The 123,860-nt window shown below is 39.2% G+C and overlaps 3 protein-coding genes across 8 annotated transcripts; 1 reads left to right on the top strand and 2 right to left on the bottom strand.

Annotated features, from left to right (window-relative positions):
* Positions 1-8,960: 8,960 nt before the first annotated feature.
* On the bottom strand, positions 8,961-27,552 carry smfn (small fragment nuclease). The gene is made up of 8 exons (XM_038297146.1): positions 27,510-27,552; positions 25,783-26,032; positions 23,520-23,603; positions 23,363-23,440; positions 23,138-23,249; positions 22,274-22,382; positions 14,720-14,773; positions 8,961-9,528 (listed from the first exon to the last, which is right to left on the bottom strand). Coding segments are annotated over exons 1-8 (810 nt in total). The 5' UTR covers positions 27,512-27,552; the 3' UTR covers positions 8,961-9,407.
* Positions 27,553-31,641: 4,089 nt separating this feature from the next.
* Positions 31,642-77,317, top strand: hlcs (holocarboxylase synthetase (biotin-(proprionyl-CoA-carboxylase (ATP-hydrolysing)) ligase)). 3 transcript variants are annotated; one of them, XM_038297178.1, is made up of 12 exons: positions 31,642-31,692; positions 31,858-32,053; positions 35,718-35,852; positions 37,413-37,575; positions 42,914-43,905; positions 51,283-51,462; positions 52,848-53,116; positions 72,263-72,330; positions 72,415-72,575; positions 73,772-73,886; positions 75,824-76,037; positions 76,804-77,317. In XM_038297178.1, the coding sequence occupies exons 1-12, from the start codon at positions 31,664-31,666 to the stop codon at positions 76,973-76,975; spliced, it is 2,694 nt and encodes an 897-aa protein (XP_038153106.1). In that variant the 5' UTR covers positions 31,642-31,663; the 3' UTR covers positions 76,976-77,317. The 3 variants fall into 3 exon arrangements, with proteins under 3 accessions (XP_038153106.1, XP_038153105.1, XP_038153103.1); XM_038297177.1 differs by having other exon boundaries at positions 31,643-32,053; positions 42,917-43,905; XM_038297175.1 differs by having other exon boundaries at positions 31,643-32,053.
* Positions 77,318-81,772: 4,455 nt separating this feature from the next.
* On the bottom strand, positions 81,773-108,351 carry LOC119791198 (single-minded homolog 2-like). 4 transcript variants are annotated; one of them, XM_038297160.1, is made up of 12 exons: positions 108,015-108,351; positions 98,987-99,069; positions 96,174-96,284; positions 95,952-96,060; positions 94,069-94,154; positions 88,620-88,819; positions 88,395-88,501; positions 85,185-85,332; positions 84,948-85,101; positions 82,803-82,935; positions 82,626-82,713; positions 81,773-82,156 (listed from the first exon to the last, which is right to left on the bottom strand). In XM_038297160.1, the coding sequence occupies exons 1-11, from the start codon at positions 108,337-108,339 to the stop codon at positions 82,679-82,681; spliced, it is 1,491 nt and encodes a 496-aa protein (XP_038153088.1). In that variant the 5' UTR covers positions 108,340-108,351; the 3' UTR covers positions 81,773-82,156; positions 82,626-82,678. The 4 variants fall into 4 exon arrangements, with proteins under 4 accessions (XP_038153088.1, XP_038153090.1, XP_038153089.1 ...); XM_038297162.1 differs by having other exon boundaries at positions 82,626-82,701; XM_038297161.1 differs by having other exon boundaries at positions 82,803-82,932.
* Positions 108,352-123,860: the final 15,509 nt, after the last annotated feature.

Below are 123,860 nucleotides of genomic sequence, written 5' to 3'. Positions count from 1 at the left end.
GGTGTTTTCATCATTGGTGGGGATTTTAATCAGGCTAACTTGAAGACTGTGCTACCTCATTTTCACCAACATGTTCAGTTTACAACTCGGGGTGAAAACATTTTAGACCTGGTTTACTCTAACATCAAAGATGCATTCAGGGCAGCCCCCCTCCCCTGCCTGTATCATCAGATCAACACTTGGTAACGCTTAGCCATGCATATAAGCCCCAGCTGATCAGGGCTAAACTGACAGTTAAGAGGTCAGAGTGTGGTCTGAGGGCACCATGGAGAAACTCAAAGACTTGTTGAAAGCTCTAACTGGAACATCTTCAAGGCTGCAGCAACCGATGACAACTTATTAAATATTGATGAGTGTACCATGTTGTACTACATCAACAAATGCATTGAGGACGTCAGCATCGAAAAGAACATCACCACCCAGGCCAACCAACCACCCTGGATAAATGAAGAGGTTCGCAAATCGCTAAAAGTGAACTCAGCTTTTAAGTGTGGTGATAAAGAGGCACTAAGGAAAGCACGTATCAACTTAAACCGTGCTATCAGATCAGTGAAGCAGAACCACTGGCAGAAGATCCATGATCTTTTCCACAACGACAGAAACACCAGGAGGATGTGGAAAAGCATTCAAATGATCACCGACTACAACACACCCTCCCTCCCGGTAGATGTAGCAAACACTGACTTCCTAAGTGAACTGAATAACTTCTTTGGAAGGTTTGAGGCACTAAGCTGAAATAAGGAAAACTCCGAGGAGAGTCAATCCAAGGAAGGCCCCAGGGCCTGATAACATACCTGGAAGGGTGTATAAGGAGTGTGCAGATCAGCTGGCTGGTTTCCTCACAGACATTTTTAACACCTCACTGGACCAATCCATAGTGCCAGCATCAAGCTTCAAGTCTGCCACCATTATTCCAGTCCCAAAGAAGCTTCAGGTCACCTCACTAAATGATTACCGGCCTATCGCACTGACTCCAATCATGATGAAGTGCTTCCAAAGGCTGGTTAAAGAAGACATCATCTCCAATCTGCCTCCAGCATTCAACCCATTCCAGTACGCCAACCAACAGAACCACTCAGCAAAAGGATGGCCTCTCTGCTGCTCTCCACCTGAGCCTGGCACACCTGCAGGAGAAGAACACCCACGTGCGAATGCTGTTCCTGGACTTCAGTTCAGCTTTCAACACCATCATCTCACAGCATCTGATGGGCAAACTGGAACAGCTGGGCTTCAATACACCCCTCTGCTATTGGCTGCTAGACTTCCTCATCAACAGACCTCAGTCAGTCCGAGTCGGACAGAACACCTCTGATGTCATCAGTCTAAGCACAGGCTCCCCTCAGGGCTGCGTCCTGAGCCCCCTGCTGTTCACCCTTTTGACACATGACTGCGTCCCCAGGTTCACCACCAATCACATCGTGAAGTTTGCAGACATACCGCGGTGGTGAGCCTCATCAGAGACGACAACGAACTAGAGAGAAAACTACAGAGAAGAGGTGGTGCAGCTGGTGGACTGGTGCAGAGATAACAGCCTGATCCTGAACGTGAGATGAAGGAGATCATCTTGGACTTAAGGAAGAACCGTCCTAACCACGCTGCACTGGTCATCAACAGCTCAGCTGTAGAGGTAGTCAGCAGCACCAAATTCCTGGGGGTGAACATCACAGACACCCTCACCTGGACTGGAAACACCACCTCACTGATCAAAAGGGCACAAAAGCGCTTGGACTTGTTGCGGAGGATGAGGAGAGTCCACCTGGCCCCACCCATCCTCACCACCTTCTACAGAAGCACTATAGGGCAGCAAACAGTAACTGAATAGGAGGAGTATATGTAGGGGACAGAACAAAGAATGGACTACTCAGCTGATATGGAGCAGGTGTGGATAGAGGTAACTAAAAGGAGACTGGCAACAGAGGGTAACTTAAAAAATGCAACAAAGCTTAAATATAACACAAAACGGAAAAGAAACCAATGACTAACACAACAGCAGGACATAAATGAGTAATAACTCAAAAGGAAACTCAAAAAGAAGGGAGAACAATAACAATAGGATCACAAAGTAAAGAATCTTTGTGTTATTTCTGATCAAGGCCTGTCGTTTATATCCAATATAAAAGAGGTTTATAGAATTTACTTCTTTCAGCTCTGAAATATTGCAAAAATTAGAAACACGCTGTCCACGGGTGATGCTGAGTAACTATTCCACGCATTTGTTACTTCAAGTCTGGACTATTGTAATTCGTTGTTATCAGGAATTCCATAAACTGCAGTTAAAAGCCTTCAGCTGATCCAAAATGCTGCAGTTCTGTTGAAAATAAAAAAAAAGAGAGATCATATCTCTTTTTTTAAAACCCCTGTCTCCACTCTGGTGCAGTCTCGTAAGGACATAATTTACTATAAATAAATATATTAAATTGTAAAAGCTTCCTGGATGGGAAGCGAAACATTTTCAAACTTTTTTTTTTACGTATTTGAAATGTTTATAAGGTATAAACTACAATTGAACCTTCTATTCCAAAACGACCTGTGCAGAAGACTTTATAAATCAATTATTGTTTGTCATGGGAAAGAAGAACATAATTTTAGATAAACAGATCCTTTTGAGCCTGTTTTCAGCTCCTTTGAAGGCAGGATTTCATTTCTAATTTCTTAAGTGTCCTTAATTACACACTCATGTTCTATTTTGTAGTATGTTTATACTTCTATCATCCCTATACATAGTTGTTTGAAGCAAAGTACCCATTTGTATAGCTTTAAAAAAATTATCTGAAATAAAACCAACGTTGATGAAGCACATAATCAATAATAATATTAATAATAATAATAATATGAAGCACATAATCAGAGTTGGAGGTAAATGAAGAGAAGATTCAGGGCCTCAATCTTGTCTTCAGTACTTTGAAAGCACTGCCTCAAATTGAGGCAGTGCTTTCAAAGTTTTTCAGAATTTAAAATTAGGATTTAAACAATCCTAACCCTGCAACCTTCCAGAATCTATAGCAAATTGAGGTTTATTTTTAGAAAAGTCTGACTCTTCTTGTATGATGTTGATTGTATGCAATTCAATTCAAAATTCTATTCTAAACTACTTTATCAATCCCAAATGGAAAATAAACATTACAGTAACTCAATTTTTTTTTTTTTTTTACCTCAAATGTAGGTATGTATAGCTACAGGTGGGAAGGATCTTCTGTAGCAGGGTCGTCTTTCACCAGGGGCAGGGGGGATTTACCATTAGGCAATACAAGACAGTTGCCTAGGAACCCAAGTTCCTGGGTACCCCATAAAACTCTGTTTACATGTGTAGTTAATACAACTATTCCTTATTTGTGCACATTAATTTTTTTTTGTTGATAAAAAAGCTTTTGCTAAAATGTCATCAGAACACTTATAATATTGTGTGTTTCAGCCCCCCTTTTGGAAACACAGGAAGGAGCAATCAGCTAAGTGAGCTTAGTGCTTGGAAAAAATCTTTCATTCCTTTAGAGACAGCATGAAAAGTCAGCTGAGTACAAAACATAGAGAGGAAAACAAGAAGAAAAGGGACAAGAAGAGAGGGACAACATTTTCAATAAATACTGGATGTCTATTCTATTAAAATGTCTCTATCTGTATAATGGGACTGTTTTATACGTTGTCTTCTCAGTTCAGAGGGCTCCCTGCCTGTCTTTGCATAGGGCTCAAAATTTTCTAAATCCGCCCCTGACCAGGGGTAATGGCTATCTTGGAACATCATCTTCCTTGTCCTAGATGAGAGCAGTATCTGGATTAATGGAGCCATTTGGCTGAAATGAGCTTGTCAGTCTGAACATGGTACAACAGTTTTTCATCTAGTTTTTGAGAGCATTTATGGTTCCTCCCACACTGAGGCATCCATATCAACAGCTACCATAAAGCCTTTATCAGCACGCACACACACCCCACCCCAAGCTAGTTTTATAAATTTCAACATTTTAAGCACAAAGCTAATCTACAGAGGCTTTGGTCAATTGGCCATCACAGGTTTGGGTCCCGGCCTGGTGACCTTTGCTGCATGTCTTCCCCCTCTCTCCAAGTTTCTGTCGACTTACTTTAAAAAAAATATAATGGCTAATAGAGCCTAAAAATAACCTATAATACACATCTTAAAATATATAAGTTTAAGGTGTAAAAAGAAAAAACACATTTTTACACACACGTTCATAGTTTACTGCTCCCACTAATGGAATAAAGTAATGCAGGTGAACACATACCACACCTCCAAAGCCCTGGAAGTAGAGTCTCTATGGAAAAGTGCATGTGTATGGAAAAGCTACCAAGGCACATTTAAAGCCCCAGGCTTTTTAGTGGTAATGAAAAATGAGCTACTGTATACTTTGATAACGGCTAAGAGTGACATGAAGCACACAAGTATATGAGAAGAAGAGGACCTCAGAAAAAAGAAAAAAACTATTTGAATTTTAATTCAGTTTATTTACATAGCCCAAATTCACAACACGTCATCTCAAGGGACTTTACAATTCAGCCAGATCGTCCAGTCAAATTGATTCAAAGTTTTCTATCTAAGGAAAACCAGTTGATTGCATCGACTCATTGACTCGAAGACAACCCCTTACACCAGGCATGCTTGTAGTGACAGTGGAGAGGAAAATCAGGAAGAAACCTCCAGCAGAACCAGACTCAGTGTGAGCGGCCATCTGTCGAGGCCAACTGGGGTTCAAGGTGACATAAGCAGAGATACAGAAAGAAGCGGAGCTACAAAAGGCAACTGTAAACCAGCTCCACAGGCGGCCCTGTCCACGAAACGCACTGCCAGGCAGATGAGCTCTGAGCCAGCTCCTAAGTTCTGAGGATGAAGGGAGCACATTCAGCTAGTCACAGACAGAGAAACAGGTCACACTGAAAAATTAGGTCGATCTTGAACATCTGTAAACAAAGGTGTTGATGACAGCAGCTAAGCTAATAGGCCCACCACGTAGTTGTCCTCTAAAAGTGCCTGAGCAGAAAGGCGATTGGGTAACCGTACGCAAAAAGCGTAGTTGTGGATCTCTGCCCACTTGTCACCAGCAACTTTTTCACGTTTCTAACTCATTTTGCCTGCTCAGTGACGCAACCACTGAAAAGCCCACTCTGGTAATTGGCAGCTTCATAGTCAGAAACGTGGCCTTAGAGAAACATGGGAACATAGACAAATGTTTGCCGGGGCTTGAAACTAATGGCTAAGGATAAGGTTAAATACAGTAAGATAAGTTATTTACGCTGGCGGTAATGACACCCCGTTACACCGATCGGAGGTCACTAAAATTAGTGTTGCTTCGGTGCTTAAGTTTTTCAAAACAATGTCGAACTCCGTAATTTTCTCTGGTCCCCTCCCTGATCTGACCAGTGATGACATATTTAGCCGCATGCCATCATTCAACCGCTGGTTGTCTAGGTGGTTTCCTGAAAACAACGTGGGCTACATTAATAATTGGCAATCCTTTTGGGGAAAGCCTGGTCTGATTCGGAGAGACGGCATCCATCCCACTTTGGATGGTGCAGCTCTTCTTTCTAGGGATCTGGCCACATTTATTAGTCCTCCAAAACCCTGACCACCCAGGGTGCAGACCAGGAAGCAGAGTTGTAGTTTAACACACATCTCTGATGTTTCTCTACTGTTACCCACTCTTTACTCCATCCACAATGTGTCTTGCCCAAGGGCGTAGGTTTGATTTGAACTTTGGTAGGGACACTATTGGTCTGGTGTCATTGGTGCTATGCAATATGCATGCCCTTTTTTATGCTCGATGTGAGCATCCGTACTGATAAGAGGAATTCATTGTTAAAAGAGAAAAGCAACATTTTGCTCCATTAATAAAAATGTTATAAGCTCTACACTCATTAGATGCTGTTTATCAATGTTTGAAGTATCACCGGCTCTGATCAATGTGGAATTTGGACTGTTTTCCACTTTGAAAACGGTTTCATTTGAACGACTAAGAGAGAAAGTAAATACAGTATTTTCTTTTGAAGATATAGAATTGTGCAGAGTTAAGCCCCACTCTTATATTTGTACCTACTACTCTCTCTCTGTATCAAGCAAAATAATACATTCATTAAAATATTAACTTCACTATAAAAGTTGAACATCTGGGCTGTAGTTACTGTGTAGCCAATTTCATGTATTTCATCTGGGGCTAAAAAAATGAATCATATTAATTGATTATTTCAATAATCGTCAACTAATTTAGTGAGTGATTCATCATTAACTGGAGTATAGAGACTTTAAAACATACAGTAATATAAATGTAAAATGTGCCTTTCCCCACAGAGCAACCCACTTAGATAAAAGTCTCAAGAACCAGGGATATTAGATTTTTTATTTTTTTACTCAAAGCTGAATCCTTCTTAAAAGCAGCTCATCTGAGGTTCTTCTGTTATGGTGGTTTAGCTCACAATCTGAAGTGGGAATCGGATGCAGAACAGGTCTTTGTCGTCTTTATCTCTCAGCTCCCACTCCACAACACATTTGATAGAAGGATACTCGCTCTTTACTGGTAATGAAGCAAAATTGTAAAAATAAAAACAAAAAAATTAAAACAGTAATATCAACTAAATATCCGTAAAAAGGAAACCCTCACATTTTCTTTTTTAGTTGGCTGTGGCTAAGAATCAGAAATGTTGATGGCTTACAGCCTTCATTTGCCCATTTTTCCAGCAGTCTTCAGAACTCCTGGCTGACTCAGAATATTTCGTTTTATAAAAGAAAAAAAAAGGTTTTTGTTTTTTAGTGTACATGATATTCATTTTTTTTTATTGGGACTAGTTTTGTAGCCTAATATTAATTGTAGTAACCGCTGCATTCTAGTGTGAATAAATTTTCAATGTTGTGCTCCAAGCACACGCGGACTAGAAAACAGCCAATCAGAGAGAGAGAAGGCGGAACTTAAGGCAGAACAACCAATGAGAGTTGAGTTAAACAGCGCAGCACAGTTCCTTGAGCTGCTACGAAAGGGACAGGAGAGAGCAGGCAGAGGAGCTGCGAGAGGAAAAGAAGCCACTGCTGCAACAACTAGGCTACTGCTGTAAATTATAAACATGTTGCTCACATCCAATTATTGGTAGGGACAATTAGGTCGGTTAAAAATTTTGGTAGGGACATGTCCCTATGGTCCCTATGCAAACCTACGCCCATGGTCTTGCCCATGACCAAAATCTAATAATTAGAAAAGATTCCCAAAGGAGTAAAGAATGATAATCTAATTAATTGAGGAAAAATAATAAAATATGGTTTATTTAACATATTTCTTCAAAAAATCTGGTAGTTAATGACTACCTGACAGGGACATCATGGTGGGAGATTTTAACATCCATGTTGACACTGAAGGTGATAGCTTAAAGGAATAGTACACCCAAAACATGATTAGCCTTCATTTTCTACTCACCCCCATGCTGAACAACACTCTGGAGTACTTTTTTGATATCTCAAATGCATCTGGAGATCTGGGAGGCTTCTTGCTGTCTGCTGACATTCAAATAATGGAGGTCTATGGCGCCCGAGGCAGAAAGGTCCATAAAAGTCCACAAAAAACGTGTCAATATTCCTCCATACTGCTCGTCCAATGTATTCCAAGTGTCCTGAGTGGGTAGTGTCCATAATTTACTCGAAACGAAGTCATTTAGAATGTTTTTAGAGCATAAACAGTAGTGTATAGGATTTCCTAAAAGCGCGTTCATGAGTCTACGGAAACCGCGGCAGACCAAACCAGATGAAAGTGCGCATTCAGCTCGGCAAAGAACTCATGCTCTTCCTCAACACTGAAGTCCTCAGACATTTTTCTTTCGTTGTTTCTTTCTTTGCACAGGTAAACAGCACATTTCTTCTTCTACGCTTGCATTATCGGCAGAGCAGACGCTGAATGCGCACTTTCATCTGGTTTGGTCTGCCGGCTTCCGTAGACTCGTGAACGCGCAGGCGCGCGCTTTCAGGAAATCCTATACACTACTGTTTATGCTCTAAAAACATTCTAAATGACTTAGTTTCGAGTAAATTCTGGATGCTACCCACTCAGGACACTTGGAATACATTGGACGAGCAGTATGGAGGAATATTGACACGTTTTTTGTGGACTTTTATGGACCTTTCTGCCTCGGGCACCATAGACCTCCATTATTTGAATGTCAGCAGACAGCAAGAAGCCTCCCAGATCTCCAGATGCATTTGAGATATCAAAAAAGTACTCCAGAGTGTTGTTCAGCATGGGGGTGAGTAGAAAATGAAGGCTAATCATGTTTTGGGTGTACTATTCCTTTAAGTGCAGCCTTTAGTGCTATCTTAGGCACTACTGAATTGTCCCACACATTCTCATCTTCATACTTTGGACCTTGTGCTGACATATGGCTTAGATTGTGAAGAAATAACAGCTCCTCACAACCCTGTCCTCTCACCACTTTTTAACAAAATTAATAACCTTAACCTTTTTAATAACCTTCAGGATTATTTTTACAGTTCTCCTCCCCCAAAAGGTCTCACTTTAACAGATCATTACCAGATAGTGCAGTCAATCAAGTTGGCCTTTGAATCAATGAGTCGATGGTTTTCCTTAGATAGAAAACTTTGAATCAATTTGACTGGATGATCCGATTGAATCATCTTTGTTAAGTGCCATGACATGACATGTGTTGTGAATTGGCGCTATATAAATAAACTGAACTGAACTTTGACTCTGAAAAGTATTCAAGGATAATCCATAAAAAATAAAAGCAGGCAAGCTGATGCAAATGCAAAAAAAAAGGGTTTTCAACTAGTAGATACTACAGATTCAGCTGGTGCTCTTCCAGCTGCAGCAAAGGATGGTATTAAGAAAACCCATGTCTGCCGATGCTTAAGTGCAGCACCAGAGTACTGAATGGCTTACTGTTGATAGGAAAGTTGTGTGTATTGGGTCAGCATCAAGATAAAACATATACTGTTTGTGTCACTGATAGAGAAAAGAAACTTCAATTGAAGATTGGATTTTATTTTAGAAATAACTTATATTTCACATTTTTTGCAAAGTCAGTTGAAGCGACTCTCATCTCTAACCTACTAATTTAGAGACTTCAAAGAAAATGTATTGATTTAAAGCTTGGATCTTACATACTTTATATAAGGACAGGAATAATGCATTGTATTGGTAATATGTCCATGAAAACTTCAATTATGTAAATAAATATGACCTTAGGTTGTAATATGCAGCTTTTATGCTTGCCGGATTAGTGTAGAAATAAGGATACAGAAATAAATTATTTTATTTAATTCAACTAGAATATCAGAATCATAAATAAATCTTAAATCAATTTTCTCTTCACTTGATTTTATTTTAAAACTGTATTATTCCTGAAAAATAAAAACATTCAAACTGAAAGAAATCTTCAACGTGCATTTCATCACTCATATTCATTCACTAACTAATGTTGTCTTTGTTTTCTTTGGTCTTGCGTTTCTTTTCCTCTGGCGATGCTTTGAAGATGCTGGCTCTGTAGTACTGGAGCTCCTTAATGCTCTCCTTTATATCGTCTAAGGCTCTGAAAAAAAAGAGATTATGTAGAGCTTTAAAATGACAATGCTTTGGTACTGAATAACTATTATACAAATGTTGCCTTTTATGAGGAGGTAGGGAGGACCTTTTCTCTACCAGAGCTGTGCCAAACTTAAACATCTCTGATAACACACTTATGATGGGAATATTGGATGGAGTTTAGCGGATGATGTAGAGCAGGGTCACCAACGTGGTGCCCGCGGGCACCAAGGGTCCCTCCAGAACCGCATGAGGTGCCCTCAATATCTTCAGGAAAAAGATCAACTCACCAGTGGCTAAATTTGAAATTATATTTTATTCTGTTGCTCTTCTTTATCATGCATTTATAGAGCATTTAATCGTAATGATCATATAGAGCAGGAGTAACCAATTAAAAATCAGTGGGGTCTGAATAAAGAAAATCAACAACCAGTAAAGGTCTAATTATGATCTGTTACTTTAAACAGAATTTAAAATTAAAATAAAATGAGGTTTTTATGCATCCATGATATACATACAATATTTAAATAATATATATAAAAAAAGCTTTTTCCATTTTAAAATCAAGTGTTTTTTGAAGTAGAGAACAAGACACACAAGACAAAATGTCAATATTTGGGCCAAGAAATATTTGAACACTGATTTCTCCAAGGTGTTTTGGTGTGATGTGTGTGTCTTGATAGGCCAGATGGATGGATGGATGGGCACCAGGCTGGATCAGTAAAGGGCAACAAGTTCCTTATCGACTCAGACGCCAGCAAGGTGGAGGTGGGCTGGTATCACCAAAGATGAGCTTGTGACGCCTTTTCTGGTTTATGATGGTGTCTAGATAAACTCCCAGACCTACTGCCAGTTTCTGGAAGACACCTTTTTCAAACAGTGGTACAAGAAGAAGTCGCCATCATTCCAGAAAGACATGATAATCATGCAGGACGATGCTCCGTCACACGCATCAAAAGACACAGCGCGGCTGGACAGAAAAGTCTAAAAGGAGAAAAAATAATGACATGGCCGCCTTGTTCATCGGATCTGAACCCCATGGAGAACCTGAGGTCCTTGATGAAATTTGAGATCTACAGGGAGGGAAAACAGTGTCTGGGAGGCTGTGGTGGCTGCTGCACGCAATGTGGATCACAAACAGATCAAGACACTGACAGAATCCATGGATGGAAGGCTTTAGAGCGTCAAGGTGAAGAAAGGTGGTTATATTGGTCACTGATTTGTTTTTATGTTTTTGAATGTCGGAAATGTTTATTTCTGAATTTTTAGTTGTTATTGTGGTATACCCGGTGAAAATAAACAAGTGAGATGGGTATATATTTGTTTTTTTTTACGCAGCCTAATAATTCTGCACAGTAATATTTACCTGCACACACAGACATCCTCATAAAATGGCCAAATCTAAAGAAAAACTTTTGGGTCTTTTGGGTGGATTGAGTACACAATTGTGGCCCTATAATAAAAATAATCCTCAAAAATACAACTTGCCTAATAATTCTGCACACCGTGTATACAGTGCCGTATATATAGATTAGGTTAGACATTCTCAAACAGCCCAGGTCTCTTGGAGGACTCTTCCTCTTTGTGTTTGTTGTGCTTCAAGCTGGAAAAATGAAAACTAACTAGTTTGTATTTGTATATTTAGAATCTACAATAGTCCAACCAGCATTCTTCAAAAGACGATTACATAATATTATTAAAAACAAGTTATGGAAGAACTGAATAGTTTGGGGGTTTAAGCTTTTAGCCATGATGCACGGTATACCAAGCATAATAGTGTGCCTAGAGTTATAATAAAACTTATAAGTTACAATTACATTTTTTTGTCTTTTTTTTTTAAGTTACCAGACCCTTTACTAATAAAACATGGTTTGATGAGCAGACTGACATCTCAGTAGTTTCAGGCAGATGCTTTTCTAAGCTGTAGGCTAACTTCCTGAGTTTACTTTGGGCCATTTGGTGGATGTGACGTCAAGCGTCCATGTTGAATCAGTTCTGTTTAAGTTAGATTTTGTGGAAACTCAGTAGCGACCAGCATTCAGCTCAACTCAAGACACCAGCGACAACTCGATGTAAAGTGATAGTTACGGTGAGGAGAGCGCAGTGCAGAGCAGGCATTAAGATCTGCCTTAGGTATTCAGACCCCTTTAAAATGTTTCACTCTGTTTCATTGCAGTCATTTGATAAAGTCAATAAAGAAAATATTTATTTCTCCTTAAAGTACACTCAGCACCCCAGCTTGACAGAAAAAGACAAGAATGTAGACATTTTTGCAAATTTATCAAAGAAAATCAGAAATATCTGATTATCATAAGTATTCAGACCCTCTGTATTGAGTAGAAGCACAGTTTTAAGCTAGTACAGCCATGAGTCTTCATGATGCAACAACTTTCTCACACCTAGATTTGATCCTCTGCCATTCTTCCTTGCGGATCCTCTCTAGTTCTGTCAGGCTGGATGGTGAGCGTTGGTGGACGGCTGTTTTCAGGTCTCTCAAGAGACGCTTGATTGGCTTTAGCTCAGACCTCTGGCTGGGCCAGTCAGCAATGGTCACAGAGTTGTTCCCAAGGCACTGCTTTGTTTCTTTTAGCTGTGTTTTTAGGGCGATTGTCTGGTTGGAAGGTGAACCTTCGGCCCAGTCTGAGGTGCTGAGCTACTCTGGAAGAGGTTGTCTTCCAGGCCATCTCTGTACATGGCTGCATTCATCTTTCCTTTAATTGCAACCAGTCGTCCTGTCGCTGCAGCTGAAAAACATCCCCATGGCATGATGCTGCCACCACCATGTTTCACTGTTGGGATTGTATTGGGCAGGTGATTAGCAGTGCCTAGTTTTCTCCACACATACCACTTAGAATGAACACCAGAAAGTTCAATCTTGGTCTCATCAGACCAGATAATCTTCTTTCTCATAGGGAATCCTTCATGTGTTTTTTTGGCAAACCCTATGCGGTCTTTCATATGTCTTGCACTGAGAAGAGGCTTCAACTGGACCACTCTACCATCAAACCCAGACTGGTGGAGGGCTGCAGTGAAAGTTGACTGGGTGGAACTTTCTCCCATCTCCCTACTGCATCTCTAGAGATTAGTCACACTGATCGTTGGGTTCTTCTTTACCTCTCTCACTAAGGCTCTTCTCCCAGGATTGCTCAGTTTGGCTGGACGACCAGGTGTAGGAAGAGTTCTGGTCGTCCAAACAAGAACAAAACTGGGCCAGCCTTTCTGGTTTTAGCACTGGATTGTTTAGGCTCAAATTATAGGCTTGGCTCAGATTATAGCAAATAACCAGATCAGTTACCATAACTTTGCAGACAACACACAGCTTTACATCCCAATGTCACCAAGTGACTATGAACCAATCAGAATGTTGGATAGATGCTTAGAACAGATCAATATATGGATGCACCATCATTTTCTACAACTGCAAAAAACAAAACTGACTGACTCCTAAGAAGGAGAGATCCAGAGTAAGCCCACAGCTTCAGCTACAGACGAGGTCACGGATTAGTGGACCGCGGTCCGGATCTGGACCCACCTGCTAGCTAATCCGGACCCAACCTGATTTAAAAACATTAATAAATTAGCGCATGTTTTCCGACGGCAGTGTCTATCCCCCATATTCCACATACTCCGTCAGCGATCTGCTCATGTACATCGTGCGGAGAACTTGTCTGTCATGTTAATCAATGAGAGCTGTTCCACATCCACCGCTACTCCTCCGCACCTCACCATCCACGTACATCTTCTCTGTATGTCACCGTCAAAATATGGAGCAGAGCTTTTTTTTTTTTTTTTTTGCTCTGGTCTGGCCAGGACAAGATCCACAATTGCAATCGCACCAAACAAGTAAAAGAACGGCAAGAAGATCCAGTTTGTCAAATTAAAATATAGTAAAAATGGATCGGTAACTACAAACTAGAGCATAATTCTTATATATTCCCCAAAACTAAGGCCGTTTAATTAAAAAACTGGATGCAAACTATTACGAGATTTCTCATCTTGATCAAAATATTTATTTTATATGGAGAGGCTTAAAGATTAATCACATCCAGTCAAAAGATATTTCCTATCTTAGGCCTGGATGAAGAGATGCTGAGTTTGGAAGCAGAGAACAAACATAGTTAATAAAAAACAGTTTTGGATGAAGGCTTTACTGGATGTGGGGTTTCGGGGTAACATCACTCTTCTCTCTCTCACTGCTCTCATTAAGCCATTAAAAAGAAAAGAAAAGAACGGTCAGGTCTTTTATAAAATATGTGAATCAGGAAATTGTCTATATGCCAAACTGAATCATTGTTGTTCTCTACTTCAAAAAAAAAAAACACTTTAGATTTTGGAAAAAAACATTCTATTTTTTTAAATATCTTTTTTATTTAAAAATTCCATGTATATCATGGAGGCATAAAAATCTCATTTTATTTCAATGTTATTTTCTGTTTAAAGTAACAGATCATAATTAGAAATATCTCCAGACCTTTACTGGTTGTTGATTTTCTTTATTCGGACCCTGCTGGTTTTTAATGGGTTACCCCTGAACTACATCTAGAAACCACTGATTATGGCTGATATCTTGGTGTCATGATGGACTCGGACCTGAACCTTCAGAGCCTCATAAAGGCAGTTACTAAGTCAGCCTTTTATAACCTGAAGAACATTTCCAGGATTAAAGGACTAATGTTCAAGCTGGATTCATGCATTTATCTTTAGTAGAACTGATCACTGCAACAGTGTCTTCATAGGTTTGCAAAAAAGTCCATCAGACAGCTGCGTCTAATACAAAAAATAGATCCTCTGGTTGGCTGCATATCATGAATAATTATGGAAGGGTAATTGTAGCTCTGTTTGCACTGAAACATTACATATATGACTCAGTGTCTGAATAACATCACCTTCTTTATAGTCATATCAATGCCACAGCAGTCAGATTTACAGTTATGAACAATACTGATAATTTTCTTACTTCCACTGTTGTGAGAAACATAAAATCCAAATTTCTATTAAACAATCTCTCCAGAAATATTTGCTGAAACTATAAAATGCATCTATTATGTCCTCAAAGTTATATTTGTTGTGAAATACAGAGGAAACATAGTTTTTGGAGTAGGGACACACCATTGCTAGTGATTCTTTTTAACCTTTTTAGGTGACTGGTAAGAAGAGGCAGACAGTATGTGACAGAACTGCAGGATTTGATTTTGTACCTGTGGGTGGCAGACTTGCGTGGAGCCATACTGAAGTCTTCAGGGAACCACCGCCTGTAATTAACCACAGAACAAAGCAGAATCATTTCAATGATTTTTTTCTTACAACATAAATTATATAGAATAAAACTAAATCAAGATAGTTAACTAGACTTTTGATTTCCCAATCTTTATTTTAAAAAAACTTTTGTTTTGAGTTTTCAAACTAATATTCCAATTTTGTACGGGTTAAGATTCTCAGTCATCCAGGTGATAGTCATTTAGAAGACATCTTTTATTCAGCCAGGCCAACAATTCCCTTTAATGACCCCCCTTTCAGAGACAGATACAGGTATGGGGCATTGCAGGATAACAAAAGAAGCCAAACGTCCCCCAATCCAAAGGGGTGGACCCATTCGTCCAGTTGAATGTGTATGTATATATATATATATATATTAGGGGTGGAACGGTTCACAAAATCCACGGTTCGGTTCGGTTCACGGTTTCGTGGTCAAGGTTTTCGGTTCGGTATATGTTGATTGTTACACCAAAATCCCATAAAAATTAATGAAATTAATGAAAAAATCCCCCAAAAATTAATGAATTGTAATTATTTTTAATGATGCGCGGAAACCCTTGATCATTTGCTGCTTTGAATTTAATCATCTCACGCATGCTCTCTACGATCTCCAAGGAACTCAGAGCGGAGCGGACGGGAGCCACAGTGGAGGCTGTAGGCTTTGCGGAGTAAGTGGGATTTCGGGGTTAGCATGACATGTTGGTCATGTTGCTGTTAGCATAAACAAAACGTGTTGCACCATGCTTGCACACTGTTGCACTTTTATCCACAACTTTCTTTCCGCCGTCATCGTAGGTCACTCTAAATGCAAAGTGGTCCCATACAGCAGACCTATAAAGTGCTGCTGGCGCGTCTTCCAACTCCTGTTCTTTCCCACTCGCCATACCCACACAATTCTCCACAACAACTGATTTTTTTCTGCTACACCCGGCTACACTGCTTCGCTTCTTCTTCTTCTTGTTTACTACTGGTGGTTGGCTTTGGTCGCAGTAGCGCCACCTTCTGCTCTGGAGTGTAATGTAAAAATGGAGCAGCGCATGAACCGAACGAAACACACGCGAACCGAACCAGTAGAACCGAACGGTTCGGACGGTTTTCATAAACCGTTCCATCCCTAATCTAAATATGTATCTATATATGTATCTATATATCTAGATCTATATATCTAGATATATATATATATATATATATATATATATATATATATATATATATATATATATATATATATATATATATATATATATATATATATATATGTGTGTAAGGTTCTTTTAAAGGTTTATTTTTTAAAACTATAAACAGTGAGTTTTGAATAATATGTACTATTATTTTGTGATTGCTCAAAATGTGTCCCACATATTTTTTCACCACCGTCAGATATTCATAAAAAGCAATAAAACCATGCAACTAAAAGGTCCTCAGTATATACATCTACTTACTGATGACCCCATTTTCAAATCTTCAGCTCTACTGCATGCTTCAAGTTCAATCAAGCTCCTCTAAGTTTTCTATTTTCTCTTTAATTTGCTCATATCTTTCAACACTGCTGATGTCACAACCAAAAGATGTCAACACCGCTTCTTTTGTATAAAAAATATTAGATTAGAGTTATGACATAAATGTTTACTTTTTAAGTCTAAAGTAGCTAGCAACAGAGGGGAAAAAAGATGGCTAATGTGAAAAACTCATGCATATCATTTGAAGGAGTAGTTTTTTCTCACAACCGTCAGGTTTTCTGTCTGAAGGTGATGATATGCAGTGCGACTGTGATGAAAAAACCTACAAATGGTCCTCAACGGAGGCTAGAATATAAATGCTGATCCGTAATGTTGCATTAACCTCTTTTATATTTTTATTTATGTTTATGTATGTAGGGGATGAGGTGTGCCTTCCCTCTCTCTCAGTTCACTATTATGCCATGTTCATTTGGCTGGACATAGTGCGCCTACTACCTACCTACATAGCACATAGTATACAATATCCTTTGTAAGCTGTGCATCTCCTATGACTAAAGCCTAATAAAAATGTCATGGCAACCAAATCTAACATTTACGGTAATTACCCCTAATTACATAGTTATTACTTACACACTTTGGTGAAGGAAGGGAAAATAAAAAAATCAATGACTCAATTCAGTCAATGACTTGAATGAAAGGGAAAAGAGAAGTCAGAGGAAGGCTTGGAAACATAGACAACAAGTATCAATCGAATGTAAGAGAAAGGCTCAGATCACCCAGAAACTGCACCAGACAGTCCAGTGGATCACTTCATGCATGAGCCAGCTCGGAGTAGACAGGCTGCAGCAGGAGTAGGGGACACTAGACCACAGTTTAACATGATGTCAGTGGTGCATTGTACATTATTCCCACTGGTAATTACTTTATTTTTACTATGATGATTTTATATTTGATGATATGGGGATGGGGTACTTCTAATAATGATATTGCTTAATTGTACCTTATATTTCTTAAAAAAAAATGTTTGTCACAGTGCTTACCATTGTTAGTTTTTCAATAGTTTCACATAGTTAAATAAAGTTAATAAGCAAAAAACCATTGACTTGAGTTGTATAGAGTTTTTAATTGTATGTTGTAATGAGGCCATTGTCACCACCGTCAGATTAGTGTCACCACCGTCAGTTCCAAAGTCACCACCGTCGGAGGGCTTTTTATTTGTTTTAAATGAATATGCTTACAATATGTTCCTTCAATGCTGTTCTGTCACTAAAGTAATATGCTCTTTTAATACAAAAATATGTTTGCTGATTAAAATATTTCACATTTAACAGCATATATGTGTACTAACAATGCCAGATAATGATTTAAAAACTCTAAATACATATTAGACCAAATAAATAAAAAATAATTAGCCTTTTATTGTGTCTGACGGTGTTGACTAAAAGTGATAACTGGAAAAACTGCTATTTTATGAAAAAAATTCAAAGCAAAAAGGTTGCACCAGTACATTTGCTTAACAGCCAAGACCTTGGTCTATAACAATATACCTTCAGATTTTGTAATTTTACTAAGTTTTTATTTTCAAAATTAAAACCTGTTTTATCCAAATTCCAAAGACTCAGTGACACACAACAAATACTGGAGTTAGGGCACCAACCCAGTACCATTTCATGTAACACAGAAATCTATTTACCCATTAGTTGACACAGGTCTACTTCGCTGCTCTGTGCTGCCACCTGCTGTAAAGCAGAGTTGTTCATCTGACAGCTGTAGAAGGAGCTTGCTGCCATTACTACTGTTCTTTTACTGTTCTATTTTAAAAAAAAAAGGCTTAATTCAGGAGTCTTCAACATTTTCCAGGCCAAAGACCCCAAACTGATGGTGAGACGGCAGGGACCCCCTAATTATATATATAGTGTATGAAACTGTGTTCTATCAAACTGGTCCTATAGTCACTCTATTACAGATGAGGTAATGTAACAAAGGTAATTTCACCCTAGAATTATTAAAGTTTTTCTGATTCTGATTCCTGGTTGATGGGACAGGTGTTGTGAATGAAACGGTGCCCAGCTTGAAAGAGCTCCTGTGTGTCGCTGAATGTGAGCATTGATGACTGAAAGACATCTTCTGCCTCCATTTATCTGTTTACTACAGTCTGTTGAATTCATGTTAATGTGGATTTAAAGACATTTCAATTAACGGAAAAAAAATTCAGGGGGAAAAATATTTTAAAAAAAGTCTAATTAACCAAAACTTTCACGACCCCCCTGCAGTACCTCAGGGACCCCCATGTTGAAGAACTCCTCTTTAATTTGTTGTATCCAATCAAGTTTCCAATCCAGGATTTAACCTCAGCCATACCTTGCCACAATGATAATCATATCTGAGTCATGCAGGCGTAGAATGATTATATATATATTGTATTATTGGTACTCTGTATCGGCCGATACTCACAGCAAAATCATCGTAAATGTATGGAGAGAAAAAACGGTATCGTAACATCTCATCTACAGACATACATAGCTAAGGTTAGCTATGTATGAGTTCTATGCAGTTGACGTCTAGCATGGAATAAAACGTCTTCATTCATAATTTATGTATTTATAAGACAGATGTACTTTTATTATTAGTCTGATATTATTACAGCAGACCTAGAGCAGAGTGTGCCGAGACGATTAACATTTTTATGGGCTGAGATCAAGTCATGGGTGAGACTGAGTAAAGAATACGACCAGTGTCATCTCTAACGTTCTGCTCCCTCTGCTTTTTATCACAGTACTTATGATAAGTTATGGGTATGCTTTGGATAAGTTATGAGCCCGCTGAAGTACGTTGAAACACGCAGGCACACGTCGACATACAGCGAGCGTCTGCCATCCGTGCGCCATCAGTTCCAGGTCAGTTATCTGATGGTTGACATCCGTTCAGTGTCAGTTCCTCATCAGTCGTGGCGTCTAGCTGATCCTAAACCTCTGAGTAACTTGTGCGTAGCTTATCCAGAACTTCTCTCCAAGCATATCAAGGTATCTGACGTGTTCCAGACGAGCGCTGAACGTGTTTCTAACTTCCAGCTACTGTATAATGGCGTATTGGCAGCGTTTTGGTATAAAGGGGGTTCTCAGGAGGAAATCGTCAGTTCTCCTCCAGACTTCATCCCCATCATAGGGTGAGCCAGAAAGTGAGTGTGATGGATCCTCCCTGCGTTCACGCCCACCACCAACAAACGTCCTATCAGACATGATGCTCAATCTGCTGCCACCAAAAACCGTCTTTTTTCTTTATCGTTTTATTTTTTTTGGCAGGCAGAGAACAGCAGCTAGATTAATACCGTGATCAAAAACATCTATTTTATGCAGACCAGGTGCTTCGCTGCCCCCCTCAGGACAGTGGCTTGTGCATCATTTCATGGTCATGCGTTATATTGAAGTTAGGCTGTTGTTGGACAGAAGTTTTGGACTTGTTATAAATACTCTATGTTTACGCCCCAAATTTTAAAAATACATTGAAAGTTCAGAGTATGCCATCGTTTTAGGAGATTCTGGGACATCAGGCAGACGCTGGATAAATCGGCAAGGTGAGACGGGCCTTAGTCCCTTGTGTTCAGTAGTTTTATTTCTAAGGATGTTTTATGAATAAGTCATTTAAAAATGAATTAGATACTAAACACCTCCCATTAGCCAGTCTGTTATCACCTTAAGCTGTATGCAGCCACATGTTTTTATATTTTTAAATGCTCATCTGTTGAAGTGAAATTTAATTATCAAAATACACTAAATGTTTTTATATTCATTTCACAGGTGGAGTGGAACGGTGAAGTCTGGATCCATTTAGTCTGGGCTCCAGGACCAGAAACATCACAAATTTGAGGCAACATCTAAATAAGCAACTCTAAAATCTGTTTTAATCATAGTCTTAGGTTGACACTGCTCAAATGAAAGTAGCTTATGTGAATTCTATGGTTTTATTCTTCGTTTCTTTGAATCATATTTTGGTTATTCTGAGAATTTGAGTCGGACTATAGCAGGAGAGTGTGTATCCCGTGTATGTCAATGCTCAGTTTTTGTTTTATATTCTGGGCAATACAATACATTGATATCGGCCAATATATTGGATTTTTTTTTATAGCCCCCAATATCGATATCAGTAATGGCCTTTAAAATCCCACATCAGTCCCTATAAAATCTGAAACATGATCAAGAGCCCTTTTCAAATTGACTGAGATTCTTATTCCCATAAAACAAGATCTCAAAGAGTCAGACCTTAAAGAAATTTGACTCTCTCTTTTTAATATTTACTTTAGACCTCTAATCAAATATGTAATAAAATCTTAAATTGTACATTCTTAAAAATGCTTGTTTTATTCCTCTTCATAATAAAAGCCAGGTTCAGATTACCTGAAAAACCAACATTTCTATGATTCACTTGGTTCCTTCAAGAATTATTTTGATTTGTGAGGCAGATTTTAAAAAAAAGGAAAAATTAAGTCATTAAAAAATCATCAATAATTTTAATTTATTATTAACATACACAGTGTCTTGTACAAGTATTCAGCCCCCCTTGAACTTTTCTACCTTTTACCAAATTTCAGGCTTCAGACATAAAATTGTAATTCTTTGTAAAGAATATAAATCAAGTGGGAGATAACCATAAAGTGGAATGAAATTTATTGGATAATTTAACCTTTGCTAAATTAGACAATTTCAGTCTCTGATAGAGATAAAACAAAAGCGACTTGTATCTTTAATAGCAACAAAATGCTGGACCTAAGAAGGATTAAACCTTTTTAAAGACCCGGTTCTTCGGTTTTTCATAAAAAAAATTTCAATAAATTTCATTCCACTGCATTATTTTGACACACTTGGTGGTTCTTTAAAGAACTAAATTTTATTTGTTTGTCTCAACCTGAAATGAGGCCAAAAAGTTCAAGAGGGCCAAATACTTTGGCAAGGCACTATATTTAGGATAAAGATAGTTTTATTAGGTTGATGCCTGCATCTCAGATCACACTGAAAATGTTTTTTTTTTTTTATTCCATAATTAAAATAATGTCCTTTTTTTAATTGATTACATTTCGGGCTTAAACAATTAATAAATTATTGAAATAATCATCAGCTAATTTAGTAATCGATTAATCGTTAACTGGACTATAAAGACTCTAAAACATGCCTTTAGCTGACAGAGCGACACGCATACAGCAGTAATTAGACCAACATTGTAAAAAATATAAACATTTTGCATTTAAGATCAAAATAAAAAAATTTAAAAATGTGTCTGCACTATCCAAAATTCCTCAAGTGGAAAACTTTTAGTTTCACCTGGTTTTATTTCATAAAAATTCTTCTATAAGGAACCTTTTGGCTAAATGCTTATTTATCCATTAGTCGAAAAAATTATCAATAGAATAATCGATTTGCAAACTAGTCATTATTTGCCGTCCTAATTACATTTGTGGCACTTGTGGCTTTCCATACATGCTGCAGTTAATTTGTTACCATATGCAGGCTTAGCTGCTTGCTTGGTATATTTAGATTTTAGCTGAAAGTTCACTTGGTTCATCTGCCTCACTTTCAGATGAACCGCTGTAGGTACCAGATCTGCTCGGGTCCTGCTTCATGCCAGTGACGTTACGCTATATGATTGGCTGTAAGTGTGGCGAGTCAGGAGCATGTGTAGCGTTAGCGTGTCTAATGACCGATCAAGTTTTACCTGATCGATATAAAGGGAGACTGCTGGGTAGGGCTGTGGCTAGCTGTGCTCAGTAGCTAACAGGTTAGCCTGTTTTAGCTCGCTCAGTTAGCCATGTTAAGCTACACTACTTTTAACTTTGTGTTAACAACAACCGTCGTTTTCTACGAGTAGAATAACTGTTATCTTTGTCTAAAAGAGATTTGATCCTTAAGAAACGGGTGCAATACAGTTTTTCCGAGTGCCGTTGTCATATGATGATGTCATAAGAAAAGGCGGGGCCCCGTGCACATCTGACCACACGGGTAGATCTCGCCATCCATAAAGGAAACGCAGTGAGGAAGACTTTACCTGCAGAGCTCTTTGATGGTGCTGACATCAATGATCCTGTAATGAAGATGGTACATGAACTGTGGCATGTACTTGTCCAAGAACCTCTTGTCTGCGTGTACAGAGTTGCCTTAAGAAGAAATAATAAAACATGAGCATTATCAGGGTTCTCAACAGTATTTTCATTCTATAATAAACCTAAATCCTTTTCTTTTTTTTGTCTGTTTACTGAGCCCAGTGCCTTTTCTTTCACTTCTCAACATTAGAGTTGAAGTTTGATACATACTTTCAGTTAAAAAGCTGTAAAGGTAAGAGCTGGGAATGACTTCACTCACTGGAAAAATGATCTGGAAATAAGTAAAAATGTCTTGAGTAGGTAAATGAGATAATTTGCCAATGAAATTAGCATTTTTACTCTTAAAATAAGATAATTAGATAATATGCACTTGAAATAAGACAATGCAATTGTGTTTTCTTATTTAAATAGATTTGTTACTTTTGTTTCATTTAAACTCATTTTCATAATGGTGGTATTTAAAAAGAAAAACATCAAAATAATTTCTTTCATCCAGACAATTAATTTTTGGTTGGACTGTTTTTCACCACATACTAAAATAAACACTTTTTCAAAATGATGCAAAGTGGTCGATAAAAAAACAAACTTTGTATTTTATCAGACTAAAACAAAGTGCAACTATTTCAAATGATGTAAAATATGAAAGATGTTTGCAACATAAGCCTTCGCTTTTCTGCTTTCTCGTTTTAACGTCTTTATTATGTACGACATCTTACAGTAGAGAAAGAAATAAAACCCATTTTAGGACAAGGTTTTAACTGGAACATGATATTTTCAAGACACCCAGCTGCTATTAAAACCAAACTTACCAGCAAGGGGACATTGCCCAGGTGGCGTGTGCTGCCTGACAAAGGACAGAAACTCGTATTCGGCCTGTTCCAGGGTGATGTGGCTGTTTTTGACAGCCTGAATCAGTCCTGACTGTTACAAACAAGACAACAAAGCAGGTAACACAACAGCATTCACTTCCACTGATGCTGGAATGCGTGCAGACTTAATTTGGAAAGGTATAATCTGCGAGTGTTGGTGTCTACCTTCCCATGATGCTCTTTACACCACTCCGACATCCCGTCCAGCAGCTCGTCTGGCTGCTTGATGATTACAGTTGGTCCCTACCAAGCAGCAGCAACCCGGTTTACTTCACATACCGAACCAAAACTGTTCCACACTGCAGGAGTCTCTCTGGATTACCTCTGCTATGATGTTCAGATCAGAGTCGGTGATGATGCACGCCATTTCAATGATTTGGTCTTTTTCCACATCTAAACCCGTCATCTTTAAAGGAAAAAAAAAAACAGAATGTCACTTTTTGTGCCACAGTTTAGTGTCATGCAGCTTCCCGAGAAGACTACCTAATACCCAACGCGATTTCAGCAGGAAAAAAGGCATCTGCTGCTTCATTTCGGGGTTTTTGACAGTGTCCTGTCTGGCAATGCTTCAATATGAATAATTGTCTTGATGCCAAAAAGAGCCCAACAGATTTTACTTTCACAAGAGGAGCAGTACGGCTATCGCCTTAGTGCTCCGCTTGATTTATGCATAGAAATTGCATTAACATAGTTATGCAGGGAGTTTTACAGATTATATGGACACTGCAATGTAGTTTGAACAGGAAAGGAAAAACAGAAAAAAAAAGGATAAAAGATGAAAGAAAGAGGAGATAAAAGGGAGATAATGATAAAACATTTTCAGTCTGCTTCATCACCTGCAAAGAGATGGAAAAAGAACAAAACATCCAGCAGACATGGTACGAGACATACAATAACACATAGATACTATCACTGAAGTATAAGTAGTATTATTTAGTCTGACATGTACTGTGGTAACTGAAGATAAGAATATGCAGTGTTTCCCACAGGATTTTAGGAGACTGTGGAGGGAGAGTCTCTGACCCTTGGGGGTTTTGCACATTTTTAAGCGTGATGTATCCCACTTAAAGGGGAATACTTTTTTTTTTTTCTTTTTTTTTTTACATGGGCCCTTGATTTTACGTTATTACATCATGTTTTACTCACCCATATGAGTTTTGTGTCATTTGGATCCGTTCTACAGATATTCTGGTATATCTAACGGAATATGAACTGCTGCTAGTTTTCCTCACATGCCTGGAAGATGTCTAGTGCTGCTACCACAGATGATCTCGCTCTCCAAATGGAAATGAACGATTCAAATTAGCTAGAATGAATAGAAGGGATAGAGCGTAGCCGCCTGTGGCCCGGGCTGCCTGTCACAACTCCAGTCCGGCAGCAGTTCAGCTGACAGGATGAATGAATGGTAGAATTATGTGTTTTAAAAATGAAGCGGCGCGTGGATGAAGTCATCCACGCGCCACTTCATTTTTAAAACACATAAATATAAAAAATATAACGGTGGATGTGTGGGGGACAGTGATTGGCCTACATGTTCTGAATGCTGGCGTACCATAAAGAATAAATGATGAACAGTTTAGTTTGTGCCTTCAAGTCGTTGCCCATAGGAAGACGTTACTTGGATATAACCTAACGGAATAGCTTGGCAAAGAACTCATGCTCTTCCTCAACACTGAAGTCCTCAGAGATTTTTCTTTCGTTGTTTCTTTCTTTGCACAGGTAAACAGCACATTTCTTCTTCTACGCTTGCATTATCGGCAGAGCAGACGCTGAATGCGCACTTTCATCTGGTTTGGTCTGCCGCGGTTTCCGTAGACTCGTGAACGCGCTTTGAGGAAATCCTATACACTACTGTTTATGCTCTAAAAACATTCTAAATGACTTCGTTTCGAGTAAATTATGGGCGCTACCCAATCAGGACACTTGGAATACATTGGACGAGCAGTATGGAGGAATATTGACACGTTTTTTGTGGACTTTTATGGACCTTTCTGCCTCGGGCACCATAGACCTCCATTATTTGAATGTCAGCAGACAGCAAGAAGCCTCCCAGATCTCCAGATTCATTTGAGATATCAAAAAAGTACTCCAGAGTGTTGTTCAGCATGGGGGTGAGTAGAAAATGAAGGCTAATCATGTTTTGGGTGTACTATTCCTTTAACTGATAGAGAAATCCACTTAGAGCAGTAATGTAAAAATAAAAAATAAAAACACATCTATTCATCATAAACAATTTAACTTTAAGATATAAACAATTCTGCGATTAAGCTTTATCCAGCATTCCTCAAATGGAAATTTGAAATTTTACCGGATTTAATTCTGTAAAAATAAATCTTCAAATCTTTGAGGGTAGTTTGTAAACAGTTTGAGAATAGCTGGAGTTTGTAAAAAAAAAAAAAAATGTAGCAATGAACGTTATAGCCCAATTACCTTAAAGCAATTATAGTCCTTTTCCATCTGCAAAGACCTTACTTTATAAAATGATTACTGTTTAACCGCTTCTATGTGAGCCTACATGTTTTGTTCCTAAAGCTCCACATTATCGGCATAAAGTGTGTTCATAGTTAGCTGAGGCTGTAACTTGCCTCCAGGTCCACCCACACCATCCTGCTGGACATCGAAGACATGCTGACTCTTCTGCCACCAAGTGATGAAAAATAGCTGAGAGACGTTTCTGGAAAAAGAGAACCTGCTGAAAAAGGTCCGACACGCTGCGACAATCCTTTAAAGCGAAAAGAACAAAACTGTCTGGAGATGAATGACGCAAAAACTCGTTTCGTCCCGCAGTCCTGTTTGATCAGAGCTAAAGACCAACAGAGCCGCGACAGAACGGTCTTCTTCTTCTTATGAGATTTTATGGCGGTTGGCAAACTTGTGAAATGTGCATTACCGCCACCAACTGATATGGAGTAAAGCAAGGAAACAGGAAACGATTCACCCCCCCCAAAAAAAAAAAAAAAAAAAAAAAAAATACAATAAAATAACCTGTGTAACTTAAACCCACATAATACTAAATTATACTAAATTACATTTGCCCGTATAATTTTAATTTACTCTAGGTCATCGTACCTCTGCCAGTTTCTGATGGTCCCATTGGTCTTTCCATCATGCTTCCAACCATCTCCCAGTTCATATCTTTAACATCCAGATATTTTTCTGCAGCCTTCACTATTATTTTGATTTTTTCTGTTTTTTTTGTCGTCTGAGCAGTACAATTAATCACTTCCACCATGAAAAGAACAAAATTTGTCTTTTTAACAATTAGTGAGTCTTCATCAATTTTTGGAGATTTCTCTAGAGGTTTGAAATTTGCCGTGTGTTGAACTGTAGGTTTGGGTTTTTCTGACTGAGATGGGATCCTTTTTGCAGCTTCAGCATAAGTTATTCCAAGCTCAAATTTCATTTTTTTTATTTCTTCAGACCTTTTGCTTGCTTCACAGCCGCGATAAGCAGCAGTATGTTCTCCACCACAATTACAGCATTTTATTTTAGCTTCTTTTCCACATTTACCATATTCATGTTCTCCTGCACACCTTCCACACCTCTGTTTCCCTTTACAAACTGCTGCAATGTGTCCGAATTTTTGACATTTGAAACATCTCAATGGTGGTGGATTGTAGATTTTGACATTGTAACTGATGTAACCGATGAATACTTTGCTTGGTAATTGCTCTTCCTCGAATTTAATTAGTACAGATAAACTGTCAGATCTTTCTCCGTTTCTTGTTGTTTTTAACCGTTTTACTTCTTTTACTTTTGCACCGCTTATGTTTTCCAGAATCTCTTTTTCAGAAATTTTCAGAGGAACTCCTCCAATGACTCCCCTGCTGATCTTTTTGTTCTCCATTAGGCTGCACTGAACTCTTATCCCGTCAATTTTGTTAATACGTATTGCTTTGCCTTGCTGGGCGCTGTCTCTGCAGTTAATTAGCAGGTCTCCACTGTACAGAATTCTGGCACCTCTGACTTCTCCAACAAGTTTATTGATGGTTTTTGTTAAGTGAACCGGATTCCAGTTTGTAAAAGAGTCTGCCTGATTAACGACTTTGAATATGACTTTGAATTCATTTTGTTGTGCTGTGGAATGTATGGATTGATCATCACTGGATTGTTCTGAACTAGATTCCCCTTTAACTGATCTCTGTTTTTTCCGCTTTTTCTCATTTTTTGATGCTGCTATCTTCCAACCTTCATTGTCACTATTTCCCTCTTCCATCCCACAAGAATCGCTTCCTGTTTCCTCACTACTCACGGCCCAGGACATTTCTCCACAAGCAGAGCAGCTTCAAAACACGCGCCCGACAGAACGGTCATGCTGGCAACAAGCTCTTGTTCTGCATCATCTACTTCCTGATCTAGACAGCCTTGACTATTACTGCCCCCTTTAGCTTAGGCAGTGTCATTACACCGAGAAGCTGTATGAAGTACATGTGTTAACAGTATATATATATATATATATATGTGTATATATATATATATATATATATATATATATATATATATATATATATATATATATATATATATATATATATATATATATATATATATATATATGTATATATATATATATATATATATATATATATATATATACATATATATATATATTTATATATATACACATATATATATATATATATATATATATATATATATATATATATATATATATATATATATATATATTATGTTCTCATTTGAATGAAGTAATTTTTTGTTCACTGTTCTCATTTTTTTTCAAGAAGAAAGAAAGAAAGAAAGAAAGAAAGAAAGAAAGAAAGAAAGAAAGAAAGAAAGAAAGAAAGAAAGAAAGAAAGAAAGAAAACCTAATTTGGGACAACCCTAGTTATTTCTTTGCCGCTATTTATTTCTGTCTGCCCTTTTTACATTTACAAAAAAGGGCAGACAGAAATAAATAGCGGCAAAGAAATAACTAGGGTTAAAAAAAACAAAGGAACAATAAAACAGACAAAAATATTATAACATACACATAAATAAATACTTAAAATTTAAGTAATTAAAAAATAAAGTTGAAGATTCTAAAGGACAAAAAAAATAAGGTAAATATTACAAAGGCAAATAAATAAAGAAGCTAATTAAAATAGTTATATACATTTATGTCTCATTGTATAATTTAATTTCTATTTACATTTATTTGTTTATTGTATTTTTGGTTACAATTAATAGTATGCTTATTTATTTATTGAGCATGTATTTATTTCTCTATTTATTTCTAAATATGGCAGAGTTGGTCCTCCATACATCTGTGCAGAGTATGGGCTGGAAACCCCAAGGTCAAAGTGGGAAACACCTCCAAAGGTTGTAGAGAATGATCAAGCCAAGATCCTGTGGGACTACAGATATAGACGGACCAAATGGTAATGGCAAACCAACCTGGTGGACAAAAAGCAGAGGAAAGCCGTTGTGGTTGCCATAGCAACACCAAGTGACATCAGGAAAAAAGAAGATGAGAAACTAGAGAAATACCAGGGGCTCAGAGAAGAGCTGGAGAAAACCTGGAAGGTCAAGGCATCAGTGGTACCCGTGGTGATTGGGGCCCTCGAGGCAGTGACCCCCAAACTGGAAGAGTGGTTACAGCAGATCCCTGGAAATACATGAGACATCTCGGTCCAGAAGCGTGCAGTTCTAGGGACAGCAAAGATACTGCGCAGAAGCCTCAAGCTCCCAGGCCCGAGCTTGGAGGAAAAGGGGGGGGGGGGGGATCAAATGGAGTGGTTGCTGTCTGCTTTAATATTTACAGTACAGAATCACAAAACAAACCATTTTCTAAACCATATGTTTGTCAAATAGTTTTCATGTGTTTCTCTTTAATGAATGGTTTAGCTCTAGCCTCAGATATACTAACTGATCCATTCATCCTTTTTTGATAATACAGTTTATACATTTCAAAATACCAGACACTGTACAAATAAACATAATCAAACACATACAAACAGGCTGTAAAAGTCTTTGATTAAAGGAGCTCCTCTACAGTCTGGTGCAGAGGGTGGAAGGTGTTGTTCATGATGGATGGAAGCTTAGAAGGCACCCTCCTCTCAGCCACTTCTAAAACAATACTCCAGCTCGTTCCCCTCAGAATCACAGCCTACAATGGCCGAGTCATCTGAGAACTTCTGAAGATGGCAGCTGTCCGTGTTGAAGGTGAAGTTCGAGATGTAGAGGGTAAAGAGGAACGGAGACAGAACGGTGCCCTGAGTGGCCCCGGTGCTGCAGACTGCCCCCTCTGACTGACACCCGTCCAGCCACACGTGCTGAGGGCATTCGGTGAGGTAGTTGATGGTCCAGGTAGCAAGATGTTTGTCCACTCCAGCGTCCTCCAGCTTCCCCCTCGCAGGTATGATGGAGTTGAAAATGCTGGAAAAGTCAAAGACTTTTAAACAAACTGCAGCGGGTCCAGGATGGGGCTCACCACGGTGCGTAGGCGAGCTAGGATGAGGCACTCCATGTTCTTCATCGGGTGGGAGGTCAGGGTGACCGTTCTAAAGTGAGCTGGTTCCTTGGCGTGCAGCGTTTTGGGAACCAGTACCACACAGAAGGTCTTTCACAGAGTGGGGACCACCCCCAGGCTGAGGCTGTAGATGTAGCTGAGGACCTCACCTAATGTCATGATCTGCTCTGATTGCTGGCCTGAATTACTCATTTCACTCACCTGCATAGTTCTGCCCAGTTTCTAATCATCCCTGATCGTATCCACCAGTAGGTTCTGCTTTATATTCGGTCCAGCCCAGAACTAGGCAGGTGAGGGAAATGAGTAATTAAGGCCAGCTATCAGAGCAGATCATGACGCCTACATCTCCAACCTGAGCCTCAGCCTGAAGATACGAAAAAAACATGAATACAGACATTAATGACAATTAATGACATTAATTAAGACAGCATTTAATATGAACAGTATTTAATAAAATCCTGTGGTTTAATCATATTTCATAATTGAATAATACATGTAATCATTTAATAAACATTTAATAATATTAAGAAACTGAATAAGTATTTTTGAATTACACACTGATCGATATGGTGATATTAATGGTTGCCTTTTCTTGAGTTTCATTCTACTACTTTTTGAACTGCAATCCCTTTGTGAGCCTTCAAATCCTTCAAAACATGTCCTGAACAGATATGACACCAAATCTGACCAGTAAATCTTTTTTTCCATCTCTTTGCTTCTTCAAAACCTTAGCTGTGTTGTATAGGGAGAAAAGATTATATGCATTATATGCACAATTATACTTTTTTCCTCATTGTATCGTTGATGCAACTTTGCAAACCTGTTAACAACGGTTCTGCTGGTAAGCCCATGAGCAAGTCCAAATCCACAGATCAGCCCACTAGGTGGCAGTAGAGCATAACATACAGTGTTTCCACTGAGGTTGAATTTCAGTACATAGTGGCTGTGTTCGAATTCATGGGCTGCATCCTCCAAGGACGCGGTTACCTAGACTGGATCCTTCGAAGTCCTTGAAAAAAAGGAGACCGGAAGTGTTGTGGCTGTGAATTCAAACAGGTCTATCCTTCAGCGGGTTTTACGGCCGTATCCCCTGTTGCTTAGCAACCGCATCAGTTGACACACTAAGCAGGAAAATAATGAATACCGAAGTTTTCAAAACTGTTTATTTCTTTCTTTTTTATTGAGTGGAATAAATTAGCCAACCACCGGGAGCAGGAACAAGTAAAAGCAAATCTAATGATAGAAACCATAGTCAGTTAAATAACCTGCTGCTGTCATTTTGAACATCTCTGATGTTGCTGCCATTTTCAAATATCCATTACTGTAAAAATGTCCACAACTGGATATTGGTTATTTATTCTCCAGGTGCACAGTTTGATATTGTTAAAACTCAGTATTTTATTATTTATATTTTAACTCTTCCCTATTATGTTATGCAAATTTAAGACAAAAGAAAAATGTTTGAAAGAAAATACTTTTTATATAATAGATAAAAAGTAAAAAGACAATCTGAAAATTATTTCGAAGTTTTGTAAAAATACATATTTTATTCTCAAATATTGTTTTTTAAATCAGAATGAATACATTTTCTCTAAAAATAAATTTCCCTCTCAAAGCGTTTTTCTTCTCTTGTCATAGAAGGGTTGCCAATGAATAAATCCAGGCTATTCAGAAGTAAATGAAATAAGAAACAGTCAGTAGACCACCAGTTTTTACTTTTGAAGTTTAAAAGAAAAGCATAATTTGTGCATTCCTTTTAAGAAAATGCAATTACGATATTTCAGTGTACCATTAAGGGGATTTACATTGTGCCATGGTTATATTGTCTATCCATCTGAAAAGCAAAAACTGGAGTTGGTGCAAATATAAATTTCAAGAACAAGTTCTGGAGTCTGGAGAGTTTCTGCTGATATACTCCAATCCGGTGGGTGGCGCTAAATCCAGTCGAACGTTGCTTTAGTCAACAGCGTTAATACACACCGTAGAAGAAGAAGATGAGGAAGCTGCTTTGCTGCCTTCCAAGGTTATAACTGCAGAGCTCTATAAAACTTTGGGTTTGGACAATTAAAAATAATCAGCATGACAGCAAACACATGTAGAAAAGCAGCGATAAAATGTTAATAACTCTGTGTTACGTCTACATGTGGGTCCTTTTTCACAAGTGTTACTCGGTGTTGATCCGCAACAGTCTGTCGAGGCTGAGGAGCAGGAAGAGCCGCCTCTGCCTCGGCTTCTGTTCCGGCTCCGGTTCGGCTTCTACATCCTGCACAGCACCGCCCCCAGGACTCAGCGGAGCCGCTCCAAATTCACACAACCTTACCGGTCCCGGAGACAATGTTTTCCTCCAGCTCGGAGACAAGGCCGTCTATGTCACGGAGCCTCAGGTTAGAAACGGGAGCCTAGCTGGAGAACGTTAGCTTTCAGTCTGAGGGGAGGAAGGAAACATGGCGGAGTCTGCCGGGGAATAAAGGCTGTCATTAAGACTCAGCGGGATGTGGGAGGAAGCTAAAGGTGGTGCTCAGAGGAGCAAACAAGTTTACTAAACTTCCTAGGAAACAAAACAGCAACATTAGCTTGGAGCAAACATGGGGTGCTTAGAGTTGGTGCCGGTTCAACTCCCACAGACTGCCTCTGGGTCCCTGAGCAAGACCCTTCACCCTTTATAGGGTCAATAGTGTTTTTGGAATTTGATGGGGAAAAAATATTGTCAGTGTGCTAACAAGAAACGCTAACACACCCGAATAGATAAGAAAAATAACAAAAGTGCTTCTATAAGAAATTCATGAGTGAAAGAAACTCATTTTATTTTTGTTTTAACATAATTTTAGAGGCATTAATGCTGATACTGGCACATTTTTCTTAGTTTATAAACCCAAATATAATTAACTCATTAACCTTTTTTACTTTACTTTTTAACTTGTCAATTAACCTTTTACCTTTTTTTCTTGACTTGTTAACTTCTTTTTTTCCAACTTAATTTCCAGTAGGTAATATATCATTCAAGGGCTCATCTAATTTGTCAAAATAAGATGTGCAGCCATGTAACAGGATCTTTGCTGAACGGCTGGGGATGAACCTAATAGAAAACGGTAACTTGCCCTATAAAGGGCCACAGTCAGGCCTGCCATGTTTTCACCAAACCTTGGAGTGAGATTTTGAAAGAACTTGGACCGGCAACCCTTATCAGGGTTAGATAAAGACAGGTGCAGCTATAGGTTGGAGGTTTTTAGAGGATTTAACTGGAAAAAAAAGGCAAAATGTGGATTTTTTTTTTTATAACGCAGTAACATTTTACTGTAGTGATGTGGAAAAGTTTCACACCATATACAATATATTCTATTCTGGTGATTTTCAGAGAGGTGAACTAAAGAAGAATGGCCTTACTACATTCTGGGTCAAATGCAGAGGTGAATTTCTCCATTGGGAGTTCAATTATTATGATGTAGTAATAGAATTAGCTCAGAATCCGGCCGCAGTGTTTTGATCTGTTCAAGGTCATTTTTAATACTGGTTTTTTTATTAGAACCGAAGTTTCGGCAGCCAACAGAGACACAGAGTCCCCAAAACATTTACAACAACAACTACCTGAGTACTGAGTAACTGTTGGATACTAAAATCTATTTTAATGTTTAGAAATCAAGACAGACTGACTTTATGTGCAAGTTCTGGTATTTGAAAGCGTCTAAGACATAAAGAACACAAATAAATGTCATGAATTAGGGCTGGGCAATTAATTGCATTTGCAATATAATCGCAATTTAGGAAAATGCAATTTTCAAATCATTAAGGGACTCAATTTTTTATTCACAATAGATTTAACAAAAATAAGACATTAAATTTTTCTGCCTCCAGCCCTTTAGGTGGCGGTAATATGATTAAAGTGGGCATGCTGTCGCACAGAAGGGATTGGAGAGTTGCAGCTAGCGCCTAGATCTATGCTTTATAGTTGATGTTAGAACTTTTACAGGCAAATGTTACAGCAAAGTCCTACAACTCTGTACAAGCAGGCTTACAAAAAACTTGAAAAAATGTCAATAAAATCACAGTATTGGTTAAAAATAATTTTTGGCAACATTGTTAAGCCCAATCATCCGTGATGGGATTAACGACGTTAAAAGTAACGGCGTTACTAATGCCGTTACCTTTTAGTAACGAGTAATCTAACTAATTACTTTGACCGTAACTATAACGCAGTTACCATCGCCGACACCCCGTTACTGCACGTTACTCAGGTCGCACAATGAACCTTTTTTTCATGATAGGACTCGTGCGCGCCTTGTCATAAGAGAGGGGAGGATGAGATCGGTTGTTACGGGTGTTAACGTACAGCACACACAGAGACATGGATAGTGTGGAGGACTACAGCAGCAAAACAGCGTTTTCCAGATGGAAATACCGGTGTTACATCGAGCTGCGTTTCCCCATCACATATGGTTTCCCCTGCATCTTCGCACAGCTCAGGTGACAGGAAATGCGCATGGTCGCTAGATACTCTGCCTTTTCAACCTACTGTATTTTTAATTTTAAACATTTGATGAGCTTGTGGCAGGGATGGAGATCCATATTTTATGTCACACACAAAGTATACATCTATATAGATCTGTGTGTATATATATATATATATATATATATATATATATATATATATATATATATATATATATATAGATAGATAGATAGATAGATAGATGTTGCAGTATCTCTAACAACCCAAACACACAGGATTACAGTATTAGACATCCCCAGTTATTAATTTCATACAATTCAATTTCATCATAAATGCATCATAGACCCGTCTTCAAAACAGGATTATTTTCTTGCCCACTACAGCTACCGGCGAATAAAATATGGCGACAGCAGGTGTTTCAGCTGAGGAATATACGCCGTGGTTTGGATTTCACGCCCAGGACATCGAACAAAAGGTGCTAATTTGTTAGATGTGCTGCAAAAACCATTGCTGCAAAAGGTAGCAGCACAAATTTATTCCACCGCATAAAAAGTCATCCGCTGCAAAATGAAGAATGTTATAAACTCTGCATGTCAGGGTCTCCCCACACACCAATTAAAACGTTCAATAAATCAGCTGTGAAGCCGATGGCGTTTGCCTCGTCGTTTGTAAAAGCGATCCTATATGAGAGAAACAGAAAGATATGGGGGGAAATCACAGACGCTATTTATGTCATTTAACTATTTTTTAGATGCTCTGATACCTGTGAGGTTTTGCAGGCGTTCTCTAAACTTTGCAATGTTCTCAAATGTATAACTTTTTGTGCGTCTTTAAAATTCCAGCAAGTAAAGATCAATGCAAATAGTTTGGAGATGCTTTTATAATGCGCTAATTTTTGGAAGGGATTTCCACTTTTTTATTTTTTTATTTTAGGTCAGTTTCTTTTTTTATTATGCATTTTTTTTCTTAATCATGTACAAAAGAGACCTTTTTTTATTTTGCATTTTATTTAGTATAAGTTTTTGCTTCTGTTTGGTTACCGGGATCTTGTTAAAGGTCGAATACTGACACCCAAAGGCATCATGTGGCAGAAAAGCTTTGAGCGGGAATCCAAAAGTTTGAATGAGTATATCATTGCAATTTTATGCACTCTATTGTTTTTAAAGTATTTTAAACATATGGTGATATATACTGTGTATCGCTATATAGCCCAAGGATATCGTCATATTAGATTTTCTTCATATGGTCCAGCTGTAATATCAGTGTCCTTCACACGTGTGTATGATCATTTTCCGTCATCATAGAAAACCAGCACAGCAAAAAAGGGAGATCAAAATAAGTCATATTTTTCTTAAAATAAATGCATTTTTAATTAAAGAGGTAAGTGAGACACTTTGCCAAAGGAAGAACACAGTTCCCATTTAAAATAAGAAAAAATCTATCTTATCTAATTATAGTATTTTAAGATTAAAAATAGTCATTCCATTGGCAAATCATCTTATTAACCTGCTTAAATGAAATAGACTTAGTTTAAGAAATGTTTACTTATTTCTAGATTGTTTAAGCAGTGAGTCTTCCTCTTCTGTGATGTCACCCTGCAGGCGTGTGGTGACCTCAGCCAATGGACCGTTCTCACATCCTCTCTGATTGATGCTCCTTGGATCGATAACATCTCCTTCATAATAGAAGCTGCTGAGAGCAAAGTGGGATTTGCTTCTCCTGCGACAAATAAGCAAGTAGGCTCCACATGCACGCTAAATCTTTGCCTTTCAGTGTTTTCATTCTGTGTGTCTTGATTTTTGGGATATGACACCAGCTGCATTAGCTCAGCAAATGAAAGTTGGTGGAGAAACTCTGAACTGCTGCGTTGTTCCAGTATGTTCATATCTACTGTTTCTAAGCTGCATCTAAGTTTTCACATAGAGGGTTTTTTATTGTCATGTCTTTTCATTGTATATAGATTGAAGTTAACATTTGAATTGTTTCAGCTTTTCAACTGATTCTGTAAATAAGAACAGTATTAATCCCACAAGTTTGCTTCCTAAATCTGCTCCATGGATTTGGTTAAAAGAAATATCCAGGTATGAGAAATAGGGCAAATAATTGCAATTTAAGGAAATGTGATTTTCAAATCACAGAGGTACTCAATTTTGATCACATTTTAGACTACAACACAACTTTTTCTCACTCCAGCACTTTAATTAGGGTAATATGTTTAAAGTGGGTTTGCTTGCAGGAAAGAAGGAACTAAAGTTCCTGCCAGCGTGCAGATCCTTGCATGCGAGTAGAAGTGAGCACTTTTCCAAACAAATAAATTTGAAATCTAGAGATGTCATTTTTTTTTTAGACTGAGCTTTTGTTCTAGAATTGAAGACTTAAGTGAGACATTTTGCCAATCGAACAGGATAATTTACACTTAAGATAAAAGGAAACAATTGAATTGTCTTATTACAAGTGCATATTATCTAAGTATTATTATTTAAGAGTAAAAATATGCATTTCATTGGCAAATAATCTTACCAAAACATGCCAAACACGACCAAAGGAACAGACTTGTTTACAAAGTTCCCCTTTTTTAAGATATTACTTTCAATTCAATTCAGTTTATTTCTATAACGCCAATTTACAACACATGTCATCTCAATATACTTTACAATTCAACCAGATCATCCAGTCAGATTGATTCAAGGTTTTCTATCTAAGGAAAACCAGCTGATTGCATCGACTCATTGACTCTTCAGCAATCCCTCACACTAAGCATGCTTGTAGCGACAGTGGAGAGGAAAAACTCCCTTTGAACAGAAAGGAACCTCCAGCAGAACCAGGCTCAGTGTGAGCGGCCATCTGCTGAGGCCCACTGGGGTTGAGGGATTTTCAATTTCACACAGTTCTAGAGTTGCGATGGGCTGAAATTTAAGCCGTTTCTTCCATCAGTCATAACGGGCAATGGGAGATCTTTGGGAACAAGTTAAATTATCTACTTTGCTGCTCAACCTCCCAAGAGTTTATCAGCTGCTGTATAAGAGAAAACAAAACTTTGGAATGTCAATAACTCCTACATTTCTGAAGTAAGACTTCCTCCTGGGTTGATAGTGATGATATTTTTGAGCTAAATCACAGTATGTCTCTAGATGTTTACATTTGCAAACCCCTGCCAGCAGGAGCTGCTGCTCACTCGCCATGTTTTCCATGCAGTTTTGTCTGCAGAGTTACAAATTTTCCTAGGTGGTCGGTGTGGAAATTCTGTCCGCACTGAGAAAAAAGTGAACTTATACTTGGTGTTTTTTACTGTGCAGGTGCTGAAGTGGTCTGACTACTGTTTCCCGTTGGCCCTCAGCCCTGGCCAGCCATTCAGAGCGGTGGCCCAGACCACTGAGGAGAACTTCACTCGTCTCGGGGTTGCATTCATCGAAGATCGCCTTCAGCTGGACAGTGGACTTGTGCCTTCCAAGATAGTCCGTAAGTATCCCTGCACTGAGTTCAGCCGTCAGCTGTGGCACTTTGTCGAAATGCAAATTTTTAGTTACATATCAGATGAGCACCTAAGTTCTGCAGATAATTTCCATGTAGAAAATAAATGAGCATATACTGAAATGACGAAACTCTATTGGAGGCAGGCCAGTAAACGCTTGTCTCCTTAGACTTAGACAACTTTTATTGTCCTTTTATTGTAATTTTGTTTTTGTACAGCTTTCAGCAGTGAATGCAGTAGCAGTGAAAAAAGGGCTGTCACGATAATCGCACGAATGAAATATCGCGATATCACTGCATCTTGGGAGAACACTTGAGAAGTATACAATGGCAGCTGCACTGACATCAAAACCAAATGTTGCTTCGCCTCCTTGGGAGCATTTCGGTTTTCAGCCAAATGAAAAGGGGGAGCCAGACAATTTAAATGAGGCAGTAAAACTCTTCAAGTAAAATGTGGAAACACAATGAATGTAAGGGCTCATCTAGCTAGCTACCACCCAACTGTTACGGCGCGGCTAACGCCGCCTCCTGCCACACAGAGTTGTGCGGTGGCTCATGTCTGTGCCAGCCGACAGCTTGGAGTCGGCAAAGTGGCAGAGACGCTGATAGACATAAACACCTAACAGCCGCTGTTACACTGTACCTGGTTGAAGAGATGGTGCCATTTTCCACCGTGGAAAAAGCATTTCCAGAAATGCTTTTCCATTTTAAGAATGTGGCTGCATTATTTGGCTCATAAATGAAATTAGTAATCAATAATCCTGTTTGCATTTTCATTTTCTTCTTTAACACTGCTCATCCTTTTACTTAATTAAAATTAAAAATAAAAGCTTTTTCATTTTCAAATTTTACATTTCAAATTGAATTGTGATATGTATTTGCTGTGGTACATTTTGAAAAATAAATGTCAAATGTCTTTTTCATTTTAATTAAGTAAAAGGATGAGTGGTGTTAAAGAAGAAAACTAAAATGCAAACAGGATTATTGATTACTAATTTCATTTATGAGTCAAACAATGCAGCCACATTCTTAAAATGAAAAAGCATTTATGGAAATGCTTTTTCATTTTAAATATGGTAACGATGTGCTTCCATATGCAGCAAGAAGATCTGGATTGGATTCTTAGCCCGGGGTCTTTCTGCATGCAGTTTGCATATTGTCCCTCAGCATTTGTGGGTTCTCTCCAAACCAACAATCCAAAAACATAATTGTTAGGTTAACTGGCTTCTCTAAATTCTCATTAGGTATTAGTGTGAGCGTGAATGGTTGTTTGTTCTGTTTGTCTCTGTGTTTTCCTATGATGGACTGGAGACCTGTCCAGGGTGGACCCCGCCTCTCACCCGTTGACATCTGGAGATAGACACCAGCACCCCTCGCCACCCCGCTTGGGTGCTTCTGTAGAAGGTGGTGAGGATGGGTGGGGGCAGGTGGGCTCTCCTCATCCTCTGCTGGAAGTACAAGTGCTTGATGTACAGCTGAGCTGTTGATGAGCAGTGGAGCATGGTTAGGACGGTTCTTCCTGAAGTCCACCATGATCTCCTTGGTCTTCTCCACCTTCAGGATCAGGCTGTTATCTCTGCACCACCAGCTGCTCCACCTCCTCTCTGTAGTCCAGGTCGTTGTCGTCTCTGATGAGGCCCACCACCGTGGTGTCGTCTGCAAACTTCACCATGTGATTGATGGTGAACCTGGGGATGCAGTCATGTGTCATGGTGAACAGCAGGGGGCTCAGGTGCAGCCCTGAGGGGAGGGGCTTAGACTCAATTCAATTCAGTTTATTTATATAGCGCCAAATTCACAACACATGTCATCTCAAGGCACTTTACAGTTCAACCAGATCATACAGTCAAATTGATACAAAGTTTTCTATCTAAGGAAAACCAGTTGATTGCATTGACTCATTGACTCAAATACAATCCCCCACACTAAGCATGCTTGTAGCGACAGTGGAGAGGAAAAACTCCCTTTTAACAGGAAGAAACCTCCAGCAGAACCAGGCTCAGTGTGAGCGGCCATCTGCCGAGGCCGACTGGGGTTCAAGGAGACAGAAACAGAGATACAAAAAGCAGCTGTAAAAGGCGGCCCCGTCCAGGAAACACACAGCCAGGCAGACGAGCTCCAAGGCAGCTCCCATGCCAGAGGACGAAGAGAGCACATCCACTCAGTCACGGCCAGAGAAACAGGACCACACTGGAAAACAGGCCGATCTCCAACATCTATAAACAAGGGTGTTGATGGAAGCAGCACAGCTGATGTTTCTTTCCAGGATGACGTCACAGCCAAACAGGAACAGACGAGGCAAAGCTACTCTGAGGAAAAGCAGAGAGAGCAGAAGGTTAGAGATTGAACTAACAGATTCTGCAGAATAGGAGAACAGAGAGAGAATGAAGCAGAATGATGAAATGGGGGTCCCTATGTCCTCCAAAAGTCTAAGCCTATAGCAGCATAACTATAGAGATAGCTCAGGATAACCTGAGCCACCCTAACTATAAGCTTTATCAAAAAGGAAAGTTTTAAGCCTAGCCTTAAAAGTAGACAGGGTGTCTGCCTCACGGACTAAAACTGGTAGTTGGTTCCACAGGAGAGGAGCCTGATAACTAAAAGATCTGCCTCCCATTCTACTTTTAGAAATTCTAGGAACCACTAGTAAACCTGCAGATTGAGAGCGAAGTGCTCTGTTAGGAACATAAGGAACAATCAGATCTCTGATATAAGATGGTGCTTGGCCATTTAAGGCTTTATATGTGAGAAGGAGGATTTTAAATTCCATTATTGATTTAACAGGAAGCCAATGAAGAGAAGCCAGGATAGGCGAGATATGATCTCTCTTTTTAATTTTCATCAGAACCCTGGCTGCAGCATTTTGGATCAGCTGAAGGCTTTTAACTACAGTTTGTGGACTTCCTGATAGTAAAGAATTACAATAGTCCAGCCTTGAAGTAACAAATGCATGGACTAGTTTCTCAGCATCACCCCTGGACAGGATATTTCTAATTTTTGCAATGTTCCTCAGATGAAAGAAGGAAATTCTAGAAACCTCTTTGATATGGGATTTAAATGACAGGTCCTGATCAAAAATAACACCAAGATTTTTTACTTTATTATCTGAAATCAGTTTAATCCCATCCAAATGAAGTGACTGGCTAATCAGTTTCTTTTTCAGAGACTCTGGTCCAAAGACTATAACTTCTGTTTTATCTGCATTCAGAAGCAGAAAGTTAAGAGTCATCCAGGTTTTTATGTCTTCAAGACATGCCTGTAATCTATGTAATGGGTTAGCTTCATCTGGATTTATAGACAGATATAGCTGGGTATCATCAGCATAACAGTGGAAATTAATCCCATGCTGTCTAATAATTCTACCAATTGGGAGCATGTATAAAGTAAAGAGAATTGGTCCTAGCACTGATCCCTGTGGTACTCCACAGGTAACCTTTGAGCGTGTTGAAGATCTATCATTAACATGAACAAACTGAATTCGATCAGATAGATAAGATTTAAACCAGTCTAGTGCTGTTCCTTTAATTCCAACAAAATATTCAAGTCTTTCTAAAAGAATATTATGGTCAACTGTATCAAATGCAGCACTAAGATCCAACAGGACGAGCACAGATACAAGTCCATTATCTGAGGCCATGAGAATATCATTAGTGACTTTCACCAGAGCTGTTTCAGTGCTATGATGAGCTCTAAAGCCAGACTGAAACTCTTCAAAAAGTTCATTATGGTGTAAGTGATCGCAAACTTGTTTGGCAACTACTTTCTCAAGAATTTTGGATAAGAAAGGAAGATTGGATATAGGTCTATAATTGACCAAGTCATCTGGGTCAAGAGACGGTTTCTTAAGCAGAGGTTTAATTACAGCAACCTTAAAAGCTTTAGGTACATATCCCTGTAACAGAGATAGATTAATCACATCTAAAATGGAGGAGGAGATCAAAGGGAATACCTCCTTAAATAACCTGGTTGGAACTGGATCTAACATACAAGTTGAAGGCTTAGATGAAGACAATAATTTTGCTAATTCAGAGAGTTCAACTGGATCAAAGCAGTCTAAACCCGGTTCAGATTCCATGACTACCTCAGGTACAATCGCGGATAGAGGAGTGCTTATGATCTTATTTTTAATAAGATCAATCTTATTTATAAAGAATCCCATAAAATCATTGCTGCTAAGAGCAGGTGGAATGGACGGTTCAACAGAGCTATGGCTCTGGGTGAGTTTGGCAACTGTATTAAAAAGAAATCTAGGATTATTCTTATTCTCCTCTACTAATGAGGAGAAGTATGCTGCTCTTGCTTTACAAAGGGTCCTCTTATACAGCAGTAAACCATTTTTCCAGACTAGGAAGGACTCTCGCAGGCCTGTGGAGCGATATTTTCTCTCCAGTTTCCTAGCATTTTGCTTCAAAGTACGCAGCTCTGCATTAAACCGACTGATGACATCAGAGGTGTTCTGTCCGACCCGGACTGACTGAGGTCTGTTGGTGAGGAAGTCTAGCAGCCAATAGCAGAGGGGTGTATTGAAGCCCAGCTGTTCCAGTTTTCCCATCAGATGCTGTGAGATGATGGTGTTGAAGCTGAACTGAAGTCCAGGAACCCCCTTTAGGTGTATTAGAGATAAATCTTTTGACTTATTGGAGCGAAAAAGCAATTGTTTTCACCAGTGATGGTGCTTTCAGCTCCTGGCTGCTTTGTCGGGCGATGGTCTCGGCTCCAGTGATGATGAAACCCAGCAGATTTTATAGCATAAAATATAATTTGGCTGCTTTTTTATAGATAACTTTCCAAGTTTCCCCTGCAGTGCTGTCCATTGGTCTGCAGATGGGAACCTAAACTTCTGCTCCCATGTTTGGTGCAGAATACTGGAGCTTTGGGCCATGGTGTGATGGTTTAGCCTCAGTACATTCATTCCTCTGTTCACACTAACCTAGTAGAGCTTCATAGAGGGTAGTTGGTATAGTTGTCTTCTTCATGTCTGATATGTTTTAGGAGATAATAAAGGATTTGGATCAGGTTTTTGTTCAGGCAGGAGGTCAGCTGCTAGAAAAGCAAATTGGATCCGGTGGACTAGTTCCAAAGTCAGATGGGATTTTCTCGTGTCACAGACTCTGCAGTAAAACAAGCAAGGAGAAATTCCTGCGTTTATTCCTGACTTCTTTTTGTTCTCATTTTTAGAGATGGGATGAAACTGGATCAAACATGTTGTGTCATGTCTTTTAGGGCCTGTTGGACCTTAAGGATGAAAAAACTAACTGTAAGCAAAATGTTACATTGATTTATCCTGCTGAGAACTGATGTTATCCTTTGTCTTCCTTTCATTTAGCAGTCCTTCTCCAAGACGGTCCTTTAACCAAAGCGTGTGACCGACGGTGTCTGCAGATCCCGCACCTGCTCCCCTCCTCTCCTCCCAAACACTTTGTCTCTGGCTCCTTCTCTCAGCTGCTGCCAGCCGACCAGCAGAACCCACAGTGCCGAAAAGGTAGTCTTCTTATTGCCCCAGAGGTAAAGAGGAAGTTAGAGGAGTGTCGGGGGTCGGAGCCTCTACCCAGCTCTCAGATTGTCCATCAGGAATACCATCATCACCACATGGAGGGCCATGGACACCCACTTCATCTCTCCAGCTGCCATGAATGTTTAGAACTTGAGAACAGCACCATCCTCTCCGTCAAATACGCCTCAGCTGAGAACATTCCAGATCTACCAGATGATCATTCGGTAGGACCGGACAGTGTAGAAGGGTGTTTTAGCGAACTTGAACATGACTTCAAGGTTTCTTCTGGGCAAAGTGGTGGATGTTCAACAGCCCCTAATGTTCTCGTGTACACGGGTGGATGCCAGGAACGCTTTCAAGCCATTCGTAAGCTTTTGTCAGACTGCATAAATGTAGAAAACAATATAATATACCCCCTCCTGCAGGAACAGGCACTAAATGACCCATGGCTGGACAATACCAGACTCCTAGTTCTGGCAGAAGAGGAACCCTTGACCCCTGAGCTTCAGACCCGCTTTCTCACATACTTATGCAACGGTGGAAAGGTACTGGGGCTGGGCTCCGCTTTGTGCCCGACGGGTCTCCATCTGGAGGTCAGGGAAGGACAATCCTTGCAGCGCCGAAGGTTGATTTTCACCAGAGAGGATAGCACAGAGCTGGAAGCAACCATTTTAACAAGTGGAAAGGTCTACATTAGAGACCCCCGGGAGGGAGGAGAAGTGGAGCTTTGGGGGGAGCTGAAAGGTGACGTCTCTCATCCGAGAGAAATGGTTATAGTTCGGCTAACGCATGGAGCAGACGGCGGGGAAGCTGTCCTCTGTCAGGTAAAGATGTGAAATTATTAACAAAGCAGTGAAACGGTCAATAAAAAGGTCAGAAGTTACAAATATTCAGTTTAGTTTATATAATTATAAAAACCCTCTGAAGGCGCTTTATAGAGGCAATTCAATCAGATCATACAGTCAGCATTTTCAGTTTATGGTCCTGGTTTTATGTAGAGCCTCCAATTGCTAAACATGTTGTCCCTTATTATACTTTAGGCTGTTCTGTCACTCAGCTTCTATATTAGTAAGGTAATAAATGCAGCTATTGCAGACAAAACAGACTGGATCCTGGACAGCTGAAGTTTTCAATATAACCTCTTGAAACCCATGGAAATGCAAATAACTCAGGAACTGTAAGTCCACATTATATGTGCGATACATCGTTTCAAAGCTAACACCTTCTTGATTCTGAAAATATCAATTAAAATAGTGTGAGTAAAACACAACCTAAGCTGCATCAGTTGAAACATGACTCAGAGTTGTGTTTTTTTATTCTAAAAAAAAAAATAGGTATTTTTTCAACAGCAGTAATAAAGACATGCTTGAGAATAGGCATGTCTCATTCTATTACATTTTTTCTACATCATGTCAACCACAACTGCAAAAAAAATTCAGACCTGTAGCTACAACAGTTCCAGAGCTGTGGGGCTTTGAACCTTCGGTGTCACCAGCATCTCCAAACAATCCAAATGTGCCAAATTGTGCCAAACGCTTTTACTCAATTATTTGACCCCATGTAACATTCACACTCAACCTAATATATCAAAAATCTATAAAAGATAGTGAAACTGCTGCTTTTCAAGCTGAAATAAGTCCCAGTGCCTTTTCTGAGCTGTATCTTGTGTTTTTTTGTTTTGTTCTTTTCAAGGAGCCATAGTGCTTCCTGGGTCTAGCTCCTTTCTAACTGCTAACACTTTTCAGACAGCACTTATGATGGTAACTTCAGATGCCCAGACGCCATAGCCCAGGTGTTTTTACCTGTTTGATATGGGATCCAACTGCTGTGTCTGCCTGTCTAATTCACATGTATTGTGTATGTGCTTGAAGTAAGGCAGTTCTGGCAGCAGATGGAGGAAGAACATCCTGTCAATCAGGACCTCTACAACTAAAACAGACATCTCTAAATTCTCAGTATTAACTCTTCTGAATAAAAGGGGATTTTCCATCCCTATCAGAGCATGTAAACAGAATGGAGCGCCGCACAATTCCTGCTCCCCGCTCAGGAGGATGTTCGCAAGTGAGATGATAGCGTATAATGCATGTATGTGATTCATTTTCAAAAACAGGCTCTTCCCACAATCAAAAGTTCAAAAACATGTTGAAGAAAAACCCCATACTTAAATCAAATAAATGCTATTTTACAAATTTAATAATCCAGCATTTTTAATTTACGTGAGCGCATCGTAGCGAACTGGAAAGAAGCAAAATCCTCGCTCCGGCCTTTGAAATGAAAACTGCTCTGCGCTAGGGCTGGCGATATGACGATTTAAGACCGTGTTACGATCTACACCTCTGACGATCTGTCATTATTAAGAGACTGTTTTATCAGGATCCACAGAACTGCAGTGCTGCTGTATTTCTACCAAAAAAAAACCTTCACAGCTAGAATATAATCCGAGGGTTTGACGTCTGTCCGTTGCTGAAGCCGCCAGTCGGCTTCAGCAGCAGCGACCGATCTCTCTCCCAAGCAGCAAACGTGACTTGCACTATATTTGCAGTTCCATAATAGTTTTTGTTTCTAAAGACTTTAGAAATTATACAAATCTGTTGTTTAATGTAATATTTTATTTTAAAACTTAAGTTAGTTTCTGTTTGCTTTCTTTTATCTTTATTAGACCAGCCAAGATTTTAAAGTAATAAAACTGCACTAAGATACAGTTAGAATTTTTATTTATTTTAACTGGAGTAACTTGACAAATGTAACTAATTTGTAATTGTTTTACTCAGGAGTTATTGCATTTTTAGGCCCCGTCCACACGAAGCCGAACCCTGGCCTAAACGCACAATTTTTTCACCAAACCAGCCTCTCATCCACACGAAGCCGGCGTTTCGGGGGTCTGTAAACAGGGCCGGTTCTAACCCTTTGGTTGCCCTAGGCGAGATTGAGTTTTGCGCCCCCCCCCCCCCCTCACTTTTGCCGTGCGAAATACCAGTACTGTTTTCAGCATCTGTTTAGTGCTTCATTGAGTTGTGTTTACAGTTCCACAAAGAGTGCTGTGCGGTGAATTGTGCCTACAGTTGTGCAAAGTGTGTGTTACAAAATTGCAAATTGAGTGCAAAGCAGTGTTTGTTCTTTTAGTTTTGTGAACTCAGTGAGTGGATTTGCTATAAGTATTAATAGTTTTAGAAATTGTGCTATAAGAATCAAGGTTGTGTTTAAGCATTCAGAAAAAAATGTAACTTAGCATGGAGTGATGCATAGACAAATACCAGAATAGGTTGCAGTACCTTTTCTTTTTTATTATTTTAAATAATTTATTACACACTCAAAGTTAGGACTGTGCAAAAACACTTTTAACCATCTGTAAGGACACTTAGGTAAAGTATAACAAAAAAACTGGATTGAATCAATGAATGAATTTATTTCAGACAATTAACAAATTTAACACACATTAAACAAATATTAAATAAATCAATTTCAGAAATGACCAAATAACAATAAAAAATAATAAATTTAAGAAATTCTTCAACCAAGGACTACATAAAAAAGTAATTGATAAACATTAAATTAAATTTTCTGTTCCAGTTCAATTAAATCATTTGAACATAAATAAAAAATGAGATAAACAAAATTTTCCTCTAAATAAAATATATCAGGTATATTTACCCTGATTTCTGACATTGATTAGTGATTAAAGAAAGGATTAACCCTCTACAAACAAAAGTGCTTTTATGAATACCATTACAAAATTAAAAGTTTGAAGTTCTTGTAGTTCTATCTATCAGTTGTTTCAGGTATTTCTATTCACCTTCAAAATTGATGCAGCATTAAAATTTGACTCGTCTGGACTTCCTAATGGCAAATTCGTTGATGGTATCATCAAATGAGATTTTATTTGAGACCTCTTGGTTGATGCTCATCAGTGCAAGCCCATTTTGATGATTATTTGTACATCCCTTTTGAATACTCAACACAGATAATCACTACAAAATATTTTATTTATATTAGTATCTTCTACCCATTCTCAAGCTAATAATATAGCACATAATTCTGCTGCATATATACTGAGAAAAAAATGATGTCAACATACAAAAAAAATGTTTGAACTGTTAAAAGAAAAAACTTGTCCTACCATTCATCTAATCTCCAGGTGTTATGCCCAAAAGTGCATGCCTGCCGAAATATGCATCCCCAGTCGCGGGAGCACGCCTCGCTCTGTTGAACTGCATATCGACGAGGAAAACGGATTAAAATATGTTCAAACGAGCTTAGGTTCTTATATTAATGATATAAAAACGTTTAAAGATACCTCTCGTGGGAAAAAAGTTGTGGTTATTTGGCAGATTAATTTACAAAAGTACGGATTTTTTGAACATTAAATCCAAAGATTTTAACCATGGTACGGCTGATTTATTTGTTGTGGTCTCTTGTTATTTACACACAACACTAAACCGTGATAGCCGATGTGAGTTTGGAGTTTGCAAAGCTTTCTCTTAAGTGGAAAATCAAACGCGCATCTACACAGCACAGCGTTCACAGACCAGTGAGATGCATAAACAAACAAAAAAAAAATACAATACAGTTCAGTAAAATACAGTTCTGTTTTATGCCTCATTCTTGTAAGTTTAAAATGTTCCAATGCTCCTGAATGCACCATAGCTTTCTGACGCGCAGCGAACGCATCTCACTGGTCTGTGAACGCTGTGCTGTGTAGATGCGCGTTTGATTTTCCACTTAAGAGAAACCTTTGCAAACTCCAAACTCACATTGGCTATCACGGTTTAGTGTTGTGTGTAAATAACAAGAGACCACAACAAATAAATCAGCCGTACCATGGTCAAAATCTTTGGATTTAATGTTGTTCAAAAAATCCGTACTTTTGTAAATTAATCTGCCAAATAACCACAACTTTTTTCCCACGAGAGGTATTTTTAAACGTTTTTATATCATTAATATAAGAACCTAAGCTCCATTGAACATATTTTAATCCATTTTCCTCGTCGATATGCAGTTCAACAGAGCGAGGCGCGCTCCCGCGACTGGGGATGCATATTTCGGCAGGCATGCACTTTTGGGCATAACACCTGTTGACGTCCAATCTCCACTCATTGTCCGACTCGCTGTTGTTCGTCCACTGCCTTCTCTTCATCTGAAACATCTGGGTCGAACATGTGAGGCTCCAGACACAAATATTCTTCCTCCGATACATCAGAATGGTCTCCTAGTAGGAATCGCTCGGTTGAAGTCGAAATTTTGCTTTCAGATTTCTCGTTTTGGCTATCGCATTTAGTGCAGTAGATCGCCATGGACGCTCCCGTTCTGACGTCACGACTTCCGGGTTGGAGGGCGCTTGAAAAGTGATCAGAATCTTTTCCGATTTTCTCTTAAATGTGAAAAAATAAATAAAAAAACGGTGGTATATTTATTTGTTCATATTTTGCTATTTATATATACGTAAGGTTAAGTCAAACTGACGGACGCTTCATAACCGGTTTAATTCGCTTTTTTTTCTAATTCTATGATTAATGGGAAGTAAGCCTAAGGGCGACGCTAGAGGGCGCCCCCAACACATTTGTCGCCCTAGGCAATTGCCTATCTCGCCTATTTGGCTGTGACTCCATATTTTAGAGAAATGTCATCTGTGCTGCTGCCATCAACACCTTTGTTTATAGACTTTGGAACTTGGCCTTTTTTCAGTCCTATTTCTCTGACTGTGACTAACTCACATCAAAGTCAAGGCCTAATTGTTTATCCATGGCCCCCTGAATGATATTATTACCATTAGAACCGGCCCACAGGCCATGGTGGCTTGTCCCTGATGCTGTGACTTCGAGGGCTATCGTTGCATTGTTGGGAATGTAGTGTTGGTGCGGTTGTGTTGCACGCACCAACACTACATTCGCAGGGGAAAACATGATTGTGTTTTTCTGATTCTGTGCCTGGTTCCTGTTGGCTCAATAATCACACTGCTGACGTTAACATCCACACTTTAATGGTCGCCATTAACAGTTTACAACATGCGCTCCCGCGCTCCTCACTCAACTCCATGAAGAAGGAAACACAGATCTAGCCCCGCCTCCCATTCCTTACATCTCATACATGCACAGTCTGCTACTTACAACTTAACAGTTCCCACCTGCCCTTCGCTCTGCAGCGTGTCCGTCTCTATCACCTGCAGGATCAGCTCCCCGCTCCTGCCATCCAGGCTCCTTTTATTTTGGCTTCAATCAGCCAATGATGACATCTGTAGTCTTTTTGATTCTTCTGTCCTTTTTGGTCTTGCTGTGCTTTTAGTTTAATACATTCCTTTTTAAAAAAAAACAACCTCTGGTTGAATTCGAGGTCTGCTGCCGTGATTCATCACAAAATTTGTATATTTCTTTGTACAAGACCTGATAAGAGCCATAAGAGCTACTATTTGAAAGCAGTGATCGTAAGATCATAGAGCAGCACAGTAATGCATTTTCAGTTTATAATTCATGCACTTTTTTATCTATTTATCTTATTAAGTTTATTAATATAATAAAAGTTTGTTAATAATATTGATATTAATGTTTTGTTTATAAAAAACATTCTTATAAAAAACATTCTTATATAGACGGAGACAGAGATGGTCAGTGGCGGTTCTACTCCCCGGTGAGACCCACTCCAAGCACCAGTTAGTTTTTTTTTTTAAGCACGCATCCCGCCCTCCTTTATTAAAATGCTGCCCGGTTCGCCCGTGCAGTGTTGCCAACTCAGCCACTTTGTCGCTATATTTAGCCACTTTTATGACCCCTCCAGCGACTCTTTTTCAAAAAAGCGACTAGCGACTTTTCTGGTGTCACTGGCGGCTTTAAGAGACTCTTAGCTGAAAGCACGTGTCATACCTACTCTTGCGTCCAGCGGCAGGTGCTGCCGTGGGGCGCCTCCCCCGTCCCAACCCCGTTCTCTTACTTCTGCAGGAGTCCCTCTCTGCAGTGCAGTCAGAGCCACAGCAGGTTTACCCTCGGGCGGGAGCGAACGGGATGTAAATGTAAAATGTTATTTGGTCTAAAATGCAAGGCGACAGTGGCGTTGGATGTAGGAGTTTGCCCTGAAATTGAAGGATTGACGGTTCAAGCCCCGACTCCCGATTTTCAGTGTCATTGTGTCCTTGGGCAAGACACTTCACCTGCATTGTCTACTGATGGTGGTCAGAGGGCCCGGTGGCGCCAGTGTACTGCAGCCCCGCTTCTGTCAGTGAGCCCCAGAGCAGCTGTGGCTACAATGTAGCTTGCCACCATCAGTGTGTGCGTGAATGGGTGAATTAATGTAGTATAAAGCGCTTTGGTCAAGGCTCCTGATTTGAATAAAGGCGCTATATAAGTACATGCCATTTAAAATAAATAACTGAATTTGAAATGTTTTATCTTAAATAACGGTATTTGATTCACACAGCAACAGTCACCCTAATCAACTTGTCCATTGTGTTTTCCTCTCTAAGATGATGATTTGTCGGCTCCTTAGGGGACCACAAGGGAAAAGTGAAAAAGTAAAAAAAAAAAAAAAGTGGCCTCAAAAATGCACTTAAAGGGGAACACCGTTTTTTTCACATTGGCCCCTTGATTTTACGTTATTCCATCATGTTCTACTCACCCATATTAGTTTAGTGTCATTTGGAGCCGTTCTGAAGATATTCCGTTACGTACGTCTTCCTATGGGCAACGACTTGAAGGCACAAACTAAACTGTTCATCATTTATTCTTTATGGTACGCCAGCATTCAGAACATGTAGTCCAATCACTGTCCCCCAGACATCCACGGTTATATTTTTTATATTTATATTTTTTAAAACAAAGCGGAGTGTGTATTACAGGCAGCCGGGCCACAGGCGGCTACGCTCTACCCCTTCTATTCATTCTAGCTAATCTGAATCATTTAATTCCATCTGGAGAGCGAGATCATCTGTGGTAGCAGCACTAGACATCTTCCAGGCATGTGAGGAAAACTAGCAGCAGTTCAGCGGACAGGATGAATGAACGGTAACCGGCAGCGCAGAGTCGATGCAACCAGCTGATTTTCTTTAGTTAGAAAACTTTGAACAAATCTGACTGGATGATCTGGTTAAACTGTCTCTGTAAAGTGACCTGAGATGACATGATGTGAATTGGCGCTATAAGAAATAAATGAATTGAATTGAACCTGATGACTGTTTTAGTGAGCCGGTTTATTAATGCGCATGTTTGTTTCTCTAGGTTTATTTTGACATTGCATCACACTCAAACAACCTCAATTCAAGTGATTTTGATGAGCTGAAGGTCAGCAATGAGCTGCGCTATGAAATCCTGACTGAGATCCTGAACTCACTGGGTGTGAACTGTGAAGCGCGACCGACTCCTGCCCCGGGTCCTGTCTACCTGTTGGCCACCTCTCAGGTGAGTTCCAGAAACCTTCTTTTTCATCATGAAATCGCAACATGTGCCCTGCATCTTTAGTTTCAGAGTTCATTTCAACTCTGAGTTTTGTGCAGATTAATTATTATTTGTGCCTGGGTCTAAATTTTCCTGTGTTCAGTCAAAAAATGGATCAGAGGGAAATAAAACAGAAGAGAATCCCTTTAGTTTTACTTTAATGTCCATTTGTTCTCCTTTCCTCCCCTTCACCTCCTGAAACAGAAATAGATAATTCATTGCTCAGATTTTCCTCATAGTTCACATATGGAAACAATCTGACTTGCTAAGCTCATGCAAATGTCTGCAGAGGGCTGACAGCAGGTCTGTGCACAAAGGGCTTAAATAAACAGGAGAGGGCAGTGAGCTAAATCGTCATCAGCCGTGTTATACATGCATTTCCTCCTTGTTCATTTTAATCTAAACTCCTTTTTCTTTTGTTTTTAACCTCACTTTGTGACTGTCATTAAATGTGGCAATAAAGACCGGAACCATTTCTCAGTCCTTCTTTAAATTTTCAGTTCTTTGTGAGGTAATAGATAAGTTTAAAGCTGCTTTGACCTGAAATCTGATTTCTTACATTATTCAGCAGGAAAAAAAAGCTGTTTGCTTCTGAAAAAATCTGGGCAATATGCTTAATGGATCAGTTTGAAGTTTTTTAAAATGATTTGAGCATTGAGTTTTTCTGCCAGCCTGTCACATGCTGCATCGGCACCGTTCACTGGAATGTTGCCAGAATCCTATTGTGCATCAATTGGAGCTTAAAGAATTAATCGGATCAATCGATTATTGGAATAAAAGCAAACTAATTAATAATTGATTAATCCCTAACTAAAGTATAGAGACTTTAATACATGCCTTTTGCTGACAGAGCAACCCACTTAGAGCAGGAATTATGCCGAAATTGTAAAAGAAAATCTGTAAACATTTTGCATTTAAGTAAAAAAAAAAAAAAAAAAAAAAAGAGTTTAAAAGTTTGTTTCACCTGGTTTAATTTAGTAAAAAGTCTTCTTTAAAGAATATTTGGTTATCCGATTATGAATCGATTAATTGAAAAAATAAATCAACATATTAATCCGTTTTCCGTCATTTTTATCCCTGCTGGGGTGGCGAGGGGTGCTGGTGCCTATTTTTAGCTGTCTACGGGGTCCACCCTGGACAGGTCACCAGTCTATCTCTGGGTAACACGTTTATTAATTAACTATTAATTAACTATTCATTTTAGATGTCTGCAGCTTCTCGTGGCAGTAAAGAAAATAAAGCCCTTTTATTATCAGTCTTCAAACAGAAATCACATCATTCACCTTGTAAAGAGGCTAAAGATGGACAGATGGAGCAATTTATACTCTTGTGTTCCACGTTTCACACAGGAGCGCAAAGCAAGTTTCTTGAAGGTGCTACAAAAGCGGGCAGATGAAGACGGGATCATTCGATTCTCCAAAGCCTCCTTCAGAATGGTGCCCAGCACCGGCCCATGTGAAGGTCCTGTGGTGCCCGAGGACTGCCTGTCTTTGATCACGGAATCCGAGGACACCAAACAGTTTATGGAGACCTACTGCAAACAGCTGAGGACCAAAGAGCTGGGAAACACAGTGCTCTACGCTGAGGTCGCCACTTCCACCATGAACCTACTTGAAGGGTAAGATCAGGTTGGTTTTTTTTCTATCTTTTCTGCTCAGACCAGCAGCTTCTTTTTAATTTTTTTGCAATGACGTGACGTACCAAGCAAGCAAACCAGTGTAAACGAAGCTTTGACGAACTCAGGAGAGTTTTACCGACAACGTAACCTAATCAGCAAACCTTACAGAAAGACAATCAGTGGTGGAAAGTAACAAAGTACATTTACTTGGTTACTGTGCTTAAGTACTTTTTTGAGTTTTTTTACTTGATTCATTTTTAAGGGTATTTATAACTTTCACTTCTCTACATTTCCAGGAAGCTACTAGTCCCTTGTTCCTTTAAGCTTAGCTTAGCTTTGTAATCCCCTGTTGCTGTTTTTCTTTCTTGAAATGCATATCCCCACCAAAATTCTCAGTTTTAGGGCATCCATGCATAAGAAATATGAAAACATTATGTTTAAAAGTTCCCTTTTCGTTCATATTTCAATCCGTTTTCTCATCCGTATGCGAGAGGGGAGGTAATTCTCGGCAGCCAGGTATTTTTCGGCATAGGGTTAGGCAGTGGTGTAGTCCAGGGTATAGGCAGGTATACGACGTATACCCACTTATTTTTCAATCTGCGTTGCGTATACCCACTTCTAAATCCCCCATGGACTGCATTATTAAGCAGAATCACCGAGCCAAATTTCCCATTTTTTTCACCATATCCTTTAAGCAGATGAAGACTGAGCTGGTTTTATGTCAAAAAGGGTAAAATGGATCACACAAGGTTATTCACAGTTAAAGATTAACCCAGAAATGGCTGTTATGACAGCAAAAACCTAAGAACATAAAGTCAGGGGTTAAACTAACAAATACTTCAGAATGGGAGAATACAGATACAATTAAGCTGAATGATAAAAAGTGGTCCCTATGTCCTCCAGCAGCATAAACCTATAGCAGCATAACTAAAGAAATAGCTCAACCTGAGTCACTCTAACTAATCCAATTCTATTCACTTTATTTACATAGCACCAATTCACAACTCGTTATCTCAATTCAGAGACAATTCAACCAGATCATACAGTCAGATTGGTAAAAAGTTTTCCAACTAAGAAACACCAGCTGATCGTATCAAGTCATTGAATCAACAGCAATTCCTCACATTGAGCATACTTGCATTTCTAAGCCTTGCCTTAAAAGTAGACAGGGTGTCTGCCTCACCGACTAAAACTGGTAGTTGGTTCCACAGGAGAAGAGCCTGATAACTAAAAGATCTGCCTCCCATTCTATTTTTAGAAATTCTAAGATCAACAGATAATGTGGATCAGCTCATGTTTTTGTGGGAAGCAATAATGATTAATTGATTATTGAAATAATCATCAACTAATTTAGTAATCGATAAATCATTAATTGAAGCATATACCAGTAGCTGTCAGAGCGACCCACTAAATTGTAAAAAAAAAAAAATGCTAACATTTTGCATCAAAAAAAAAACTTCTTCAGCTGTCAACATTATCTATCCAGAACTCCTCAAGAGGAAAGGTTTAGTTTCACCTGGTTTAATTTGGCAAAAAGTGTTTGGCTATCCGATTATCGATCGATCATCTAAAAGAGTATTGACAAATTAATTGATTTGTTTAATCAGTGGTTGCAACCCTAGTCTAGATACTAGACTTTGCAGTAATGTTATTATCATTTGTAGTATTTCATTAAAAATAAGTCAATGACAAAGAGTCTATCCCCAATTCAAAGATCAGCTCTATATGTCCTATAATAGTTGTGATTCCTTCCCCAGATTCCCACTCCCACAGGTAGGATATACTCACAGGAATCTAGCCCCTGTTTTGCTGTTTAACTGTGTCTGTGTTTTAATAGACTGCTGAAGGAGGGTGGGCAGGCTGGAACTGATTTATTGCCTGAGTGACCTTACCACAGCAATGGAAGTTGCTTCTAGCCGTCTTTGTTTGCATCCACACACGTGTGGGAAAGTGGTGTCTGAGTGGGTCAATCGGGCTGCAGGTGGCACCAATTAAAACTGTCAGAAAGTTTGAAAAATGGGCTCTGGAGCAGCACTGGGTTGATTGGAACAGACATAGCTGTCATTGAGGTTACAGGAAAACCAAAGCTCAGTCAATGAGTACAGCAAATAAGGCTGGATCTGTTGGTGCCATTTAAATTCACTGACAGTGTTAAAGATTCCAGATGTCCGTCCAGAGCTGCCCTTGATTAATGTTATTATTAGGAATGTCTGCTTTATGTCTTCCAGCATTTGCAGGGATGTATTCATAACATTGTGTATTTTCAGGCCGTACCTCTTATTTTTGCAGAGGTACAGCTTTGAAAAGACCTACGCTGGACTCCTAAAGTCAAAGTAAATGTAGTATTTAACAAATATTTAGTTAAAGAATCCCTAAACAGCTTGTGAAGATTGTATAACTCAGTTTAAAGCTTTTTAAAAGCACACTTCTTATACATAGGTGGGCCATTTTAACAGATGTACTTTACTTGATCAACGTTTTCCATCCCAGTTACATTAAATGACTGGATTCTACAAGAAGAGGTGTGCTGTTGCAGAGGGATTGCTGATTTAGGTTTAATATGAGCGCCACATACAGATTGTTGATAGTCTTCCTCTCAGGTATGTAGTCCTGCTCTGGATTTTGTCTGGTTTTAAAAAGAGAAGCAAAACCATGTAGAAAGTTAATGAATCAAAGAGCACATGTGACTTTATACGTTTCTGGAGAACTCGCATAATGATTAGCTTAAAGAAAACAGCAGTGGAATCATGGAGAATTAGTTCCCTGTATTTGCAAAGCCTTCCTTAATATTTACCACAAAATATGCAGTGCTACTAATTTAGTAGAAGTTCAATATAGGCTCGTGTAACATTCAATTAAAATAAAAAATACTTTATTCACCAAAAGTCTGGCAAAGCTGGTAGGGTCCTATTTGGGATGACTTTATATTTGACTGCATTATAGATTTACGGCAGTGTGAAATAAGATATGTGAGAAATTCCTGAGCGGGAACATTTCCACCAACCTTTAAGTTCTCTTGAAAAGTTGAGACAAAGCTGCATGCAGAACGTTTATCTGCAGGACTCTGAGGTAAACCCAGCAGGAAGCAAGCACAGAATTTCACATAGATGTCATTGACAGCTAACCGACCATGCAAGCAGGCTGCAACAACCTGATCTACACAAAGATTGCTGTGTGGATTAAAAAACAAAGGGCACAGCCATGTTACTCTATTAAATATATAGGGTAATTACAGGCAGCCTCACATTTCAGCCCTTCTTTTTTGTCTGTTGATTGGTCATTGCTGAAATACAGATTTGTTTCTCTGAATGTGATCTTAAAACTTACAAGAAGCAAATATGTAGTGCTTTTTCACATTAACACACGCATTGTAGCCAGATCTGCCTTACATGGGCGCTAGGGGTGTAAATAATAATCATTTTGTATCGATGCATCGATCCAACAGCCTACGATCCGATGCATCGACACGTCCGCAAGAGTATCGATTCATGTGTTTTTTTTCCCCCTCTGGTCTATTTTTATCCATTTGCTCCTGGACGTAATTCTCCTCCCGTGCTGCGGTGGCGCTAAACCTATTTTGCCCTCCTACCTCGCTTCCTGGTTATACTCTTACAGCAGTTTGTTGCAGTAAGCTTGACACAGACATTTCTTATTTATGCTCAGTATTTAAAGGGATAGTTCGGGATTTTTGACATGAATCTGTATGACATCCCCATCACCAGTGTCATGCAATCACACTGACTTACCCCTGGCAGCATCCTGTGAGCAGAGTTCTCGTCCAGCTTTGGTCAAGCCAAAAGTAGTCCGGCAGGTTTGCTAGACCCAGCGAAATAAAACGTTTCTCTTCCCAAAACATTATGTGTTCAAAAGAGTGATATTTTTGCATCCCAAAAACATTGTAGTGGAAAAAGTCACACGTCGTTATCACTTGGTCCTATTTTCTCTCTGTTCGTATCAGTGCGCGCCGTCATTCTGACAGCGAGCTCAACTTTGAGGAGGGCAGGGAAGTCGCTGTTGTTTGTGATGCAGACAGCAGCTGCTGCAACTCCGACATCCTCATCAATGGAAAGGTTCTGTATCTCGGGCATTACTAAATCCCACTCGTGGCAACAGTAGCATCCACCTCTGTCTGCATTAATTCGCACTTGAAACAAGTGCACCATGATTTGTCGGCCACCCTGGATATCGCAGCTCCAGCTGAGGCTCCTGCGGCTCCGGCTTCAGCTTCCATCACTTCTCTGTCCACCCTCTCTCTTTCTGCCCGATCTAACTCCATTTGTCGAAGTTCATCGTCAGTGTACTCGGGTTCATAAAGATATCCCTTTGGCTCTAAGTGGAAGTCGATGTTTTCCTCGTCGCTCTCGTAGTCAGACATCTTCCCCAGTAGTAAACAATCGCGAATCAAACAGGTAGGCCCTTAACCTGACAACAGCCAGATGCATGCCTCGCTCCGCCCAGCTAGAAGCTAGGCGGAGCGAGACATGCATCTGGCTGTTGTCAGGTTAGTAGGCCCTAGCTGTCAGGTCATGGTGTTGCGCGCACTGATACGAACAGAGAGAAAATAGGACCAAGTGATAACGACGTGTGACTTTTTCCACTACAATGTTTTTGGGATGCAAAAATATCACTCTTTTGAACACATAATGTTTTGGGAAGAGAAACGTTTTATTTCGCTGGGTCTAACAAACCTGCTGGACTACTTTCGGCTTGACCAAAGCTGGACGAGAACTCTGCTCACAGGATGCTGCCAGGGGTAAGTCAGTGTGATTGCATGACACTGGTGATGGGGATGCCATACAGATTCATGTCAAAAATCCCGAACTATCCCTTTAAGCGTGGTCTGTGCTACACACTGTGGGTCTAGATACGGCCGAGGTGGCGAGGAAGTGGGGACGAGTTTAGTCCGACGACGGAGGGACATGAGGGCCAAAAAGAGCGGAGATCAAGGTGAAAAAAAGGGTCCCAGCGTTCTCGCGCACCTCGCTCTTATAGTGGGTCAAACTTCACGAGTTGTTTTCCGCAATTTCGGTCATTAAAACAAAACAAGCCGGCCTCCTGTCTGCGGTCACCTACAATTTGGGAGAGGAGCAGCGGAGCGTCTGTGGAGGCCCCTAATGGGCGCCCTCTGACCAACATCAGTAGGCACATTTGGATGAATTGTCTTGCCCAAAGACACAAGAGCTGAGATGGAGTTTGAACCATAGACCATGGTGAACTACAGCATCCAACATCACCATCGCCATCACCATTCCCACCATTGCACACATTCTGGATATTCATTTGGGCTGAAACAATTAATCGGATTAATTGTGATTAATTAAATACTGAAAAAAAATCATCTAATTTAATAATCAACCATTAAATGGAGTTTAGAGACTTTAAAACATACTTTTAGCTGACAGAAGAAATCACTTAGAGCAGTAATTATACCAAAATTGTGAAAAATATATAAATATTTTACATTTAAGACAAAAGAAAAATGTTTTCGTCAGTCAACACGACCTATCCAGAGGTTAATTTTACCTGGTTTTAATTTGTAAAAAATGGTTCCTTATGGAACATTTGCTATCTGCTTCTTAATCGATTAATCAAAAAAAAAAATAATCAACAGATTAACCGCAAAATATTTAGTTGCAGCCTTAATATTTATGTACATTTTGTTGAGTTTATTGTCAAAAGCATAGATTAATAAAAAGCTGCTTCTGAGACAATTGACTTCAGTAAATGTCAGCCGTATTAACCTTTTAGTTTACTAGTTTCCTTATTACAATAAAACTCATCCCCACTTTTAAAGCTTTTCCTTTTTTTTATTTTAATTTGAAAACTGCATAGATTGTTAAGATTAAACTGCGTAAGAGGATGTTAAGAGGATAATATGATTGCAATATGCTGATAAAAAAAATCTTACAGGAAGTATCAACTGAGTAAATTAATAACTTGATTTGTAAAAAATAGTTAATATAAAACATTAATATAAATCATTCTGTCTGAAAAATATAGAATTTGTGTGAAAAATGATTAGGGCCAAAGGAAAAAGATTTAAAAAACAACAGATTTTTTTAAATTTCATTTGAGTTAAAAGTCAGAATTCTGACCTTAATTTCAGAATTCTGAGAAAAAAGTTAGAATTCAGAGATTAGTCAGATCTATTCTGAAAAAAAGTGAGAATTCTGAGATCAAAGATAGAATTCTGACCTTTTCCCCAAATTAAATTTAAATTAAATAAAAAAATCTTCGTTTGTTTGTTTTTCCCAGTGGCTGTAATTCTCTTACGTAATTTGGTATTATAGGTTTTTTTAGTGTATAAAAAGGGTGTATAAAATTTTTACTCTTTTAAGCAGTTTCCTTTTTTATTACATAATAGTTAGGGGAGTCCCAAACAGATATTGATATCCGATATTAGACAAAATTCTGATATGGGATCATATCAGAACTTTTTGCTACACTCATTGGTTAATATTGAATTGGTCCGTTGTTCTCATACCTGCTGTGGTTGACTCTCGTTTTCTGTTTTAGTAAAAGCAAGTCTTTTCTAATATTCTACAGCAGTAAATAAATAATAGAAGCATTTATGAGTCATTCTAATGTCATATCGGCTAGACCAACCTGGAGAAACTCACACAGAGGAATGCTGCAATGAGAACAATTATACAGGTGACACAATCATATTCTTCAAAATATTTCTAAGAAAAACCAGCTTATTGCGAGGACTCATTGACTCTATTAAATCCCTCCTACCAAGCAAGCATGTAGCGACAGTAGAGAGGAAAACCCCCTTTGAACAGGAAGAAACCTCCAGCAGAACTAGGCTCAGTGTAGGTAGGCACAGAAGCACATATGCAGACATTTACTTAAACCAAATATGTTTTTGGCTCTCAGGCCCCGGCAGACGACTTTGATTCTGTGAATCAACATGCGCTTGGATGAGTATCCTAGAAAAGGATCAAAGTAGTCTTCCCCCAAGGCCCGCCAGAGGTTGAATGGATCTGAGAATGAGGGAGGAGAAAGTTTGTTTGCATGCAGGAGAGAGAAGCTAAATGAAGGGCATCTTGTACACTGTGCACAGAATTAATCGGCAAATGAGTATTTTGAGCTCATCATCCCATCCTTTTCATACATGTTGTCCTACTCCAAGCTGTATAGGCTTGAAAGCCAACTGCCAATTAAGTAAATCAGGTGGTGAGCATCTCCGTAATGACATCAACACCCTATATAAGGTGTGCTTAATTATTAGGCAACTTCCTTTTCTTTGGCGAAATGGGTCAGAAATGAGATCTGACCGAATCCGAAAAGTAAAAAATTATCAGATGTCTTTCAGAGGGGTGCAGCGGTTTGGAAATTGCCAAGCTTTTGAAAAAGTATTATCTCACAATCAAGTGGTTCATGGCAAATAGCCAACAGGGGCTCAAGAAGCGTGTTGGAAAAAAGAAGACGCAAAATTACTCCCCATGAATTGAGAAGCATCAAGCATGAAGCTGCCAGGAAGCCATTAGCCACCAGTTGTGCCATATTTCAGAGCTGCAACATGTCTGGAGCGCGGAGAAGCACAAGGTGCTCAATACTCAGGGACCTGGCCAAGGTAAGGGAAGCCGAAAAAAAGGCCACCTTTGAACAAGACACACAAGAAAAAACGTCAAGATTGGGCCAAGAAATATCTGCAGACTGATTTCTCCAAGGTGTTTTGGTCTGATGGAATGAGAACAAGTCTAGAGGGTCCAGATGGATGGGCACCAGGCTGGATCAGTAAAGGGCAACAAGATCGACTCAGACAGCAGCAAGGTGGAGGTGGGGTACTGGTATGGCTGGTATCACCAAAGATAAGCTTGTGACGCCTTTTCTGGTTTATGATCAAGATCAACTCCCAGACCTACTGCCAGTTTCTGGAAGACGCCTTTTTCAAACAGTGGTTCAAGAAGAAGTCGCCATTATTCAGGAAAAACATGATAATCATGCAGGACAATGCTCCGTCCCATGCATCAAAATACACCACAGTGTGGCTGGCCAGAAAAGGAGAAAAAATAATGACATGGCCGCCTTGTTCATCTGATCTGAACCTCATGGAGATCCTGTGGTCCTTCATGAAATGTGAGATCTACAGGGAGGGAAAACAGTGTCTGGGAGGCTGTGGTGGCTGCTGCACGCAATGCGGATCGCAAACAGATCGAGACACTGAAAGAATCTATGGATGGAACGTTAAAAAAACGTGGCTATATTGGTCACTGATTTGTTTTTTTGTTTGTTTTTGAATGTCACAAATGTTTATTTCTGAATTTTTAGTTGTTATTGTGGTTTACCTGGTGAAAATAAACAAGTGAGATGGGTATATATTTGTTTTTATTATGTTAACTAATAATTCTGTACAGTAATGTTTACCTGCACACACAGACATCCTCATAAAATGGCCAAATCTAAAGAAAACACACAAAAAAAAACACATCAGCTTCCAAAAATAGGAAACTTTGTCCTTTTTAAGGAGTGTTTTGAGTTGATTGAGAACAAAATGTGGCCCAATAATAAAAATTAACCTCAAAAATATAACTTGCTTTAAAATCTCTGTACACAGTTTAAATGATGTAAATGATTGGTAAATATTTGAGATCTTCATAGATATTAAGGACAACTTTGCTTGAGCCTTTGAAAGCGTCCTTTTGGAATATTAGCGTTGCATTGGTGTAATCTTACTAAGACTGATAGTGGGGCTTTATTATAACTGAAGGTCATTTTAGGAGACTTGACATCTTTTTCCATTATGCTATGACAGAATTATGAAACAAATAAAGCTGAAAAAGATATAAGTGCTTAAACACTCAAGTATAAAACATTGTTTTATGAAAATTATATAAATTAGCATATTTACAAAGGTTAATATTAGAGAGCATCTTTCTTGTTCTTTGCAGAATCTGTTTCACCTAGATTTTCAGCATGTCTGTGAAGCTCAATTCTTTCCCACATTGCAGTGGCTTCTGTGCCAATGTCTTTCCCTGGTCTAAGACTACCAGCATGCAAATCAGCCACCTACTCTCCTTTGGCCGACCGCAGAGCTTCAGGCTAAAGAAATTCTCTCATGATGTGAATAGCATGCATCTTTCTTTTTCAGTTTTCCTCATGTTGAGAGTTTTTGGTTCCTGTGTTTTCGCTGCTTTTCTTCCAGTGTCGTGTCTTATTTAAAGGAAAAGTCCGGTCAGCAAGGAATAATCAATGGATCATTATTTATTCCTAAAACTAATTTGTTTGCTGTGATTTATTCTTTTTGTATACTAATATGTACTGTATTTTACACTCGTTTTTTTCTCTATTTTATAATTTTATTGTATTTTATGATTGTGTACAGCACTTTGGTCCTGTCCGGTGTATAAAGTGCTTCATAAATAAAGTTGGTATGGTATGGTATGGTATGGATTTAATGAATTTAGCATTAATCAGTAAAAAAATTAAAACCATAATTTTTGTTGCGATCACTGAGTCTGGGAGCGGCCATTTTTACCAAATATAGTAGCCCCTCCCTCCTGCCATCTTCCTGCAGTGACGTCACGGTGCGGTAAGCCTAGCGCCATTCTCCCCGCTTTACAAGCTAAATCAATGGGAACTACTAGACACATCTGCAATCAACAACAATTATTGAAGATTTCCAGAGGACTTCACCATTGAAATTCACCAGAGCTATAGTGAAACTGACAATGCATGGCAGCTGGATGTTGGAATACATCGGGTAAAAGTGAAAAAAAGAGTTATTCCACCTTTCTGATTCCTGATCCTCCATGGACGGGTTGGTCGTTGGATCGCCAACTTGAAGAGGGAGGATTTGCCATCGAACTTCTGGCCAGAGAAAAAACACGTAATATGTAGCCAACATCTGGAAGAAGAATGTTTTCAAGATGACTTGGATAATAGCGCGTTGTGACAAACACCAGATACAGCACTGGGACTTGATCAACAGCCGATACCGCACCGTGACGTCACAAACCAGTAGGTGGCAGTAGTGTTCTTTGACAAACATGGATGCCTCCAGTAAAGCACATTCACATGAAAATTACTCTGAATTGAAAACATTTATTGTACAGTATGTAATATTGTAGTACAATGTTAATGTAACACATTTATTAAGTTTCTTTTTGTTACTGATAGAAACTAAAGTAATTTTCCTACTAAGGCTGCAACTAAACATCTTTTTGCAAATCGATTAATCTGTCACTTATTTTTTCGATAAATCAATTAATAATTATCGGATAGCAAAAGTTTCTTTAAAGAAGACTTTTGACTAAATTAAATCAGGTGAAACTCAAACTTTTCCACTGAGGAGTTTTTGATAAAGCAGATTGACAGAGGGAAAATAATTTTATCTTTAAATACAAAATGTTTGCAAATGGTTTTTTACAGTTTTGATATAATTACTGCTCTAAGTGGGTTGCTCTGTCAGTTAAAGGCATATTTTACAGTTTCCATACTCCAGTTAATGATTAATTGATTACTCAATTAGTTAACGATTATTTTAATAATCGATTAATCAGGATTAATTGTTCTACTTATATTAAAGTTTTATTTGCTTTACCACTCTAAAAACACCATCTGATATCGTGGATGTATCTGTAAAAGCTGCTGGTAGCGAATTGAAGACATTAAATGTGTAGAAATGTTTATTTAAGGAGAGGTTTTTAAGAAGGGAATAGAGAGCGAGCAATTGGCACATTTTGGCAGGTCCACAGAGTCTAATGATTCTTTTCCTGCTCTGCTAAATTTGATCCTTACGCCTGGAGCAACACTTCCACTGCTCTGCTTTTTTCTCCTAACAAATCAAAGGGGCCCCTTTTACTCTGTAAAACTGTTGTAAATGTATTCTTCACAAGTGAAAAAAAATCAGGAGTCTTTTCGAAAACGATTGTTTTTCTTTCTATTTAACTTAGGATTAATCCTATAGAAAGCAAAAGCCACATTTCCATCATTCCAAACTATGTGTTTCTAAGAATTGAAGGCTTTAAAAAACATTTTTCTAAATATTTTGGATATCCACTTTAGGAGAAGTTTTGAGAAGAACCATGCAGGGCTGCAGTGTGTGTGATATTGGTAGTTTCGTAGTTACAAGATCTTAATGGAAACACCTAAATTCAAATCAACTTAAAAATTTGAGTTTGTTCGCTTTCTTGAGGTGGTTTTTCCAAAAAATCTTTAATGTTCCGAATGACGCAGCATTAGAATAGCGCTTCTCTTCTCTACCTGATACTAGCTGATAAAGGAAAACTTTTCAGATTACAAAACATTTATTAAAACCTGGGTTCATCACTGACCCGTGGTCCGTTCATCAACACATGACCACATTTTTCTTTGCATCACCACGTTAATTCACTCCAATGTGTTAAGTAAGACTAATTTGCATTTTATTTTTTTCGACTTTTAAGAAGTTCAATTAATATTTGCATCAGATTCAATTAAAATGAATTTAAAAAATATATATATATTAATCCCCAACAGGAGATTCAGTTTGGATGTAGTTCTTCTTAGTAGGCTAAAATAAAGAGATTTGGATGGAAACACAGTTATGAGAAAGTTGGTAGAATTCAACATTTTGAAGCCATACTTGTACTTTTTGCTCCACGTGTTAGTTTAGTTGGAGTGATATTGATCAATGTTTTAGGTCAACATTCACCACTTGGTATGTATGGATGCTCGGTGGGGGCTGCTCTTCTCCGCTCTGTAACTCGATAGGCTCAGATCCGTCACAGAGCTCTGCTTTAGGTCAGGCTGAGTTCCCCTTAAAGATAAAAGCCAGCCCTTTAAAGTTGTTGTTTGGCAACAGGTATGTTTCTTAAACTGATCAGACAAATTTTTGATTCTCTGAAGAATTTAGTTAAGAGTGGCGAATCCGGCCCTGTCTTTATAAGTAAAGGCCAAAACAGACAAAATATGATTTTGTGTCTGATCTGAAAGAAAATCATGTCTGTTGAGATTGTGGCGTTTAGCGCTCATTGAGAGTCAATGGGGACGATCACACACGACACGATTTTACATAAGTCGGCTGCGTAGCTCCGACTTAGATAGAGCCCAGGTCTGGTTTAGTTTCACTACGCAGCAATTCAGCAGCAATCTCATGGGTCTGGGACATGGGCCCGTTTCTTTCAGGGGTTACAGGTCTACTCCAACTAGTGGCCAAAAGTTGCACAATAATTCAATATGGCTGTTCAAGTTTTGTTTTTGAGTTTCCTAAAACTTAAATTCTCTTAATATTATTTGAGATCTTTGTGATAACTTGTTTTTCAGTGTTTAATCCTGTTTCTCTCCTAGACGTAACAATGGACTCAGATTTTCAGTGACTAACTGGATGTTTTCTCTTTCATCATGAAAACTGTCTCAGAGCTTGTTTGCGTAACTGTTGCTAGGAATCTAGTTTACCGTTACCTTTTCTAACAGAAATTATTCATAGATCAGTGCTTTTATGTTCTTCCTTTCTTTCTGCTTTTGTGTCCTTGAGCCCCAGTAGGCCTCAGCAGATTGCCACTCACACTCATCCTGGTTCTGCTTCTGCTGGAGGTTTCTTCCTGTTTCCTCTTCACGATTTTAGAAGAAACTCTCAAAATAGGGCATGATGTCCTTAATACTATTCATTTATAAAATATATCTATTTAACTGCCCAGAAACTGCCCTTTACCTGCCACCAATTTACTGTACTGTATATATGTCACCTTAAAACTCACCTTTTTATTTATCTGGATGCACTGTATATATTTCATGCACCTTTTCCTCCTTTGTGCGCCTTCTGTTGTTTAGAGCCGATGTCACAAGTGAATTTCTCCATTGTGAGATCAATAATGTTCTATTCTATTATAAAAATTACAAATCAGAAGGGGATATTAACCTTTTAATGGGGTTAGGCTTAGAGATTTAAACCAAAAGACACTGATGGCACCTTTATAGAATGAGAAGGCAAAACATTTAAAACATTTAGTAAAATCTAAAGAGAATTTGAACTGAATAACAGAGATTTTTTCATATAACTACAGCTAACTATGGAAACATACACTATATTGCCAAAAGTATTTGCTCACCTGCCTTGACTCACATATGAGCTTAAGTGACATCCCGTTCCTAATCCATAGGGTTCAATATGACGTCGGTCCACCCTTTGCAGCTAGAACAGCTTCAACTCTTCTGGGAAGGCTGTCCACAAGGTTTAGGAGTGTGTTTATGGGAATTTTTGACCATTCTTCCAGAAGCGCATTTGTGAGGTCGCACACTGATGTTGGACGAGAAGGCCTGGCTCTCAGTCTCCGCTCTAATTCATCCCAAAGGTGTTCTATCGGGTTGAGGTCAGGACTCTGTGCAGGCCAGTCAAGTTCATCCACACCAGACTCTGTCATCCATGTCTTTATGGACCTTGCTTTGTGCACTGGTGCACAGTCATGTTGGAAGAGGAAGGGGCCAGCTCCAAACTGTTCCCACAAAGTTGGGAGCATGGAATTGTCCAAAATGTCTTGGTATGCTGAAGCATTCAGAGTTCCTTTCACTGGAACTAAGGGGCCAAGCCCAGCTCCTGAAAAACAACCCCACACCATAATCCCCCCTTCACCAAACTTTACACTTGGCACAATGCAGTCAGACAAGTACCGTTCTCCTGGCAACCGCCAAACCCAGACCCGTCCATCAGATTGCCAGATGGAGAAGCGCGATTCGTCACTCCAGAGAACGCGTCTCCACTGCTCTAGAGTCCAGTGGCGGCGTGCTTTACACCACCGCATCCGACGCTTTGCATTGCACTTGGTGATGTATGGCTTGGATGCAGCTGCTCGACCATGGAAACCCATTCCATGAAGCTCTCTGCGCACTGTTCTATAGCTAATCTGAAGGCCACATGAAGTTTGGAGGTCTGTAGTGATTGACTCTGCAGAAAGTTGGCGACCTCTTCGCACTATGCGCTTCAGCATCCGCTGACCCCGCTCCGTCAGTTTACATGGCCTACCACTTCGTGGCTGAGTTGCTGTCGTTCCCAAACACTTCCATTTTCTTATAATACAGCTGACAGTTGACTGTGGAATATTTAGGAGCGAGGAAATTTCACGACTGGATTTGTTGCACAGGTGGCATCCTATCACAGTTCCACGCTGGAATTCACTGAGCTCCTGAGAGCGACCCATTCTTTCACAAATGTTTGTAAAAACAGTCTGCATGCCTAGGTGCTTGAATTTATACACCTGTGGCCATGGAAGTGATTGGAACACCTGATTCCAATAATTTGGATGGGTGAGCAAATACTTTTGGCAATATAGTGTATTTCATTGACCAAAAAAAAAAAGAAATCTGAAAGCTTATCTCATAATTAGTCCCGCTCCTGTTTTTCACTTCATCAATAAAGTACCCAGCTATAACCCTGGGATTACTACTTGTGGAGTTAGCATGCAGCCATATGGCCATACAGCAAAATCCATCAACAGGTCCATTAATACAGATTCTGTATGGTTTTAGTTTTTCATATGTATCGACATCCTGCATGAAGTTGAGACCTGGTAGTTTTAAACGATTCTGAAGCCTCAGCTATACTCCTTAAGGATCTAGGATTTTGATTTGCGAGATCATTATACCTTTAAGCGTCACTATATGGCCCATTTACTGATTTAGCTGGTAATAATAAAAAAAGGTCAGATGTTGAGAGGACTGCAGCAACCAGTGGAGCTCCAAGGCTAACTGCAGCCAGGGCTAACGTTAGCCCGTCTGCAGCAGTCCTCTCTTGGCATAACCGTGTGTGAAGTACTGCTGGCTCTGATGGTGATTTTAAAAAAACATTTTTTATTTAGCAAAATGCTAATTTTCCTGTGTTAATCATTATTCCCACATTAAATGAAAAAAAAATCATAATGTGTTATCATCTAGAGACTATTAATAACAGGAGGTGAACTGTAGCTCCAGACGAGCTGAGCGTGTGGTGATGTAATCAGTACGCTCCCGTTCTAAAAAAGTCCATACTTTCCTGAGTTCTTCTTAAGAACATACTTGGCGAGAGCACAAGTCCGCACTCGCGTTCTTGTGAATTGAGAAACAGCCAAAGAGGACTGATTGCTTGAAGGGAAGGTTACTTCGTTCCATGGTGACAGATGAGATGATTTTGGTTAATTTTATAGCAAATCCATTTCTCCTGCTGGCTGACACAGACTGAGTAAAAATACAAGAAGGATGTAAGGTGTCACTGGCTTTAAATTGATTTATTAGTAACAGCAGAATGTTGTGTAAAGTTACTGTAATATGAAGATTTAACTGCAGTTTCCTCTGAAATTCATATTAATAAGCTTTAAATGAAGCCTGCAGTGTGTAGATCAATTGACTCTCTCCCACTATAAGTAAGGAATCCAGTTTAGAACTGACAGCTCAGATTGCCCACCTGATCAGTTTCTGCAGCCTAAAACATTCTGCCTTTGAATTTCTCCCCTCCCAGCACACCGCAACGTAAGACAAGGTGGCAACTGTAACTTCCCACAGATAACAGATGATCTAAACCTCCTCAGAAAGTCCATCCTGCCCGGCGCCGCCTTGAAGTGCTGCCTCTTTTTGCTCATCCAGTCCACCTCATTGTTCAGTCGCAACGTCTGCCTCAGACGCCCTATAATGGTGCAGACATTTCTCACCCATCACCTTGAGCTATTAGAAAATTATAATTTTAGCTGATCCTCAGTAAACAGGATTAGTTGTGATTAATCACATTTATGGATTAGGTTTTTCTGTATTGATCATTCCTTGCAAAGCTGCTGGATGATCAATGCAAATGTGCTTATATTGAGGAAATCTTGTTTTAAGGTATCTCCTGATGGACAAAGCAATCATGTTATATTGAAAGTTTGACCTTTTATGGTAGGGGCCTGAATGTGGAAACAGAATCAGCTCCTCACCAGGTTTAAAAGGAGCTTAAACTCCACTTAATTCTAAACATATATGCCAAGAGCCCTCTAAATGCTGCAGGTCAGATTAAATGCAGTCTAAAGAAAAAGTTTTATGTGTTCAGCTTTCCTCTGCTCTGAGCTACACCTTCTCCACTACAAGCCTACTGCCATTTTAAGCACAGCCTGTGTGAATATAATTAATGGCAAGAGCCAAGGACATATCTGTATCTGTTTTCCAAACAGTTCTTATCTAATCTTACTCCAATTATGGATATATATGTGATAAAATGTATAATCTCGCTGGAACATTTGAACTGGTCTTATGTGGTCCAAACACGGTGAGAATGACCACAGAGTCCTGTTTTCTGTTTTCTTTTATTAACGTCATATACAGATGTGGGTAGTCAAACTGGTAACAAGCCTGACATCCAGTTATTTGCATTTCTTGCTCCACAGCAGAGACAGAGACAGGCACTGATGTTTAAAGTCACTGGGGAGAACCGGGTGAAGGAAAACTGTTTTTTACCTTTTGAAGCCAGATTTATCCACCTGTAGTTTTATAGTACTACAGGTGGATAAATCCACCTGTAGTACTATAAAGATAGATACCGATCCCACACCGACCAGACACCGTTCCCACACCAACCAGACACCGATCCCACACCAACAAGACACCGATCCCACACCGACCAGATACCATTCCCACACCGACCAGATACCATTCCCACACCGACCAGATAACGTTCCCACACCGACCAGATGCCGTTCCCACACCGACCAGATACCATTCCCACACCGACCAGATACCGATCCCACACCGACCAGATAACGTTCCCACACCGACCAGATGCCGTTCCCACACCGACCAGATGCCGTTCCAACACCGACCAGATACCGTTCCCACACCGACCAGATATTGATCCCACACCGACCAGATACCGATCCCACACCAACAAGACACCGTTCCCACACCGACAAGACACCGTTCCCACACCAACCAGATACCGTTCCCACACCAACCAGATACCGTTCCCACACCGACCAGATACCGATCCCACACCAACAAGACACCGTTCCCACACCGACAAGACACCGATCCCACACCGACCAGATACCAATCCCACACCGACCAGATACCAATCCCACACTGACCAGATAACGTTCCCACACCGACCAGATACCGTTCCCACACCGACCAGATACCAATCCCACACCGACCAGATAACGTTCCCACACCAACCAGACACCGTTCCCACACCGACCAGATACCGATACCGATCCCACACCGACAAGACACCGTTCCCACACCAACCAGATACCGATCCCACACCGACCAGATACCAATCCCACACCGACCAGATACCAATCCCACACGACCAGATAACGTTCCCACACCGACCAGATACCAATCCCACACCGACCAGATAACGTTCCCACACCGACCAGATAACGTTCCCACACCGACCAGATACCAATCCCACACCGACCAGATAACGTTCCCACACCGACCAGATAACGTTCCCACACCGACCAGATACCGATCCCACACCGACCAGATATTGATCCCACACCGACCAGATATTGATCCCACACCGACCAGATAACGTTCCCACACCGACCAGATACCGATCCCACACCGACCAGATATTGATCCCACACCGACCAGATATTGATCCCACACCGACCAGACACCGATCCCACACCGACCAGACACCGATCCCACACCGACCAGATAACGTTCCCACACCGACCAGATAACGTTCCCACACCGACCAGATACCGATCCCACACCGACCAGATATTGATCCAACACCGACCAGATAACGTTCCCACACCGACCAGATACCGATCCCACACCGACCAGATATTGATCCCACACCGACCAGATACCAATCCCACACCGACCAGATACCAATCCCACACCGACCAGATACCAATCCCACACTGACCAGATAACGTTCCCACACCGACCAGATACCGTTCCCACACCGACCAGATACCAATCCCACACCGACCAGATAACGTTCCCACACCAACCAGACACCGTTCCCACACCGACCAGATACCGATACCGATCCCACACCGACAAGACACCGTTCCCACACCAACCAGATACCGATCCCACACCGACCAGATACCAATCCCACACCGACCAGATACCAATCCCACACGACCAGATAACGTTCCCACACCGACCAGATACCAATCCCACACCGACCAGATAACGTTCCCACACCGACCAGATAACGTTCCCACACCGACCAGATACCGATCCCACACCGACCAGATATTGATCCCACACCGACCAGATAACGTTCCCACACCGACCAGATACCGATCCCACACCGACCAGATATTGATCCCACACTGACCAGATATTGATCCCACACCGACCAGACACCGATCCCACACCGACCAGACACCGATCCCACACCAACAAGACACCGATCCCACACCAACAAGACACCGATCCCACACCAACAAGACACCGATCCCACACCAACCAGATACCGATCCCACACCGACCAGACACCGATCCCACACCGACCAGATATTGATCCCACACCGACCAGATACCAATCCCATACTGATCCTATATCGTTCAGACACCAATACGATCAAATACCTATATTTTCAAAGCAAACACCTCTGCCCTCCCCTTAGAATCCTTTTTAGGTGAAAAATCTATTTAGTGATATCAGCTCATGCGATGGCACAAGAAAGTCCAGAGTACAGATATTACAAGTTGTTGTCTGATCCAAAGTTGTTTTCAAAGTAAAAAAGTATTGCAACACATCAGACATCTTTGCATGGCGATGCACCTTGATTTACAGCAGCTGTAAAGCTTGATGACGCTGAAAGCTTACTTGCAAACTGTATGTTCATATCCTGTGATGAACTCGGATCATTTCCCATTTTCTTTTCATTAATATGGAGTGTCTGATCGGGACGTCCAGGTCACATCGTTCTCTTGTTCGTAATGGTTAAGCGGAGCAGTTACTTCATGGCACAATCACACTTGCAATGACCATTTTGACTTTTTTTCCCCGATATTTCTGTTTCATATTTGCTGTTAACAAAAAGGTAGGGTTAACCCATGACAATCTAGCTGATTTGGTACTTAATATGTCATGGTAAATCATTTGCATGGATTATATTTACCATCCACCAAAAACATTTCTTAGCATGCAAGGCAGCAGAAAGGCAAATCCTTAACTAAAGATGTTATGCAATAATACGTCTCCATAACTGGTTTTTTAACATCTTCCTCTCCCTTAATTCCTCATAGGCTGCTGCTCCACTTGCCAAAGAATGTTGGTGTGATATCAGTTGCTTCTCAGCAAACACAGGGAAAAGGTTAGAGCTTCACCAAATTCTGCATCTGCAAAACCAAAGTTCACCAAAAGTGTTTTAAAACTAATCTCTTCCTTCTTTGTTCAGGCCGAGGCAGAAATGCCTGGCTCAGCCCACTGGGCTGTGCCATGTTCACTGTTGGGGTCCGAGTTGAGCTGGACTCCAGGCTCGGTCAAAGGATTCCTTTCCTGCAACATCTGGCTGCTTTAGCTGTTGTGGAAGCCGTTTGCACACTTCCTGGATATCAGGTATAAGCCTTTCTACCTTCCCTCTGCCCAACAGCTCTAAGGAGAACATTAAAGCATTGCTGCACAGCATGAATTTCAGTTGTCAGATGTCTTAAAAAACATGACGAGCTGAATGAAATAATCTATTCGTAGATGAGTAATATGACTCATAGTGAGCTGTGAGCATTAGTCTCACCTTAAATATATTTAAAAGGTTAAAAGTCAGTATCCACAAGGGACATTCTCTGCCATCACAAAGATTATCCACAGAAACTAGGTTCTTGTTTCATACAGTTTTAATTATCTGTAGTCCTTAAAGATAAATGATTAAGCCTCAGATGGAAAGTCTTCCTCTACCTTTCCATGAGTGTATTGTATTGTACAAACAGACTGTAATGAATCACATCTGTTCTCTTTATGAAGCCCATTAACCCGGCCGGGTTAATCTACTGTAGGATGTTTTTGCCCTTTTTGGGCCCAATCTCCAGTCGTGCAAAATTTTTTTCCATCGGGCCGAGTTTCAGCCTGATCGTGCGTCGTGTAGTATACAGGGGGGTAACGAGTGCCGATCAGCCTCTCACAACCACCTCCCGATCAGGAATCATAAGATCGGGAGAAAAATCAAACATGTTTGAAATTCAGTCGGCCGTTGTGAGGTGTTTGGGGGAAAATCCTGCAGCTGAAGCAGAGCTACGAGCCGATTTACCAGAACCTTGAGCACTGCGAACGTGCAAACAACGGAGTTGTGTTTCTTCTTCCAGATTGACGAGTCCGACCAGCGCCATCTCTCGGCGCTGAGTCTGATGTGTGGTTTTTGGACATATAGTGTAAGCAGGTAGATCGCATCAGAGCATCGGGTCACACAGCGTGAGAACATGCATCGTGAGCTGAGAACTTCTAAACCCTGCGGTTTTGTTGTACATTTTGAGCTGTAGCTGCGTGCAGCGATTAAAAATATCCCACAGTGTATGTCCGGATTAAGAAGAAGGAGTTAAAACAAAGTGCTATGAAGATTTAGAACAGATGGAGAAAAAAAAAACATTTTTTTTTATAAAAGAACTAAATATGAATGACTGACAGCTACATTCATAACATTATTCAATTGTTTTTTTTTTTTTTACTGATTTGTTGAAGTTTTCTTGCATTAAACACGTGATTATTGAAATAAAATAACTGTTTTATTGTCTCAGTGTGTTGAATTTTTCATTGTTCAACAGGACATCAACCTGAGAGTAAAATGGCCCAACGACATCTACTACAGTAACCTGATGAAGCTCGGGGGGGTTTTGGTCACATCCACCGTCGTAGGATCAACTTTTCATCTGCTTATAGGTAAATAAAATAAACAAGCAGGATTGAATGCAGATTTCACACTGTTATACAGTGGGCCTGGAAAGTATTCAAACCCCTTTAAAATGTTTTACTGTTTCATTGCAGCCATTTGCTAAAATCAATAAAGTTTATTTTATTTATCATTAATGTGCACTCAGCACACCATGTTGACAGAAAAAAATTAAATGTAGATATTTTTGTAAATTTATTAAAAAAGAAAAACTTAAAGGGGAACATGCTGATGAAGATTCTCATTCAGGTCGTAGTCATTCCGTAAAAGTTCAAAAAATATCCACTGGACTTGGTTTCCAAGATTTGAAGACGTTTCGCCACCTCTCCAGGAAGCTTTCTCAATTCAAATGTCTGGATCCGTAGTGAGTATGAGTCTTATATACACAAAGCCTTGTTTTGCTTGGAAACATGCAAATGGAAACCGATTCACCGATTAACCAAGCGACCCACTCATCGGTTACCAACCATGCCAGTCGTAACACCTGAAGTCGAAGCCCCAACAAAGGAATGCTTGGCATTAAGATGATATTTAAGGCTCGAGTTGCTTCGGTGAAACAAAAAGTCCTTCTTGCAGTCTGAGCAAACCACAACATGTTTATTTATTGTCCCGTTTTTGTTTTTTTTATACTCGAACTGTCCATCCAGCAGGCCAAGGGGTTCTTCTGATTCCTCCATCTCGCTCAAGTCGGACAAATGAATTGTGGGTAAAACAGGGCGGGACTGTGTTAATGCATTAAAAAAAATATCGCGTTCATTTCAGAAATTAGTCATCTCGCCAGTCATGATGACCAAGGAGTGGCTCTGGAAGAAGTATATCAAGGTTCTGGTGTGGCCTAGCTGGTCTCCTAAACCCAACAGAGATTCTTTGGATGGAGTTCAAACTCTTTTTCTCATATCTTTTTAGATCATGTCTCTCATAGTGGACATTCACCTACGATGACAATTTCAGACCCCTCCATGATTTCTGAGTGGGAGAATTTGGAAAATACCAAGGTTTTCTAATACTTACTGTAGAGATGTCCCGATCCAGGTTTTTGCACTTCCGATCCGATACTGATATTGTTTTTGGACTTCCGATCCGATACCGATACCAACCTATCCGAGCATGTATTTAAGTTTAAGTATTTAGCCTTAGTTGTAAGACTCATGTTGAAAAGGGTTTTAGTACTCTTGATAACATCTAGCCAGCTGAATTTGGTGAGATTGAATAAAACACAATGATTGGTAACAACAAACTTACCTTTTTATTAAGAGATAAACACAAACTGGACAAAATTATGAATAGCAATCTGAAATTGCACAGTGAACAGTAAAACCGTAAACAGTTAAAGGTGCAAGTATTACTGTAAGTTTTAATAAAAATGCAAAGCAGACAAGAGTGGAAAATAGTCTATTAACTTAGAATCAGGACTCTACTCTTGAAAAAAGACACTGTTAAAAAAAAATCAGTGCAAATAATAGTGAACTATTACACAAAAATGCGTTATACTCCCCAATCTCCTCCACACCTAGTCTCCATCTACACATCGCGCAGGATAAAATAATCCCACACGGCTGACATTTTCCCCGCTATCTTCCAATTCACCTGTTTTAATGGTTAGGCCGGGAGACAGACCCGAAAAAGACCTGTGGGTGTGTTGAAGGTGTTCTGGAAAATGCGGACCGGATTCGGGGAACACTGGCGCAAAATAGTGGAATGGATCGTTTCAATCGGCGAAACTGGAAAATATGGACCGTTTTTTTTTTTTTTTACTGGATCGGCAGCCTGTATCGGCATTTTTACATGCTTTGCCGATACGCATTTTTTTGCCAATATCGGCGTCCGATCCGATACGTGGATCGGATCGGGACAAGCCTAACTTACTGTATGTATATGTGAATGTGTATATATGTGTGTTTTGATCTTTCCAATATTTTGAATACAGGATGTGGCTTTAATGTGACGAACAGCAACCCAACAGTGTGCATTAATGACCTGATCCATCAGTACAACAGGCAGAACCACTGCAGTCTGGAGCCTCTCAGCTGCTCCCAGCTCATCGCTCTCACTCTGAACTGCCTGGAAGATCTCATCCATAGTTTTCAGCACAAAGGACCAGATGCTGTTCTGCCCACCTACTATAAAAGATGGCTTCACAGGTTGGTGGTGCAAACTTCACTCATTTTTTTTCTTTTTTTCTGACCATGTATTAAAGCAGCTCTTAAACTAGTTGTAACATGTACCATCCCAGGTGATTGCCAGTTTCTCCAGGTATATTAACACACTGTTTTAAAGCAGGTTTAAACAATTTCAGTTGATTGGTGAAGAAAAACCATCATAAAATGATTTGTATCTTGTGGCTTCCTGTTTTCACTCTTACCAGAAATGTTTAATATGGTAACGGCTAACTAACATTAACAGCCTGCAGCAGCCGGGGCTGACGTTGGCCCGTCTTCAGCAGCCGGGGCTGACGTTGGCCCGTCTGCAGCAGCTAGAGATAACGTTGGCCCATCTGCAGCAGCCGGGGCTGACGTTGGCCCGTCTGCAGCAATTTATTATTATCTAGAGACTATTAATAACATGAGGTGAAAGTAGCTCCAGACTAGCTTTGAATGTGGTGATGTCATCAGTACGCTTCTGTTCCAATTGACCCAGATTTAATCTGCGTGCTCCCGTACTCACATAGTCCACACTTTCCTGTGTTCTTGTCTAGAATGGACTTGGTGAGGACAGGAGTCCATACTTACATTGTTATGAATTGAGAAACTGGCCATTGTTTGATTTCTCTTTTCCTTTGAAATGTTATTTAAAACAGTAGTATTTATTTTTCCTAATATTTAAAATACTAAGAGCTAAGTTGAAGGAGCTAGTTCGTTGAACCCGATGAAACACCCCTGACTGAACCCACCTGTGCTCTGTCCGCAGTGGGACTCTGGTACGTCTGTGGAGCGAGGAGGGACCAGAAGCTCAGGTGGTAGGCCTCGATGATAACGGCTTCCTGCAGGTGTACAATAAAGAGGAAGGCGTCATCTCTGTGGAGCCTGATGGGAACTCATTTGACATGTTGAAGAACCTGGTGGTGAGGAAGCGGAACTAGAAAGAGCTGCTGTCACCCCTTTAGTCTCCCCACTGGAGCAACGCTACCTTCAATTGGATACAAAACGTTCCAACAACAAGAGAGTAATATTTGGATGCCAGCAATTTTTTTTCTTCTGTTTTTCAAATATCTGTGATCTATATTTGCTAAGCCTTATTATATGGCACCCTGTATGGAAGGTTGTCTTTTTTTTTTTTTATAAGTGACCAAAAGTAGTGGGACCTTTTTATGCTTAAATCTGTTTTTATTTCTGTTGTTTGACATGTCAGCTGGATGAAAGCCTGCAGGAAGAAATAAGCTCCCTGAAGAAGTTTTAAAACTAAAAGGTGTTTAAGAAGCTTATTGGCTGTTTGATTGCTTCCTCTTTCCATCTGAAATGTCTTCCTTAAAATAAATTAGTTCTCTTCCACAGCATTACATAAAATGGGAGAAAAACTTTAAGATACATTTTTTTTTTCCTCTTTTATCTCCAAACAAATGAAATAAATATATTATTATTTATAGCAGAGCAGGTTTTGGTTTATTTTGCCAAATTAGAGGTAAAATCTGAAAAGTCATATTTGAACCTTAACAAACAGCACAGTTGGTAACAGTGGTATAACATGAATAAACTATTTTTTTTAGATGGTGGAACAGTTGAATTTACAGAAACAAATTTGTAACTTTGTTCAGTTCCCGCCCAGACGTATACGAACAATATGTAGCCCTAAAGGAAAAGTCCGGTCATATTCAGAATTCAAACTTCTGAAAGTTCTTTAAATATTAAATAATTATATACCGTTCAATAAATGATGAGTGTTTTTAATTCAGTAATTTTCATCTGAATGTGCTTTACTGGAGGCATCCATGTTTGTCAAAGAACACTACTGCCACCTACTGGTTTGTGACGTCACGGTGCGGTATCGGCTGTTGATCAAGTCCCAGTGCTGTAATGCAACGATGAACCCGTCCGTGGAGGATCAGGAATCGGAAAGGTGAAATAGCTAATTATTTTCCCCCCTTTACCCGATGTATTCCAGCATCCAGCCGCCATGCACGTGGGCATTGTCAGTTTCACTATAGCTCTGGTGAATTTCAATGGTGAAGTCCTCTGGAAATGTTCAATAATTGTTGTTGATTGCAGATGTGTCTAGTAGTTCCCATTGATTTAGCTTGTAAAGCGGGGAGAATGGCGCTAGGCTTACCGCACCGTGACGTCACTGCTGGAAGATGGCAGGAGGGAGGGGTTACTATATTTGGGCAAAAATGGCCACTCCCAGACTCAGTGATCAAAACGAAATTTATTGTTTTCATTTTTTTACTGATTAACACTAAATTCATTTAAATCACCACCAACGTATTAGTTTTAGGTATAAATAATGATCCATTGATTATTCCTTGCTTACCGGACTTTTCCTTTAATGAACACCGATTAGAGACGCAACAAATCCAAACTGCTACAGACCCACTGGAGTGAAATGACTGAAAGGCTGTTAAACATTTTATTGTTAAAGTAGAAAAGTATCTACAGGAAAAAGCTACCTTTAACTGTGGTCCAATCAGTTTCAAGAAACTCTGGTAGGAAATGAATAAATGATGATGCTGCTGTTTGCTGCTGTCCTCTGCCAGCGAGCTGAAGGTCCTTCCATCCTGCTGGTGTTACTGGATGAGTGTGGGTCCATTCAGCCCCGCTGGTCACAGCTCTATGTGAATTATTCCTCTGACTATAAACGGGACCAGATTCAGGGACGGAGCTTTTCTCTTGCTGTGGTTTCCCGTTGGATGCCGATCATCATGTCTTTTGTTTGCCACAGAAACTAGCACACTTCTTTATGTTCTTAATCTTGACAGCAGAAAGATTTGAGTCATTCTTTGATATTTTCAGACACTTGGATCTACTTTTAAAAAGTAAAAACTTATTATAAAAGTTCTACTTTAGTCAAAGTTATTTGGGGTGCCGCTAATTATTGGGATGTTGTAAAAAAAAAAAAAAAATCAAATTTTTATGTAAATAAATGCTGTCAGATGACAGATAACTGATCTCTAGTTCCAGTATTTCTTTTTTTTTTTTGCTTTCTGATGCATCAGCATGACTGTCTGATCTCTGGTGTTGCTGCTATTTCACATATCTACTGTAAAAATGTCCACAGCATATTGATTATTTAATATTAGGGTTACTGCACAGTATTTATATTTGTAAAAACAATTCAATTCAGTTTATTTCTATAGTGCAGTTCACCAGATCATCCAGTCCAATTGATTAAGTCCTCTATCTAAGGAAAACCAGTTGATTGCATCGACTCGAAGGCAATTCCTCACATAAAATTAGAATATCATGAAAAAGTAGATTGATTTCAGTAATTCCATTTAAAAAGTGAAACTTGTATATTATATTCATACATTACATACAAACTCATATATTTCAGATGTTTATTTTGTTTAATTTTGATGATTACAAATGACAACAAATGAAAATCTCAAATTCATCATATCAGAAAATTAGAATATTGTGAAAAGGTTCAAAATTGATGGCCCCTGGTGCCACACTCTAATCAGCTAATTAACTCAAACCACCTGCAAAAGCCTTTAAATGGTCTTTCAGTCTAGTTCTATAGGCTACACAATCATGGGGAAGACTGCTGACTTGACAGTTGTCCAAAAGACGACCATCGACACCTTGCACAAGGAGGGCAAGACACAAAAGGTCATCGCTAAAGAGGCTGGCTGTTCACAGAGCTCAGTGTCCAAGCACATTAATAGAGAGGCGAAGGGAAGGAAAAGATGTGGTCGAAAAAAGTGTACAAGCAAGAGAGATAACCGCACCCTGGAGAGGATTGTGAAACAAAACCCATTCAAAAATGTGGGGGAGATTCACAAAGAGTGGACTGCAGCTGGAGTGAGTGCTTCAAGAACCACCACACACAGACGTATGAAAGACATGGGTTTCTGCTGTCGCATTCCTTGTGTCAAGCCACTCTTGAACCACAGACAGCGTCAGAAGCGTCTTGCCTGGGCTAAAGAGAAACAGGACTGGACTGCTGGTGAGTGGTCCAAAGTCATGTTCTCTGATGAAAGTAAATTTTGCATTTCCTTTGGAAATCAAGGTCCCAGAGTCTGGAGGAAAAGAAGAGAGGCACTTCATCCACGTTGCTTGAAGTCCAGTGTAAAGTTTCCACAGTCAGTGATGGTTTGGGGTGCCATGTCATCTGCTGGTGTTGGTCCATTGTGTTTTCTGAGGTCCAGGGTCAACGCAGCCACATACCAGGAAGTTTTAGAGCACTTCATGCTTCCTGCAGCTGACCAACTTTTTGGAGATGCAGATTTCATTTTCCAACAGGACTTGGCACCTGCACACAGTGCCAAAGCTACCAGTACCTGGTTGAAGGACCATGGTATCCCTGTTCTTAATTGGCCAGCAAACTCTCCTGACCTTAACCCCATAGAAAATCTATGGGGTATTGTGAAGAAGAAGATGCAATACACCAGACCCAACAATTCAGAAGAGCTAAAAGCCACTATTAGAGCAACCTGGGCTATCATAACACCTGAGCAGTGCCACAGACTGATCGACTCCATGCCACGCCGCATTGCTGCAGTAATACAGGCCAAAGGAGGCCCAACTAAATACTGAGTGCTGTACATGCTCATACTTTTCATGTTCATACTTTTCAGTTGGCCAACATTTCTATAAATCCTTTGTTTTTATTGGTCTTCAGTAATATTCTAATTTTCTGATATGATGAATTTGAGATTTTCATTTGTTGTCATTTGTAATCATCAAAATTAAACAAAATAAACATCTGAAATATATGAGTTTGTATGTAATGTATGAATATAATATACAAGTTTCACTTTTTAAATGGAATTACTGAAATCAATCTACTTTTTCATGATATTCTAATTTTATGACCAGCACCTGTACAATATTATAGTGTATTAGGTTTGGTTTCATTGGTTTACTCCATCTACTTCTGTCTCCTTGAACCCCAGTCGGCCTCAACAGATGGCGGATGGAGTCACAGCCAAACAGGAATAGACCAGATGAAGCTACCATGATGAGAAAAAGCAGAGAGACAATGAGTCGATGCAATCAACTGGTTTTCCTTAGATCGAAAACTTTGAATCAATCGTTTGACTGGATGATCTGGTGAACTGTAAAGTGCCTTGAGATGACATGTGTTGTGAATTTGCGCTATAGAAATAAACTATATTGAATTGATGGAGTCACAGCCAAACAGGAACAGACCATATGAAGCTACTATAATTAAAAGCAGAGAGAACAGATTCTGCAGAGTGGGAGAATAGAGATAGAATGAAGCAGAATGATGAAAAAGGGGTCCCTATGTCCTCCAGAAGTCTAAGCCTATAGCAGCATAACTATAGAGATAGCTCAGGATAACCTGAGCCACTCTAACTAGAAGCTTTATCAAAAAGGAAAGTTTTAAGTCTAGCCTTAAAAGTAGACAGGGTGTCTGCCTCACGGACTAAAACTGGTAGTTGGTTCCACAGGAGAGGAGCCTGATAACTAAAAGATCTGCCTCCCATTCTAAGATCAACGATGATCTTTAGATTCTGAACTTGTTTTGCATTATGTGTTTTTTTTCCAGCTGTTAATGTTGCAGCGTACTGTGCTGTTAAATAGTCACTGTTCTGTCATTCCGACACGCTGATCCATTATGATCAATAAATACCCAGTTATACCAGCATGACAATGAGCTAAAATAAAAATTATTTAAAAGCAGTTTTATTTTACCTGTTTAGACTGTAGATTTGTATTTGTTTTATATAAAATCAAGAAATAAGAGCAAAAATTTCATCTTATCTGACTCATTCATACTTTATTATGAAACGACCACAACATAAAGACTAACTACTGAGGATCCTTTGAGCTCCCACATGCATTTATTAGAATATTAGATCTCCATATGTTCTGCCTCTGGGTGGAGAACTTCCTTTATATTCAGGGTTTATCCAGCTTCATTGGGAGATTATGGATGGATACCTAACTTTAGCAGCATTGGGTCTCTCAGCGCCTCTTCTTTGGTGTTGTAAAGTCTTTATATCCTCATTTATATAGAGTTAATGATGTAGGAAACATCCAGTCCTTGAACCACGGAGGAGTCTGTAATGATCATTTGGTTTATCCTTTAGACGGCTGATAGCAGGCAGGTTCATATCTATGGTCAGAGGTCAGCCAAGGCTCTGGGGAGGCAAACAAAATGTAGGGAAACATGTTTAAAGCAGGCAAATGTCTGGTTCTGGTTATAGGTCATCCTTAGAACAAAAAAAAACGAAAAACAGAACTAATAGATTTCAATGCATATGGCTGCAGACATTTAGCTCGGCGTCAAAGTATTTCTAATTCGTTACTTGACACCTTTGATGAAAACTACATAGAGCTGCAGAATTTGTTGTTTGTTTTCTGGCTCTGAGTTTCATTTGCTAATGCTGCAAAGCACTAATTGTTTTTTTGTTAAAATTTTGCTCTCAATTCGAGATAGTTTGGCTCATTTATTCCCACATTTTGTCATAATGAGCAAGGCTCAACTTTGGGAAAACTATGCAAAACAGGTTGAGACAAAACAAAATATTTTTTTGCAAATCCTGCCTTTTGCTATTTATTTTTTTTAGGATAAAAATGTTCTGCCATGTTGACAGTATATCAGTGCACCTGTGTGTTTGCTGGAGGTTTTGGAGCTGTCTGCGTTTCACCCATCGGCTCTTTTACTGTCCAGAGATCCAATGATCTGTTGAGGCAGCTGAGAAGAGGCAGCTGAGTGAGGAATTGGCCAATGTTTGTAGGATTTCAGGAAATTTGGAGTGTCCTTTGTGTTGCAGGAAATCAGACCTGCATCAGGGTTCAAGCTAGAACTTCTCTTTCTGGAGACTTTATCCGCTTGATGGATGGATCTCTGTTTCCGGTTCCTTTTCCATGGGGAAGAGCTGGGGAGGGCTGGCTGGAGAAGCCTGGAGATGTGCTGCTAATCATTAATAAAGGCATGTTAGTAAATTATTCTTTTGGAAAAATCTTCCTAAATAAAAATAATTTCATCTTCAGTCCTGCTGTTTTGATTTGGAGCTTTTTACAAAGAAATAAACCAGAAAAATCATAAAAAAAAATCTCTTCACAGATTTTATTTAATAGTTTCAGTTTGTTCAAATTAAAAGACATATAAATAAAATAGAGTATAAGTTTTATTGACCTAAGTCTGTTTTAAAAAGGAAGAATATCTTAAAATACATTTAATCATTTCATCTTTACTCGTCTTTTCTCTCCGTTATTTAATACCCTAATGGAAGTAAGAGATTTCTCTTTTATTTATTTTATTGCTTTTACATATTTTTATATTGTTTTCATTCATTTTGAGTGCATTTCATAGTGTTTGTATGTCTGCTTTTGTGCAGCACTTTTTTTATGGTGCTATATAAATGAAGCTGGATTGTTTTGGACTGAGTGTTCAAGTATTGAACACACCACCATTTGTCTCAGTAAATAAATTTCTAGAGGTGTTTGTTTTTACCAGATGTTTTCACCCATCCATGCAATCCACACATAAAACGAAATAAAAAAATAGATGTCCAGAAATTAAGTTATGTGTTACGATGTCAAATGTCACCGGGGAAAAGCATTGAACACTTTGAGAATTACGAGGTGCAAAAAGGCATGGAAAGCCAAAACACCAGCCCAACGTCCGCCTTACTCCTAAATCCCTTAAGTTCCTTATGTTCCTAACAGAGTACTTCGCTCTCAATCTGCAGGTTTACTAGTGGTTCATAGAATCTATAAAAGTAGAATGGGAGGCAGATCTTTTAGTTATCAGGCTCCTCTCCTGTGGAACCAACTACCAGTTTTAGTCCGTGAGGCAGACACCCTGTCTACTTTTAAGGCTAGGCTTAAAACTTTCCTTTTTGATAAAGCTTCTAGTTAGAGTGGCTCAGGTTATCCTGAGCTATCTCTATAGTCATGCTGCTATAGGCTTAGACTGCTGGAGGACATAGGGACCCCTTTTCATCATTCTATCTCTATTCTCCTATTCTGCAGAATCTGTTAGTTCAATCTCTAACCTTCTGCTCTCTCTGCTTTTTCTCATAGTAGCTTCATCTGGTCTGTTCCTGTTTGGCTGTGACTCCATCCTGGAGAGAAATATCACCTGTGCTGCTGCCATCAACACATTTGTTTCTAGATGTTGTAGATCGGCCTGTTTTTCAGTGTAGTCCTGTTTCTCTGGCTGTGACTAACTGGATGTGCTCTCTTCATCCTCTGACAGGGGAGCTGGCTCGGAGCTCGTCTGCCTGGCTGTGTGTTTCCTGGACGGGGCCGCCTGTGGAGCTGGTTGACAGTTGCCTTTTGTATCTATGCTTGTTTTTCTATGTCTGCTTCTGTCTCCTTGAACCCCAGTCAGCCTCAGCAGATGGCCGCTCACACTGAGCCTGGTTCTGCTGGATGTTTCTTCCTGTTCAAAGGGAGTTTTTCCTCTCCACTGTCGCTACAAGCATGCTTAGTGTGAGGGATTGCTGAGAGTCAATAAGTCAATGCAATCAACTGGTTTTCCTTAGATAGAAAACTTTGAATCATTACAATATTATAGTGTATTAGGTTTGGTTTTATTGGTTTCAGGCTGAAGTGCCTCGAGATGACGTGTGTTGTGAATTGGCGCTATATGAGTAAACTGAAGGTTTCTGTCTCCTTGAACCCCAGTCGGCGTCAGCAGATGGCGGATGGCGTCACAGCCAAACAGGAACAGACCAGATGAAGCTACTATGAGAAAAGGCAGAGAGAGCAGAATGTTAGAGATTGAACTAACAGATTCTGCAGAGTGGGAGAATAGAGATAGAATGAAGCAGAATGATGAAAAAGGGGTCCCTATGTCCTCCAGCAGTCTAAGCCTATTCTTTACTACTGTTCAATACTTATTTCATCCACTGTAAAGAAATTGGTCTAAAAATATATAAAAGCAACAAAGCAAGTAATAAAATACAATGAAAAAGCTACCTGGTTATAAGGAGCTGGTCTGATTTTCACCTGCTGCCGGGCAGCTTTGGTTCTAAGCTCTCTGTGGTTTTCCAGGCATGAAGCAAAGTGGGGAGAAGGCTCAACAGCTTGGATCTGCTCTGCAGAGAACTGCAGCTCTTTGTACTCGGTGCTTCTGTGCACAAAAAGACACAAACGATCCTTAAAGTTTTCTTGTGATATTTTCTATTTCTGGAAGGCAGAAGGCTGTAAACTCACGTGAGGACGTAGTTCACACTGACCACGCAGTGAGGTCTGGAAGAGCGACTGTTGTGGACGATGGTAGCATAGCTTTGCACCCACACCCAGCCTCCATGCTTCGCTAACATGCGGTAATACTTGGTGGTGACTTGTCCTTTAGTGAGCACTGAAAGGACACAAAGAAGCAAAGTATGACTTCTGATGGTCGTCTATCCAAAAGATTCACCATGTTTGATTTCAGTGAATTTGCTCCAGTTAATAAAAGATTATTTGATTTAAGAGGAAATGCCTTCATAGATATAAACCCACAAACACACAGATTAAAGAATGTATAGCTCAGCTCAAAGTAACACAGCATCAGTCAAAAACCTATTTAGAATATTTTAAAAGTGGAATACCATTCTGAAGCTTCTGAGAACTTTGAATTTTATGTTCTGCCTGAGGGGCAGACATGTGAAGAACCTCAGAACAGCAGGGTTAAAACATCACCTTGGAGCATTTTGTTAAAGGAAAAGTCCAGTCATTTCAGAATTCAAACTTCTGAAAGTAATTTAAATATAAAATTAGTCCATCCTGTTCAATAAATGATCAGTGTTTTTAATTCAGAGTAATTTTCATGTGAATGTGTTTTACTGGAGGCATCCATGTTTGTCAAAGAACACTACTGCCACCTACTGGTTTGTGTTGTCACGGTGCGGTATCGGCTGTTGATCAAGTCCCAGTGCTGTATCTGGTGTTTGTCACAACGCGCTATTATCCAAGTCATCTTGAAAACATTCTTCTTCCAAATGTTGGCTACATATTACGTGTTTTTTCTCTGGCCAGAAGTTCGATGGCAAATCCTCCCTCTTCAAGTTGGCGATCCAACGACCAACCCGTCCGTGGAGGATCAGGAATCAGAAAGGTGGAATAACTCTTTTCTTTAACTTTTACCCGATGTATTCCAGCATCCAGCCGCCATGCACGTGGGCATTGTCAGTTTCACTATAGCTCTGGTGAATTTCAATGGTGAAGTCCTCTGGAAATCTTCAATAATTGTTGTTGATTGCAGATGTGTCTAGTAGTTCCCATTGGTTTAGCTTGGAAAGCGGGGAGAATGGCGCTAGGCTTACCGCACCGTGACGTCACTGCTGGAAGATGGCAGGACTGCTGACCAGACTTTTCCTTTAAATGTTTGTAGAAAGTGTCTGTTCTGCTGCCACAAACTTCTCTGCATTACACAAAACCCTTTTTCCACATCTTAAAACTATTGCCTTTCCTTTCCTGGACCCTTATGGATGAATGGAGTATAAAACAATTTAAGATTGAATTTATATACCGGCTTCTGGATGCCTTCAAAGGTATGATTGTTGCAGCTGCTTTTTCATATTTACGTTGTACCACGCTCCATACCTGTGCTCACTGTGTCTATAAAATGAACTCGGTGGTTGAATTGTGGAGAATCTTCGCTTTCTAACAATGTCTAACATATCTATATTGGTAAAAGATTAACCCGTGTTATTTTCCAGCATACTGCTGTGTTTGATGTAAATATAGAAAAACGATGAGCCAGCGAACCAGTGGCATTTAAGATGTCTTCTTTATTTTATACCATCCACTATATATATCTGGATACACTGTATATAATTCATGTACCTTTTCCTCCTTTGTGCACCTTCTGTTGTTTATAACCACTGATGTAACAAGTGAATTTCTCAACTGTTTTTTTTTATTTTTTGCAACACTAGTAGCTGTTTTTTTTGACAGTAGGCTGACAGGAAAGGGGGGCTGAGAGAGGGGGAAAAGGACCACAGGTCAGACCCGAATCTGGCTCAGCCGTGTCGAGGACCAAGGCATCTGTGCATGAGTCATGCGCGCTAAACACTGCGCCACAGAAGCACATCAAATATCTCCATTGTGAGATCAATACAGTTCTATCTAATCTAATCTAATCTTCCATCAGTTAGTTGTGAGTCTGTGTTGATCAGATTAATTGTAACAAAACTGTATGCAGCCAGTGTTAATTTTGTCAAGCAGGACGATGACAAAAACATTTTGTCCCTTTTTCCCGTGACGATGACGAGACGATGCCGCACAAAAAGTGTTTCCAGGAAATAAAAATATGACGAAAATAAAAAATTATTTTCGTTAACGAGACTAAGACCAGACGAAATTTACGGGAAATGGACGAATGGACGTTAAAAAGTGTAATTGTTTATGATTAATTTATAATTGTTTATATAAGTGTTTCTTGAGTTTAATAGAAGATTAAGCGTTGTTGCCCTGTTTGTCCCTACATGGCGCCTGTCCCACAGGTCAATAGCAGCAGAGGGCTTATACTACTAGTTTAACTTCGCAGTCATTGCATGGGGCTCAGATACCTGTGTACAGTTTGTTGTAGCAAAGAGTCACCAAAGAGTCTGCGGCTTCAAAATGGCAGGGAAGAATACAAAGAATCTCAAACAACATCTGAGGTGCCAAAATGCTGCCATATGATAGAAGGAAAGGAACGGTTGGGCCTGGAGTAGTAGGAACGTGTGTGTGTGGGTGTGTGCTTTCCTGTATCTGTCTGTCTCTCTGTCATAGAAGAAAGATGTTCTACTGATACACTGGATATTAATCGTTTAATAAAATTTTCTTCCTCCCAACTAGATTCCTGACACAGTGACACCACAGCCAAATCAGATTTGGGGAAGGAAGGGAAGTCTGTTTGAGGATGAAGACTTTGTGGATAGGACGAAACAAGCCGACAAAAGGTTCAATGTGTTCAGTGGGATATATGTTAAAAAGAGAATCCGGGTGAGGTTTTATTCTGTACAGTGTTATATAAATAAATATATAGCACTCTCTCTGGTCACCTACAATTTTGGGGAGGTGCTCCAGAGTGTCTGCGGAAGGGGGGGGCATATCTGCGTTAACTGGGACACACACGCAGATTACCTGGTTTCTGAGCATAAACCAGGCTTAATTCCTTTGGGTCTTTTCACCTAATATGAGGTTTTCTGTTCATTTCTCTTCTTTATTCAGAAATGATGTGTAAATGTTTTGGTGTTGAACACACTGGGCTTGAATGTTGCTAATGCATAACATATACAGGAGGTTTAAACTGGGGGATGACATGTTAGATGATTTAGCCAGTAAGAGATGTAGAGCGGAAGCAACACTAGTGGCTTCTGCTAAAGTTGTAATAGTTAAACTAGTCCATTTAACTGCCACCCTGACATCTACCCGGACGGTTGGATAACTCACGTAGATGGTGGGAATAACGCAGTTGCAGAACATCCCAGGTGTGAACGTGGTGGTATAGGGTTTTCTCTACAAGGTCCTGAGGCTCATAACCTGTCAGCTCGGTAACCCTGGCTCCGGCAGAGCAGAGAACACAGGTTACACACTGAAAGGCTGCAGCGCACTCAAGCCTGTTAACAGCAGAGCGGACTAAGTGAAATTCTCCAATAAACAGAAACTTTTTCTTACCTCATGTCTAAAAAGATGAGCTTCAAGTCGAGGCTCGCCCGAAACATGAACATGTTGCTGTAAAGTTTGATCTCAGTGATCCCGCTGGGGGGCAGGGAGTGACCCACCGCCACTAGACCCAGAGTCTGATAGCAGCATTCATACAGTGTCATCTCAGTCCGGTGTAGACGCAGCTTCAGGTAGCCACTGCAATGGATCACCTTGGAAAAACAGGGTGCCATGGTACTTTCCACAACCATCATAGTGTAAAGCAGCAATTTAAAGACATATTCTAAGGGAAAGGAAGACTACTTAAAGGAATAGTACACCCAAAACATGATTAGCCTTCATTTTCTACTCACCCCCATGCTGAACAACACTCTGGAGTACTTTTTTGATATCTCAAATGCATCTGGAGATCTGGGAGGCTTCTTGCTGTCTGCTGACATTCAAATAATGGAGGTCTATGGTGCCAGAGACAGAAAGGTCCATAAAAGTCCACAAAAACGTGTCAATATTCCTCCATACTGCTCGTCCAATGTATTCCAAGTGTCCTGAGTGGGTAGCGTCCATAATTTACTCGAAACGAAGTCATTTAGAATGTTTTTAGAGCATAAACAGTAGTGTATAGGATTTCCTGAAAGCGCGCACATGCGCGCTCACGACGCTACGGAAGCCGGCAGACCAAACCAGCGCATTCAGCTCGGCAAAGAACTCATGCTCTTCCTCAACACTGAAGTCCTCAGACATTTTTCTTTCGTTGTTTCTTTCTTTGCACAGGTAAACAGCACATTTCTTCTTCTACGCTTGCATTATTGGCAGAGCAGACGCTGAATGCGCACTTTCATCTGGTTTGGTCTGCCGGCTTCCGTAGCGTCGTGATCGCGCATGTGCGCGCTTTCAGGAAATCCTATACACTACTGTTTATGCTCTAAAAACATTCTAAATGACTTCGTTTCGAGTAAATTCTGGATGCTACCCATTCAGGACACTTGGAATACATTGGACGAGCAGTATGGAGGAATATTGACACGTTTTTTGTGGACTTTTATGGACCTTTCTGTCTCGGTCGCCATAGACCTCCATTATTTGAATGTCAGCAGACAGCAAGAAGCCTCCCAGATCTCCAGATGCATTTGAGATATCAAAAAAGTACTCCAGAGTGTTGTTCAGCATGGGGGTGAGTAGAAAATGAAGGCTAATCATGTTTTGGGTGTACTGTTCCTTTAAAATGATTTTTACTGAGGGGCTGTAAAAGGGAAAGTCAGCTGACTGCACTTTAAAGTGGATTTCAACCTAAAGAGACTCACACAGAGAAAAGACACAGTTAGAAAACTATTCAGTCTATTTATACAGGTAACAAAGTCATATTCTTGAAAATATTTCTATCTAAGGAAAACCAGTTGATTGCATCGACTCCTTGTCTCTTCAGCAATCCCTCCCACTGAGCATGCATGCAGCGACAGTGGAGAGGAAAGTAAGAAACCTTCCAGCAGAACCAGGCTCAGTATGCAGAAGCAGATATACACATAAATTAAATAAGTTCTTTGATGGTTGGGCCCCAGAAAAATACTTTGATGCTGTGAATCAACATACGTAGTAACCTAGAAAACAATAAAAGCAGTCTTCCCCAAGGGAACACTGGTGGTGGAATAAGCCAGAGGGGGACTCAGAATAAGGGAGTAGATGGGGTGGAGGGGAGTGAAAGTTTGGTTGTTTGCAGGAGACAGAAGCTAGGCCAGCACCTAAAAGAAGAGGATGTGCACCAAATGGAAAATAAAAAATGACAACAAAGGAGGTTTTATTTTCTTTAGGAATCCAAAAATTGGTTAAGCTTTTGATACTTTAAGTTTGCTGATTTAAGCTGATTTTTGGCTATTTGATTAAGGAGGTAATTTAATGACCCTTCAAAAATAAAAATAACAAAGAAATAAATGGTTAAATGTGCGGAATTATAATTGGAGAATTATAATTCTGCACAATAAGAACTGCCTCAGCAGGCAGAAGCTGCAGAACTTCTATCAGTTTGCTGCGATCTCATCCTCCATCATCTGCTGGGAAAACAGCATCAGAGCAAACGACTGAAGGAAGCTAACAGAAAAAGCCAGTTCTAATTTGGGAACCCCTCTAAAAACTCTGGAGTTGATTTTAGAAAAAAGTATTTTTTTTATGAAATGATTGTGATTATGGAGAACTGTGAGCATCCTGTTCATCAGACTTAAAAACAACAGGGTGTCTTCAGTCTGCATCTCCGGAACTGCTGCTGCTGGTGAGCGGCTTTAAACATTTGAAGTGTCTTTAAGAAACCCATGAATCCACCTGGGATGCATTAAGTATTTTTGTATTGTTTTGGTTTTTTTTTACGAGTAATTGGTGCTTTACATGTAGAGTTTACTCCAAGCTGTCCTGGTTAATCTTTCAAGCCTGAAAGTCGATTTTACGAAAATGCAAACTCATACTTCACCTCAAAATGAATTCTGTAGCCAGTCTCAATTCTAAACAAGTACCATTGCTTGGGTTTACAGTTTTTTTCTGTTGAAAATTGCTGATTGGTCAGCAGAAAAGCTTTTGTTTAATGCAAATAAGTTTGATTTCAATGGATTCAGCTTGTTGTTGCCTTTCATTAACAAAGAGTCTTTATTCACCACTCTGTGTGTCGTGGAAACCAGACAAATAATAAACAGCAAATGCAGATATAAGAATAAAGTAGATACTTTTATGCAGGAGTGTCAGATGAATATCTGTACCTATGATGAGTCTGTCTCAGCCTCTGTTATTGTTGATAAGCAGGAAAATTCCCAATGTGAAGTTTTTGGCTTCAAAAACACAAAAATTTGGATGGTGGATCAAACTGGGGTCAACTTCCAAAAAAAATAAAATAAAAAAATCAATCCACTGGACTTTGTTTCCAAGTTTGAAGATGTTTCTCTTTCCATCCAGGAAGCTTTTTTAATTCAAAATGTCAGAAATAACATTGACTTTGAGGCTTTATGGGACAGGTGTCAAACCGGTTCCAGAAAGGGCCGTGTGGCTGCAGTTTTTCTTTCCAACCAAGCAGTAGCACACCAGACTCAATTCACGTCATCAAGTCATCATGTTCAGATTGAACACCCTTGATCAGATGACTGGAGTCTGGTGTACCATTGCTTGGTTGGAAAGAAAACCTGCAGCCACACAGCTCTTTCTGGAACCAGTTTGACACCCCTGCTTTTTAGAGTGGACCAAAAACAAAGCCTTATTTTGGCTTAGAAACATGCAAACTGAACCTGACCAGTGGGTCCGTCCCTTTGGAATGGGAGTCGTTTTGTTTCTATTTTAGCCTATAATACCCAAAATCTGTCTATGTCTCTGAAAAGGTGGTCATTAAAGGGACATAGACAGTTTTCACAATAATTCGGAAAAAAATATTTTAGTGCAGCAATGATGAAATGAGAGCACTCTCTGTTCCTTCTAAATAACAATCCATTCCTTAACCCCTTGATCTTTATCTAGTTTTCATATACAAACAGCTCTGCAGAAAAGGAAACAGTATGTAGTGTCTATCAACCTGTTGTCGGAATATTTTGATTTCTCTTCTATTATATATTAATTTATCCTATCTACTCACTATAAAAGTTTTCACTGAATCTGTTTCACCGTGAAGGCCACACCATTCTCTGCAGGATGGTGTTTGTAGACCAGACATTGCTTCTTCCCATAACAAATCAGATTCTTTCTCAAGGTTTATTCATAACATGTTACTGTTAACCAAAGTGTCTGTAATTTATTTTGACTCTGACTACTTTTCCATTGTTGTAAGTCAGGAGGAACGAATGCTGCCCATGCAGAACAGGACAGAATGCTGTGCCATAAGGGCTGTATGATTAACTGTTATCTCTTTGTAAAGATATGAATAAATGTGCCGACTGAGTGAAATCCATCGATCTCCTTTTATTTAACCAGGGTGAATAGTTTGAATACTTTTTTCCCATGACACAAACCTAAAAAAACTCCTGGATAAGATTTTGAACTCCAGCGTTGAGTGCTTGCATGCTTGGAAGTTCTGACTCTTGGACGGCAGGATGCTTGAATGTGTCTTAAATGGCCAAGCTCCATCTTATATCAGAGATCTGATTGTTCCTTATGTTCCTAACAGAGCACTCCACTCTCAATCTGCAGGTTTACTATTGGTTCCTAGAATTTCTATAAATAGAATGGGAGGCAGATCTTTTAGTTCTCAGGCTCCTCTCTTATGGAACCAACTACCAGTTTTAGTCCATGACGCAGACACCCTGTCTACTTTTAAGGCTAGGCTTAAAACTTTCCTTTTTGATAAAGCTTATAGTTAGAGTGGCTCAGGTTATCATGAGCTATCTCTATAGTTATGCTGCTATAGGTTTAGACTGCTGGAGGACATAGGGACCCCATTTCATCATTCTGCTTCATTCTCTCTCTATTCTCCCACTCTGCAGAATCTGTTAGTTCAATCTCTAATGTTCTGCTCTCTCTGCTTTTTCTCATAGTAGCTTAATCTGGTCTGTTCCTGATTGGCTCTGACTCCATCCTGTTTGAGTCATTGAGTCAGTGCAATCAACTGGTTTTCCTTAGATAGAAAACTTTGAATCAATTTGACTGTATGATCTGTAAACTGCCTTGAGATGATACGATGTGAATTGACAATATATAAATAAACTGAATTGAATTGGATTGTCCCTCCCGATGCTTGAACGCACTGTTGGACCCTGCGACGCCATCCCCTATAGACTTTGTATGTAAATCAGAAGCTTTGAGTGATGCTTTATGGGACTCACAGCATTAATGAAGCACAACCAAAGCACAACTTTTTCTGTCTGCCAGAATCCTTTCTTGTACTCCAGTGATGAGGAATGGAGCGTTTGGAGTACCATCATCAGGTGTGGGCTTGGAGAACCACCTCAATTGAAAAGTGTCTGAGGTAGTTTGAGCATTGAATGACTCAACTCAGCAGAAGACCAAAGATACTCTTATTATGAAGTGTATATTCAACTGTTTGGAAGCCTTTGCAGATTCCTAACAATAATTCCACAGTGGAAGTGGAGAAGGTCTGGTTTCCTTTTTGGACCTGTGACCCAAAACCTGATAGCAGTTTAGTAAATAAGTAACTGGGCGGATGGGTGTTTGATTCATTGAGAGAACCTGCAGCTGGGAAATGTCTTAGTTAACCTACCCAGTTTGGAGGACCTGGGCCCATGTTCCAAATCTGCTCTGTTCCATATAACAGACAGAGCTGGAGTTTGGTTTACTTTCTTCTGGTATTCTGATGCTAATTGCATATCCGACTTTGAAAAACCTGAACATGTTGTATTTGGTTTGATTATGGTTGTTAAAACTGAAACACTTTTGTTGTCATAGATAAAGAACTAGATAGGGGTAAAATAATTTCATGCAACCAGGCCTAGTGGTGCTGTGAGAAAATCTCAAACTGTAGGAACAGAAAGCAAGCTGTACATACCTTATAGCCTCCATAGGTTAACCCAGCATTCCTTTTTGCAAGGACGCATTTCATCCTCAAAAAGAAGGATCGCTCAATTTCATATTCTGTTCAGGAGCATAAATATCCAGATTTAATGATGTGTTGATACAAGGCTTTGTTTATATTCTGTAGGAAAGTTTTCTTTTTATACCTTTACTCATATTATTTAGTGTTGGAATCAAGACCACATCAACCGAGATCAAGGAGTATTGAGACCTTTAGAAGCCGAGACAGGACCAGGACCTCATATGGTGTTGTCTCGGTCTCGCCCTCTTAAAAGGCCTCTGCAGTTCCCGGCCTTGACTCAGTCTCTAAAGGTCTATCCCTTTTATCTGCCTCTTAAGATCTCTGCCTTGTCTCAGCCTCTAAAAGTCTCTGCCTCTAAAGGTCTCGGCCTTGACTCGGTCTCTAAAGGTCTATCCCTTTTATCAGACTCTAAAGGTCTCTGCCTTGTCTCAGCCTCTAAAAGTCTCTGCCTCTAAAGGTCTCGGCCTTGACTCGGTCTCTAAAGGTCTATCCCTTTTCTCTGCCTCTAAAGGTCTCGGCCTTGACTCGGTCTCTAAAGGTCTATCCCTTTTCTCTGCCTCTAAAGGTCTCTGCCTCTAAAGGTATCGGCCTCTAAGGGTCTCAGCCTTTTCTCAGCCTCTTAAGGTCTTGGCCTTGTCCTGGCTTCTAGAGGTCTCTGCCTTGTCTCGGCCTCTAAAGGTCTCTGCCTCTAAAGGTATCGGCCTCTAAGGGTCTCCGCCTTATCTCGGCCTCTTAAGGTCTTGGCCTTGTCTCGGCTTCTAGAGGTCTCTGCCTTGTCTCGGCCTCTAAAGGTCAATCCCTTTTCTCCGCCTCTTAAGGTCTTGGCCTTGTCTCGGCTTCTAGAGGTCTCTGCCTTGTCTTGGCCTCTAAAGGTCAATCCCTTTTCTCAGCCTCTAAAGGTCTCTGCCTCTAAAGGTATCGGCCTCTAAGGGTCTCAGCCTTTTCTCAGCCTCTTAAGGTCTTGGCCTTGTCCTGGCTTCTAGAGGTCTCTGCCTTGTCTCAGCCTCTAAAGGTCTCTGCCTCTAAAGGTATCGGCCTCTAAGGGTCTCCGCCTTATCTCAGCCTCTTAAGGTCTTGGCCTTGTCTCGGCTTCTAGAGGTCTCTGCCTTGTCTCGGCCTCTAAAGGTCAATCCCTTTTCTCCGCCTCTTAAGGTCTTGGCCTTGTCTCGGCTTCTAGAGGTCTCTGCCTTGTCTTGGCCTCTAAAGGTCAATCCCTTTTCTCAGCCTCTAAAGGTCTCTGCCTCTAAAGGTATAAGCCTCTAAGGGTCTCAGCCTTATCTCAGCCTCTTAAGGTCTTGGCCTTGTCCGGGTCTTGCCCTCTAATGATTTTTGGCCTCTAAAGGCCTCAGCCTTGTCTCGGTCTCTAAAGGTCTCTGCCTTGTCTCGGTCTCTAAAGGTCTCGACCTTGACTCGGCCTCTAAAGGTCTCAACCTTGACTCGGCCTCTTAAGGTCTCAGCCTTGACTTGGTCTCTAAAGGTCTCTGCCTTGTCTCGGTCTTGCCCTCTAAAGGTCTTAGCCTATAGAGGTCTCTGTCTCTGTCACGGTACTCCTTCGTGTTGGATGGTGGGGTCTTGACTACAACGCCAATTTCATTATTAAACAGCAGGTTTATTTGGACCTAACATAATCAATGATGAACACATGAGGCACACCTCATCCCTCCACACACAACAGGTTGAAAGGATTTTCCATGTTGCTTTCTAGCCAAGTTACATTATTCCTGGTTCAAAATTTTACAGTATAGCTGCACTTCTACACAAGATGATATGAAAATACAAAATATGAGCATTTCTAAAATTCAAACTGCCTCCTAAACTGTGAGGGCTTGTGGTACCTGGACAGAAGTAGTGATGCCGTGGCTGTTGAGCACTTAGTATTGCTGTCACCTCATCATGGTCTGATGGGTGGATGTATTCAAATATACTATTTCCTGTTAACTCCACCTGCAACATAAACATTTACAGCAGCTAATATTTCTTGCAGAAATTGTAACAATTGAACGTTTTTGAAGCAAATAAACAAATTTGTTGCTACATTTTATCAAAAACCTACAGACCTGAAGGAGGGAGGGCCCTACCTGGGATAAGCCGAGGTGGACTGATGCTGTTTCCGAGATGTACATTATTTTCCCATCGGGTCCAATGACAAACAGGAAGCCATATAGAGTCTGAGGACCAAAGTGACAAGCAGCTGATATTTTATATAAAATTGGTAATAATTTTTTTTTTAAAGAACCTTATCATCAGAACAAAACCTTCTGCCTGCATATGAATATTTTTTTTAAAATACTGATTTGATGATACTGTAATTTTTCTATAAATAGATTCACATTCCCTGGTTAAATACAAATACATGAGCAATCAGTAGGGATATCTGACGCTGTGTGTAAAACCAAAATCAATGAGTAAAGCAGTATTTACCATTTACCATGATGGACTGCTGGTACGGTTCTATTTAGTTTTTATAAATTCTTTTCTGAAATGATTTGGAACAAGATCAAGATAGATTATTTCTCCTTACAAAAGAAGAAAAATATTTGGAAATTCTCATTTTACATAAATTCCCATAATCTTTATCTGGGTAAAAAAAAGCGTCTGTTCATCTCAATTATTTGTAAAAACGAATGTGTTAGGCAGAAATTCTTTTTATATCTTGAAACAATGCAAAATATTTAGAATTGCAATGACACTAATTTCCAAATTACAATTTTAGATTTAGACGTAGACTCAACTTTATTTAAAACTTGTAATTACTCCTGAAGGGAAATTCTGGTTCCATTAGGTTATATCGAGTACAAAGAGCTAAAGCAAGATGACATTAAAGATAAAAATAAAACAGATGATTTAAAAAGAGTGTTTAAAGTACAAAAAAGTTGTAATGTCCTGGAATATGTTTAATTTAGACATAACAAATAAAAATATCTACACAGTATAGAGCTAAGGGAGAACTACACACTACTTTACTTGGAATTTCTGCACTTGCACTGCAGAAATGTATTGACCATATAAATAAGTAAAATTAATACAGACTACACAGAAGTTGACTTGGATTATTGCAGTTGTACTGCAGAGATGTACTGACCTTATAAATAAGTTAAAAAAAAATTACACAGGCTACACAGTAGTTGGCATGTGTTATTGCACAGTAAGAGAATACAATATTGCACGAGTGACAATAGGAAATGTTTTTTATAGGATGTCCAAGGAGGGGGGTGCTGACCCTTGCCCCTCTTCCCATCACCTCCTCCTTCCCCCAAAAAGGAGTTGACAGCTTGATGACTTGAGGAACAAAGCAGTTCAGCCGTCTGTTGGTCCTACATTTGGGAGGAGCAATCTCCCACTGATCAGGCTCCTCTGACTGGTGAACCTCTTAGAGAAAACATGCTGATCAATAGAAGCTATTGCTGGTGAAGATTCACAGTCATCCAGGTCATAGAAATTACAAAAAAAAACTAAGAAAACAATCCACTGGACTTTGCTTCCAAGTCTGAAGATATTTACTTCCCATCCAGGAAGCTTTTTCAATTCAAAATGTTATGGCTTAGAAAACATAACATAACACAAATTGAATCAGAAAAAACAGGTCCGCCCCTTAGTAGTGGAGTTCACTGAGGTCTTTGTTAGCCTGGATACCGGATACTGGCCTATGCCTCTGAAAAGGGTCACTGGTAGCCTGGCTGACCAGATGAGATGTTTGGTCCCCTGCATAACAATGAGGATTATTTTGATAGCAAGAAATGTTAGCTGCTGTTGAAAAAAAATTATTAAAAATACTTTGCACAATTAACACATTTATTATGAATATTTAGGGAAATGATTTTGACTTTTTTATTTTACTGTTAAGTGTATTCTGCTTTTGATTTAGTTCACGGAAGCTAGGTTGTCAGGGCAACATCAAGAGGTCACCAATTAAAGAGGTATCCCGCTCACGGCAGCGGACTAGTAAATTTACAGTCTAGTGACAGAATCGAACAGGAAATATGGCACAGAAAGGCATTTAGGATTCGTATGCTCATGAGAGACTTTATTTCCACGACCCCAGAGTGCACCTCAACATTTGGACTCCTGTTTTGGTGTCCAAATGTTGGCGGTGGTTTGTTTTTTTAACTTTTTTTTATTTTTTATTTTTTTTACTTTTTTTGGATTGGAAACTATTGTTTTACTATTAATTAGGAGAGAAAAAATTCAAACCAAATAAACTACAAGTTGATGAAGTATTTATAAGTTTTCACATAAACTACAGTATAAAATAACATCAAAACAAAAAAGGAAGCAAATTAAAACAATGAAATACCTTGAAACACATCTCAGGGTAAAGATGTTTATTAATAAAAGCTCTTCTGCTGCTTTTTAGCCAGCCTCTTCTACTACATTGTTTCAATTTATGGGCCTGATCTTTTGCAAGTGATATAAGCTATAAGATGTTAAAATGTGCAAAAGTTTTTTTTTTAAAGAAAAAGAGCAGATAATTAGTGATACTGGCAGCTTGATGAGTTTCTAAGTCATGTGTTTGGATGGGGTCAATAATAATAATAATAAAATAACGATAAAGGTGTTACTAAATATTATTTGTGGTGTACTTCTCATAGATAGCCAATCTCAAAGTGCTCCAAACAAAAGTAAAAAAAATTATGAAAATAAATTGAGTTCAATACAAAGAAATATTAATTAATTAAACACCAGGAAGTTATAATTGCTGAATGAGGTGCTATAGATGCGCCAATTAACCTAATGGTTATGTTTTTGGTATGTAGGAGGAAGCAGAAGTATCTGGAGAGAACACACACGTGCACACGCACCGATAGTATTAAACTAGTTAAGTAAAACAACATACTTAACTCTCATTCCAAACATCACAGATTATACTAACTTGTAAAAGATGGGAGCACAGGTCCTTGGTCACGCTGCCCAGAGGACCGAAACTTGGTAAGCTGTCCCACCCGTCTCCAAGACCTGTATGATGGACATGATGACAAAATATTTCAAGTTATGCATCAGACTAAACATGAATATGTCTGCTTCTGTCTCCTTGAACCCCAGGCAGCCTCAGCAGATGGCCGCTCACACTGAGCCTGGTTCTGCTGGAGGTTTCTTCCTGTTAAAAGGGAGTTTTTCCTCCCCACTGTCGCTTACAGCATGCTTAGTGTGAGGGATTACCTTTGAGTTGATGAGTCAAGGCAATCAACTGGTTTTCCTTAGATAGAAAACTACAATCAATTTGACTGGTTGATCTGATGAACATTAATGTGTCTTAAGATGACATGTGTTGTGAATCGGCACTATAGAAATAAACTGAATTGAACAGACTCAAATAGAGTAGAAAAGAATCAAACATCATAGAATAGAATAGAACAGCATAAAACAGGACAGAATACACTGAAAAAAGGAAAATCTATACAAGTGTAATAAACTTGAATTCAGCATTTTGGTCTTATTACACTTGTTTTTCAATGTATTTTCTTAGTAAGACTGAATATTGTTAAGATTATTTGACTTGTTTTAAGAAAATTCATTTTTTTAATCCGAACTAGATAATAAAACTAATTCTGAGCAGCTTTTTTCTTAAAATAGCTCACATTGCGGACTGAGTCTCGTTAACATTTAGACTGTGAGTACATTTTTACTTGTTTCAAGACAATAAGACAATTTATATGAACCTGTTTTAAGAACTGACCCCATCTAATTAAGATATTCCAGCTAATCAACTGTGATTGCATTCAAACTGATAGGGTTATTGAGATTGTCATTTATGATTTAGCTTTGAGATTCTGAACCTTAGCAGTGGACCATTCACTGTTTACAATACATCATAACTACTGTACTTCATACATATGCTTATTATAATAGAAGCTCTGCCTTAAAGGGGAACGCCATTTTTTTTACATTTGGCCCTTAATTTTACATTATTACATCGTGTTCTATGAGTTTAGTGTCATTTGGAGCCGTTCTCAAGATATTCCGTTAGGTTATATCCAAGTAACTTCTGCTAAAATATTAATAAAAAAAAAACTTTTTGAAGTTTTTGTCAAGTGTATTTTTCCCATTCATTCACTACACCTAAATAATGAAATAAATTCTAGCTAAGAAAAACAGACTAGTTTTAAGCCTTTAAATGAACTGGTATCAAGTACATTTGCCTTGTTTTTAAGCCTGTCGTTTGCTCGTTTTGAGCAATAATTGGTTAGAGGTTATTAAATTCTAAGCAATAATTACTAATAAATCAGAATACATTGCTTAAAATAAGAGAAAAAATCTTAACGAGTAAAAGAAAAAAAAGATTTTTCTACTTGATTTAAGTTTTGTTGGATGCTTACTACTTGGATATTAGGTTCTTGTTATAAGAAATCTTACCAAGTGTCATTTGCTTGCTGCACTAGCAGATTATTTTGCTAAAAATAAGCAATAATTCACTTAAAACACTATATTTTTTTCTAATTTTTTAGAAGGCATTTTTTGTTGTGTAGAAAAGAATAGAATAGAGCGGAATAGAATTTAATATAATATATTTAAAAATTAAAGCCAAGACACACTCATTTGTTATTTAGGCTGATATGATCACAAATATGGAAAAAATGACAATTAATAATCTACACAGCAGCAGACACTGCCAGTCACAGGTGCCATCTAACAGAATAGAACAGAACAGAATAGAACAGAAGAGATCACAACAGAATAGAAGATGATAGATTAAAACAGAATAGAACACAATAGATCAGTATAGAACAGATAACTTCATTTATCCCTGAGGTAAAATAGAGTGGGCTAAGAGCAGACAAAAACAAACACATTATTAAGTAAGAAAACAAGTAGGCAGGAAACAATGAGCGACCAACAGGTCTGCCAGGATGCTTAATGAAGTACTCTAATATTTCTTTTTAAAATGTATTTAAATGTCTTGGAGTTCAGTAAGAGAAGAGCAACAGGAATGGATATCGCCCTCTTTTTCAATATTTTGCTAATTGGGGCTAATTGCGTCCCAGAATCCCCCGTACTCCTCACCATCCTGGCCTATCCTGTGTTGTGCAGCTCCTTTAACAGACAGCTGAGCTGATATACAGGATCCCTTTAATTGCCATCTTGTACAAAACGGGCTGCAGTTGAAAGGTGAGTCCAGTTCATTTCAACCTCCTGAGAAAGTGGAACAATTGTTGGGGATGTTTGATGAGGTAGAAGGCGTTCTCAGTCCAGAATAGGTCAGAGGAAATAATAACCTCTGGGAACTTTATGGTCTTTTCATACAGAAGATCATGTCAATCTTCCTGGACCTCATGTAGTCTACTGGGACTTTTTAATGACTGTTATTTGTTTTAATTAATTTATTAAGAATGTTATATAAAAAAAATTCCAGATGAAAAGGAAAAAAGGGAGCCCACTTAAAGGAAAAAAAAGATAAAAAAGTAACAATGGGAATGGAAAAAAATACTCATTGGCTCTTTTGGAAGCATCTTCTTGTTGTGAGTATTTTTGGCTTTGAGCATTTTTGGATTTTTGTGGATTTATATTCTGGGATTTTTGCTTCTGTTAAAGGGGAACACCGTTTTTTTTTTCACATTGGCCCCTTGGTTTTACGCTATTACATCATGTTCTACTCATCCATATTAGTTTTGTGTCATTTGGAGCTGTTCTAAAAATAAGAAAAACCGTGCGCACCAGCTAGCATTTATTCATCTTGTCCGCTGAACTGCTGCTAGTTTTCCTCACATGCCTGGAAGATGTCTAGTGCTGCTACCACAGATGATCTCGCTCTAGAAATGGAATTGAACGATTCAGATAAGCTGAATGAATAGAAGGGGTAGAGCGTAGCCGCCTGTGGCCCGGGCTGCCTGTCAGAACTCCAGTCCGGCACCGGATGATGTCATACACGCACTGCTTTGTTTTAAAAATATATAAATAGGGACAGTGATTGGCCTACATGTTCTGAATGCTTGCGTAACATAAAGAATAAATGATGAACAGTTTAGATTGTGCCTACAAGTCATTGGACATAGGAAGACGTTACTTGAATATAACCTAACGGAATATCTTGAGAACGGCTCCAAATGACACAAAACTAATATGGGTGAGTAGAACATGATGTAATAATGTAAAATCAAGGGGTCAATGTAAAAAAAAAATGGTGTTCCCCTTTAAACTTTTGGTTATCTAAACATTCAATTTACCACCATAGTTTTGTGTCTGCATTTGGATCCTGTCAAACCACCACCTTCACTGTGACACAGCTGCTGGGTGGAAGGTCTGCGATGATGCTCTTTAGTGCACTTGGGGTGCAGCAAGCTCTCTCTGATATTTGTCTCCATATCTGTAAAAGCTTTATGCATGTGGTGGAAAACGTGCAACACTTCTGTCATCATCCAGGTGGCCTTACAAGTGAGCCTATTCGAATACTCCTCTGACCTGCAGATAAGATGCTGGCCCAACATAAGACATAAAATTTAATGATGCCACTTAAGAGTCAAGGAATTGATTTAGAATCTAGCTGTACTCCAAAAACTTTGTCGGTCAGGTAGGTTGAGTCTGGAGGCTTATAACAGCCCACAAAGACACATTACTTTGATGAGCCCCTGTGGTGCAGCACAGATCTCTACAGGACGTTAGTCAGGACAAGCCTGTCAGGCGACAGGCAAACAGTGAGATGATCCTGTATTTACTGCGTTAGATGGCGATCCACTCCTGATGGCGCCCTCCATCTTTTCTTTCAGAATTCTTGGTGGGAAGGTCATTCAAAGCATTGGAGAACGGAAAGAATATGATCCTCCCAGTATTTCAATCCACTGGACTTTGTTTCCAAGTTTGAAGATGTTTCAAGACGTTGACAAAATGATAGTGTTGAGTTTGAGGCTTTATAGACCAACAAGGCTTCAACTCAACTGAGTTGATTCCTTCCCGCTATGATTGTAACACCAACCTCTTTACTGGGGAACAGAAGACCAGATTGGTCAGTTGCTGACAGGCCTCCAGGATTAATTGACAGGTGGCTCCACATCTCTGATGATGGCGTAATCCTTTAAACTCCCCTTGTTGACTTCTAAAGCCTTCAATTAGCAGGTGAAGACATCGATGCATCGTCTTGTTTATAATTCCAGTGTCATAAAGAAGCGAGAGGCCCTGGTCTAGCTGCCTCAGCATCCTTAAGACTCTAGTGACTTTTCCTGTTTCGAACCAAACATTTTGGACCCTTCATCCACTAAATCTCAATGCTGGTTCTACTTCTCTAATCTATAAACCAAACTCTCCATCAACCAAAACAATAATGTGTTCTTTAAGCCTTTTACTAAAGCCCAGATAGTTCTGACTTCATGTATTTGTATCAATGTAACAAAGCTTTATAATTATCATTATCATTATTATAGTACAATATCCTTTGAAATGTAATTTAAAAAATCAGCTTTTTTAAAGTTGTTTGGTGGTGTGACTAATTATTTCAAAAAGAAATTAATAACAGGGACTTAAAATTGAAAAGCAGTCCTGGAGATTATATTAAGAGGCGGAGGCTTAAGGAGGAAATTAAAGTGGAGGGATAGAAATGCGGGGGTCAGCCTGAGGTAATCAGGAAGGCTCCATCTATAAAGGAAACAATCCGATCAATAAGGTCCAAAGGTGGAATAATGGGATAAAGGCTTTGAATATAAACATTTAGGGAAGAGCGAATCATTTCAAAGAAAGCAAGTAAAACGATGTTGTGATAAAACCAAAAGAGCCAAAAAAGGTTCTAAACCTTTAAAGAAAGAATATATTATAAAGGAAAATTCCAGTCAGCAAGGAATAATCAATGGATCATTATTTATACCTAAAACTAAAACGTTCGCTGTGATTTAATGAATTTACTATTAATCAGTAAAAAAAATAAAAATAATAATTTTTGTCCTGATCACTGAGTCCGGGAGCGGCCATTTTGCCCAAATATAGTAACCCCTCCCCCCTGCCATCTTCCAGCAGTGACTGTCGCTACCCGATCCGTACCGGTAACACGATCCGTACCATCAGCTCATTTGCGCCTGCGCGAACAGAATAACTTCCGGGTCGCCAAAAAATAATGTAATTACGGTACTGAAAAAACTTTATTTATATCCTTAAATAATTAAAGAATACTAAACTACATCGTAAAGTCAATGTTGAAGACTTTTCTGGAAGAAATGGATGCTTTTTAAATTCAATCCATTGTATTGCTTGACGTCATTTTTTCTGGAATAAAAATCCAAATTTTCGGGAAATATTCCCTTATCAGTGAAAAACTGCAGGTCACGAAAGGTAGCAAATGAATCCATTGTGGGATCAGTACTGCTGGAGTGCATAGTTAAGTTCAGAGTAAATCAGATATTTAAACAAATTTAAATATATACGCTGCTCTGAGCATGCGCATATTTGCGCATGCTCAGAGCAGTCAAAGTAACTATCACAAGGTGATTGAAGTTTTTTTTGTATTTCTGTTTTTTTATTTTTAGAAAATGCAATATTGACGAAAATACAAAGATATACAAAAAGAAACCCATGCCTCTAAAAAATACAAAAGAATAAAAAAGTAAGAAAAAGGATATATTGCCACCAAAAGTTATTCTGTTTGCGCACGCGCAAATGAGCTGATGGTACGGATCGTGCTACCGGTACGGATCGGGTAATGACAGTGACGTCACGGTGCGGTAAGCCTAGCGCCATTCTCCCCGCTTTCCAAGCTAAATCAATGGGAACTACTAGACACATCTGCAATCAACAACAATTATTGAAGATTTCCAGAGGACTTCACCATTGAAATTCACCAGAGCTATAGTGAAACTGACAATGCCCACGTGCATGGCAGCTGGATGCTGGAATACATCGGGTAAAAGTGAAAATAAAGAGTTATTCCACCTTTCTGATTCCTGATCCTCCACGGACGGGTTGGTCGTTGGATCGCCAACTTGAAGAGGGAGGATTTGCCATCGAACTTCTGGCCAGAGAAAAAACCCGTAATATGTAGCCAACATTTGGAAGAAGAATATTTTCAAGATGACTTGGATAATAGCGCGTTGTGACAAACACCAGATAGAGCACTGGGACTTGATCAACAGCCGATACCGCACCGTGACGTCACTAACCAGTAGGTGGCAGTAGTGTTCTTTGACAAACATGGATGCCTCCAGTAAAGCACATTCACATGAAAATTACTCTGAATTAAAAACACTGATCAATTATTGAACAGGATGGAATCATTTCATAATTAAAGAATAATATATAGAATAATATCTTTTAAACGCTGTCATTTTAGGTAAATGGTAAATTTTGTTTTCAAAGGTCACCAGTGTTCATGAGGCCATTGTGAAAGTAAAAGAAAGGCTTTAATGGTAAAATGATGCAACTAACAAAAAGATTAAACATGTAACATGTGAATTAATAATTTTGGGAGTAGGAATGATTAAGCAGTGTTTAAAGAATGGAATAAAATTGTTAAATATTGTAATTGTTCCAAGAGCTCAAATTATGTGTTTATTTAAATAAATTGTTAAAGCTGCTTGTAAAGCTAAACATATTCACAACTGATGTCGTTTAAAATACAAAAGTGTTGAAACTGTTTTTAAAAAATATTAGTTAAAAACTGTCTTTGACCTAAAGGCTATTGGACTTTTATCTTTTGATGAAGCAGTTTCAGCATTACATATGTTCTTTTCTGCATAACAACAAAATAAAAATAAACAGAAAAGGGGCGATTCTAGGATCAGAGGCTGAGCTCCCAGAGAGCTGTCTGGGCAGATAAGATTCATTTCACTGTTTTCTACACATATTTTTTAATACTTGTTCAGTGCATTTTGCTAAAGACTCCATCATTCACTAATTCATCGTATCTAAGACATGAGCCAAAACCTGACAAGCAAAGCAAAAAGCAACATTTTTAGAAGAATATTCTAACCAATTAAAGCTTTTAAATCAACTCATTTCATGGAAACCTTTGAATCAGTTTTCATGAAATGAGTTTTCACTTCTTTTGTGCCAAATTAACTTCCCTGATATATGTAAAATAGTCAACTGAATGAAATGTTTTTCTTTGCCAGTTTAACTCCTGTCACTATTCTGTCTGTTTTTTTTACCTGTTTTTTTCTGACCTTTCACCTTTCGCACACCTTGCTCCGTTCCCCCTTCTCCCTGTTTAGACTGGCAATCATAAAATGGATTATAAATAAAAAAAAATAAAAAAATACACCATCAATAGGTGCAGAAATCGGACTGAATATTGTAGAAACACCTGATTGCAATGATTGCTTCAAAGTGTTGCTCGACATTTTGGTTCATGATCTCCATTAGGCTTGTTTACCTTCTTTATTTGTTTGTTTATTATTTCTGATGAACCAGAACATAATTGAAGGGGTTAAATAACCAAATACTGTGTAGTTTTTCCAATATCACCTTTTTTGTTATTTATTTTAAAACAGACGCAACAGAAGCAGACGGTATTAGAAAAAAAAAAAAGAAAAAAAAAAAAAAAACAACAAATCATATTTTAGGGGCTTTGATTTAAATGAGGGTTGCTTCAAACCCGCCAAAAATAGGTTAAAAACGCCAATGGTTCAGAGTTTCTCAATCAGGAATCAAAAATATTTTGCTTTTTTAGTTGTTTTCCATTAGATTGGATGTGTTTTTCATAATTCCTTCTTTTTTTCTAGCATCGCGGCTGGTTTTTCACCGCAACCCTCCTCTGACGTCAGATCTGTCCTACTTTAGGGGTTTTTATCGGCCTGCTGTTCAAAAAACACCAACATTTCCAACTAAGGCCCGCGCAAAACATTAGTTACTAAAATGTTTTGCAACTTAGTAGAAACGAAAAATATTGTTATTTATTGTTTGAACCTCTAAAAAAGTGGTCAGAAAATAATTTTTTTGCGAACCTCCCCCAGCAGCCGCTGTGTTAATTACTCCAATTAATGGGAGGCTCTAACAACATAAAAAATTGCAGATATAAAAATTAAATTACACAATTTTATTCTAAATTACTGAAATATATTCTGCCTGCCAAAAGCAGAAAACAAAATTGCTAGAAATGACAAATTACAAAAACTGCGCATAAATGAGTGATTTTAGTATCTTAGCATGCAGATATAGAGAAGACAAGTTCTCTGGAAGAAGAAAGGATGCAAAAGGATTAAAGTGAGGAAAAACTCTGCGGCTTGGTTCCAAAGAAGTAGAAAAGAAAAGAATTCAATCCGCTTGACTTTTTTTCAGGTTTGCAGACGTTTCTTTTCCATCCAGGAAGCTTTTTCAATTCAAAATGTCAGAAATAGCGTTGAGTTCCAGGTTTTATAGAGTGGATAAAAGCAAAGCCTCGTTTTGCTTAAAAAAAACATGCAAATTAAACAATTGGTCGTTTCATCATTTTATCCATAAAGGGCTCTTTATTAGGAGTTAGTTTTAGCTCAAATAAACTGGAAAGGACGTAGCATAATAGTAATAATAAATATTACTATTATTATTATTATTGTTATTATACTATTATAATATATATATATATATATATATATATATATATATATATATTTTTTTTTTTTTTTTTTTTTTTTTTTTTTTTTTAAATTGGTTAAAAAAATAAATAAAAAATGTCCTTCTCCCTCGGCATTAACGTGATCATTTAACGGTTTTTGACATCTATTCAATCATGTTAAGTTACTTTAACACAATTATTTTATTTTATTTTAGGATATAAACCAATTGTGTTCATGATTGATTAGATGACAAACAAACAGTTGCATTTTTTTTCAGGTTATATTCGCGAAAAACGTGTACAAAATTATAATAGCCTATTATGAATCTATTTATAAACTATAGGCTTTAAAATAAATTTTAAAACTATCATGAAATTCAAATGTCTAATGATGTAAATATGATGATGTTAATAAACATCCTTTTCTCTGTTAATGCTCTGGATGAGGTGGTACCGTGTGGGAGGAGCGCTCTCATCCGGAGGTAGCTGCTGCTCAGGCGGATGATGGAGGCCTTGTCCAGCTGGGAGCTGATGGCCGCCGGCAGAGGAAGCAGCTTCGCCAGCTCACAAAACTCTCCGTTTTCCTTCTCTCTGCGCGTCTTTGCAGCGTTTTTCGATCTTTCTTTCATCTCTAGGGAATGATTTATGCTCAAAGAAACGTAGAAAATCCTCTTTCCAGAAGTTCTCCAAGAAATAAATTCATTTAAACCCAAAATAATCTGAACAAAAGTTGCTCCCAGGTGTTTCACTACTAACGGCTTAAAATCTGTATTTTCCATCCGTGTCCCTCTGACTGCAGCTGTGTAATGAAGCTGCAGGAGCGCCTGAAAGGATCCAGCTGAGGGCCAGGCCCCCCTGCCTCTGTGGGCGGAATATTCATTTAGGGGGTGTGCCGCTTTTTCACGTTTGTCCCACAAATCAAAACAATGTACCTTATTGGACTGAATCAAAATGAGCAAAAAAGGTGAAATGTTGTTACTTGATGCATGCAGAGCTGCATCTGCAAGCCCCTGGTCATTACCAGGGGCAGATTTAGGAAATGTGGGGCCCTAGGCAAAGACAGGCAGGGGGCCCGCTGAATGGAGAGGACAACACATAGAACAGACCCATTCTCCAGATAGAGAAATGTTAATAGAATAGACATCCATTATCTGTTCTAGGTTGTGTCCCTCTCTTCTTGTCCCTTTTCTTGTTTTCCTCTCTATGTTTTGTACTCAGCTGACTTTTCATGCTGTCTCTAAAGGAATGAAAGATGTTTTCCAGTCACTAAGCTCACTTAGCTGATTGCTCCTTCCTGTGTTTCCAAAAAGGCCAAAGTAAATAACCCAGTCCTTCTTTTCACTGTAGACAAGCCATGATCTGCTTCTCTGTTCTCCATTTTTCATTTGGATGAAATAATAGCTGCATGAATCATGACAGCAGACAAGATAGAGGAGAGCAGGAGGCGGGCTTACCAATCTACTCGCTCTGGAGAGCAGAGTTCGCTGCTTTTAGATGTTGTCTCCAAAGTCTCCAGTAGCAGAAAAAAGTTGCTAGATTTGGCGCTAGGAGCTTTTTAGAAATCAAAGTGCTAGAGGGGTCTGAAAAGTGGCTAAATATAGCGACTAAAGCGCTAAGTTAGCAACACTGCTCTTTGCATGGTTTGTTTTCAAATGGTTTGCTGCTGTCTGTTTGGACCTTTCTGAACATGTGCAGCAAATGGTCTGATCCAATATGGTGGACACTGAAGGGGGGGGGGGGGGGGGCACACTTAATATTATCAGAGCTCTGATGTCATTTTAGCAAAGGATTTTGATCAAAAACATAATTAATGAGCACAAATAAGGAATATTTGTATTAACCGTACATGGAAACAGAGTTTTATGGGGCCCCCAGGAACTTGTGGCCCCAGGCAACTGCCTAGTATTGCCTAATAGTAAATCCCTCCATGGTCATCACTATCCTGCGCAGAACGCTCTTAAAACAGAGAAGGGGAGGATTTTTTTGTAAATATGATGGAAACTTAAAGAAAAGAAAAATAACACCGCGAAGATGGTGGGAGTGTTTAGAAGAAGGTTCAAGTGATTATCAGGCAGCTTTTTGTGATATCATCTTAAAATTTGATCAGAGGGGAGCGTAAAGTGACACCGTCAAAAGAAACACACAGCTGAAAAAAATCCATGTGTCCCTTATCAGCATCCAGACAACGATGTATTTGAATCCACCTTCAAAGTATCGCACTGTTCTCTCGAAATGAAGCTGAAGTTGGCTTCCGATTCAACAAATGAGGAAAGGGCGATTCCACTTCATGTTTCCCTATCTTCAGCATCTTTAATCTACTCTAATAAAAAAAAACACCTAGTGACATCTAACCTGAAGTAGATTATTCTAAACTACTTGTAGAAGAAATAAAACCAGTTCTCTGATTTGTGAAACTTTAGATTTTAAGACCTTATTTTAGTGTCCATATCACACTAAAGGTGGCATAGCCCTAAAACTACTGAACCTAGACACATCTAACCTGGACCAATCTTGGTTCTCTTTATTCTTCAAGTAGTTTAGAATAATCTAGTCCAGGTTAGATGTGTCTAGATGTTGTAGTTTTAGAGCCAGACCACTTCTAGTGTGATTTGAACACCAAAAAAGGTGTAAGAATTTTTTTACAAAACATGGAACACAAAAACAACAAGAAAAAGGACAAGAAGAGAGGGAAAAAAACGTAGAACAAATAATCTATGTCTATTCTGTTAAAATTTCTTTATCTGTATAATGGATCTGTTTCATGAGTTGTCTCAATTCAGAGGGCCCCATGCCTGTATTTGCCTAGGGCCCGATATTTCCTAAATCCACCCCTGACTACATGATTAAAGCTTATGATGGAAAGTCCACTGAAACATTGTTGCATCATAGTAGATCTCAGGTAAGTTTTAATCAGTTTAAGTTTGGAGAAGCTTCTTTCAGCAGCAGCCTCCACGTTCATGTCTTCTCACATCTCCTTTGCTTCTGTCTGTTCATCGCAACATCAAGTGTTTCTGTAACTGGCCCAGGAAACTATTGTCTTCTTCACCAAGTCAACAGCGATGTCAAGCTGCAAGGAGGCTGAGTGCATCAGTTTTCTGACATGATGGATTTTGCAGAGAACTTTATACCATATGTCTGTAGATGCCAAACCAATCTCCTCAGCTAAAGACTGGGCTTCAACTCGCACCACAGGGTCTGTAGTTTCTCACCTCACCTCCAGAAGAGCCAGTCGTATTTGCCCAGCCTGACACCTACTGCCTCAACACTTTTTATCCTGTTTTCCCATCTGGTCTCTGATTTTCACATATTTAAGGGGACATCTCACCTTTTGGTGGAGGCTGAGAAGAGCTTGAATAATTTTGTCAAATGCCCAAAGTAGCCAAGGGAATCTGGTGAGCTTTTTGCAGAATCAGCTACTTCCAGATTTGAAGTGTAAGCGCCACATGGGACATAAAAAGCTCTTGAGTTCAACTGAAGCAATTTTGCCTGAACACCTTTATTTTTTTCCTTCATATTGGCGCCATTGTCATAGGACTAGCAGTCCTCAAATGGGATGTTAAATTCCTCTAGCCTTTTAGGATTAAAGATGACAAATGTTCTCCAGTTGACATCTCTGCCACCAGAAAGCCTAAGAAATGCTCTTTCAGGAACAGAGAGCTGTTCCTTATGACTCAGATCAGGGATGGAGCCTAAAATGATGGAGAAATATTTGGAAATTTTCCTTTTTGTCACAATGCGTTATATCATTTTAGATCTGATGGAGTCTATCAGCTAATTTTTGAATTTTTTTGCCAAGATAAGTACATGACGGCCAGCTTCATTTTCCACCCTGCTGACATGCTGCTTCGCTGGATCAAATCTGGTCATAATCACCTCTTTCAGAAAATGTCCATTGTCTGGTTTATTTAAAATGTTAAGAAATCCATGTTTCTTTCAGCTAAGGACTGAATTATTGTCACCAATTGATGTAAAACGTCACACCACCTTTTTCTCTTAGCGTCAGCCAGTGCCATCTCTTGTTTATCAACTGTTAGCCTTTTTGTAAAACTGACCTCCAAGTCCTTCCATGCTGCCATGTCTAGCATTACGCTCCTGGCTATCCTCATGGACCTTGAGGAAATGACTTGCATTTTTTTCAATCCTTTAGTCCCTCCCTACTTAGTTTGTATTCTCTTTTGGGGAAAAGAAAAAAAGCAGTGCAAGCTATCATCTTTTCAGAGTACATAAGCCAGATTTCAGATTTTTTTCACCATTGATAAAGAGTCTATTAAAATAGTTATGGTGACACCTTCATCTGTCTCTTATAGAGTAAGGGAAGTTTTTTATTTTTAATTTATAATGGACCTCTGTGAACCAACTCAGTAGTACCTTATCGGTTAGAGGATAAGGTCAGTCAGGTCTACCGGAGCAACATGAGGATCACTTGATGCTGCCTCATCACTGCTGTTTTGTGGCGCTGAGGTGAAGGCAACAGGAGAAACCTCAGCAGCGCATCTGAAGACATCAGACGAATATGTGACAACAGTCTAATAATAAACACATGATTTCTAAAGTTAAATTAAAAAAAATAAATAGAAAGGGATGAATGCATAATTTACACCAGTGTATAATATACAATATAATTTTTCTGATTAGTAATTATTAAAATTTTTTGTTATCACAGTGAAATGTGATCAACCAGAACCTTGGACTCAGTCAAGACCAACAGCGGATTTCAAAATCGTTTATTTAAACAATGACGGAGCGATCGAAGTGGCAGCAGCTGCAGCGTCTGAAGCAGGAACGTCTATTGGAGAAAAACACAGGTAAGTGACTACGATAATCTTACAGATGATTATGAAAGCATGAGTCACTAACCTGGTTTGACAGTTCAGTCCTGTGCCCAAAGAACGAAGATGATTCCAGCTGATCGACAGAACATAAGCAGCGGACGCTGCCATAGAGTTCCAGACGTGGAAAGCTGCAGAGCTGACAGGAGATCAGATCCAATCCATGGAGGCAGACAGGATAATCCAAAGGACAAAGTCAAAAGGCAGATACAGGCTTTGTCCACAGAAGAATCCGACAGGTGTACAAAGACAGGCAGGCAAAATAATCAGACAGGGTCAAAGGTCAAAATACAGAAACAGGTCAGGATTTGAAATTAGAACTCTAAAGAAATGCTAGAGAACTGTCAACACCAAAGGCTCAAGAATATCCTGGTACAGATGGCTTGGAAACAGGTAGCTTAAATTGGAAAAGAGAACAGGTGGATATGATGAGGAACAGGGCAGAGCAAAACAGGTGAAGGAAATGGGCAATCAAGCCAGTCGTCAGTGCTACACACAGAGTTTCATATGATTAATAGATAGATAGATAATAGATTAATAGATAGATAAAATTAGCTCTAACACGGCTTATAGCTAGGCTTAGTACTATCTAAGTAGTATTTAGATTGAGTATTACCACCCGGAAAAGATAAGATATTCATCAATGCAATGAACATTTTACCACCTGCTGAATAGATCTAATACACAGTGAGGAAAATAAGTATTTGAACACCCTGCTAGTTTGCAAGTTCTCCCACTTAGAAATCATGGAGGGGTCTAGAATTGTAATTGTAGGTGCATGTCCACCGTGCGAGACTTAATCTAAGAAAAAAATCACAATGTATGATTTAAAAAAAAATTTATTTGTATGATACAACTGTAAATATTTGTTGGCACACTAAGACTCGTTTCCGGTGAGGGTTGGACTCTGCCAAGGTTGCCCTTTGTCACTTCATAACCTTTATGGGCAGAATTTCTTGGCGCAGCCAAGGTGTTGAGGGGATCTGTTTTGGTGGCCTTAGGATTGCGTCTCTGTTATTCACAGATGAAGTGGTTCTATTGGCTGCATCAGGGCGTGAACTACAGCTCCGAAGTGCCAGAATCCTGTAAAATGAACTGAAGAGACAGCGCTTAAATAGGCAAAGCAATAGAGATTAACAAGATGGAGGGGATAAGAGTTCATTGCACCTTGGTGGAGAACAAAATGATGAGCAGGGGAGTCTTCGGAGGAGTTCCTCTAAAAGTTTCTGAAAAAGAGATTCTACAAAAGGTAAAAGATGTGAAACGCTTAGAAACAACAAGAAACAGAGAAATATCTGACAGCTATCTGTGTTGATTAAATTTGAAGAAGAGCAATTACCAAGCAAAGTTTTATTGGTTACATGAGCTAAAATGTTAAAATGTACAATCCTACACCTCTGAGATGCTTCAAATGCCAAAAATCCGGACATATAGCAGCAGTACGTAAAGAAAAACAGCGATGTGGAAGGAAAATGTGGGAAAGAAGATAAAATCAAATGTAACTCTGGTGGAGAACATACTGCTGCATTTAGCAGGTGTGAAGTAAGTAAAAGATCTGAGGAAATTAGAAAAGTGAAATTAGAGCTCAGAATAACTTATGCTGAAGCTGCAAAAAGGATCCCGTCCCAGTCAGAAAAACACTTCAGCACATGGCAAGTTCAAAACCTCTGTAGCAGAAATATTTTGTTCTTTTCATGGTAGAAGTGATCTATTGTAGTGCTCAGACAACAAGAAAAAACGAAAAAATCAAAATAATAGTGAAAGCTGCAGAAAAGTATCTTGAAGTTAGAGATTTAAACTGGGAAATGGTTGAAAACATGATGGGAAAACCAATAGGACCATCAGAAACTGGCAGAGTGACGATAACTTAAAGATGAATGAGAGATTATGAGGACAAATCTGATTTAGTATTTATTATGTTGGGTTAAGTTAAATAGTTCAAGTTAATATTATTATTATTTATTTATTTTCTGGGGGTAGGTCTTGTTTCCTGTTTCCTTGCTTAACTCCTTAACATTTGTTGGCGGCAGACATGGGCAATGTGGAGTCAACAAGTCATCTCCATGTCATGTATTTGTTCTACCCAGCCACTGAAGCAGGTGAGTCCAATCTTCACCGTGAATTAACCTGTGCAGATTGGACTCACCTGGTTAATTGGCTGGGTAGAACCAATACATGACATGGAGATGACTTGTTGACTCCACATTGCCCATGTCTGGTTGGCGGTAATGCACTTTAACTAGCTTGCCAACCGCCACAAAACCTCACAAAAAGAAGTAGAAGAGCTGTCCAAAGATACTAGAGACTAATGCTCTGTTCGAATTTATGGGATGCGTCCTTAGAAGGCCAGAACTATCTTGGAATAAAATTAATCTTTCATAATTTTACTGGAATAACAAAAAATTGTATAATTAATGATTCCGATAACATAGAAAATCTTTTTGAATATTTAAAATGGCCAATTCCTCCAAAAGAAATATTATATTATTAATAGTTATTATCGAACAGCAGAAACTCTTAGGAAAAGATTTGGAGTTGAGGTGGATGCCTGCATACTTTGCATTGAAGAACCTGAAACTATTAAACATCTCTTCTATTCGTGTCGAGTCACCAGTTGCTTTTGGCAGAACCTGCACTTTTGGTTAAGTAATAGAATAGATAATATAACACCTTTTGAGATAAATCAAATATTGACATACAAGGATGACATTCCCGAAGGACTTATCTGATATGGTCAATACTGTTATCAGTATGGGAGGATATCATATACATGAACGTAAATGGAAAAATCAAAAACCTTCAGTAATAAGTTTCAAAAACAAACTCAAAATCTTCTACTCCTCTTTATCTCTGTTAGCTGACAAATATGGACATTTATAAAAATTATGCAGTGACATGTCAACATTTCTGGGTTTTGATCAGCAACATGCTAAAGTTAAGGTGATGTAAGGAGCTATCTTGTAGTAGAATAAGGGTTTCTTTTTAATTTTTTCTTTTTTTCTTAAGCTTTTTATGTTTCCTTTGGTTGTAATATTACTGCCTGTTTATTTATTCATTTATCTCTGTTACCTTGCAATGTTTAAGTTGTATATGTTGTCTTTTTTATATAAGAAAGAAATGTGGTGATTCCTATTTGAAAATGTAAATCATTTTTGTAAAATAAAAAATAAAAAAAAATTAAAAAGTCCTTAGAAGGCCAGATTTGAAGGTTGATTACGTCAAAGCGCGGCACCCAGGTCTGATCGGATTCCAAGACTCCTTGTTATGCGGCCTTAAAATGTGTCCTTCTTTTAGCCCGATTTGAAGGACGGGTCCGTTGTATCTTCATTATCAATATTAAAGGTTTGGAAATAAATAACCAAGAAATAATAATTAGTCAATTTACAGATGATACGACCCTCTTCTTAAAAAAAATAAAGAACAAATTCCTCTAGCTCTAAAGGAAATAGAGCTGTTTTCACAAGCCTCAGGGCTGCAGCTTAATATTAATAAATTTGAAATTATTAACAATTCAATTCAATTCAATTCAATTCAGTTTATTTATATAGCGCCAAATTCACAACACATGTCATCTCAAGGCACTTTACAGTTCAACCAGATCATACAGTCAAATTGATACAAAGTTTTCTATCTAAGGAAAACCAGTTGATTGCATTGACTCATTGACTCAAATACAATCCCCCACACTAAGCATGCTTGTAGCGACAGTGGAGAGGAAAAACTCCCTTTTAACAGGAAGAAACCTCAAGCAGAACCAGGCTCAGTGTGAGCGGCCATCTGCCGAGGCCGACTGGGGTTCAAGGAGACAGAAGCAGAGATACAAAAAGCAGCTGTAAAAGGCGGCCCCGTCCAGGAAACACACAGCCAGGCAGACGAGCTCCAAGGCAGCTCCCATGCCAGAGGACGAAGAGAGCACATCCACTCAGTCACGGTCAGAGAAACAGGACCACACTGGAAAACAGGCCGATCTCCAACATCTATAAACAAGGGTGTTGATAGAAGCAGCACAGCTGATGTTTCTTTCCAGGATGGAGTCACAGCCAAACAGGAACAGACGAGGCAAAGCTACTCTGAGGAAAAGCAGAGAGAGCAGAAGGTTAGAGATTGAACTAACAGATTCTGCAGAATAGGAGAACAGAGAGAGAATGAAGCAGAATGATGAAATGGGGGTCCCTATGTCCTCCAAAAGTCTAAGCCTATAGCAGCATAACTATAGAGATAGCTCAGGATAACCTGAGCCACCCTAACTATAAGCTTTATCAAAAAGGAAAGTTTTAAGCCTAGCCATAAAAGTAGACAGGGTGTCTGCCTCACGGACTAAAACTGGTAGTTGGTTCCACAGGAGAGGAGCCTGATAACTAAAAGATCTGCCTCCCATTCTACTTTTAGAAATTCTAGGAACCACTAGTAAACCTGCAGATTGAGAGCGAAGTGCTCTGTTAGGAACATAAGGAACAATCAGATCTCTGATATAAGATGGAGCTTGGCCATTTAAGGCTTTATATGTGAGAAGGAGGATTTTAAATTCTATTCTTGATTTAACAGGAAACCAATGAAGAGAAGCCAGGATAGGCGAGATATGATCTCTCTTTTTAATTTTCATTAGAACTCTGGCTGCAGCATTTTGGATCAGCTGAAGGCTTTTAACTACAGTTTGTGGACTTCCTGATAGTAAAGAATTACAATAGTCCAGCCTTGAAGTAACAAATGCATGGACTAGTTTCTCAGCATCACCCCTGGACAGGATATTTCTAATTTTTGCAATGTTCCTCAGATGAAAGAAGGAAATTCTAGAAACCTCTTTGATATGGGATTTAAATGACAGGTCCTGATCAAAAATAACACCAAGATTTTTTACTTTATTATCTGAAATCAGTTTAATCCCATCCAAATGAAGTGACTGGCTAATCAGTTTCTTTTTCAGAGACTCTGGTCCAAAGACTATAACTTCTGTTTTTTCTGCATTCAGAAGCAGAAAGTTAAGAGTCATCCAGGTTTTTATGTCTTCAAGACATGCCTGTAATCTATGTAATGGGTTAGCTTCATCTGGATTTATAGACAGATATAGCTGGGTATCATCAGCGTAACAGTGGAAATTAATCCCATGCTGTCTAATAATTCTACCAATTGGGAGCATGTATAAAGTAAAGAGAATTGGTCCTAGCACTGATCCCTGTGGTACTCCACAGGTAACCTTTGAGCGTGTTGAAGATCTATCATTAACATGAACAAACTGAATTCGATCAGATAGATAAGATTTAAACCAGTCTAGTGTTGTTCCTTTAATTCCAACAAAATATTCAAGTCTTTCTAAAAGAATATTATGGTCAACTGTATCAAATGCAGCACTAAGATCCAACAGGACGAGCACAGATACAAGTCCATTATCTGAGGCCATGAGAATATCATTAGTGACTTTCACCAGAGCTGTTTCAGTGCTATGATGAGCTCTAAAGCCAGACTGAAACTCTTCAAAAAGTTCATTATGGTGGAAGTGATCGCAAACTTGTTTGGCAACTACTTTCTCAAGAATTTTGGATAAGAAAGGAAGATTGGAGATAGGTCTATAATTGACCAAGTCATCTGTTGTGATTCTTTAATTTCCAATATTCCAGTTGAAATTGAAATGAAGTACTTAGGAGTGTGAAATACTAAATGTAAAGCTACCAGCGTAAGGAAAAATTTACAAGAAAACATTGATAAATGTGGTAAAACCTTGAATAACTGGCTTCAGAGAGACTTGACGTTGTTTGGTAGAACATTATTAACAAAAACTGAATCCTTATCCAGGTTGACTTTTCCTGCTTATTCCTTAGCCATCCCTCCAAATCTCATAAAACAAATTAACAGAATTCATTTTAATTTTATCTGGAAAAACACCAATTACATCAGAAAAAGTAATTTGCTAAAAAATTACAAAGAAGGTGGTATCAAAGTGACTGATTTTGAAATTATGAATGGTTCCTTAAAAAAAAAAATGGTGATCTCATTTGGTTTGTTATGCCGTCGTTTGTGTTTCAAAGTGTGGGTGGTATCGAGTTGCTTCTAAAATGTGATTTTAAATGATCTAAACTCCCCCTACAACTCTCACATTTCGATCAACAGGTTTTGTTACAGTGGAAGTTAATTTTCAAGCACAGCTCCAGCCCTCATAATGTCCCACTGTGGAACAACAGAGCCATTCTATGTGGTAGAAGATCTATATTTATAAAGGATTGGTGGAATAAACAAACAAATTTTAAGTTTGGAGGATTTTAACAGGCTTCATTGAACTGATTGTTCATTAACAAGTTACAATAAAGTTTTACATAGTATACTTAATGTTGTTCTTATGTCAGTTAAAAACAGTATATCTCATTTCTCTATTCCAAGACTCCATAAGCTTCAAATTGAGCATGTGGACATTAGAGATAATAAATGCACCAATAGGTTCTTGAATCTATATTCTATAAATAATATGTACCCTGGTCGAACTAAACGTACATTTCTCTTACAACATTTTAACAAATCTGTGATAACCAAAATTAGGACAAATTATTTGAAATTCCCAATTCCTCCTAAATATAAAGAATTCCAATTTAAAATAATAAATGACATGTATCCTTTAAATGGGTACTTAAGAGAGAGATTTAAATTCAATGTTGGGAATTGTGGTTTCTGTACAACTCATTTGGAAACTACTAATCCTCTGTGTTATGAATGTAAAGAAGTAAGAAACCTATGGGATCAACTTCAGATCTTTCTCTCTTCTAGATCTATAAACGTGCACTTTAAGTCCTTACAAATAATTCAGTTTGGTTTATATATTAATGGAAAAAAGGTGGAATTCTTAGCCAATTCTTAACCAAATATTATATCCATAAATGTCGTTATGCAAGATGCTCCCTCTCATTCAAGCGATGTCTGAAAAAGATGCAGAAACTTAAAGCAAATAAATGGTCTGAAATATTTGAAGAATTTCATTTAGTCCCCTCTTCTTAATTATTTATTTATTTATTTATTTATTCCCTCCTCTTCCTTGTTCTAGCCTCTAATTTTTATTGGAGTTAATCGGAGTTGTGATCTTATTTGTTTCTTGTAATGTTCATTATTGACGTATTGTTGAGATTGTCATTGATATTCTTTATTTTTCAATAATAAAAAAAAAAGGATCCTCTCCATCCTTGGATATCCCAGGATTCATTGCGAGACCAAGCAAGCCGGCTGCTCTGTGATCAGAGGAAAGTTTACTTGGAGCCAAACAGTGGTGAAAATTGGAAGTTCAGTCTAATATAATCCAGTCTGTGAATAGTTCTGTCTGAAATGAATGAAAATAGTAGTTTTAATGGTTATTGAGTCAGATATGTGGCGGTAATGTTTGGTTTATCTAAAGGTTTTTATCTGTTACTGTGGAAATGGGTTTAGCTGTAATTTAAGGACAGATTCTATATATCTGCAGAGTGGGAACTATATATCCATTTTAATATATCCATTTAAAGTTTTTTTTATTGCTGTTTTGCACTATATGCTAAACTAAGAAATTTTGGTTGTTGAATATTAGATATTTTGCAGATATATTCTTTATACATACATTGTTTAGATTTACTTTCTTTTACTGTCCAGGTTTCAGTCCATCTTAGACAATGACTCACATCCTCTCCATGACACACTGGTCCAGCAGACGAGCTCCTTCAGCAGAAGACTCCTCCTACCCAGATGCACCACAGAGCGCCACAGGAAATCATTCCTATCTGTGGTCATCAAACTCTATAACACCTCCCTCAAGTGATTCAGACCACCCCCCATTTATATTTTTTTCACTTGGATTTAGTTATACATATGCATACATATATATAGATATATAAATGAGTTATTTATATCTTTATTATCTTGTGTTGTTGGTTGTGTATATATAGTAGCATTTCATCAGTTCCAAGTTTTCTGCTCTAGTCCATTTATGTCTTGTTCCAGTAGCCAGTTTGTCATCAAGTTGCCCTGGTTCCCTAGCAACTGACGAAGACCTCCGAGCCGGTATGGCTCTTGTATTTGTGGTTACACTCATGCCTGAGGTAGGCCACTAAGCACTAAGGACCTTGCCACCTGGATGCCCGTCCATGCCGGGAATCGGCTCAGGATCAACTGTACCGCAGTAGTCGGTGTCGTCGGTGTTACCTACTGAGCTATCCAGTCCCCGGTGCAGACTGTGCAAAGATGCCTCTGAAACAATACAGCACATAACAGCAGGGTGTAAAATGCAGGCAGGAAGTGCATACATGGAACGCCATAACCAGGTAGCTGTCATAGTGTACAGGAACATCTGCCATGAGTATGGGCTGGAAGTCCCATGGTCAAAATGGAAGACACCTCCTAAGGTAGTTGAGAATGACCGAGCTAAAATCCTATGGGACTTCCAGATCCAGACTGACAAACAGGTGATGGCTAACCAACCAGACATCGTGTTGATCGACAAACAGCAGAAGAAGGCAGTAGTGATAGATGTGGCAATCCCAAGCGACAGCAACATCAAGAAGAAAGAACACGAAAAGTTTGAGAAATACCAAGGGCTGAAAGAGGAGCTAGAAAAGATGTGGAAAGGAAGGGCAGCAGTCATGCCAGTGGTAATTGGAGCACTGGGGGCTGTGACCCCCAAACTGGGAGAGTGGCTACAGCAGATTCCAGGTTAAACATCAGAGGTCTCTGTCCAGAAGAGCGCAGTCCTAGGAACAGCTAAGACTGCGCAGAATCCTCAAACTCCCAGGCCTCTGGTAGAGGACCCGAGCTTGAGGATGACACATACCACCCCACGAGGGGTGAGAAAATAGTATATATATATATATATATATATATATATATATATATATATATATATATATATATATATATATATATATATATATATATATATATATAGATATATATATATATATATAGATATATATAGATATATATGTATATGTATCAAACTGTAACTGGAGCGTGTAACAAAAGTAATTTCCTTCTGGGATTATTAAAGTATTTCTGATTCTGATTATTGAAAATGGTCAAACAAATGAGGACCTTAGAAAAATGTCTAAGAATAACATAATAGGGAAGAGTTAAAATATAAACAATAAAATACTGTAAAGTGTTTTAACAATATAAAACTGGGGAATAAATAACCCATATGCAGCTATGGACATTTTTCCAGTAATGGATATTTGAAAATAGCAGCAACATCAGAGATGTGCAGAATGACAGCAGCAGGTTATTTAACTGACTAAGGTTTCTATCATTACATTTGATTTTATTTGTTCCTGCTCCCGGTGGTTGGAACCTTTATTCCACTCTGGAATCTTGTGAGTGTAGTCTTTGTTCACTTTACAATAAATAAATAAATAAACAGTTTTGAAAACTTCGGTATTCATTCTTTTCCTGCTTTGTGTGTCAAGATCTCACCTTGTGAGGTCTCAGTGATCCTAAGAAAGGTGAGAAATCAGACCAGAACTACACCGGAGGAGCTGGTCAATGATCTGAAAATAGCTTGGACTACTGTTTCCATGGTTACTGTTGGTATTACACTAAGGGCCGGATCTATCAAAGGTTTGCGTGTATAAAAACGTGAGCTATTTCACTGCGCACGCTAAAAAATGTACAAACTGATTTATCAACAGCGTGCTAAAAGGATTTGGTCTTTAAAACGTGCTAAATAGCGCCTCTTATCCATTTAGTACTTTTTCTGCAATGAATATGCAATATGGGGCGTTTACACGCAAAAGTGCGTCTTGTGGGAGGAGAACATGTAAATATATTAATTTAGCACTCGCAAAGTGATTTATCAAACCTAAAAACAATTTTGCTAACGGTATCTCACTCTATATTTAACACGTTTCAAAGGAAGGTGCAAATGGTCTGTATGCGTAATTGCGCACACATGGCAGCGGTTATTGTCGCAAGAAGGAGACATCGAAATGAAGCAAGGAGACGCAGAGAACGCTTTTTTTTCAGTCCGTTGGAATATTTTTGGAACGAACGAGGAAACGATCATCAAAACATATCGTTTATCCAGCATTGCCATTTTGGAGCTGTTGGGGGAACTCCGAATGGATTTGGAGCCAGCCACAAGGAAGACCCACGCAATACCAGATATCACAAAACTCCTTGCAACGTTGCACTTTTTTGCATCTGGGTCATTCCAGCGTACGGTTGCAGCGAGAGCTGGGATCTCCCAATCTCGTTTTTCAGAAGTGCTGTCCGACGGGGTCGGGGTTCTCCCCCTGCGCCTATGGAGCAACATGCCAATGCTGCGGGGATGCGTAATCCATGGGCGTAGGTTTGCATAGGGACCATAGGGACATGTCCCTTCCAAAATTTTGAACCGACCTAATTGTCCCGACCAATAATTGGATGTGAGCAACAATAATTTACAGCTGTTGTTGCAGCAGTGGCTTCTTTTCCTCTCGCAGCTCCTCTGCCTGCTCTCTCCTGTCCCTTTCATGTAGCAGCGCATGGAACTGTGCTGCGCTGTTTAACTCCACTCTCATTGGTTGTTCTGCCTTAAGTTCCGCCTTCTCTCTCTCTGATTGGCTGTTTTCTAGTCCGCGTGTGCTTGGAGCACAACATTGAAAATTTATTCACATTAGAATGCAGCGGTTACTACAATTAATATTAGGCTACAAAACTAGCCCCGATAAAAAAAAAAATTAATATCATGTACACTAAATAACAAAAACCTTTTTTTTTCTTTTATAAAACGAAATATTCTGAATCAGCCAGGAGTTCTGAAGACTGCTGGAAAAATGGGCAAATAAAGGCTGTAAGCCATCAACATTTCTGATTCTTAGCCACAGCCAACTAAAAAAGAAAATGTGAGGGTTTGCTTTTTACCGATATTAAGTTGATATTACTGTTTTCATTTTTTTGTTTTTATTTGTACAATTTTGATATAATAACTGATCTAAGTGGGTTGCTCTGTGGGGAAAGGCACATTTTACATTTATATTACTGTGTGTTTTAAAGTCTCTATACTCCAGTTATTGATGAATCACTTGCTAAATTAGTTGACGATTATTGAAATAATCAATTAATATGATTCATTTTTTTCAGCCCTAGATGAAATACATGAAATTGGCTACACAGAGTAACTACAGCCCAGATGTTCAACTTTTATAGTGAAGTTAATATGTTAATGAATGTATTATTTTGCTTGATACAGAGAGAGAATAGTAGGTACAAATATTAGAGTGGGGTTTAACTCTGCATAATTCTATATCTTCAAAAGAAAATACTGTATTTACCTTCTCTCTTAGTCGTTCAAAGGAAACCGTTTTCAAAGTGGAAAACAGTCCAAATTCCACATTGATCAGAGCCGGTGATACTTCAAACATTGATAAACAGCATCTAATGAGTGTAGAGCTTACACATTTTTATTAATGGAGCAAAATGTTGCTTTTCTCTTTTAACAATGAATTCCACTTATCAGTACGGATGCTCACATCGAGCATAAAAAAGGGCAT

This window comes from Cyprinodon tularosa, unplaced genomic scaffold (assembly GCF_016077235.1).
Source record: "Cyprinodon tularosa strain WSP-4 unplaced genomic scaffold, ASM1607723v1 ctg384, whole genome shotgun sequence".
Classification (NCBI taxonomy): Eukaryota; Metazoa; Chordata; class Actinopteri; order Cyprinodontiformes; family Cyprinodontidae; genus Cyprinodon; species Cyprinodon tularosa.
This window is presented reverse-complemented; position numbering and strand designations above follow the sequence as displayed.

What these genes read in the sequence shown, in the direction of transcription:
- smfn (XM_038297146.1), bottom strand. An exon ending in TGGTGTGGGTGGACCTGGAG is followed by an intron (nt 23,604 to 25,782) that starts GCAAGTTACAGC and finishes TTTCCTTTAAAG; the next exon opens with ATGACGGGTTTAGATGTGGA. An exon ending in GTAAAGAGCATCATGGGAAG is followed by an intron (nt 23,250 to 23,362) that starts GTAGACACCAAC and finishes TGTTTGTAACAG; the next exon opens with TCAGGACTGATTCAGGCTGT.
- hlcs (XM_038297175.1), top strand. Translation starts at nt 31,784, where the DNA reads ATGTTAATAACTCTGTGTTACGTCTACATGTGGGTCCTTTTTCACAAG. An exon ending in CTCCTGCGACAAATAAGCAA is followed by an intron (nt 35,853 to 37,412) that starts GTAGGCTCCACA and finishes TTTACTGTGCAG; the next exon opens with GTGCTGAAGTGGTCTGACTA. An exon ending in TATAAAAGATGGCTTCACAG is followed by an intron (nt 76,038 to 76,803) that starts GTTGGTGGTGCA and finishes CTCTGTCCGCAG; the next exon opens with TGGGACTCTGGTACGTCTGT.
- LOC119791198 (XM_038297160.1), bottom strand. Translation starts at nt 108,339, where the DNA reads ATGGAAAATACAGATTTTAAGCCGTTAGTAGTGAAACACCTGGGAGCA. An exon ending in TGTGCTCCCATCTTTTACAA is followed by an intron (nt 96,285 to 98,986) that starts GTTAGTATAATC and finishes TTTGGTCCTCAG; the next exon opens with ACTCTATATGGCTTCCTGTT. An exon ending in TAGGGCCCTCCCTCCTTCAG is followed by an intron (nt 96,061 to 96,173) that starts GTCTGTAGGTTT and finishes TTTATGTTGCAG; the next exon opens with GTGGAGTTAACAGGAAATAG.